This window comes from Cottoperca gobio, chromosome 5, assembly GCF_900634415.1.
Source record: "Cottoperca gobio chromosome 5, fCotGob3.1, whole genome shotgun sequence".
NCBI classification, from domain to species: domain Eukaryota; kingdom Metazoa; phylum Chordata; class Actinopteri; order Perciformes; family Bovichtidae; genus Cottoperca; species Cottoperca gobio.
The window spans coordinates 6,351,495-6,487,612 of NC_041359.1; the positions used below are offsets into that span (position 1 = coordinate 6,351,495).

The 136,118-nt window shown below is 41.0% G+C and overlaps 1 protein-coding gene across 2 annotated transcripts; it reads left to right on the forward strand.

Moving 5' to 3' along the window:
• Nucleotides 1-57,842: 57,842 nt before the first annotated feature.
• Nucleotides 57,843-121,325, forward strand: LOC115008373 (semaphorin-3F-like). Of its 2 annotated transcripts, XM_029431948.1 has the most exons (19): nt 57,843-57,930; nt 60,480-60,646; nt 96,094-96,254; nt 96,590-96,652; nt 97,132-97,251; nt 99,205-99,294; nt 101,007-101,100; nt 104,393-104,512; nt 104,757-104,896; nt 105,614-105,728; nt 110,751-110,820; nt 110,941-111,085; nt 111,304-111,526; nt 112,631-112,719; nt 113,470-113,511; nt 114,483-114,640; nt 115,023-115,105; nt 115,963-116,096; nt 117,514-121,325. In XM_029431948.1, exons 2-19 carry the CDS (start codon nt 60,529-60,531, stop codon nt 117,967-117,969), a joined length of 2,421 nt encoding a protein of 806 aa, XP_029287808.1. In that variant the 5' UTR covers nt 57,843-57,930; nt 60,480-60,528; the 3' UTR covers nt 117,970-121,325. The 2 variants fall into 2 exon arrangements, with proteins under 2 accessions (XP_029287808.1, XP_029287809.1); XM_029431949.1 differs by lacking the exon at nt 99,205-99,294.
• The last annotated feature ends 14,793 nt before the right edge of the window (nt 121,326-136,118 follow it).

The following is a 136,118-nucleotide window of genomic DNA, read 5'->3' on the forward strand; positions in this document are numbered from 1 at the left end:
TCTGAAGCGATGTTCGCAAAGTAAAAAGAAATAGTCCAAACAATGTGTTGATTTTATATTTATTCTGCGTGAAGAAATTTACAGGCTAATTGTCATTTCACAGGACATCTATTTCTCTTCGGTTAAGTTTCAAACCTCCAGTTGGACCTCACTTTGAAAAGTTTACATTATCGTTTTCAGTGCCAAAAACCTCCACACAGCTCTTTCACAAACAGCTTGTGCAGAAAGTGTAGAAAGTGAATCTCAAAGGGGGTCCGAGTTGCTCTCTGTACAGAGGTAATAATGTCAAAACAGAGGATTTCCCCCCCCCCCAAAATTATTTCCCAAGTTCTCCAGCAACTGTCACTCTTGAAAAGACAGAATGAGACAGAAGAGTAGAGAAAGCAAAGGGCCCAAGAGTCTGATTTACAACAGAGATGCATATGACAGCTGCGATATGTGCCTCATGAAGAACTAGCACCCATTAGTTATAGAGTGCCTCGCTGTTTTTCTCCAAACCTATTCTCCCCACCTCGGCCCGGAAAGAGTTATAGAAATATTTTTAAATTCTCAAGATCCTCGCCTCCCTTACTAATAAATTTCACTAACTTCGCCTCAATTTGTCTCCCTGTGCAGCACACAACAGTCCTGCACCTCAAAATTATAGGCTTGACTTACTGTCCTGGAAGACATTCAAAACAGTTTTTTTCCTTAAGTAAATTTGGTTTGCACGATGCAGGACCTCAGAGTTCAGTAAGAGTTAAGTGTCAAACCTCTAATACCCTGTCGGCAGCTTCCACATAAACAGGAACAGGCGCGTGGCCTCGCAGCACAGTCGAACATAAATTAGGCAGAGGTCGTGATCTGAGGCCCTGAAGGCCTCATTTCAGGAACACAGAGGTTTGTAACTGCAGTACTTCCCTGTTTATACAGTACATGTCACTTATACAGTGGTGCAGAGTCTCCAAGTTTAAAAAGTCTTACAGGATCGATGCACCATAATCAGATTTTATTGGAAGAAATCCATAACAGGGAATTAAGGAAGCCCAACCTAATGGCTTAGTGTGTTTTAGTTCTACATTCAACATTGATCAGTGTATACAGCAGAGAAACAAATGGATGCGTATGGTAAATATAAAACTTAAACTATATTTATAACAGATTTTAAGTTAAGTCATCTTTCCATCTAGGAGGAAGTGCACATTTTACCTGCATTTTGAGAAAACAGCCAAAAGTTAATGTAAATGAATGCGTGTTTCCATTGACTGGTGTTAAGAGTTTGAAACTGGTGGTGTTTATTTTCCTGCAGGTGCAAGATGACATAAGAAAGAGACTACTCATCGCTCCACACAGATCTGATGTTTTCATCTGCCGCCATTTGTATTCCCTTTAGTGGAAGTAACACACACTGTCACGGGACTTGTTTGGACCCAAATACAGCACACAGGAAACCAGGAACAGTTGATAGTGACGTTTAATGTCAGAGCTCCACAGGTACAGGGCAGGGCAGATAATGAGCACAGGTGCAAAAGTCCAAGTAGACAAACCAGTAGGGGACACCCAGAAGGTAGGTTGTGGTCGGGCAGAGGATCGGGAAACAGAAGAGACGAGCAGATCAGATACAGCGGTGCAGCAGGTAAGGAGAGAAGCAGACCACGACATATATACGGTAAATCTGTGTCCATTGCATTTCAACCATATTTCTGTAACTCGCTTAATTTGGAGGGAACATTAACATATGCCTTTATGGATCACCTGCTGACTCTAACATAACTTTGAACTGTCAGATTCAGATAAATCTATATCAAGTTATGAAGGTGATGAATCTTTTACTGCGTCTTTAAAACATGAGCCAATAATGGGTCCGTGATCTGTCCTAACACAAGTCTAACCCTCTTGCTGGCATGTGACTGCTCACTGTACACCCTGCCATGGGATCATTGTTGTTACTTCAGAGCTGCATTACTGGAGGTGCCTTTGCTCTTTGTGACTGGCTTCATGTGGGGCCTTTTGTGCCAGTGGGCTTTCTTAACTACCATGTACAAGCACTAACTGTAGCATTCCTGCTACCTGTGGCTTTGAGCAGACAAAACGACATATTCAACATGGCTTTATGATTATATGCTGCAAAAGACCACACACTCAATAGACTCTATAAGAGGAGCTTTTGAACTATCTGTGTCTGTAATCAGATTGTGGTTCTGTTGTCTACGTCCCTCCACAATGTGACATAGTAGGCACATTATGTCACTGACCACATAGGGACCGAGTCATCATTGTGGCATTTTCTACATGCATTATGTGAGTACAAGTATAATAACTTTTAAAATGTGTTTTGAGTTCATGCCTAAATGTCCTATTTAGTGTAATATGTGATATAACTGGGTCATTTTGCCAATTTTTATATAAATTGTATCTAGCATTTCCAGAATTGAGCATTTGTCTGATGCACTCACTCAAAATGTTTGTTTTCATCACGATAAGACAAAACAAAAGATGCATATCAGTTTTCTCATGATCTCACCACAGTCCAAACTGATTAAAACCTCTCTGCTTTGTTCAATTTCCCGTTGGAGACAGAAAGGTTGCATATTTTTAATCTTGAGTGTGCGTCTTGATTGCGAAGAGGCAGAATCCAGACTTTCATCTTTTGAATGATATGAAGCAGACACCGATGTCTGTAAAATCAGTCTCTGTAGTGGTATGGTAGTTTCACCCTGATTGAGTGTGTTTTTCTGTTTATCTAAACCTTTATCTTTATGTCTCCTGGTATCATTTCAGTTGAGTGTGCAACATCACAATGTCTAGTCCTCTGGATCTGAGACCCTCACAACGGCTGGATGTGTCACCACTTTTAAAGTAGATACAGATAAAAGTCCCAATAGGAACAGAAAAAAAAGGACAATGTAATGTGTAATGTCTGAAAGATGATCCCTGAACACACACACACACACACACACACACACACACACACACACACACACACACACACACACACACACACACACACACACACACACACTCTTATACATTTGAGTGAGAAGATCTTGTACTGTCCAAACATAGTAAAACTAGTGAGTGTGATAATAATCTCAAATTATAATAAATTTGACAAATGAAGTAATACAAAAACAATAACGTATAGATTAACCAGCAGCAGCTGCAGCAGCCCAGTCTCCTAGAGACGCGCGTATCATGTAGCCAATGAACTGCTGAATCTTTAGACATGTGACATCTTGGTTTTATTTTTACAAATGTTATTATTTTTTCATAATTGTATTTATTAATTACAAAAATATTTAAAAGAAATCTGTTTATACTTCACTTACTTTGTGTCATTACTACTGACAGGGAATATTGGGTATATAATAGTTATTTATGGCCTTTTTATCAATAAATATTATAATATCTCCAAATGCACAGCTTGTGAACGCCTGGTGTTACTCTTAGAAAAACCTGTCTAAGTTAAGTTTTTATCCCTTTTTATCTGACATTTTAACCTGAACTTGGTAACACTTGATGCTTGTTCCTATTGTGTTTTCCAGCTCATACCTACCAGCTATACCCATCTTCAGGCATCTTTTTCAACAACAAACTTCAGGCGGAGTGTATTTTCTTCAAGTTCAGTATCTTCAGACCACTATTACTCAGTGCCAGAAGCACTCGGAGTGATTATTCACTGTTTTGCAAGAACAATAAGAGAGTTATCTTTGAATGAGACCAAAATCATGAAGCTGGTGCAAATGGTTGAAGAGCAGCTTTCAATTTACTTTGGGTATGTCGTTTGTAGGTATTTTCGGGTAAATTCCCCCACCTCTTAAGACGTTAAAGTTAAGCAGGTATAATGTTTGAGATGTTTATCATCTTAGTTTAGCGTGATGTTAATATTTGCTTAACGTAAATTACTGCTGGTTGATGGGAATGACATTAGCTTTTAAACAGGTCATAAACCAGTCTCAAATTAAAATTTTGAACAACATGTTCTTACTCTCAAATCGTCCCAAGGCGTCCAACTCGCCTAAAACTAACCAAGTAGTTTTGTTGCCTAAACATAAACAAGTTGTTTTGTTTAAATTCATTGTTTTAAATGTTATTTTGCGTCACGCAAAATGGTTCTGAACAAGCATACGCATGTGACTAGTTGGGAGTGAGAACATGTTGGAATATGAAACTAGAGTAAAAGTTAAGTGATCGCCTCATCGTGAGGGGAACATGTATGTCTGTACCAAATGTAATGCCAATCAATCCAATAAATATGGTCAAAGTCCGTCATTGTCCATTTTATTTCACATTGATGTGGAACTTTAAGTCTGAGTTAGATGTGTTACACAGCAAGGATACAAAATCTTTGGACCTAGTGGTGTATGAAATGTCATTTTGTTTGTCCCCGTAACCTATGATTACATGCTCCAGACGGAGGCACTGAACAAAACCTGTTTTCATCAAGACATTCATAAGGCACTGCAATTTTCCTTTATTAAGCCTTAAAGTTAGAGAAGAAGGATTGTATTTCCCTCTTATTGGGGGACCTGTGCCAGGCATGACTAACTCTGGGTCATGTAAAGAGTTTTCTCAATGTGTGCGCACAGTATGCAAACACACATAACACGCATGATCAAACTTGCACATTGGTGCATTGAAACGTAGTTGCATGCATAAACACAATTATTTTATTTCTTTGCAAAGCACTTTTGTTCTCTTTGAAAATGTAATTAGGGTTGTCTAAAAACTGCAGTCACTCTAAGTAGAAAAAAAAAGAAAAAAGTTTGATACAAAACAAAAGTAACTTTGACCTTTTCAAGCTGACAAGCTGTTCCAGCCAAACCCATTACTTGAAAGGATGCCAGCATTTTCCTGCCCTTTTTTGGAACAAATCTGACATGCTCCAATGTATATGGCATTATAGCTGACATAATGGGACACAAAGAGCTCCTGCCATTGGGAAAGGATGGATTTAAAACTAGATTTAACCCTTGGATTTGATCTTTTAATATGTTTTCCCATCTCAAAGCTGCTTAAAGAATGCTTGGGAGGAAAGGAATTTCAATTTCCAGAAGTTCACACCAACACAATGACATGATACGCTTCCTCTCCTCCAAGCCCCCCCCGCTGGTTTGCTAATAGGCTAGGAGTGATTGACAGGAGAGACTCACGCCTTCTGCCTCTCAGACTTCTCCTTGTTAGGAAGCATAAGGGTTTCTGCACATTTCAGTTTTAAACAAGGGTACAGAGCTATCAATTTTTCTGAGATTCTCACATATATTTTAATCTTTGGCTACCGAACTTTCTCCAATAAATATTAATCCATAAATTATACGTACTGCTGCTTTAACAATTAATCTACGTTGCTAAACGCTAGGTATCTTCATAGCCTTCTACCACTGAGTCTTCATCTCTTCCTGTTTAGCACTTTGGTTGTAAGCCTGTTGTATGTATTTTTTATTGCCTGCCTGCAGATGTGAGTCCCAGGAGCTTTAGGGGCTCCACACTCTGTTACCTGCTGACACTAATCTACACTGAAAGTCTCCAGCCGCTACAAGACCCAACAGCTAGCTGCAAAAAGCTTTTCAGGTCCCTCTGTACGTCCATTTCTTTCCAACTGAGTGGACATACACAGGACTTCTGTATTGTAGATTACATGTTGGTGAACACTTGGAAATTGTGTATGAGTGCATTGGCAACTATTGGATGTTTTTCCAATAAGTCATTAAAATAGCTTTATAAAGACCTTTTTCATCCCAGAATCAGACGTACATGTTTTTCCTCTTGCCTGTAGTGCTATTCTTTGATCTAGATTGTTTCGGTGTGAGTTAGTGAGTGTTGGAGATATCGATCGTAGAGATGTCGGCCTTCTCTCCAATGTAATGGAACTAGATGGCGCTCAGGTTGTGGTGCTTAAAGCGCCTAAAAAAACATTTGAAAGACTCAACAGCAACAGTTTTATGTAGGAACTATTTTCTTTCTACCGAACTACACCCGCCAACCGTATCACCGCGTATCACATGGACGAGATGCTCGTGCTCCCTTATTGGCAGGTATTGTTTGTTAGGAAGAAAATAGTTTTACTACAGGTGGGAGGACAAATATGTATTTTTGTGGTACACTGTGGTTCCTTTTATGCAAAGTACATGTCAATTCAAATTGGGATTTGTACATAGTTTTTGTCCCATGAAAGAAATGCTGTATATGCAATAGAGCCAATTAGCAACATAAATTGCATGTTGGTTCTTGTTATCTGATTACAGTCAGTACTAACTTCCCACATGACACAAACTCCTTTTTAGATGTCGTTACATAACTGCTGACTGAGCAAACCTCAACCAGGGTCAAAGAACAAAAGCATGATTTGTGTTTCCCCTTGGGACAGCTGACAGGGACTCCTTCTCATCCCAAAAATCCTTTAGTTCTAAACTTCACTTCAAAAAAACAGTTGTAAACATGTCAGTGCACACAAGTGGAGCTCGCAGGCGTCGGGGGAAGAGTCGACACTGATCACAGGACACAGAACAGTGTGTTGTGAAACGGGAGAGCGTGTACATGAAACTGATGTTGTGTCATCGCTGTTTGGAATGATTGTGAATCTCTGTTTACAAACACTGTGTCACGCAACCCGGGTCCAATAATCCGTATTTTGTAAAAGTTGGTTTGAAAAAGTAACTGTTGTCATCACTGAGGTCAACATTTAACCAGAATGACGACAATCCAGACATTCTGAATGCATTAGTGATGATCGCAGTGTGACCCAAAGTTCCCTTTTTATTTGTTGCTGTACGTGTGGTAATGAGGCGGGCGTGATGACAGTTTTCCCAGTGTTTGTATTTTTTATTTGGAAAATCTACAGTAATGATGGATGAAGACATATTGCATCCAAATCTGGTTTGTATTGAGTTCTGAAATAGTTGAATTTCCTTGTAGTTTATTTGCACTTATTGGTACTTTTTGGAGTTTACAGGAAAGTAAACATTAGTTTATGGATACTACTTTGGCTTTATAGGCCTGGTTAGAGTGGAGTTTTGATCTTGAATTCACAGGTGAACGTATTTTCTTCCTAATTTGTATTACTATTAAAGTGCTAACCCTTCAGGGGTAAACAAATACACTGAAATCATTTAGTTTTGTGTGATACACCAAAATGATTTCTGTCGGTGCTTACACTTTTTTCAAAGTGGAGAGGTGCAGCACATAAATGCACCATAAGTCAGACAATCATAAAACATGACACATTTACTTTAAGGCTTGACCCAGCTCAAGCGAGTTCCAAGCTTGTGCAAGTCCATTTGTGTAGTGCACTGAAATTAAAGAGAAATAATAGTTGCTTTGAAGGGCAAAAAACACATTCAGCAGTTTAAAACTATATGTTATGCTTTGTAAAATGACTGGTGGAAATGTAAAGAATTTCTTTATATACGGCTAAAATATGCAAGAACCCCAGCTTGGTATTGTAAGAAAATATGTCTATATTTTCATTTAACCCCAATACAAATAGTACTATGAAAAAAAAGAAAAAGAATTATATTTATTTTAGCCACATAAAAGACAGGCTTACCTAAAAAAGAAAAGATCAGTTTAAGTGTCCGCTATCCCTTTAATTTACTGAAATGATAATACAATATGAAAAGGCCACACAAATGCAGTGAATATGTCTGGTGTTCAATAGATTCGACGGCAGGCTACAATTGGAGCCTAATTTGTCCAAGTGGAGCAGAATCAAGTTGGGTCAGAGGTAACTCCATGTACTGCTACTAGCTAAATGCTCAACCTCTCTGTTTAGTCCAAATGTGGTGAAGGAGCTCACATAATTAAACAGTCCTGGTAATTAAAAATGATTGACAAGCAGCCGGGTTAATCCAGCAATCCCAGCCTTGCATAAAATGTCCCCCTGAGCTGTTTGGGTCCTGGCTCCAGTCCACCCAGGTCGTGAGCACATGTGGTCTCCAGATGTGGCTCCTGGCATAGATGCGGTCAGGCACGTGCACGACTCTGTGAAGAGAAGCACTCAGCACAGATACAGTGGTTAAAACACTGACAATCATATCACTCATGTGTGTCCCTCAAGGGACCGTCCTATTGGCAACACCCAGAAGTTTTCTGAGAAAAGGAAATGTGGACAGTAAAAAAAAGAAAAAGAAAAAAAAAAGACTGTTGGCCAACGTAATCATACAGATGACACACTCAAACCAGGCTGGATCATCTTTAAAGTAATTATGAGTGATTTGTGCTATATGTGCACATGCTCTTACCAATTGGATAAATATGCCCAAATTGTTAAATCCTCTGGCTAGCTCATTGGTGGTGTAATGACATCAACGGCTTTAAGAAGGTCTGAGGCCATATAACTCTTTAATAAGAATGACTTTTTTTAATGTTAGGTACTCGACACAAACGTTGAGTAAATATTGATCCAGTGTAAAGAATGATCTTCAGGATTATGCTATGTCTGACCTATGACATAGCATTAGCCTACTGCTAATGTATGCGGAAGTGGAAGTAATGAAATACATTTGTTCTCGTTACTGTAACAATGTTCTTTTGTGCACTACAATAGTATCATACAGTATGTCATCATAACAGTACTGTATGTATTGTTTATGTTGACATATTCTCTGCAGTTTGTCGCAGTCAGATCCATAAAGAACAAGGTGTTTTGCTCAAGTGACTCTCTTGTTTATTCAGTAGCAAGACCTCACTGAAATAGAAGGCAGACCAATTTGTGGGTGAATGTGAGTTTGTGTTGGTTCAGTATACTGTATACTGGCACTCCCTGTGGTCCTGAGGTCAAGGCTTAGTTATTTGGGAGGTGAGTGTGACAAAGCATCGTCTGCATCCAAACTCTTCACAGTTTTGTAGGGAAACGTCTACAATAAGTTGATGAATCTGGAGCCAAAACCTCTGAACTGGAAAAGTATGGGCTGCCATCAAGATATTTACCTGTGGTCTGCCGCAAGGAACACTCTGCCACCATGAGAGTTTGTGGATTGAGGGTGAAAGGGTATACTTATGGTTACATCCTACCAGACAGAAACTGGAGTGTACAGAGGAGAGGAAATATTCAAAATATGCTTCACTGTTTTTATGCCTTTTGGACCTTGATGAAGGATGCTGCAGGCAGACAGAACTCTGCTGTCAGTCATCCCTGGGATAAAATAATAAAAGGCTCTTTCCTCTTATTCAGACTTTGGAGTTTGGACAACTGGACAGACTCTCCAGTCAGAGTTTGCAGCTCTGTTTGATCAGTCCATGCAGTTGTTGCTAACCCTGGAAGGACTCGAAGACATCCTCTCCACGAAGGTGCATCCGTGTTTGAGAGAAAAGAGTGCACATATCTCTGATCTCGACTGCAGTCCCCAGAGAACCGGTTTTCATCTCTATTCCTGATGAATCTCTGAAGAATATCAGAATCTCTAGTTTTTGTTCAAAGGAGGCTGAGAAAAATCTATAACTCGTCCGGGTGGAGCCTTTCATCAATATCACATGAGGATCTCACAGTGTTCTCATGTGAAGATGGATACAGAGTCTTTGCTTTTCCACTGCAGCTCTGTCTGGGGTTTTTGTGCGGAGCTGTGGGAATGTGGCAGTAAAAGACGTAGTGTAGACACTGAAAACACAGTAGGTCTTGACAGGTTGAAGGTCCAGCACAATGAAGGCATTGTAAAGGTTTGCCCACAGTTAGAGTTGTCTTTATTGGCTGAAGCTGGAGGGCAGCAAGTAGGAACTTCTCCTTCAAAGAAACCGATCAAAGGTTTTAACACTACCTGCCTGTTGTGGTCTGAATAACGGATGGATAGATGGACGGACGATCCAAAAGTGACGAGTCTCCTCCTCTGGATCTATTCCGGACATATTGTGCTCTACTGGTTACAAGAGAGAAGCACAATCGCTCTACTAGGCTACAGCTTAAATAACGAGAGACACATACACATACACACACACCGCAGAGTAATGGATTACATTTACTCGTCTTGGTTTACGTCTTGCAGATTCACACCGTTGTTTGCCTATTTTACTTAACTGAATGAGCATAAGTGACCTTCGATCCTTATTGAACAACAACGGTGCCGTTGGGCTCTAAATATTGAGTTTGTCTGTTTTTCTTTGGCCCTCTGCAGTGTACGCAGTGGTCAGATTGAAGAGGTTTAAACTGTGACTTGTCAGTCCACAGTATGTTCAGCTGATGTTCCATCCAGTTTCAATAGTGCTTAGCCGAGGTTCAGTGAGAGTGAACATCAATAGTGAATTGTGGCCCTAAAACCAATTTATTTTGCTGATGGATGCTGAAAAATAACTAGCTGTCAGGCGAAGAGGCAAGTCTGTAAAAATATGTCTTTAAACAGGAATTAAAAGTGTCAGCAGATCTAATACTACCTGGAAGACTGTTCCAAAGCTGAGGTACCAGTACAGCAAACGCTTGATCGCCCTTTGACCCTCACCTGGACTCTGGAACTAGCAGGCTGCAGATCTGAGAGGCCTTTGTGGACAGTAAAGAGTTAAAGGTTCACTGGTGTACTCTGGCCCCTATGACCTGTTAAAAGCCTATGTCCCAAGTTTCCCTCTGCTCTCTTCCTTCTACATGTCTGTATTATCTCTCTGCTCAGACTTAGCAGCGCTGCTCATCAAGTGCAGCCACACCTGTGCGTCTGTCAGTGTTCTGACCTCTGTAGCCCCTCAGGTATACACAAAGACATGCACTGTATGACCCGGCACACACCGAACAAACAACTTCATTCATCTCCGATCGCTCTCCACCTTTTTTGTTTTCTTTCTGCTCCTTCACCCACCTCAAAGGGTGACGGACACCAAAATAAATTCATTATCCGGTGGAGTGCTAAATGAGCCATTGCTGACAAAGATGAAAATCACAACAAATCTCTCATTACTGGAAGCAACAGTGCAGCGGACACGTTTTGGTCGCGCAGGCAGGACATTCTGGTTGGTTGACCTGGAACGGATACTGTTCAGGAGACGGCATGGATGGAGATCCTTAAACAGAAACAGAGTGTGGGAGAGGAGTGTAAAGACCTCCTGTGACGCTGTATATTTATGTTCCTTAAGTCTTCCTGCTTCAGAACACTTCCTGCCATAATCTTTATGCTCCGGTACGCACATTGTCATCCTGCAGATTAAGAATGGAAAGAATAACAGCACCTGACCACACACTACATACTGTATCACTTTCTATGTGCAGTCTATGGCTTCCTCAATGTTGTGTCCCATGAGAGGGGACAGAGTGCAGCGGCTCTGTTATGGACGAACAGAGCTTGGTATGTGCAGAATTTGTTCAGAGGTTTCTATGTCTGAGCTGTGGCTTGACCTCTCTCTGGGTCTCATCAGGGGTCTCTGGGCCTCAGACGAGGAGGCAGGAGGGGACTGGAGCTTCACCCTGGAGGAAATGAAAGAGGCGACGTCCCCGCTGACCTCTATCCCTTTACATTGTCACTCAGAATGACCTCAGAGAACCTACCTACAACTTGTATGTCTTTCAAAGGGGCCCCCTCTGCGTGTTTTAAATACTTAACAGTCACTCATTTACAAAGGCGTAACGCACACTGTGGTGCTTTCAGATGAGCTGGATAGGAGGAACGAGTCTGCTGTCTATCAAAACGAACATTTCCTCTCTCAGTTTGACACATGACAAAGTAACACCTGCGTGACACAAAACATAGACGCTGCTTTTTCAAACCATCAACTATTGAAGCTGTTTAGATTTAATATACATACACGCCCTCACTGACACATGTGCACTAAGTCCCCTGGAGCGGAGCGGGGCTGCGAGGCGATTGTGACAGAGTAGATAATGACACAATGGGCCCCTGGGCACAGACATGCAAAGAGCAACCGCACTTACATAGGAGCAAAACTCTCAGTTGTTTTGATCTTTTTGTTGTTATTTCTTCTCTGTGGTTGTTTTGCTGCTTAGTTTAGTTGCTTTGTGTCTCTTTGTGGTCATTTTGTAGGTCTTTTTAATTCATTTCGAGTCTCTTTTGTAGTCATTTAGAGTATCTTTGTAGTCATTTAGAGTATCTTTGTAGTCATTTAGAGTATCTTTGTAGTCATTTAGAGTATCTTTGTAGTCATTTTAAGTATCTTTGTAGTCATTTAGAGTATCTTTGTAGTCATTTTAAGTATCTTTGTAGTCATTTAGAGTATCTTTGTAGTCATTTAGAGTATCTTTGTAGTCATTTAGAGTATCTTTGTAGTCATTTAGAGTATCTTTGTAGTCATTTTAAGTATCTTTGTAGTCATTTAGAGTATCTTTGTAGTCATTTTAAGTATCTTTGTAGTCATTTTAAGTATCTTTGTAGTCATTTAGAGTAACTTTGTAATCATTTTGAGTATCTTTGTAGTCATTTTAAGTATCTTTGTAGTCATTTAGAGTAACTTTGTAATCATTTAGAGTATCTTTGTAGTTATTTTAAGTATCTTTGTAGTCATTTAGAGTAACTTTGTAATCATTTTGAGTATCTTTGTAGTTGCATTGTGGTAATTTTGTATTAATTTTTCCCCTCCTTAATGGTCTTTGTGAATCTCTTTATGGTCATTTCGTGTCTCTTTGAGTGACATTGGTTGGTTGGCCTGTGCCCTGTAGGCCTGTTTAGTAATCCATCATACACAAAACAGTCTGTTACTGTTAGGAGGTACAATGCTGATGCGGGGTCTTGGCAGTGATGAAGCAGCAGTTATATGTACTGTATACAGTTATACAGTTGTACAGTTATATATATATATATATATGTATATATATATGTATATGTATGTATGCGTAGCATAGTGTGACAGGTTAAGTAAATATACTGTAAATGCTTCCTGTTCGGTGCCATAGGGTTAGGGTGGTGCAAAGAGAGCATGAATTGAGCCAATGGTGTGGCTGTGTGTGCCCCTGAATAAACATGGAGTCATTAGCTACTTCCTTCTATGTGTCCTCTGCACAGCCATGGCCACTTGACCCCTTATAAAAGTGAAGAACAGTGTGTCTAGAGATTCTTACTTGTGTTAACACACGCTGGGTTAGACTTTCACCTTATGAAGCACCTTTTTACTGTTGGCTCGCCTCAGGTTGACAGAGACATACAATAACTTCTCAAACTCACATGACCTGTCTCTCAGTGCCTCCTCGAATCAGTATTTAAAAGCTCTCCTGCCGTCATAGACTCATGAATGGGTTTTAAGACGTCTCAGGGCAGAGCGGCCCATCGCTCAGTCAACATACGACATTGGTTAATGCACAGCCAGGATGGTTTCATGGGGTTCACTGTAATGCTACACCACAAGTTGGAGGGCATTAACTCTGCTCGTGTGACTTTAATGGAAACGAGGGAGAGAGGAGCCTCCACCTTCGAGCCTTCAGTTCTCCGGTGTGTTGGCTAACAAGTCTGTTCAAACATTTTCCTTCCTTCCTTACAAAAGACATACATCCCCCCCGCCGGTGTATGGTAACAATGACTTTTATAGATCAAAGTTGACAGGCTGTTCATTGGTTAATAGTATATTGTGTAACCTCAGTTTACTTCCTTGTCATGTAGAATGGAGGAATGTGGTTAATGTATACCACATAAGCATGGATGGATATATCAGCAACATTACAGTACATATCCTTGCTCTATGTTGTGTACTTAAGAGTTTATTTGAGCCTTTGCCAAGCCCTGACCCCGTGTCGCTATGCCCGTCAAGCTTTCCATCCTCACACAGCACATATGTAGTTTACAAAGAAAATAATGGTGGATTTACCACTCGATATACGTAGTTATTTTCTGAAACAATGAGCCCTTTATCTACCTCAGTGTGAGGCAGTGATGGGATGATATAGGATTTTAATGTGGATTGCGATTAAAAAAAACCCCACTAAGAACTAAATAACAAAAAGTGGTGAACTTCCTCACATGAGTGACTTTAAAATGCTGTGTAGCTCACTATCATGCTAGAGAAGGGATAAAATAGAGCCGGATTTTTATTTCGCACACAATGTTGCTATTTTTATTTATTCAACCTGCGTTGACCTTATGATTTATGATTATCTTTCAAATTCAATTGTTTGATTGTTCGTTTTTCACTAAAAAAGTTGTGTCCTATCTGTGTTTCTTAACAAAATGTAAGTAATGTAATAATTCCGGTATATTTTAGTGCCATTTTAAGAGTTTTATGCATAAAATCGGGATACAACCTTAAATGAGTTTAAGCCTGTAAAAGAGTCTTGAATATGCACTTGTTGCCTTTAAGCATGACATTATGCAAAAAGAATAATGCTAAAGTTGCATGTCCCTACAAGTCAGTGCAGGGTAGAAGCACTGCTGTTATATAATATTATAATTATAAATTATAATATTATAAATGTCATAAGAATTCTTATAGATTTTGTGTTAAAAGTATTATACTTATTGATTCTAACGTAATTCAACATCCTCATCAGTTGATAATCCAGGTAGTTAGAGGACATGGAAATTAATGAGCAGCATTTTTACATGCGAGAGCTACTTATCCCAAAATTAGAAACAATCCATCTCAATTATCATCTCAGTTTTCAGTTTTGCCTCTTCACTGTTGATCTATTCACCATCACTGGAGACAAATGTCAATGTCAAAGGGCTTTTAGGATTGTTAATCTGCAAGTGCAACATTGAGCAATGCCATTATTTTGCAGTGGCACTCCCCCGGGGCCGCTGCTCAAGCCGTATTAGCGGCACACAAGGACCTGATTTTCTGCCAGCAAAGTTCAACTAAATTGACCTCTGACCTCCACGGCGTGTGTCTAAAGACATTCCAGCAGTGACGGAAATTCAAAGTTAATATTGCTATGTCTGCTTTGTATGATAGGTATTGCTTTACATAATGTATTTCATCCTACTGTCTAGCCATTATTAGCTGTACCTCTAACTATAAATGGTGAAAAAGTTTATCTTATAATAAATAACTCACTAACACTTGCTCCATCCTGCCTTGTATATTGGATTCATTTCCAAGCAGTAGGCCAGCATGGTGGCAGACAGCCTGCACAATCCTTAAAAAACTTAACACTAAACAGCATACCCAATAAAAACACCCTTACCTGATCCATTAAGCAAGCAGTGGTATGAGGGCTCATTACGGCTCACATGGGGCACAGTGTCATACCACGACTCATAAAAAAACATGGCCACAGCAGCTGTGGGGGCGACGCAGCTCACTTACACAGGCATTATTTATGCTGGGGGTGTGTATGGGGGGTGGTACGTGCAGTGTGGTGCCCTGTCTGTCACGCTGCTCCAGGGGTTCAACCTGGGCTCCGTTTTATAAGCCTTCGGTGCCAGGGGCCCCAGCTCATACCGGCGTGGGAAAGAAGGCTAACCATCAGGTTAAGTTTTTTTATGGTGCATTGTCCAAAGTGAGAGTGGAGGTTGGAGCCCCAGAGACCGTGACCTTTGTGACCTCCATATACACACATATTGCTCACAACCAAAAGCTCAAATCTGCCCCTGTTAATTGTAACTTAAGCAAAGACCGTGATTTATGTGCTTGTTGGACCTAAAGCTCTTGTTGCTCATCTCTCTCCCGTATCAGATGTGTTCAGTCAGGATGTAAGTGCCACATCTAAGAGCCTCAGTTGATTTGCTCTAGTCCACTGCTGAATCATCCCTCTCTTGGTGAATGGTTCAGCAGTTACTAAAACTGAGCCAAGTCAACCTCATAGCCACAAGGTCCCTGTATCTATCTATCATAGGCAGCAGGTTCTGGTTTGGTTTTGAACATAGAGTTGGATAAAAATGTAAATATTTTAGAATTGTATTAAAATCCCAACTTCACTCACACGTATCTGCTATCTCCACTTCTGGGAAATAGAAATGGTCATTCAAGCAGTGCAATAATGATTAGAAACTTGCGTAACTTCTGTACTGTTTTGCAACTACTTGACATTGTGGATTACCTTGTCTGGGATTTGCAGGTGGAGGGCTAATTTGGCTCTTTCATCTGTATTTTAGCAGCATCAAAATAAGTACGTCTCGGTGTTTGGAAGACCTTGCGACACTTTTGACCTGCAAATGTCCAAAACAGTTTTCAGCAGCTGCTACAGAGTTCTTAGTCAAATGCATATTTAATGTTTAATAATGCACACTAGACTAGGTGGTGCATGCTGTGTATGTATGTTAATGTATGTAAAAGGAAAATAACTCGAAAGAGGGAGATTTGGGCAATGCTGTATTTTACGAGTCCATTACTTCCCAATAATATCCGGTAAAGTTTTACATAATGTGTTACTGATCATAGTGAGAATAGATTTGATGAATTCATTCATTATGCAACTTATTAATTAGTTGTGTTGAGTATATATGCAGTTTTCCAGAAGAAATTCCTTAAAATAACTTTAAACCAAAGTAAATATCATAAGTCATCATTTATATTTGGACACTTTATTCTCCTGAATTGTACGCTTGTCTGTTGACAAAATGAATTGGAAGTGTTCCAATTGAAAACTGTCTCTCTTCAACTATAATTACTACCAAATGACATCGTTCTTTCCACAGAGCTTCATTAGAAGTTATAGGAACTTACAATCCTCTAACAGAGATTTGTAACGTTGTTTATTAATAACATCTGGGATGTTTTTGAGCTGCATTCTTTCCATATCCACCCCTGAAAAGGGCAGTTGCAGTATTTCCTGAATACACAATTAACTAAGATTCACAATCTAAATAAATAGTACGCTAAAGCAGGGAATCATTTATGTGGATACATTAGTTTGCTCGTTTTTCAAACATCCAATTTGTATCTGACAAAAGGTTATTTAGGAGATTAAAGGGAATTGAGTATCTGTTCCTGTTTTGAATCTCTAAGCTTAATGGGGATGTATAATGTCATTTAAATCATCAGTGTATAAATCAAACAGCACAGCCTCATCTTTACCCATGAATGTACATAACCACTTAAAAGTGATACAACTCTTTTTAAGGAGTGATTCATAGAAGAAAAGTACATTTAATGGCATGGCTACAAAGGACACAGAGTAGCTTGTATCCTAGCAGGTGTCTCTTCTTCCAGAAGTCCCATATGTCCCATGTGTTCACTCCATCAAAGCTTAACATTTGACTGGGCTTCCCTGTGCACAGATACAGTTAGGTTCCCATGGTAGAGCATGGAAAAGCCTTTAGCAGGGTGTATTCATGCACCTGTCGGGGGTACACTGGAGTATTTGTGTGCTGAATGCACAGGTTCAAGACAAGTTGAAGACGGATGTTGTGACACATTTGTTTCAGGATTTAGATGTTTTTGCACCTGCTTTAAGCCCTACTGGTACAGCTGTCTTGTTTTTATTGTAGAAAACAGAACACACGGCATCGACTTATAAATAAAATAGATAAATACATAGATTCTAAGATCTGTATCATTTACATTGCAGGATTTTTGATTAGTATCCAAGCAAGCCTCATGCCTTAGCCATGGAAGAATCTTTTTAATACAATTATCAAAATATTTATGGTCAGTTTTGGTGGTTGTAAGAAAATGGAGTAATATTTAATGTGATGCATATTCTCTGTAATTTAGCCAAACTATTTTATGTGTTTGAGAAGAAATGCACTTTGAATTCCCTTTTTCTCGTTTTATTATTTTATTAAGACTTTGTTTGCTTTGCCACACAAACATTTAGCTAAACTTTAACAAATCAAATTGTGTGTCCCCAGATGTTTTACATGAATCCCATCTGCTGATCTATATTACACTGCGATAATCTTGCCAACTGCCACTTATCTGTTCCTTGCCCTAAACAATCAAAGATATCCCCTGAGCTTTTAATTCATCTGTATTGCATCATGGCATACATCTGGGAGCGGTTGTTTGTGGCATTTGAAGCCTCCCGATGAGCGGATGGAACCTGAGACCATGTTCGTTCCCATGAGTTCATGATGTGCTTCATCTCCGCTGCTCCACCGTGCTGCTAAGCCCAAACCGCAGCAGATGTTAGTGAGTGCACATTTGTAAATATTTACCCTGGTGAGGAGCCTATGAAACTGAGGGAGGTGCACAGTTGCACAGTCAATGGCTACGCTGACAGAGGGGTATTGGCCTCTGAGTTAGCCCGTGTTTCTCAGAGGTCGTGTTGAAAAGGCGCTGCTGAAAGACAGCACATTCATTTTCACAGAAAAGACTTGGACCCAAACTATAGGAAGCGGCCTTTAGCTTTGTTTGGACAACTGGCCAACCCCGTCTATAAAATAACATCCAATACAACTAAACTGCATTCTCAAAACATATAGTACAGTTGCAGTTGTTCATTGAAACAAAACAAAACGGGGAATGTAATTTTTAGGAGACCAATCCTGGCAGTAATAAAGAGCTGAAGTGAAGTAATAAAACTCACATTAGTCCTTTCATAGTACCCTGCAATGATTTCACATTACAGTTCCCTGCTGAGCTCTGAGTGGTTGAGATATACTGATATGCACTTTATCATATTAACCTTACAGCTGATTAGAGCAGCTAATGTTGGTTTCCGACTGTTCTTTTAAATGAATGGAGGGAAAACCTCGCAGAACCTTTATTTAACCTCTCTCAAGAGAGCACGTAACAAGCATGTGCTTTAAGAACAAGGAAAGGAAAAAGGAATTACTTTTAGTCTGATATGAAGCCTGACCTGCTGCCAAGTGATATATCCCAGAGGAGAGGGGTCAAAATGTGCCTTGCTGCTCACAGCCCCCTTCTTTCTAATGAAGATAAAACAGGCACGCTGCACAGTATTTTGCCTGGATGCAAGCCATTACCACAGCTAATTGGTAATTACTAGATTAATCAGCAAACGAGGTAACTCTCAAGGAATCAGTCAAAGGCAGGTTTTTCAATTAGTGGAAGTTTAGTATTAAATACTTGCTGCGTCGGGACTATGATTGTGTGTTGGTCGCACACACATTGGAACATCGTGTTCTTGTGTTCTTGTGTCTGCACAATATCACAACAAAGTTAATGGTAAGGCAAAGCAAACACTCTGTTTTATCACAAGTAAAACATGTCTTGTAAGTATTTTTACACGCATACATAGACTTACATGTATGTTATTTCTGAGAAGAACATTCTACATGGCTCAGGAATGTTCAGAGCATTTCTGAAGTGCCTCCGTGGTGTCAGACATGATCTTGCATGTTGTGTCCATGTAGCTGGCAGAATTCCTTTACTTGCCAACATGAAGCTCCACAAGGGAATAAAAGCATCAATTATGTATTATTTGAATGATTATACAAGCATATGAGATTAGAAAGTGCAGTGATCTTCCATGTTGCAATAACAGCCTGTCTATGTTGGTACAGCACTCCTCATTAGCACCATTCCCATGCACCGCTGGATGTGGGCTAACAAGATAGCCGACATCCACTCTCTAATTAGCTCCTCTGGTACCCTGCATTCCCCTCTCGGAGCTCAGCACCAGGGCTTCGCTATCAGGGCCTTGCTTTGCTTTTGCCATGCAGGGGGTGAGAGATATTGATTGTGCTTCTTTAATGATAAATTCCCTTTGTGCTACTGAAGCCAGTTAGTGAGGTCTGAAATAATGGGCAGACCTTTTCTCTGTGAAATGGTTTTGGCAAAGGAAAATATGAGGGTATATCGTTGGAGTTCTGAATCAAGAGAATCTGAGGCGCCTCTCTGTGTGTTGTCTAGAATTGGCCTGGGGTCTTATAGCAAAGCAGCACCATAGCGAGGCGGGTCAATAGTTTGCTTTGTGCACAGCAGGCAGGACATTTGCAGTGAACTTTCTAAAAATGATTGTATTTTAATGCCTGATCCCTAAGACTGAGATGCCGTACCTTTCTGTTACTTAACTACATCCTTGTATGTGACAGGCAACATTCCCCAACCAGTTAGGAAGACATTTTGGCAGGTCAGTATTGACAGGAGCAGCAATGGGCAAGAGAGGGATGATAGGTCGCAAAGAGAAATGGGAATGAAGGGGTTAAGAGGGCACATGGAGGGTCAGAAAAGTGGGTGCTGTGAACAACTTCGGGGGTGAGCAACCCTTTCAGCCAGGGTGTTGGGTGTCTCCACACAACATGCCAGCGTTTATTTAGCACCAGGCAACAAGTTGTTGGGAAACCCAATCTCCTTAGCGGCAGCCGGCCGATCCTCCTTCAGAAAGGGCCGCCCTGATCTTCATGGCGTCTCCCTGCGCTCTTGTCTGTCTTTCCCTGCATGAAGTCCCCCCGTTAGGTGACGTGGGACACCTCTTATAGCTCACCACTCCGGCTTTTCTACCATGGTCAAGTCGTCACTTCTCGTGTTACACGGAATGGTGGGTACTTTTTCAATGATGGCCCAAGGGCAGATGCAAAGCACTGCGTGAAGTTGTAAGGTGGGTGGGGGGGGGGGCTCATCAGTTACTTTCCAAGTATGGTAGTTTGAAAATGCTCCAAAGAAAGGGGAGCCTCTAATGAACCTTCCTGTTCTAATGTGCTTTCTGGACCTGCTTCAGAATATGCAACCAGATCGTGTACATGCGAGTAACACTTTGGCCGATCATAGAAATGTGGTAAAGGTTCCAAATGATCTGTGTCCTATTTTAGAGGACTGTATATTCAATATCAAAACTGCTCCCATAGCCAACATTGATGTGGGATGACGTAAATGATTTTAAAGAAGCAAAATACTTCATGTAGTTAAAGGGAGAAAGTTGTACCTTTTTTTTTAAATACTGTCTTCACACAACATGGATTACAAAGTGGCAACAGAGGCTGTGTTAGCCCCCCATCTCCCAGAACTTGGACAGGAATGACCTTTTGGCTCACTCATATCTCATTAGCATGCTAACATTGATTAGAAATTATCTGTATGGTATTTGAAGGCTTAACTGTAGCATAGTGTTGCTTGGGGCAGCATGTCAGACACACGCAGAGTCGTGCCTGGCCTGGTTGATTAATGATGGGAAAGGTCAGCCAAACAAGCTCCTTGGCTCTCCATTTCCAGACAACATCCAGAGGTGTAGGCTTCACTGTTTTCAATCAGCAGTGGATTTATCAGGACTGTGTTATCACGGATGCATGTTGCAAGTCTCAGGAACAATGACGTGGCTGCAAGGGGTGCCCCTAAATGGAAATCTGACGACCAGAATGAAACTTGGGGGACCTGATATATTATTTTAAGACTATCAGGTCTAGATTATTTTTGATGTATCACACAGTTTTGAATGAAAAACACGCTGTTGGTCAAAAAATGACTTGAGAGCTACTATCTTACTTTGAAATTATGTAAACAATAACTTTGCAACTATAATGTCTGGCATGGTAGTGAAAGTGCAGTCCAGGCTGAAAAAGCTCAACAGCTATTGGGTTGGATGAAGTTCATATTACCCAGACTTTTCCTCTAGCACCACCTTGAGGTTATTATTTTTTAGATATTAGTGAAATATCTGAGAAACTGTTAAAGAGATTGCTTCATTGAATCCTAATAACTTTGGTGATCCCTGGACATTTCCTCTCGCGCCTCCCATGATGTTAATATTTGTGGTTAATTAAAGACTTTTGGATAATGAAAACCAATCAAACAATTACTTGATTTTCTATTTTGCGCAATCCCTACATTTTTCGAATTTGATGAAAAGTTTCTCAAATTCTTGCACGCAGCATTCAACAATTTCAGAACCTTTCCGCAACCAAAAATCCGGCCTTCACTCACTTTATGGTTGGCCAGCTATGAGGAAGTGAGAGAGGAGACAGGATTTGAACTTCTCTCTCTAGCTCTCTTTTTTCACTGTTGATACAACTATTTCTGTCACTTTTCATACGAACAACCAAGTGTAACACTATATAAATATCTTCGTGGACAGACAGTCCAGGAGGGCAATGTGTGACGTTATCCCAATATTTAAACGCCATCACACCTCTCTATGACATCCAGCTTTTCAATCTGCCTTCAACTGTGGCCGCTTTATAAACACATTTGATTTCTGACTAGGTCGGACGGCATGTCATACGAACTTTTTATTTTTCAAGCATAGCCGGTTTAGACTTGTTTAGGTCCTTTGACACGATTTTGAGCAAAAAATAGCAATTGTTAGAGAAATCATTGATAATCAATCCAAGTCGGTGGTCCTAGATTGCAATATGAGACGATGTCCACTGACGGCCGACTAAGATCTTTGGCCACTAAAATGCAATCGATCAGTATAAAGTATGAAATAATGCAGAAATGACATGCACCAAAACAATAGAGGCAAAATGAAAGTTTCTGGGACTCTGGAAAAGAAGTAAACCTTCATTGTTTTGGAGCACTTTCACAAACATCAGAGCAGCACAGTGCATGCAGTGAGCTGAGGACGTGGCTCTTCTCTCATATACATTTTCATTGACATTGTAGCGCTACTATTAACCACACATTCATCAATTGATATCTTACAATCTGATACAGATGGTGACCATGATTTTATGAGACCCATGCTGCACAGCGTGATAGGCAATAAACTTAAACGTTTGTTGTTGTTGCACAAATTCATCTTTTTAGTCTTTTTTTGTTTTAGATTTAGGTTTTCAGTAATTATGAGACATTAATCAATAAGATTTTAATCAAATCAAATCAAAAATAAGATATTTAGCCATTTTAAATGATATGCAAAAATATAAAGCAATACTTAATCAACATGATTTAAAGTCAAACGTTATTAAAAAGTACAAGTACATGTTTTATAAATGTATAATATATTTTAAACAATATACAGTATATCTCAAAAGTGAGTACACCCTTTAGATTTTTGCAAATATTCTGTTATATCCTTTCAGGGGATAACATTATCCTACTGAAACTTTGATATAACTTAAAGTAGTCAGTGTGCTGCTTGAATAACAGTATAGATTTATTGTCCTTTGAAAATTACTCAGTACACAGCTGTTAATGTCTAAACAGCTGGCAACAAAAGTGAGTACACCCCATAGTGAACATGTCCTAATTGTGCCCAATGATGTTGTTTTCCCGCCCTGGTGTCATGTGACTCGTTAGTGTTACAAGGATTGAGGTGTAAATGATAAGCAGGGCTGTTAAATTTGGTGTTTTGGGCACAATTCTCTCTGAATGCTGGACAACATGGCACCTCATGGCAAGGAACTCTCTGAGCGGCTGAAAAAAAGGATTATTGCGCTTCACAAAGATGGCCTTGGCTATAAGAAGATTGCCAACACCATGAAAATGAGTTGCAGCACAGTGGCTAAGATCATACAGCGGTTTTCCAGGACAGGTTCCACTCGGAACAGGCCTCGCCAGGGTCGACCAAAGAAGTTGAGTCCACGTGCTCAGCGTCATATCCAGAGGTTGGTTTCCAAAAATAGACGTGCGAGTGCTTCCAGCATTGCTGCAGAGGTTGCAGAAGTGGGATGTCAGCCTGTCAGTGCCCAGACCATACGCCGCACACTGCATCAAATCGGTTTGTATGGCCGTCGCCCCAGACAGAAGCCCCTTCTGAAACCGATGCATAAGAAAGCCCGCAAACAGTTTGCTGAAGACAATGAATCTAAGAACATGAGTTACTGGAACCATGTCCTGTGGTCTGATGAGACCAAAATAAACCTGTTTGGGTCAGATGGTGTCCGGCGTGTGTGGCGGCACCCTGGTGAGGAGTACCAAGACAAATGTGTTTTGCCTACAGTCAAGCATGGTGGTGGCAGCATCATGGTCTGGGGCTGCATGAGTGCTGCCGGCACTGGGGAGCTGCATTTCATTGAGGGACACATGAATTCCAATATATACTGTGACATCCTGCAGCAGAGCATGATCCCCTCTCTTCGGAAACTGGGCCGTAGGGCAGTTTTCCAACATGATAATGACCCTAAACACACCTCCAAGATGACAACAGCCTTGCTGAAGAAGCTGAAGGTTAAGGTGATGGACTGGCCAAGTATGTCTCCAGACCTAAACCCAATTGAGCACATGTGGGGCATCCTCAAGAGGAAGGTGGAGGAGTGCAAGGTGTCCAACATCCGTGCGCTCCGTGATGTCGTCGTGGAGGAGTGGAAGAAGATTTCAGAAGCAACCTGTGCAGCTCTGGTGAATTCCATGCCCAGGAGGGTTAAAGCAGTGCTAGATAACAATGGTGGTCACACAAAATATTGACACTTTGGGCACAATTTAGACATGTTCACTATGGGGTGTACTCACTTTTGTTGCCAGCTGTTTAGACATTAACAGCTGTGTACTGAGTAATTTTCAAAGGACAATAAATCTATACTGTTATTCAAGCAGCACACTGACTACTTTAAGTTATATCAAAGTTTCAGTAGGATAATGTTATCCCCTGAAAGGATATAACAGAATATTTGCAAAAATCTAAAGGGTGTACTCACTTTTGAGATATACTGTATATACTGTAGTACATTGTGAACTAGGTGATCACCATAACATGTTTCTCCTGTCGTAATATTTCCCAAGCCTACAGTGATGGCTGAAGAGCAATAAGCCTATGTACACGTGTGTTTATATATTAATAGCAAATAAGAAACAGACATTTAACATCCTCCCAACTTCCAGCACTACATTTCAGGAGTGCCTTTTTAATGTTCCTTCGTGCTTAGAAGCGACACCTCATCAGCAGTTTCCTATGAACCACACATTTTCAATCACTACCCCCATATGAGTTCCATTTTCACCTGATAATCTGTAAAGCAACAAACCGTTTGCGGATTTTGAATGGAGACCTGATACTACGAAGGTCTGTGAAAAATCACGCGCAAACAGTTGTCTGATGAAAAGCAGATGTACAGAAAAAAAATCTAAAAAGTAAGCTGTAAAGATGATGTACTATGTGGCAAAAGCCTTGTGGTCATATGAGCAATGTGGCTGACATACAGTCGCAGCTTGTGTGAGGCAGATAACTGAGAGACTGTGAGGTTACGGGAGGCCTGAAGCCTGTGCGTGAGCGGTTTGGTCAGACAGGCTCCATGTGCGAGTGATAAAAGCGTAAAACCATCCAAACAAAAGGCATATGAGATGAAATCTCTATCTGTCACATTCTCACAATTATGATAAGGCCGGGTCCTATGTGTGCCTGCATCAGTGTCTGACAGACTAGAGTCAACTCCACTTTAGAGGCGCAATCAGTCACAGCAGAATACACCAGTGAACCACAAGAGTTATAAATATATCTTTGCTGATTTCTGCAAAATATAGATCCATATCATTGTAACCATAAATATCACCACTGTGGAAAATAATTTTCTTTCTGGTTTTATGGTGATGAGAAATTATTAATGCTTGTGCTGAAAGCAATGCTGGTTTATGCATCCCCCTGCAGAGAACCATTGAGAGCTGCAGCAAATGGTGTGTAGCCACAGCCCACAAGCAATCGTGTAGATCTAAGGCAAATACCCCTATTCCCCATCATGGCACAACAAAGGTTTTCCCAGCAGCCACTTGGTATTCCGTGCGGAGAACTTGCGTGAAGATGCCTCGACCCACAGCGGGGTGAAGCCTCCCCTCTTTTATATCAGGCATTGTTTTACATACTGTCTGTCTTTTGTTTTGAAGTCCAGAGATTAAGACTCACCAGGAACAAGGCAGGTAATCCTCAAAGCATTACAAGGCAATTAAGGCGATTAAAAGATAAGATCAATTTATGCAATATGCTTGCTTTATGCCAGTTATCGCTGGGGATGTGAAGACTCCGGAGACATGCGGATGATTAACAGGGCATGATGGGTGTAAACACCAAGCGGTCACACGGGAGACGCGCTCAGATGGAGCTGTGTTTTGTTCATTTACTCACACAAGCTCAGATCACAGTGTTTTGACAAAGAGCAGACCTAAGAGTAGATTGCTTATTTGCTTTAAACAGAGGTGGTGCAAACATTAGTATTTGGTGGGCATGCTCAACGGCCAGGAGAAAGATTATTCTTGGTAAAGCATGCTTTCAGTCTACTATAGTCCTACTATCTGATGAACTGGTGGCAGCAACGGGTCTAGAAGTTAGATTCCCTGCTTGAGTAGCCAATAATGCCTGGCATACTTTGTCTGGTGGTCTGTGTAGAAAGAAACATGGGACAGCTAGTGTGCCACATACAAGCCCAGCACCCCTCAGAATAACAGCCATTTCAGTTTGATTCACCCCTCATGGTCTTTTACACACAATGCAGGGAGTAGTGTTCCCTTTATGTGGTAAGGTTGGTACAGTATACTACTTCGAAGGTCAAGAAGCACACCATTAACTAACTCCTGACCTCTACATTAGGTTATGGGCACACAGGTTACATAAAAGAAAAGGACTAGTCCTGATGGCGTATCCTGGCGTTGGGTAACGTTAAACTTTGCCCTGCCCTTTATTGGATTTGGGGAAGTTTACACTCCAACTAGCCCAGTAAACGTTACCCGAAATAGTCTGCCAGACACATTCCTAAAATAATTTATTCTTGTAATGTTAAAAAAAGTGAAACTATACAGTTGGAAAAAAAACAAGCTATGTAAGCTAAGCTAAGCAGCCAAAGCAGTTGATGATGTATAAAAGTGTGATCCTACATTGTTCCCTAGCAAATACTGGGACTAACTAGCTCGACACTTCACAAGGCGTCTTTATTTTTAAGTCAATCGTCATCAACTGATGAGGATGACTTTGTGTCTGTGATATGCAGCTTCTGTCTTTCACCACAATATCATGTAGCCAGGACTTGCATATTTGAGATGGCAGACAAGACAAGAGGCTTGTTTTAAAACAAGTCAGCTGGAAACATTAAGAAGTCAGCCGGACAGAGCGGTTTTAACCAACTCATGGGACTAAAGTTAATTAGCAAGTTACAGATGATAGAATTTGACGAATGACGAATTTTACCTGCCAAAATCAATGATTAGCATCTAGAAATGAGACTCCTGCTTTGTCTACATCTGTCTAAAATCAAGGACCCATAGTTTCAAAAAGGATTAGGAGTTAGCAAAAAGTAAATCTGCCAATGTTATCATTTTAAATCGACTATATGCAGCTCAGTTTTATTCCCAGGTCAAACAAACATGAATTTCCCCCAGGAGACCGCTGTTCGTGTCCCGTGTGAAACCTAAACTCAAAGTTGACTTGGCAGAAAACGTATGTAACATACAGTAGACTACTTAGCTTATGTCACCTAAGTTACATAACAAATGTACTTATTTGAACCAAAACCATGATTTTTTGCTAAACCTAACAAAGTAGGGGCAACCTAAGGGACGGCATGGGACACCAAGTGCGTTAAAAAGGAACACTCAGTCTGTGTGCAGATATAGGCATTCATTTAAAATTTGAAAGTTATCATAAAAACTACAAATGTTGACATTCTTGTCTGGCATTATCTCACATACACACTGATGATCCTGCCTCACAGTAGACCTCTCACCTGGAGCTGATGGCTGAGAGATGGACATGGTTAGGGTTCACCTAGTTTAAACTGAACTTTACAGCCTGATTATGTTGTGTTCCCAGTACCTCCTGTAATGAAACCCATAGGGTCTGCTGGCCTGTTTATAAATGGTATTGAGAGCAGAAATCAATATTCAAGGTCACTGGCCTATTAGGAACCCCCGAAAACACAAGAACACCAACTGGTTTTAATAAAGTTCAGGATGAGGCCAAATTCATTCAGTGCGGGCTGAAAAGGTTCAAGAACCCCTAATATGGGAGACTGGATTCCTTCACTGTTTATGATTAACATTTCTAAAGTGAAGCTTGGCGAGATAATTCATTGTACACAATCTCCAGTGTTTTCTGATGGAAATATGCAGATTCCAAAAGAAGACAATACAACACAGCTGTATCTGTGCTTTTGCAAAACAGATGTATTATGTTGCAATACAATGTTGCAATGTTGCAATAGGTTGTAGGTATTTGATTTTCTACTGCTGTTTACACAATAATAATGAACCCATGAATTAAACCTAAAGCTGACACTTTTTGATGATCCAGCCAATCGGTCTTTCATCCTTTCTCTGTTTCAGGGTGAATGAACAGTCAGTCATAAAGAAATCACAAGCAATAAAGATCTACATTAAATATAACCAACGCTAGCCTTGTGCCTTCAACACAGAATGGAACGACAGAGTCAATGGGCCCTGCATGCCAAACTTTGGTTCAGCCTTGAGGAACTTTCTCTTCTGGTCATCCAGTTTATAACAGCTTTATCTTATTTTCTCAGAGGGAACTGGTATTTCTGTAATAAAACATGCCACATGTTTGAAAAATATCCAAACCAGAAGCATGGCCAGCCCAAACTGCCATATACAGTATTTATGTGAACCAGTGGAGGTAAGCAAACTTTGCATGCAGAGCATCATGAATGTACTAGCGTGCTTTGGATTCAGTCTTGAGTTGTTTTGCCCTCAGAGCACGCCTGACTGATAAGAAGGGGGAGATGATAGGTTTGATTGCAAGTCCTGTACTCCCAGTTTAGAGTCCAACAACTGAGCTACAGAGACTGATCTGGGAAGACTGGGAGATTTAATTGACTTCTCACTATGAGCCATTAGTATTTCTCATAGACTGTATATAAGAAGTGGACGTAGTCACCGTGACGTCATTGGTTTGTGGACTATGGTTTTGAAGCCTCAAGCTTTTTGATTGTAACCATCTTGTTTTTTTGAAAACTAGCAGTGACACGAGAGGGTGGAGCAAAGTACAACCGACATTTTCATGAACTGAAAACTGTGAAAGGGTTAAAGTTGTAGGACGAAAACACGGAGAGCACCCAGACCAGACAACACCATGGTAGGAACCTGTCAATCACAAGGTAGCCCCACCCTAATCTCTATTTTACTCTAAATGGGAACTTAATTTACAAAATAAACATCATGCTGTATTGAAGAAGACTTGAAACTAGCAATTTAGACCATAAACTCATGTTTACAATGTTTACTGAGGAGTAGAGTCATGTTCTCATATATATCTATACAACCATACTTTTTCTAATCAGACGCTGGATATTAGAGAGAATGCAGGTTTAAGGTACTTCCGCACTGGCTTCACTTTTCAGATCCGGAGGTTGCCGCATGCATATTTTTACAAGTAAGACTCACTCAAGTGATGGAAGGGAGAACTCTACAAGCTGAGAATACAGCGTAGCGGGATTTACTTGTGACATACTATTTAATTTCATACTTAAAAGTTTTGCTCATGGGTAATGATAACATTGCACGCCACTAAGTAATTGCTGAGATTTGGTGAAACGACATCAAAGTGTGACGGGGCAAGAAATGAGTGGTCAGACGATCATGCAGTTTCGTAAGATGACCACGGCTGCTTTATTTGGAGATGAACCGAAGAAGTGAGCACACACAAATATGGGTAATAATCCCTCATTTATCAGGGAAGTGAAGTAGGTAAAAGTTTAACCAAAATGACATGCTGACCGTGGTAACATCTAGGAAGGTTTAGCTCACGGTTAAAACTCTGCTAGACAATTAGACAACGGTCAAGACAAAGCACCCTGGAATCAGCACCTGATAATAACACCAGACATCAAGAGAGTTTGTTTAAAACCTGTATGAATGTCTCCCCGCACAAATCCTTAGCCCTGTCTGACTTGTTTTTTAGTGAAGTTGGCTCGTTCTCATCTCAGATGTACTGTGGTGAGTATAATTACACCACAACAGACATAAATGATGGTCAAATTCAGAGAAATTAGATTCAAATTTCCCTTAAAAGTTTGAGAAAGGTCGGAGCTCACTGGGCATCACATATTCTAAACAAACTCGGACAAACTCAAACACCTCCGTTCCAGCTTGTTCTGGGAATGTCATTAACTTCTCCATGATTTCAATATGCATTATTTAGTAGAACACCTTACATGTGTGCCTTTGCAAATATTTCCAAGGTGGTATAGAAGGCGATTTATTTATCTTGACGAAGATGGTGAATGATTTAGTTTCCTCTGAGAGAAAGTCAAAAGGTCTTTGTGTGCGTGGCGTGTGCGTGGCGTGAGTGTGTGTTTACTATATGTGTGTGTGTCTGTATATGTTTGAGTGGATGAGAGTGCATTAACCAGACTATTGGGCTTGACAAGTCTCCTTTGGAGGCTGTCTGCAGAAGCAGAGGGGCGGCAGAACAGGGACCGAGGCCAGTCACAGCGCATTCAGCTGCCAACCAGCTTACATTAAATTCAGCTGAGTTTAACACTTTGGACTGCAACCAAAGGCAGACATCCGCTACGGTGTAATATGATGAACCAAAAAGAATGTTGCCACCTTTTCTGTAAATATTAAAATCAGAAAGCTGCATCGGCTCGTCTTTCCAGTCACACAGGGTGGACTTATTCATTATTCCCTGATGAAAGTAGGAGGTGGATGCAGCTCATCTAAATGCTGGGTCAGGCCTTCATCAGGGCTGTTTCTCTACCCAGCGCCTCATCGTGACCTGGCACTCTCTCAGAGTTCACTTCTTTAAAAGCTTCATTGAGCCTCGGCTGGCGTGAAGCGATTGGAGCTCTGCTTCAGATCACACAATGTTGCCTGTCCTGAAAAGTGTCCATTTATAGGTTTTGGGGCCCCATATGTTGTCATTCATCCTCTTTTCCTAATCATGCTGTGTTGTTTTTCTAGCGCTAGTGTTTCCCTACATCTGTTTCTGATTCCTCTGTAGAAAGCGGGAACATAAATGCATCTCTATCAGCAAAGATTTAGAGGGAAAGGGTAATTGAGATATGGGGATCTGGGGATCAGATTACTCCTGTAAAAGCCTTTAATTCAAGAAAGAGTAATGGCTTGCTTCAACTTATTTTCTCTTCATGTTGATCTATGTATGGTGTTTGTAAATGATTTTCTTCACTTGCCACACTTTAGGCTCTCTAAAATCACAGTTTGTCCTTGTTATTTCTCTCTCTGGCTTTAAAGTGAGGCAGTTAAATACTTTCAAATCAAATGATTAGTATTAGTAGTATATTAGTATACTTTTTTTGTCCAGTTAGGGGCAGCTGTAAACTCCACATTGATGTTTTATTACATTTTAAAGTTGCTATGGCGACCAATAGCCTTTACACACATTCAGCAGAAACAGAGCAACCTCACCAGCTCCTGAGGGAAATATCTGGCTCTTTAGCTGCTAAATGCTCCAATATGTCCACCAGCTAGTAACGAACATTGTCTGTCAGCCATTTTTTGTACTGGGCAGGTAGCATACAGGGGGCAACCTCCGGTTCTGAAAAGTGAAGACAATGTGGAAGTGCCTTAAACTTGTATTAGCTCTAATAGCCAGCCTCCTGTCTCCTCTGGTCTTATTGTATAGAACTCTGAGAAATTGGCTTCTCACTTCATTTATTACCTCAGTTAACATGAGTTTATGGTCTCAAACGATAGTTTAAAAATGTTCTTCAATACAGTATGATGTCCATTTTGTAAATTAAGTTCCCATTTAGAGTAAAATAGACAATAAAGCAGAGCGTAGCTACCTTATGATTGACAGGTCGCTACCTTTTTTTTTTTTCAGGTTTGGGTGTTGTTCGTGTTTTTGTCTTAGAACTTCAACCCTTTCACAGTGTGTTTTCAGTTCATGAAAGTTAATTGTAACATTTTAGTTGCCTAAAAATGTCTTGTTCAGCGTTCCGTTATACTTAGCTCCACCCCCTCGTGTGGCCAAAACTCGAGACTTCAAAACCGTAGTCCACAAACCAATGGGTGATATCACGGTGACTACGTCCACTCCTTATATACAGTCTATGGTTGCGTACAGTATAAGCTTTTAGTATAAGCTTTATTTGTATAGCACCTTTCATACAAGAATTGCAGCCCAAAGTGCTTCGCAGCAAAAACATAACAATTAGTACAAGATTAGACAGAATAAGAGCATTTACAGTACAATAATCACAGTGTAGATGTAAATGAGTCTGAAGTACCATTATAAAAATAGCAGAATTAAAATAGTATAAAATAGTCTGTGAGTTTATTAGAGCTTCAGCTGCCTTCTGCGGCTGAACATGAGGTGTATGAGAACTGTAAGAGTGAAACAGATTGTGTGTGCGTGCGTGGCACGGTTTCTATTTAGCTCTCCCCTCTTCTTTATTCCGCTCTGTAGGTGTGTGCGCACGTGTAGGTGTGTGCGCACGTGTGTGTGTGTCAGCTGCGAAGCCCCGCCCTTTGCAAAACGGAAGGAGAGAATGTGAATGTGCAAAGTAGACAGTACAAACTGAAACGTGCACATACATTAGATAAATAGCATAAGCGTTTAGTTTATTTAATAAAAGAGCACCTGTCAATGTGAAAAGTGAGTTGTGAATTAAACAAAAAAATATATTTTTTTAATTCGAGAAAAAATAAAAACCTTGAATTTCAGGCAGGGCGCTGGGCTCCGTTAACAGGGCGCAGCCAATGGTAGGGGAAAGACTGGAGCTACTTCAAAATCTCACTTTCTACAAGAAATGTACCGTTAGTTGTTTGTTTTATAGTGTTAAATATTTTTCCCAATTTACTTATAATGAACTAAAGGAAATTGGATACGTGTATGTTTTTGAAATAGCTTTTAGTCCATTCTTCAATACTTTCAAACCTTATTCTTTCTTTCTTTCCTTATTATGCCCTTCAACTTCTCATTTTAAATGACTAATGTACTCACTAACTTGGAATTTGGAGTAATGGAGGTCAAGGGTGCTGCAACAATCAGCCCGAAGGGAAAACTGGGACTAAAATGAGGTCTTTCTGCTGCAGACCCTGTTGTACATCAGCCAAAGTGATGGTGAAATGTTGTCACATACAGTCCTGAAAACAAGGCACCTCCATTCACGACTGCTGTTTGATCTTCCTCAACTCCTCTTCAGTCACTGACCTTTAACTTGACACTTAGCTGTGAACAACTATGACCTTATTACCCTACTTATTTATTTATGTTTGGGTCGAGGTTATCGAATTCTTTGGTTAGAGTGAACACTGGGGGAATTATAAAAATGGATGATATCAACCGAACCAACCTTCCCATAGTATGAATTCTCTGCAACCCAATATCAGTCCTCGCTACTGCATCACACTGCTAACATTGTTGCCCCCACACCACCACATGCACATCTGTATTTGATGATGTTTTCAAGCTGAGTTCAAGGTAAGGTCCCTACAAATTACAAGAAAGGTTACAGCATTTTATTACAGAATGACAACTGGTATTTTAACTGAAGACAGTGAATTACAGCCATGTCTCCCATAGAGGAGAGTGGCATTCCTGTACTGAGATATTATCTTTAATTGGATATTTCACTCTGAGGCCAAACTCTAATTTCAGCCAACCACTGCTTTGCCCACATTATTTCCTCAGGAGAAGTCTTGCAGTACGCAGGGACTCTAGCCAGGCACCACAGCATCCTGTGTGACTTCCCTCGTGGAACAAGTGTTGCTTCTAATTACACCCAGGAATATGGGTGAATGAGGGGATTCAATAGAGCAGTGTTAGCTGGTGCCCTCTGCCAAACAAGTAAGTTTAGATGACATCAGCATGTTGATTTTAATTACCTTCTAAGCCTCTTTGCTTTGAACAAGGCTCTTGCTAAGCCTGGCGGTAATGGGCTGTCATAAGCGAGAGTAGACAAGGTTTAGGCTTGTTCAGATAATCAACCAGCTGATGAAGAATGGAAAATCTGGCAGTCATCTCCCATGAGGCTTACAAATCAGTCAGTAATTCTGACTTTGTTTTCACAGTGTGTGAGGGTAACAAAGGCATTGAATCTATACAAGTGTTTTAACAACTGCAGAACAGGGGAGATCCCTCTGCTACCTTTATGAACAGAAGGGTACATTTTGAAACATATTGTTAGTTTTAAGTTAATGACTTCTCTTTAATGATACTTATTTTTTAATTTGATTTAAGAAAAATACAGCAATTTGAGTTCTAACTCAAGTTAAACTTGACTTACGGTTGAGTAACACTCCTTAAGATTTCAGTTCTGGTTGATTTGGTGAAACCTGTGGAGTCTTAATAATACAAAGAGGTCCATTTGGAAACTTTCGTTTATCGATCTCTGGGGGCAGGAAGCTTGTGTTGTGCAGCTACTAAACATACATAGAAAAAAAGCAACTTGTCTATCTGTTTATTACATTACTGTACTGACAGTTTGCTTAATTAAGAACAAAGAATATACACATGTGCATAGAAAACATGCAATGTGACAACTTACAGTACAAACTACTATATAGAGCAATAACTAATCGGTGTAGAAAGATTTAATGGCTATAACTAAATAAATAACAGACGTAACTAGTACCAGAAATTGGAAGTTTTGACAAAGACGCATCTACTGCGTTGATGTTGCGTGCGAGCACTGTGTGAAAGTTTGTGGTAGAGCTGCAGGGAAACTGTTGAGTGGCAAATTCTTATTCAGATTCTATGCAAATGATTTCCAAAGCTTCCACAAGGGTGTAATTGGTTAGGTCGCAGAGCCTTGCTCGGTTATGTTGTGCAATAAGACAAATGTGCAAATAGTATCCTTTTAAACACATTTAAAAAAGTGTACTATTGTGTTTTTTAGACAGCTTTACCCATTGTTGCTTTGGTACAAAGACTTGTGCATACAGGGAATACAACTGGAAATGGCAGGAGGCCAAGCGAATGCCTGCTGCTACACACTGCTTACAGCTTACCTTTGATAGATAATGGAGGCTTTGACTTTAAAACAGCACTTTGTAAATGAATGTCATGCTGCTTCTGTGACTGACAGAAGAGTTATAGTTTTACTCTGCCAAGACTTGGCATGCACTGTACAGTACAATGGTTTAAAACTTAAAAGCTCTCATGAATGGGCTGTAATTTAATAACCCTAAATACATTTTAATATTTTAATTTCTGTGTTAATTTTAGTGTTGGTGCAATAAAGTTGCTTTTGGTAAATCTCTACTTATGGTACCAGACTGAGAGCTCAGATCTCCCACAGGTTTATGTGTTGTGAGTGTTTTCAACAAACAGCGACGCATTCATTACATGTTCCAGCTGACCTCCTCTGCACTCTGTCTTTAACCTCTGAAAGGATGAAAAATGACAAACTAATTGTGATGGCTGAAGAGACAGAAAAAAGCACACCGAGTCCAGAGAAAAGTAGGAATTTGACCTCTTGGAGGTGTTCCCCCTCAGATGATATCGTAACAGCTGTATTCATCTTCAGAGTGAATGTGTGAGGGATACTCTCTTTTGAAGTGTGAAGGGCAGAGCCAGTCAGTCTTAGCAGGTCAAAGTAATTACAGAGCGGCTTGAAGAGAAAAGCCAGAGAGGTCAGGGAGAAGTGCCTGTTCAGGCCTCAGATTACTACCTATTGCAGCCTGACCGCACTCCAGAGGTTACTGTTAATAATGTAAACAGCTTTATGTGATGGGAAAAAAAGGGATTTTTCCATGATATGTCTTACTTTGACTTCATGTTGAAGGAAATATTTTTTATTTAAAGATAAAGGGCTGTTTAGAGTCAAATATCTGGGACTACAAAGATGTTCAAAGTGTGTAACATTGTAACAGGCAGAGAACATTTTACAAGCAGACAAAAGACTAATCACTAAACCAATAAAATAAATAAGAATAAATAAATAAGCGTTGTTAATATAGTATATGTGCAATATTGATAAGACTTAGTCATTTGATAGATGGCTTTGTTTTACACCTTGGGACTGAAATTTACCATGCAAAGGGTGGGAGTCGTCATTTAAAATGGAGCCAGTTATCTGTTGTAACTATCTGGTGTACAGGGATCCTGGTTTAAGCTGTGACTCACCAGCCTTACACCATTTAACATTATTTTAAAATCATCGAAGACCATTGTAATGTGCGATAGCCCCTTTTATTCATCGTTACAATATTCAATAATTCATTATTTGAGTGATTTATTTAATCTATGATTTAATTCAACATAGATGAAAGTTGCAGTTGTGTTTGTCTTGTTAAATTACTATTTTAAAAAACATTGGTGATACTATAGTCAAAGTCTACATATATAATATAAAGTATTTGATAGACAGTTAATTTTCTGAATGAAAAAACATTTTTCAAATGCATATGAGGATTACAACAAAACAATCACAAAGTTTTAAATTCCACTGCTGGTTAGAGAAACCCATGAAAGTGCAGATGGTGAAATAGTGGTGACATTTGCTCTGTAGAGGTATGATAAATAAAAGATTAAACCTGTCAGTTTGGTCTACTTTATGTTTTGTGTGGAGCTTCTTGTCAGTCGTCCATGTTACTGTCCTGCTGTGTGACAGAGCCGCTGCTGGTCCACAGCTGTCTCCTGGCTTAAAGACACTATGATAAAACACTGTAACATGTGTGCCAACCATGAGGTCAGTGTGTGGGAAAGCATGTCAGTCTGTGTGTGTGAATGTGTGTGATAGGTCACAACCCTGGACTGCCCCAGATACCATGAATAGTCCTATGACAAGCAGCATTTTAGCACATTCATAAATCATTGTTAGATCAATAAAACACACTTTGTCCTGGTTCCAACTTCATCAAAGTGTTCTGAGTTTGTCATACAACAGAAAAATGTGTCATCAACCACCGGCCCAAATTTGAATAATTAAAAAAAATGGACAAGTATATAAAATTAGGTTTAAAAATCATAAAAGAAAATTAGCAGTATTCTCTGCTTTGAAATCCTGAGGGGCGTGTCCGCTGTAGGCGCTGCAACCACGCCCAATCTCAGGTAAGGGTTGAATACATATGTACAGTATATACGACACTTCCTGTTCTCTTGCTCTATGGGCAGAGCATGGCACTACAGACTAACACCGGCCAATTTAAAAGGCCTACTTTTGTTTTAGCCCAATGCTATCTTGAATGGGGATAAAATAATTAAGTTGTGCGGCTCTTCTAAACTTTTCAAATGCTATTGGACACAATTTATCAAATTGTGATAGTGAAACGAGAGACTTCTTGACTGTCCACCAACGCAACAATGTGGCGGCACACTGGGATTTTTCCCTGCACGCCATATTGACAGTACACCACTGGCTGTATTAAGTAAGTGTTGTTACTCACGATTAAGCAGGAGAACCACTGATGGGTTATGCTAAGAATGGCTCCAGTCATTCATTTAGCGATGATTTTAGGCCTGCCCAAAAAATCATGAACACAAAAATGATGAAAAATATTTTAAAGGCCTAACTCCATAATTCTGTACCATATCGTTCAGCAATTATTTTCTAGCATGTATAATGTGTTTCGAAACAAATCTCTGATTTCACATTACCCAGACTTTAAATGTTTTCTGTAACATGCACATAGTTCTATAGGATTTATCTGTCCCAGCCAAATTTATAATATAAAAAGACATGTTCCATAGCTCATGTGTTTAAACAAACAATGAATCCATAAAAAAACAGCTTTTTCATCTTGATGGTGATCTCACTCTTGGGCAGCCAGAATGTGTCACATTTGGGGAGACATTAAGTAGTCCTCATCTATTTTTCTGCGGCTCTCATTATGTGAGGCTGAGAGCCATACAAGAGAGAGCAGGTCTGGGCCTGAGATGAAAGGAGATGTCAGTCAGCATCCGTAACAAGGCTGCCCACCTGCTCCAAATACCACACAACCAGATAGCTAATGAGATACCTGGCTGGATGAGAATACAGTATTTCATCACGGGTCACTGCTGGTTTGCTGATTTCAGTCCAGCTCTAGTATTGAGCGGCTGCATGGACATGGATGCAGGACAATGAGGTGATTATCTGTCACTCGATAACGCTTCCAAATACCAGCAATGCCACGTTGATTGAGCTGCTATCAAATGCCACAATCTGAGGCTCTGGGGAACAGGTGGTAAATGCTCATCAGAGCCTCAAAAGACCCCTCCCGGGTCCCCCCCCCAGTCTGCTGATGCTTATCTCATAAAATATGTAACTACTCGGTTATATTCTTTTGTGGACTTTTGCTTCCTTGGCTGTGTTTACATACATAGGGTAATCTTGCTATAGGCCATCATGTGGTGATGAAATATAGGTCATTAGCATCGCCTTGCTTCCCTCGAAAAAAAGCCAATGGTGTTTTTCCATTGGAATTTGGATTATTGCAGAAAAAAAAAAGCGCTTTGGCAAACCAAAATTTATAATACGTACATGTTTTGTTGAGCAAGATAATCTTCACAAATGCACACCAATGCAATCGTCAGAAGCAAAAAGCTAAAATTAGGCGCCGTTGCACCTCATTGATTACACAGTTACACAGTTTTTAGTACTCTTTACATTCACTTCGATATTGTTTTGCGGGACGGTTCCGGGACGTCTGGCGGAGATCTGCACTCTACAGAGTGCACCTTTCTAGTTATGTATGCATTGTGTCTTTATGTTCCCTTGTCAAATTACTGATTACATATTTGAGTACCTGGCATGGTAACCACACATCTGTTGGTATCGCCCTTATTCAAACACACACACATTTAGACATTCTGATCATGCACGTCAATGCTGCTGTTGGACATGTCTGCTCATGGTCAGGCTGAATGTTTGGGAGGTTGCTGAGATGACAGGATGGTGGATAATAGCCATTTATTAGAGGAACAAATCAGCTCTACAATACACAAGCTGTAAATTATTATTGTTATTAAAAGGATTGTAAGGTGTTCATTTCAAGACTGACTGTGGATTTGTGTTGAAATGATTTCACGTCAATTACATGTATCGAACCCTAGGTCTACAGAGCAGGTTTGTTGGTGTGTGTCAAATCAGGCATGTGCAAGAGGAGATTTATAAATCCCTATAAACCCATAAACCCTGTCTGTTAGCCTCTGATGTTAAGAGAGAGGCATCTGCTATTTATGGGAGTTGTTTCTTCTTGCTAGGGAAAGTTTGATTTCTCTTTTAAATGTGTATTTTTTTGTAAAGTGCTTGCTAGATTATCACATGTTTCAATGTATCATTAATAATTAGTATATAATTTAGTGCAATGATAAAGTAGCACCACTTACAGCAGCCAACACAAGTTACTGTAGCTGTATAATGATTTAATTGCTTGTGGGCTTACAGGTAACACAATGCTTGAACCAGTGGAGTGAGCTGCTTGAAAATGAATAGGCCTACAGTATTTAAATAAATAAAATAAAATATAAACTCTGATGCTTTTCACACACAAACATTAGTATTCCAAAATAAGAAAATATGTTTCTTGCAAGAATAATATGTGGGTTCAGTTTTAGTCAACTTACAAATGACAGTAAAACTGTTTGAATCATCTACTTGTCATTTCTAAATTTGGTTTCTTAAAATTCCAATAAAAAGGCAGCAGGTTTATTGACCAGTTTTTTTGGCATTGCTCTTACAAACAAACAAGAAAGCAAACAGTGTTATTCGCAATTACCGGTTGCTATGGGTAACTTGCCAATTAAAGGGAGGCTGAGCTGAGTGCTGATAATACTGCTGAAAGTAACATTAGCATGGCTCTGATCTAGCACATGAAAGCGAGACGTGCCAGACTTGCTTCACCCAACTGGAGACACTCACATGGTCTAGACACACAATGCTGGCAGAGAATCCCTCCCTTTAACTATGGGCTGGTCACCATGGATACCACATACTCATCACCAATTTCTATTACTCTCCACATGGCACTGTGTGAAGGCCACACTACCTTAGAAATCCAACTCAACGCATCTGAAATGAAAGCTTTGACTCTTCATGCCTGGTAAACCATCACAGGTTGGAGGTTGTGATCAAACTGACTATTAAGTTCATCTTGTCATGCATGAGCCACAAGCATGGCTTTGAATATGGTGAAAAATTGGAGGTATAACTGGATTACATGGGATTTGAATTTGATTTGATCAGACACATTGTGAACTCCAAGGCACACCTTCAGTATCAGAGTCCATGTGCTTCTACAATCCTGCATATATGCTTTCATTCATGAGGTCTCCCACATAAAACTGCACACACTACAACCTCAGAATGCCTCAATAATTCACAGCCCAAAGTTTCTTTGCCTGTTTCTCCCCTCTGTTTTTATCAGATATTCCTTTTGCTTGGTTGCTCTCCTGGGAGCAACAGTGCAAGGCTTTTTCAGAATTGAGAATTTTAATCTGGTTTATTCATCCTCCTCCCCCCTTCCATCTCCATGTCAGACTGAACCGAACTTGGAAGTTTAAGAAAGCATGGCCGATTCCAATTGTCCACTGGGAACAGGGCCTTTTCAAACATTGATCATACATACAGCAATATTGCAACCCATCAGCTATCGGTGTGACGAGGATAAGCTTCTGGGGGAAGGGGCAATGTTTCTGGGGTTCCGGTGTAGACAGCAGATACCCGGGCCAAGACTTCCTCTTTTGTGAACCCGCCAATTGTAAACAGTTCGATTAGCAGCTTGAGATGCAAGGATGAAGTTGGAGTTGAGAGACAACATCTACGATCAGATTGTTTCACAAGTAGCCAGTTCACTAGCTAATATAAAGCTAATAGAAATCTAAATCATCGTCAGACGATAGCTGATGGAGATTGCATACGGCCAATGTGTTCCACCTCTGCATCTGAATGCAGAATCTGTTTATAGAGATTATGCATAGCATGTAGCATAAAGTCTGCATTGGCCCTGAAGTGCAAGAGAAATTAAATGCGCAATGAGACACTACTTTGGAGCTCAGTAGTTGCCATGCCAATGATGAGGTCTTGACTTGTAGTCTATCTTGTAGTAACCCAAAGAGAACATACATCAGCGGGAACCTTTTCAGTAAGGGCTGACGCCAAATTCACTCTGTTGTCTAAAACCAAATTACAAGCCATCTATGTGGTTGTGGTGTAAAGTCGTGCCTCCTTCATGCTCTATCAGGCGCACTCCCTCGCCCTCAGGCCTGATTCTTTGGACATTGTCCTGAATTTATACAAGAAAACTGCAAAAGATTATTTTTTAATTTAATGTTTATTTAATGTTGATGTTTAGCGGGTGTGATGCTTACCATGTGCACTATCTTAGTTTAACACGTTAGCATGCTAACATTTGCTAATTAGCTCTAAACACAAAGTACAGCTCAATCTTATGAGAATGTTTTAGTTTTGCACATATTTGATCAAGAACCAAAGTATTGGACAATGTGACATTTTTGACCTGTTGATGGTAAAATCTAGGGATAACCACAGTCAGCAGGCTTTATCCTCTTGGAACCATGAATGTACAAAATCAATTTCATGGCATTTACAAATTCAGCATGCTGCAACAGTAAAACAATAAAATACACATAATGCATATATGTAGAACCCAAATATCTAGAGGCCATAGACCAGTCGGCAACAACTGCAAATAAAACGTGTTGTTCCTGGAAAGACACTTTAACTGATCTGTTTGTTGCTGTTAATAATACACTGTTTACTTGTAACAGGAACATTTCCCCATCAATGGACCACCAGTGTCCTGTGGCTGCTTGTGATGTAAATACCCACAGCAGGCAGCCAAAGCCTGGGGGTGAAGTACAGGTAGTGGTCGAATGAGTGTGTGTTTGCATGTTTGTGTGTGTATGCAATGGGAGGGGGTCTGTCTGGTGTTGTGTGTGTGTGTGCATGCATGAATGTAAATTAGAAAGAAAGAGAAGGAAACAAAGAAAGGAGAGAAGAAAGAGACAGAGCAGAACTTCTGTCAAGGCTGAGCTGTGTAAGTGACATCGGGCCAGGTCAGAGTTCACTGAGCAGTATGTTCACTACAACCTCTGATGATGTTGGAAAGTGTTTGCTCAGGCTGAAAAAAGATGGATGGGTTTGATTCTGTAAACTGAGTAAAATGTTTCTTCAGTGACTGACAGGGGTGAATGTTTTATGTAACAGCCCTCAGGTAAATGACCATTCAACACACAAAATAGTGCGGTGTTCAGTTTTATCATAAGGTCAGTTTATATTTAACCACATCCAAATGTATGGCAAGATGCCTACATTCTGCTGACAATATTTACAATTCTGCAAAAATAATTATGATGACATGATTTATCCAAAATAGCACCCCGGTTCTAAAGGATAAAGTCGGTCCATAACTTTGACATTATCATGAAAAATCCAGGGTGCTCCTCTCAGATGTGAACTGTCATATAGGAAAACATTACTACAATTTCATTTGTTTTTTTTCTCAATGTTAAAACCAGCCAGATTGAATGTGAACAATTGACACGTTACACACCGATACCAACCATGCAGTTATTTAGACAACAGTAAGAAATAAAAGAAAAACAAAGTGGTGCAGTTTGGTCCATCTCTTCAACCTCTTTTGTTGTGAGACATTATGTTTAATCTGCTTGTCGTCTATCTCTCCTCTGTCATCGCTGAGCCGTGTGTCGCTATCCAGACCTCCATCAGAGAGGAGCTTGCTAATGCTTGAGTGTGCTGCTGGGCTGCATGCTGGGATAGGGGGATTATCTGATCACCTGTTCCACGCTGCATTCCCTCACTCTCTATCTGGGAGAGCTGCAGGTTTTAGTTGCAGGTGGTGTTTTCCTCTTCAGTCCTCCCTCCGTTATATATTCCCTCATTACCTTTCCTCACCTGCTAAGTACAGACAGTCCTCCAATTACTCACCATTTGCACGCATCCCTGCAGGTATTTCTCACGAGAAATCTTCTGATGCAAAGGTAAGGAGTTCTTCCATGGCCGGAATTGTTACCCCCAGAGCTCAACAAAAGATCCTTTCATCCTTTCTTATTCGAGAGGGAAATAGTCTGTGTGCCCTGGAGGCCTTTGCTAACACGTTCCTGTAGTGGGTCGTTTCCTGCTTTAGTACTTCCAATAAAGACAAGCCAGTGGTGTTAACATATAAGTTCTGATGGCAAACAATTACACTGGAGCAATAACAACAGCACTGCCCTCTATTTCTGTGTCAAATATCTCAAAGTGATGACGCAGTCCAAGATGGAATTTTTCAAACCCGCAACCCAATTTCTTCACACCCTATCTCCTCTCTATGATTCCAAGGCATTGAACACATTGAAGTGCCAAGAGGAGCTTTTTTGGATTCACAATTTAAACTTTATCCTGCAGGCCTCAGGGAGGATTTTTATTGAGTGTTATGCAGTAATCCAATCTTTCCTTAATTTCTTTTTAAAATGTGGGGTCTTTGGTTCATAATGGCCCTTGCCTGATACCCCATTCAAAGCACTTTGTTCCATTTTTGTTCTATTTTTGCTTTGAGATGCTTGTTTTTCTTATGGATCTGGGGATCTCTGATTAATCGTGGCTCAAGCCTGATCCTCTCAAAGCTCCATTTACTATGTGATGAAATTGTACGGTACTTCTGTGAGGTGCTTCCTGATTATGTTTTCGGCTCGGTTTGTCCGTCTGTTGTCTATCCATCTGTCTGTCAACAGGATTATGGAGACCACCACTAGCTCAGTTTTCATGATGCTTGGGTGAAGGGTGTAATATGGGCAGAGGAAGAAGCCATTAACATTTGGAGTGGATATTAATCACAGAGCTGATACACAACTTATGTTTCACTTTGGCTAACATTGCTAGATAGGGCATTTGTGCTGCATTCATGATATATGTCGGAATAATCGAAACGTGAGTTCCTGACTGGGAAAATTCAGTCAAATGCCCGGTTGAGTTGGAACAACATTTTATAATCAGCTATCAACATGATGTTTGAACGCTCTGAGCAATAAAATCTTTACAGCTTCTTTGTAGTATCTATGTTGTTTCCACATTGTGACTTGAAGCTTATGACCACACCGAAGTTGGATGAAAGACCAACACGGGAGATGGCACCATCCGAGGAGCACATGAATGCCCCATTGGCGGAGGTCTGCACTCTGCAAGTGCTATTCTAGTTTCTTTTTGTTTCTTCTATATTCACTGTGTGTACTTAAAAACTATTCTACATTTCCCAAAAGGTGGAACTTCAACCACTAATGTGTGCCAAAGACTAGAATGGAATTATTTATTTCTACCTGCCTGTCCATTGCTGAGTCATTTATGCTCTGATGAAGGTCTGTTAAACAAAAAGTTCAAATAAAGTGAAAGTTTGCATGTCACCCTAAGACAGAGGTGTACAAACATGCGGCCCGGGGGCCAATCCTGGCCGCCAGAGGGTCCAATCCGGCCCACGGGATGACTGCAAAGTGTAAAAATGTGTTGTTTTGATCATAAAGTAAACTACTGTTCCAGATACCTGTGATGACATTTGTTGTGCCTTTGTAGATACACTGTGATCTGTAAGTTGTAATGCACATTATAAATGATAAACTGAGGCATAATATTGTTGAAATTGCACCTTCTTCTTTTAAGAAATTTCAGGTTGTTCATAATTTTGTTTTAAAAGAATGTTCATTAAGTTTGAACATTTTCAGAATGTACTTTCTTTCACTAACATGAAGGGAAAATGTGGAGTTGTTGTTATTTATATGTTATTATGCTGTGATTTTACTGGTCCGGCCCACTTGAGAACAAACTTTGTTGTATATGGTCCCTGAACTAAAATGAGTTTGACACTCCTGCCCTAAGACATGCGAACAGTGATCTCCCCCTCAATGATAACCAGACCAACGTGCTTAGCCATTGGCTCCAGTCTGTGCTGTTGTGAGCTGCTCATCAATCACGTAACAACTTAAAGTCTCTCTGCACAGCAGATTTATTTTTTCCTTTTTATGAAGCGTCTATGAAGAGTACTTTGCCTGTCATCAATATTGCCTGCAGAGAACTAACAGCAAAAGATCCACCCTTGGAAATAAGTAGTGTTTTTGAGTGTTCCATCTGTGGCCTGTTTTAATGACCTGTGCACTAGTCTGACTGGGTGACATGCTTACATTGTCCTCAAACTCCCCTCACACTTTATACCATAAACATAAACTCCTGAGGCAGTTGCACAAATATGTTTTCCTTATGCAAAACCAAAGAGGGCACTTTTAAGTGAAATATTTTCTAACTGTGGGTGAAAGGGTGTTTTTTCAAGCGTGAGTCATGCTACAAGTCTTTGTGTCTTTTGTGCATCAGGCTAATGTTTGATGCCAGGGAGCAGATCCCTGCTGGAAAACCCTCACAAGGTGACACTGCCAATAGGTCGTATAAGGAGAGCACAAAGGGTTTTCACGGGAAGGACAGAAATCCAGCCAAGCCTAGAAACCAAGGCTGGTTCAAAAGGTTCATGCAGAGTACTGTTTGATGAAGTCTTCTGCTCTTGTTTTAAAATAAATGAAAGCCAGTGTAATTTCAAGCAATGCATTCCTGACTGGATTACTGTGTTATTTCTAAATTCAAAACTATTAAAGGACATGACAGATGGTGTTTGGGGGAGTATGGGAGGGCCTTTTTAGCACATGCCTTCATGTAACTTGTTCATATATCATCTTAATACAGGATGATCCACTGTGGCACTCAACACTACCAATAATTAGAAGGACATAAAACCTAATGACTTTGTCACCTGGCGCACTGGGTAAAACATCTGCAGCATATGAGCATGGGATGACATCTGATCATGATGTCTTTTCCAGCTGTCTTGCCGGGCCGTCCACTCGCCTCTGAACTAAGCTACAGTGACTTTTTGTTATTGTTGTAAATGGAAAAGAATACAAATTGACCCAAATTAGAGGCTAAAATAACAGAAATCATATTTTCCAACTGTAGTTGTTCATATCCATGCAGATGGTTTTATTTGAACAGCTTTTGAAGTTTATCTTGCCAAACCTATTTAATAGAGGTAACTCAAATGTTGTCTGTGGGGCAGACCTTGAACAATTACATTCAAAAGACTCAAGACCAGTTCTAATGTAAACTGCTCAGAGTGAGGTTTGATGAGGTATTTTGAGCACAGTGACGTGTCCTTTTTTGACTAGGGTGGGGCACTGACTTATGCAAGGGTAGCATGAAGTAGGTTACCTACACACACACACACACACACACACACACACACACACACACACACACACACACACACACACACACACACACACACACCTACCCTATAACCGTAACCCCCTAATCTTGGTATTTGTAGTCCCCTAACCCTAAGTTAAGTACCCTAACCTTAACTCAGTCTTCCCCCTATACTGTAATGATTTATGTCGGAATAGCATGAGTTTACCATTTCATAATTATATAGTCTCCACCACTCATATTACTACACATGCTAATATTTCAGTATCTTGCAGATACCCACACCAACAAAGCCCGTTACATTATTTTTTAACACAGTGATGTTTTTGCTCTGAATGTCTGATCATTTCTTGGCACTTGTCACTTAACTATGTGTTTTTCAGAAAATTGAGGAAGGGCTATTGAGGACATCCAGGGGCACACGATGTTCAGCCCAGCAGCCACTCCCATGACATCATTCAGTCCCATTGGGTTTAGTTCACACCCAAACACAATTAAGGATTAATGTATTAAAAAGGATGGACCGTGTTTGTGTAAAGTCCGCAAAAGTATATTGTAGTGATTAAAGATTAATCCAAACTTGAAACTGTTAAAGTATGTGTATCTTTTAGTGATGTTGACAGTGTTACTCAGTTCCCAAAGAAACTAATTCAATCCAGGCTTTGGCCTTCAGTGCTGCTGGCGCTGTGTAGTCTACACACTGAGAAGCAGAGCTGCACAGACATGCAGGGCCCACAGCCCCTCTGGCACTAGCAGACAATACAAGTACCTCACGTAGAGAATTTTCACAGTACTTAAAATGTAATGTTACTAAGTCTCCTTTCCCCTTTAGAACTCCCATACAGGCATGTCCCATACACTTTAGGCAATGTAGGGTTAGTGTACTCAAGCTGGAGTGCACATTCACCATGCATACGCTACAGTCGGAGATAGCTTTAAGTTAATTTTGAGGCAGGCTATTCAAATCCTTCCTGCTGCCAGTCTTTATTAGATTCTTGCTGAGAGATTTATGGGTGATACTGAAGTGCCAGTTTTTCCCCCCCTCAGGCTCACACCTACTGTATCTCAGTCACAGTAGCACAGCAACAGAGAGATAACATGAGTCAGCATACTTGGATTTGGCATAGGAGAGAACAATTGGTTTCAGGATGCCATGTTGTAACAGCTTACCCTCTTTGTAAGTGAGTTTCCATCACTATTGGGTGTTGTACATGCAAGTCACCCACTAATGTGTGCAGGCACACCCTTGAATATTAGAACTGTTACCATGGCACTGGTGTCCCTTGAGCTGGTAAAGAGGAAAGAGACCAACGTCAGAAGGGCAGGGGACACAAGGAGAGTCCTTAAGCATCCTTGCAGATGTAGCCCATATGTGACCTGAAAGTAATATAGTGTGACATAGTCAATGTACTTCATGGTAAAGTTGAACTGTGAGTTAAAGCATGTTTGCTTAAAATCTATAAATCTCTCTCTCTATATATATATATATGACTATGTAAGTACTGTTAATTTAATGTGTGCAATATCTGTGTGTGAAGAAATTAAAGATAGTTAACTGTGTGTGTATATATATATATATATATATATATATATATATATATATATATATATATATATATATATATAAAAAGGTGCCACATGGGCAGTTAAGACCCACGTTGTTAGCCATTTATGATTCGAGCTCTCCATACTAGTGATGTGCGGGTCAGGGTTTTGTTATACCCGCACCCACCAGACACGTTATGACTTTCCAGGGATCATGGCAGCATTCAATTATATTTTTCCTTTTGTCCTTACACTTTAAATCATGAGATCGTCTTTTACAGTCCGAAGATGTGTTTGAAAACACCCACAGCACTGATAGACTGGGATATTAAATCCCAGATATAGTTTCTCTCTGCAACTAGTCGGTCTGGACCTTTTAGTTATCGGTCCGAAAGTTTCATTTCTCTTTTTCCCTCTGCCATTGTTCTGCCTACTGTGTTCTTGGCGCAAAGTCACCATTTATACTTTGCCACATAAATAATTGCAATCAGACACAGAAAAGGGGAAAATTGCACTTGGAAATATTATACTTGTTATTATTAATAATAATGATAATAATATATCTTTTAAGTTGCATTTACATGAGTTTGGCTGTTCTACTGGGTTCAAATCAAGTCAATTTAATTAGTTTGAGATTCTGGGGGTGTTTGTGACTTCATGGTGGGATGGGTGAGGGTGTGGGAGAGGATGGGAGTATCCTGCCTCTGCAGAAACAATAGTTGCCAGTATTGAGAATGTGCAGGATTAGTTCCCATAGAGAGTTTAAGATAACCTTTCAGCTCAGGCAGTGGCAACTCCCAACACTTCAACCAGGCTTTACGTGGTTGGCATGGAAAGAGAGATGCAGGAAACAAAAGTGTAGTAGTAGTGGAAGTAGTACATTGGAAAAAGTAATACATTCGAAAAAGATATATCAAAGTGAAACATTACCTCAATATATTTTTGTTTCTCTCCCCAATAATGTGAAATTAACAAATTCAGAGTTGAAATTATTGCAATGTTCAGGTCTTCCTTCACTCTCCTTTCACTACATGCTTAATCAGGCATTCTGACATTTGACATTCAAGCGATCAACTCTCTGACTGTGTTTCAATCCCTGTTAACAAACTAGGTTGACATTTGTTTGAACTGTCTTTGCTAATGATGTCTACAATCAAATGTATATACCAAAAGACTAGGGCTGTCAAATTAGTGCGTTCATTTCGATTAATTAATCACAGAAAAAATAACGCAACAAAAAGATTAATGCAGATTAATCGCGCTCTACTTGAGACACATTAACAACTCCATCAGGAAATGTATTGCAATGGACTGCAGGCGGTAGAGTACAGGGGGCTAACGGAGGCTTCACCGATGATTCAAATGACACAACTTTTAAAGATATTGTTTATTGTGCAATGAAAGATGTTATGCCAGATTTGAAATTGCACTTTATGTCAAATTGTTGGTCTGTGTTGTCTAAGATAATTGTGGTAAACAAGATATTGGAGAAATAGTATTGAAATAAAAGACATGTTGACCTTTAAGTTTATAATGCTACTCATTGATTCACTCACTTCCAAAAATCATTTGAATATTTTGAAATGCTTCTCACAGCAAATATCGATATATACGATTAATTTAGATTAATTAATCACAAAGCTTGTAATTAATTAGATTAATGTTTTAATCGCCTGACAGCCCTAATATAGACATATAGCGAAGGTGCAATGGGCCAAGCAGGTTTGAACAGTGGTCACAGTATTTAGACCCAAGGCCAGCAGGCCAGGAGCTCATATGTTTGACGAGGTCATGACCTCAGCATCCTATCGAACGGCAGGAAGTGAACCCCGGCCTAGAGGAAGTATTGCACTCTTACCCACTAGGATTCCCATGACATCCTCAGGAAGCATCCATTGAGCAGAGCAGAGCAGAGCCAAGTGGCACAATAGATAACAAGCAATGGTAGAGAGTGCACAGATTGTGCTTCATTACCCTGGTATCAACCTCTGTGTGGCTGCATTCACACCACACTTTTCTTTTTTCAAACTCACTGGAAAGGCGCCGTGTTTGTCAACTTTTAGGCAGAGCACACAGAAGTTACACTTTGTAGTGGTAGATAATGACATGGACTCACTGCTTTTCTGTGAGCCAGACAGAGGTGGAAAGACTGGTAGCAGTTATTAGTGCGGTGGTTGTGTAATGGGTTTCTGGTAAGTGTTTGAGATTTGTAGTAGGAGCTATTGCTGCTGTGGGAACAAAGTGGGTATCATGAGGTCAGCTTTTTAATATGAACACAAGATGAGGGAGCACTTCATCTCAGAAACATGGAGTAAACTGACTGCCCTGAATCTGGAAATGAAACAACCTAAACCAGAAAATGAAAGATGCAAATAAAGGTCCAACTAAAATATATAAACAATACAACACAATTTATATCAATGACTCATTTATTTGTTTTATTATTTATTACATTTATTAATATGAAGTGGAACTGGCAGCCAGTTATCTTAGCTTAGCATAAAGACTGGAAACAGCTAGCCTGGCTCGGTGCAAAGGGAAATAAATTAACTACCAGCACCTAAAGCTCACTAATAAAGCTGTTTTACCCATCTTTAATATTTACAAAAACCAAAGTGTAAATATTACATGTTGTGGTTTTATGGATGTTATGTATGGGAATAGTGTTGGGCTGGTAGCAGCAGAGACTCCAGGAAGTTAGTGCTAGCAAATCAGCAAAACAGCAGATTGGAGTTTTTCAGACATGGGAGTGGTATCAATCGTCTCATGTAACTCTCATCAGGAAAGTGAATAGATGTCACACTATTCCTTTAAACAAACTATATATAATAATTTGATAGTTGAATAATTGCGTTATTGACCGAATGGGCAAATAATCAATTGAACGACTTGATCTTGGGCCACATTCAAAAGACTTTCATGCAAACAATAAAGACGCTCAGTGGGCAGAAACAGTCCTGTTGATGAAATACTCCAATCAAGGTACGGAGGCCTGCAGCATCAGGCAATAGCAGATAATCTGTTTTGGGAAAAATAGCTCTTGTCAGAGCCCTCCCCCTTTTTCTGTGAATGTTAGGGTGATATTGTCCTGGGATGGTAGCTGGACCTCCCAGATAACTAGTTTTACAGATTCTGATACATACTGATTATGTGTGAAAATGATTTCTTCTACGTATCTAAACACTTCAGTGGCTCAGTGATGTAATCCAGTTTTTACCCCCCCCAAGAGTCCTAGCAGCACAGCATAAACTCTGTCCTCGTTCAGTACCTCCCAGAAGGTTGGTGTGAATAGGAAGTATGACGCATACTAAGTATGAATCATATATGACCCACCTAGATGACTAGTGTTTCTTTTTTTTTACAATCTGACCCAGTCCTCTGCTGAAAGAAATCACCATTCAAACTTGGGTAGATGGATTATTTGTTCAAATTTTGCCACTCAACTTTACAGTGACAGCCAAAGAAAGAGCAGCCTTGGAGAACAGAGGAGTATTGAGAATCTCAAAGTGGGTTGGCTATTTCCCCCCAAGCCGAAGTCTCAGTTTGTGATTTTATTCAATTACACAGTATTTACCTTTCACATAATGTCAACACTGATGTAGAGCAGCGGCGGGTAGAAATTAACTCACCTGTTCGTCAACACACACGTTATATTGTGTCCAATGCACACACAATTTAAATGACACAGAAATACATATGCGCTCACACACACTGTGGCTTGAGTTTGTTTATCCAGCTCGGTCAAGACCAGCGTACGGTCCTCGTCCCCTTCCACATTTGATGTGTGAAAAGTGGAAGGAAATCAAAGCCATTTCCTTCATTATGGCCGCTGTGGGTTGTGGTTCCCTGGGGCAGGAGGGGCGAGACTGGCAGTAAAGTATCGTTGAGCGTGCAGAGTCTGGGAAGTGTATGGAGCGCCACGTGTTGCCAAAAACAACAGAGGAAACTGTTGCTCAAAGACCCCAACCGCATGTAGGGGAAAAGGAAGGTGTTCCAAGTAGTTGCATACTTTCGTTCAGTGTGATCAGAGCCTGAAATCCCCCTCGTCCCTCCTCTCCTATCTAATTTGTTCATTTTCTTGTTTAACTGAACATTCAGTCACTCACCTCAGGAGATGAGAAAAGTTTGTTTTAAACACTCTTGAATTGTTGAACAAGTTTTTACATTGTCGAGAGCTTCCCTGTGATATCTAGATATGATGCTTTTCTTTTCTCATTTAAATGCTAATAACTTTGAGGACATCATCACAGAAAGTGCTGGGAGCAAAGCTTTTCTCCTATCTGGTCGCAGCATAAGGTGAGCACCTGCCTGCTGAATTTGAAATATTACCAAGTCTTGTTGTTGGCGCTACAAGGCAGTTCTAGCTTTGTTTGAAGGCTTTGTGCATGCGTGTGTGTTTATGCATGAGAGAGTGTGTTACCCGCAGACATAATACTTTTAGGAATCAGAATTATGTACAGATGCCTGGCAATGAGGTAGACATAGCCAATGTGAAACAAAGAGCACATTGTGATTTAAATTCACTTATTTTGAAAGAGGGCCAAGGTCTGAGCTTGAAACAGTGCCCCAGGTTGTGATCAGACAAGCATTACTTTATAATGTGAAAGTAATTTTTTGTAGGGATTACAATTCTAAATGAAACAATTACATTACAGTTACTAATCCCATTAACGATCCATTCCTTTGACACTTCAGGGCTCGATGTGTTTGCTGTTTTACCAGGAGTTTGATGCATGATTGATATTAAAGGCACAATGATTAGGATTTTCCTAAAAACAATGTATAGACTCATTCAAAATGAATTCCTCTCAATCATCACTTATGGCCCACTAGAAGTGTGTGGCGGTGTCTACATCTGCAGGGACCCTGCCTCCAGCCTCTCGTTTCTCTTTTCTTTTAATTTAGTGACATTTTTTGGGTGTCTGTTTTAAAAACATAGCCACATGCCAGATCGTAAATACGCATCCAAAAGGAAATTACGATAATTGCGGACACCGCGGCAAAAATACGGGAATATAGCAAGGCAAAATGGTAACTTTAAATGTTGCGTTTACAAACCGATCCGGACAAATCCTCCTCATTACACCTTTAATTATTTTCTGTGCATCTATAGCACAGACTGCTGCCAGGCACCTTAAGTAGTTAGTAGTTCGCAAAAACAAAACAAAACCTAAAGAGAAAAAATGTGACTCCTGGTAACACTGCTGGTTACAGTTCTCACTGGGGCTAAGCTAATGTTAGCGAATGATGTCAGTGAATACCTCCTAACTGCTGTCTTTTAACTAATAATGAGCTTATAAAATCTGGTGCATTGTTATGTATTAAACTACCCATTGAAGTTAAAATGATCTTAACCTTGATGAACTACAACAGTAAAATGGGGCTAGTACGTTTATCTGATCTCATAATTTAGTGCTTTCACTTAAGTAACATTTTGAATGCAGGATTGATTTACTTCTAATGGAGTATTTTGACATTATTGGAGGCTTTGTAATTGTTAAAAAGCACCTTTGACAGAGTTAGGGTAGGAGTAACAAAAGGAAAGTAACAAGTAATGTAACGTTTTCAATGAGTTACATGTAACGAGTAATTGATTGATTTTTTAAAGTGACTTGCCCAACACTGGTTGGGATGCATATATCAGTATAAACCGAGTAAGAAGGAAGGATGATCAGAAAGTTGTTAAAAAGACAAAACAGAGCAACAGCAACAGAACAATCTTGTCACTGCATTTTCACCTCACAAGCCCAAGATAGAAGCTGACACCTTACATTGCTCAACCCAGTAGAAAAACACAAAGCAGCCTCTACAGAGCATGCAACAGTGTCACATCTCTCCACACACATTGAAACTGGGATTGTGATACGGATGATCTTTTGAACTGTGTAAGAATCACAAATGCTGATATAACACCTGGCATCTGTTCATGCCCTGCAGACAGAGCCCCACAGAAAGCACTGTTCACACCTCGGCTGGAATGCAGGCTCCTCTGCAGAGCATTAAAACAACTTCATACACCACTTAGAGAGATGTCAACAGCGGTGTGGAATCACTGGCAAGAGTTTTATCACAAATCTTACAGTCAAAGCCCACTTAGAAGAAGTCGCGTCCTTCTGGGTAATGTTCACAAGCAGAAAAGATTGACTATGGGCAATCACAGTTGACAGCTGATTGTTTTTGCAACTCTTTAATTATCTGGACATTACCCGGAGTAGCTGTATGTGAGAACGCAAATGTACGAATCATTCGTACCGGACATCAAACAGACTTTACCCAGCCAACTCTGTAATGTCCGATGGAGCTCATAATAATAATAATAATAATAAGCTTTTGTTTGTATAGAACCTTTCATACAAGAATTTCAGCCCAAAGTGCCTCACAGCAAAAACATAACAATTAGTACAAAGACAGAATAAGAGCATTTACAGTACAATAATCACAGTGTAGTGCGCCCATGTGTGAATGGAGCTGTCATGGTCCCGGGCATTTACGGAGAGCATGTGGGCGTGATGATGATGTTTCTGTTTTTCAAACATCGGAGGGTGAAGAAGGGTCATTTACACGAAAACGGCAATGAAAATGTCTAACTGCAGAGATGACGAGTTTGGGGAACTTAACGCTAAAATGGTCAGTACATTTAAGGAACAGCATGAGACTTGGTTGTTTATGACCAAATTCCAAAACGGCTACGTTACCACAGTGTAATCCGCCTCATGTTGTCCCTTCTGCACGTTCTAGCCAGGCACCATCCCTCGTCTAAACCAAACTCAGTAATTCCTGTAAGTGAGAACGCCTCTGACACGGACAATCTCCTGTTGTGTGCTACATGTGTGAAAGGGAATCTCCGGACAATATGCGCACCTGATTCTCCGACTATTGTCCGGAATTCAAATGATAAAACAGCTTCAGAAGACCGGATGAGGAATGTCTAGCGACGTTGCTTTGGAGAAGTTCAATCTGCCGTGTCCCTTCTGAATTGATTGGACTAACTTGGACTTATCAAACTGATACGTTTCTATTTGACCTCTGCCAAGTCAGTTTAAAAAAGAGCCTTTATGTTGGTCCAGGCTGCAGAGTGGACGCTGCAGTGCCAACGTCATGGCTTCATAAGGAAGAAAAGTTGGGCAGGACAGCTTCTTTGACCCCGTTGAGCCGAACTTCTCACAAACTTTCTCTCTAACTCCCAGACGAGCTTCGTAGTGAATCGAGTACATGCAATTTAAAGCTCCAGATTGAATGAGGGCCAGATAATGCAGGTGTGAAAGGACACTGAATGGAATATGATTAAAAATGGGAAAAATGTTTAATTTTCTCAATGAGCTTTAGAAAATCTTCACGGGCGGTAACTCGGTCGCTTTGCAATCAGTGTTTGAATAGAGGAGAAAATTAAGCATTTTAATGGACTTTTCCGTGTACCATCAAACGAATTACATTGCTCACCCTTTTTTCAAATCAATGGGTACATAACCAAGATAAGACTTTTAATTTCTGATAAATTGGACTCAGCAATCATTACATTGTCTCTGCTCTAAATGGCTCAAATGAACTAAGGAGGTCAAATATTCAGTGGGATAAAATTATTGTAACGCTGTAATAAACTTGTATAATGAAACTTTTACCTACGGGAACGGTAAAGTTAATAAAGGTTATTTTATATTTATAATAAACATTTTTAAAAGTATAACTAAAGGTGAACTTGCATGCAAAAATGATTTATTTTAAAGCCACTCACTTGTTGATTGAGAGAAAAAGAGCACATATAGGCATCCCTTAAGCCAAATCCTGTTGAACATTTTCCCTCCACACCTCATGTGTGGGTGGCAGATGGTAGCTCACTGGTTGTCACAGCGATAGAAGATGGAAATACAGGCGACTGATTCAAAGCAAGCAAACAATCCCTTTGTGAAAGACACTGCCTTACTATAGCAGCTATAGAAGGGATACATGCACACAGGAGTCCTGATAATTAATACAAACTACGTTACTTTACTTATAGCCTATAGACAACTATGTTTTCCTGGCAGTGATACCACCAAATACTACATATTTCTGTCATCATCTCTCTGCCACGTGAGCTGTATTTCCTTAGCCATCAACACGTCCAGAATAATAATGTTTCTCTATTTCTTCCCCTAAACAGTTTACGATCGCAGTTGTTATTTGACATATGGATTGTGATAATGTGTTTGTTTTCTTTTCTGTAGCTGGTAGCGTAACACTATTCAGCCATTAATGCTGCTTTAATCAATGTTGAGTTCATAAGCTGAAATAAGTTGACGTTCACACGTAGCACGAACAACGGTTTCCTGGTTGAAAATGTGTGAAAGGTCAAAAGACAAACGTACTCTGGGAAAAGAAAATGGGTTTCCCATGAAACGTAATTGAAAATAGAGTTTTGCTGTATGGGAAGATGATTTTTGGGAGATCAGACTGCATTGTTTTGATTTTCTGGACTGCAACCAGCGTTATCAGATTTAAAGGGACCAAGAGGCCCAATCAGTGCCTGAAGCCAATCATCACAAAAGTAGCCCATAAAAGTTTTTTATTTCCATGTAGAGAAGGGACTATGTAAAGCACAAATTACATAAATTAGGTGAACCTAAACCAAACCAATAATGAAAAATGGTGTATTGGATAACATTAGATTATGGCTGGAAATACACCAAATGAATGTGTTTACAGCTCTTTTCCATGGCCCAGAAATCAGGTAACTCAAGTTTAAATGTCATGTTGTACAACTATTGCATCAGCTCAGTTAAACACATTCACACCTACATCAGATTTTAAAATGTGCTCAAATGGGTAATATGTTGGCGAAGATAACATAAACTGAATTTATCAAGTCTCTGATAATATTTATTATACTGTTTACTAATGCTTAATGAATCAGTTATAAGCCACTAATAAGAACAACTTCTGGGCTGCCATGTTGTGAAAACTCCTTTAGATTTGTTAATGATTCTCAACCATTTTCGTGTGAAGGACCCCTATTTGATAAGATTTAAATTCAGGGGCCTCCATCAGAAAAGATGTTGGTTGCTAGATATGATATGATAAGACCATAATTCTATAGTTGCAAATACAGTTGAAGAGATAACGCTGGACAGTATGACTCTTACTCATAATACATACTGTATAGTGAAAACTATTCCTCATTTTTCTGGGGTCCCCTAGGAACTTCCTTAAATGACCACCTTTTGGAGTGCAGGGGACACTCCTTAAGACCTTCTTTGAATTTTGTGGTGGCATCAGTTTTTTTTATTTCTATGGAGTGGTCTGCTGGGGCAGCAGCATCTCGCCTGCTGACAGGAAGAGACTGAACAGACTGGTGAAGAAGGCCAGCTCTGTACTGGGGAGCCCTCTGAACACTGTGGAGGTGGTGGGAGACAGGAGAATGACGGCCAAGCTGTCCTCTCTATTGGACAACATGTCCCCCCCCCTCCAGGACACTTTGTCCGCACTGTGCAGAGCCTTCAGCGACAGGCTGCTTCACCTGTGGTGTCTCGCAGAGAGATACCGTAGGGCCTTTCTCCCTGCAGCAGTCAGACTGTACAATCACCACGGCCCCTCGTAGACCACCACACCAACAACACACTATTCCACCACTGTGTGCAATTATCACTGTCATGTGCAAGATTCACTTTTTAGAACTTCTGTAATTATCACTGTCATGTGCAAGATTCACTTTTACAACTTTTTATCAACCAGTTTGTACTTATACTATTTTTATTCTATTTTATTCTATTTCATTATTGTGTACTCGCCGCTTTACTTTCTTGTTCTTTTGCTGTAACAGGTACATTTCCCCGTTGTGGGACTAAGAAAGGATTTCTGATTCTGATTTTGATCATAACTTCAATGCATAACGGCTTATTGTGTGAGAAACCAAATGAACAGATACCACATTTATAACTGCATCGAAAAGGAGAAACAAATGGGGTTTCCCACAACCTGGCAACCTAGACTTTGTCCTTATTTATGTCTTATAACTGATATATACATAGACAATAAATTATTAACCATTAATTAATTACACCCTATACACCTATAAAAGGTGTCTTGTTAAAAAGTGGCAGCACAAATTGTTGCACTTTGTGCAATAATAAAGACCATTGAGTAGATAAAAAATACTGCTAATAATAACACTTCATTGAATGTGGATGAGCAGTATCCACTCTTTCCCTCTCTTTCTCTTTCTTCTCTGGCAGCATACAGTGGTATAACACGGTAGTAAATCACGTCTCCCCGGCAGGCTGATGGGCGGCTCGACTCCGCGCTGCCCGCCCTGTGGGTGTGTTTAAGGCAGATGGGCCTCTGCATCCACCTGCTAGAGCCCTGCCTCCCTACAGTCAGGAGCGCACAACTTTCCTGAGGAGCACACGCTGCGTGCCTGGACCTCTCTAACACCATAGGGACTTTGTTTCCAACAGCTTTTTCCCACGAGATGTTGATTGTGTCCGTGCGACGACAATATCTCCTCGCCTTGCGGTCTCGCACAAGATTAAACTAGAGAAAAATTTTCTTCCCTTTTTTTTCATTTTCTTATTGTGCACTGACACACTCCGGGGCCAATAACCGCGCAGCGGGCACAGGTACAGCCTGCCCTCCTGAGCAGCACCGGGATTTTCTATTGTTATCATTGATTTCAACTTGGAGACGAAAGTGAGCGATCTGTTGGAATTGGTTTGTTCAATGACTTGCGAGGTTGGATCTGAACTTATATCCGGGAAGCTGTAACAATAAGGTAAGCATTATTGTGCTGTTTCTTAATATGTTTCTGTTTAATCTGATTTGTTATTTATGGTTAAGCGCTTTTAAAAGAAAAATCTAATTGTATTATTTTCCCCACTGACTGTTTTCTCTTATACACATTTGAACATAAACTCCGTTATCATAATTTGACTTCCCGATGTATCACACCCTTTATTCTTACATGAATCATTATTACTATTTACTGAATTGCTGTTTAGTTTACCGTGCGCTAATACCACACCAGACTGTTTACAGTTCTGTCGTCCATGTGTAGCCAAGGCTGCCAGCCTGTCACACACAGATTTCAGTCTATATCATTCAGCAACTCTGAACCTTTTTTTGTTTTGCATACATTCTGTATTCTTCACAGCTGAAGAACATAGTGATGGAAATATATTGCTAAAGTCTAAAATAGTTTTCATTGTCATATTTTCATTTAAGCATTAGGATCAGAGAAGGAGCCTTTGTGTGTGTCTTATTATTGTTTCTGTTTATTGTTCACTGAATAAACCAGCAGGATTCAGCAGGAGTGTTCTGTTGTCACTTTCCTGATTTGTGGTTATTAGCTTTTGTTTTAATGGTTGCATTACATTTGTCCAACATGTGGCAGTTAAAAACTTGCACACACAAACAATGAAGAAGCTGAGAGCATCATATCTTCTGTGGGTATAAAGCAGTTTGGACTAGTGCGATGGATTTAAATTATTTCCATGCAAACTTTTATTTATTTATTGTACGACACCAAAGGACTGTAAGAGAAGAGATACATTTATCTTCATAGCACAATTTGAGTGAGTGGAGTCTGTCTTTCAGGCTCCTCAGTGCCTTGTTTGATTTCATCTGCTTGTGTGAAGGACTTGGCCTCTGTCTCAGAATAAACAGCTGGATGGTTAACAAATTGTCAGTAAACAGCCGAGGTTTAAACAGCTGGGTTATGCTCATAAATCCACTTGCAGCCAACCAGTCTGAGGACTCTTTGGCTCTGCTCACGTCTCCGAAGGTACGTTTGAGATGGAGACCTTTTCCAAATAGAGTTTATAGTCGAAAAAACACGGGGAAAACAGCTTTGTGTCCAATCAGCGAGCTCATGTTGCTGTTTCGGGAATAGAGTGTGGTGAAAAAAGTTTCATCTGTCTGAAAATGCAAGTGGCAACATGGTAGAGATGATTCAATGATTTGATGGGGAATGGCCACGGGCAATAGGTGGCATGTTAGACGAGTATTTCTGATGATCTGTGACAGATGTGTGGATCATTGTGGTTGCTCCCTGGTGGTGTCGATCATTCATTAACTGGAGACTTTATTGATGACCCCCACTGCATTGTTTGGAAGACTTGTTAAACTGTTCCAGTGAGCGTTTGAGCCCGTCATCATTTGTAACCCCTTTAGCAAGAAGTTAATATTTTACTTTAGATTGCACCAATCACAACTTTTTTGTGTCTCTTTCTCTAGTAAGGACGTGGTACAGCCCGGTATTAGGTGAAGCTATAATTACAGAGCAGCACATACACACACACGGATGGTGTCATGACGTAGGAATGTGTTTTGGGTGCGTGGAGTGGAGCACAAGAAGGGCTTCTTTCACAAGAGTCAGCGTGATCTTCCCATCAGTTTGTCAAACAGTCACACACTCCGAAAAAACCCAACATAATTCTTCCCAAATGGAAGTGTGTACACACATCTCTAAAAGCTTGGCTCTTCTGCATCAGGACTAATCAGTTTGTGTGAAGCTCCCAGAGATCTGGGCGTAAGCTCCACACCTCAGCGCTGCATCGTGAAACTTGCAGTGATGGGGCCCCTGGGAGCCGTCGATTTGAGATGTCACATAAATTAATAAACAAAAACAGACTTATTGTGTCAGATTAGTTTTTTTTAATAAGCGTAGAGTTGAGAAAGTGTCTTCTCTTCTCACGTGTTTGCAGGCCTGCTGCGATAATTATAATTTAGACTTATCGTACGATATATGGACATGACGTTGATGGTTTTTACCGTTATCGACTTATTGTCCACAGCTTTGGTACGGGAACCTTTTGGGTTTAAGCTGAAAGAGGGATGTGTGTTGTTATTGTTGTTATATCTAACGTCTAGCTAATACGTTGTTACTTTGCACTTGTTGTCAACAAAGGTCCTAACCTTTGAGAAACTGGATTTGCAGTATATTACCTCTTAAGGAATGAATGATTCTTTATACACCTGTGACAAATGTTTAATATTTTTGTTAATATTTAATATTAACAGAACCTGAGTCTAATATTAATTGTTTTGGTTTTGTGGTTTCATTTTATTTACATTTTATTTATTTAGGATATAAAAAAAAAAAAGAAATCACATTCGTATTCCAATGTTTTGTGTTAAAACTAAAAGTTTATTGCTCTTTGAAAAGGGTATACCTGCATTATTATGATATATTATTATCATTACATTATTGCCAAAAAATGGTCTTAAAATGACAATAATATCGTTTATCGCAATTACTTGTGGGGAAATGTATCATTCAACAAAAATCGTTATCGTGACGTGCCGACGTGTTTGTTTTTGCAGAGATTTCTTTTTAAAACACTCTCTGTGTGCTGCTGGAGGTTGGTCGACCATGCAGCTGGACGTTCTGTGGACAGTCCACGCCCTCCTGGCACTGTCCGGCTTCGCTTTCGGGAACCCGCTCATCCATGACCCCTTGGCCGCGCCCCGTGTTTTCATCTCCTTCAAAGGTAAGAACCTGAGCCTCATCCTCCACTCTTTTACATCCACCTGCCTCTCATTCCTGGTTTGCAACCGGTGTTGTGACTCTTGTGAATTCACACTGTGCTGGTTTATTAAACTCCGCCATGTGTTTGCTCGCTGTGTGACTGATGACTTGACAGCTGTATAATTGGAGCGATTGTGGCTTTGATAAGTGTTTAGGATTTTTGCAGCGGGAGAATTTACAGCATCACCAGACTCTCTTGTTACGCTGCGAAGCACACCGCAAACAATTCATGCAATTCTGATTTGCTGCCCCTTCCATAGACCTCCAGGTGTTGTAATAACCACCAGATGCTTCCACTGGTTTATATTGTTCAAACAATTAAAAAAAAAGAAAACTGAGCAGATGCACATATTGAAGATATCGTGTGTTTTGTTCGTACTCCTTTTGAAACAACATACGTGATTATTGTTTTAGTTGATCTAATGCAGCGTCTTTATCTTCAATCATCTTTATTATGGAATCCCTAAATTGGAGGCACAAAGAGAGATGGGATAATAAGCAGCATGTAATAACTTTACGGCCATTATGTGATTATTCCCCGGTGAGGCAGACGTGTACTTTCGGGGTCTGTGTTTGTGCGTTCCAGCAGCCGTGCAGATTAGGTGAGATAGGTTGCCGCCGGGTTCTAAAGGGGTACCGAGTAAGAGAGAGGGTATTATGAAGAGCAAATTGCCAGGATCAGCCAAGCAGAGCGACGTCCCCGAGGCCTGTCCTGCTCGGAGATCAAGCCTTTGATTAGCATCCAGAAGAGAAAAGCCGAGGGAGCGAGCAGAAGTGCCCCTGTTTGCTTTGCTTTCCATTTCCCAGCGCTCCCCTAGTACAAGTTGACTTAATTAAGTGGACTGGCACAGTTCATTGTCGAAGGCGTTTTCCTGCTTTAATCAAGTAGGATTTACCACATCAGTGAACGCACATCCAGAGCTCAGCAGTTTTTTTTTTTTTCTCCTTCATTTTCCAAATATCGTTTTAGTCTCACAAACGCTGTGTTGTTTTTAGATAGCTGTGTAAATTGTGTTTTACTCTATAGGATTTGCTGTGTGCTTCTGTATAGGTGCATCTTTGGATGACTGAACTCACTAGAAATATATTTGAAAGCAGCGGACTACAGGCGCTGTCGTTTGGCTGACAAGCAAAGTGGAAAAAGCTCGGCTCTGCTGCTTACCTGCGAGTGTTTGCCTCTCCAGTCAATATGAATTTCACAGTCTACTGCTGCTGCCTCTCTCAAAGGAATGCACCCCCCCTCTCCATTCAATATTATGACTCTCTCTCCCTTAATTGCTTTCTGAGAGGCCTGTGTAGTCCTTACCTTGGCAAGCTGGCTGCACTACTTCCCCTGATGCATCATGATGTGTTAAGTTTTTTGCTTGAGCTGCTTGCAGTTTGCCTCTGAGCAGCAACTTTAATGGAACACAGTATGACCACAAGTGGGGACGATATGCAGGTTTTTATTTTATGAGACTGAGGCAAAGAATGTGTTAATTATCAGTCTTCTGTTTATTATTATTGATCATTATGGCAGTGTGTCACACTGGGAAGAAAAAGTTAAATTGCAGCTATAAAGCGGGATGTTTCTCTCAGCAGTGAACTCAAAACATTTTCCAAACTGATTAACCCGGTAGCTTGAGGAGCGAGGTTCAGAACCGTGACCTCCATCTGGGAGGCCCTCACTTCCCTATTAAAGCAGGTAGAGTAAATCATGGGACCTAATTGCTTTGCTTGGGCTTCATGTAGTGTGCACAGGGGAACACTTTCTGTGGAGTCTCAACATATTTCAGGAGATATAAGGTGAAAAATGCATCTACTTGTACATATTTCAATAAGATTAGAGTTTGTAGAGTCTGGGGGATAAACCTTGGAAGTAGACTTTGTTCGGGCTTATCACATTTATTGAGCTAGCAAGCTGAGTTGGCAAAAAGAAAGAAGTCTGCCTCAGTTCAGACAGCAAATACATGTAATCAATGTCATATGAGTGTTTTGTGGAACGAGGAGAGGGAGCAAAGCAAATCCGCCGTAGATAATCAGTGGATTTTAAGGTTAGTTGAGACAAGACTGCTGCCGCCAGCAACCCCCAAGAGAGGGATCGTAGCAAATAGTCGACCTGGAAGCGCTGAGAATCCAGTTTCCCAATTTGACTTAAAAACAAGACATTTGATTGTATAGTTCACTGTTTGGAACGTTTTTCATGTAGGGCTGTAAAATGTGAATTTCATTATTGATCAATCTGTGGATTATTCTTTTAATTTATTCGATTCATTGTTTTCCCTGTGGAAAGTCAGAAAATAGTGAAACATGTCTGTTATAATGTCCCACAGCTCAAGGCAATGTATTCATGTTTGCTTATTTTATTCATCCATCAGTACAAAACCGACATATCTTCAGTTTATTGTCATGTATGATAAACAAAGCATCACATCCTTACATTTGAGAAGCTCGAGCCAGTGTATGTTTGGCAGTTTTGCTAAATTACTAAAAACGGATTTTCATGGATTATCACAACACTTTCTTTTCCCGTTGACTCATTGATTGATTGATGATTCATCGACTAGTCGTTGCAGTAGACTTTTCTTTGCAAAGTGGCAACATTTTGTAATGAAATCTGGCACATTTTTAAACTTTAGCAGTTCTATAAATTCGCTGGAGTCATGTAGGTGTTTAAGGTAGTGACCTAGGTTGATCTTCACGTACAGGAGTGGAAATGTAGTATAGTAAATCCATCCTTCTGTTTAAATTTAGTGCTGCCCAATCAGCCTGTATTATTTTTTGTAAAGCTGTCCATCACTTTAGTGAAGTTGTGAATTACCATGTGAAAGGATTGTGTGAGAGCATCGCCTCTCCGTGAGACTCCTAAGTCATGCAAGTGCCTTTGAGGCGTAAATCCATTAAGAGGTCGACTGATTTATATGTGCAGTTTTTTTTAGATTCTTGCTTTTGTATCACGCTGTGAGGTACAGAAAAACACTGCATTTTCTGAATGGACAAAGTACTCTCCGGGGAAGTTTTGCTTTGCCATGAATGTAACATTGCTGCTGTTGGCCCACATTCCCTCCATGACATTGTTGAGTTCATGCATTCAAGATCCGAATCAAAACCATGCTTATTGCGCTGCTATTTCAGGCCTTATACCACACATAAACCTCTGCTTCATCTGTGCTGCCACAACTTCATTCACTCACAAAACATCCAACACAAAGCTGATGTGCTGTCCAAGCTTTACGCAATTGTTTACATGGTAGGGGTAACTGGCAACTAAAAGCATTCAGTGGCATTTTAGAGATCTTTAAACAAGGGCTTTACTCAGTCTGCTTAGATAAACGGACAGCAGGTAAACATTGGTTTGGAGTAAACAGAGGCACAGGGTCAAGTATCCCCACGATTGTAAATTTTCACTTTGAAAAGCCTTGAGGACGTAATCTCCATCTGAGGGTGGAGCCATGCCTTGCGCCACAAAGTCCTGTGAGAATTAACAACACAGTGAACCTCTCACCTTTTTCTCACACTTGGTGTTAATGAAATTTGAAACGGCTGCTCTGACAACTACACCAATGGAATTATGGTCTGTCAGTACAAAAGAAAAGTCCTTTAAATACCATAACATCATAAGGATTACACCCCCCTCCTTCCTCCCCCTGTGTACATACAAGGCCAAATCCACACAGACGACACCAGAATGTGGGTCGACTTTGCCACAATCTCACCGCTGCCCGGGCAGGTGGCAGTGAAAGGAAGCAGCTCTGGCTCGTCATTATTCCAGATATTTCTCATCTGCACGCCCTCCTGTGAAGGGCTAACAGCAGGCTCCTATTTTTACTCCTCAGCAAAGTCTTTAGTCTATATCGGGTGTGAGTGTGTGTGCATGGGTGAGTGCGTTTGTGTGGGTGGGTGGCAGTGTAGAAGGTTAGAAACTCCACTTTGGGGTTGAATGCCAGGCATTCTGATATGTGTCGGCCCTTGTTATGCAGTAGCTTGTCTTTTAATTCCCAGGAATAACAACAGATGAGAATTAAATGTGAAAATGTGAGCTAAAAAGCAGTTTAGGTGTGAGGTAGGAAGTCAACAGTTTGCTATCAGTTCATCTCTGGGCTTGCCCTATTACTGCCGCCCTGCCACTTATACGAGTAAATGTTTAAACTGTTATTACTGTTGTTCACACAATATATTCCAGTGGTCACATTAGTGATCAGAATTATTTTATCACTGTTTACCTGATTGCCTATGACAGCATTTGTTTTTGAGGCTGGAGCCAAGTGTTCACTCAAATGTTACTGTTTGAGTGAACAACGATAATGTGGTTTCTTTGGCAAATTTGCTCCACTGTGAAGTAAATGCAACGTGACTTGTAGATTTGCTCCAGGTGATCATCACTGATGTTTAGCCAGAGTCTAATTTGCAGGCTACCTCAAGCACATTGGCACACCTCCGCCCTAACTGTAATATTGCAGTATTGTCGAACCACATGCAGAAGCCACGAAACCACTGCCCCGGTAGTCTGGCACCGCCGCTGTGATCTCTAATTGCTGTTTGTGAGGGCTGAGTCCATATATCCCCACGGCAGCAAAGTAATGACTGACAAAGCATTGAAAACCACTATTACTTTGGCCAGGTCCCAGACCTCAGCCTCTCTCCACACACAACAGCTAAGCCAGGTTATATTTAGTGTAAAACTCTCTTCTCCCTCTGCAGGCACACAGCTGTCATTTGTAGCTCCGCGGTTAACCATTGAACACAGTCGGCAGGGTGGTGACATTGGTTTAAGTGCAAACGCAGCTTGGTCCGGCACAACTTGCATTGTGCTGTGATCCAGCTGTCAGAAGTGTCACTTTATTGTTAGGTGCTGGTTGGCTAGAAGACGTCATTGACTATGTAAAACATTTGAACTGGGATTGAGTGGGTGGAGAGAAGACAGTGGGTGTTGAAGCAAAAGCAGGTTGTGGTGTGAGGTCTTGTCTGTCCCAGAAGCAGCACTGTGGTGCACATGACTTAACAATTGTGATTGTGTGTGTCTGTATCTGGGAGGTAATCCAACAGCAACACCCCAAACTTTATGGAGTGGAATTTGTGTCACATTCATATCCATACATCACTGTGGAACTATATAAAAGGCATGCATTCCTTTACTTGTTTAGTAGTTTATTAGTCCAGAAAGTCATGTTGCAGATATTAAGTACTGAATTCATGTCAGAAATGAATGTCGCCCACCTTGAAATGCATGTATTTCCCTGGAAAAAGCTGAATTCTGAACACATAGGTGTAAACTGCCATGGTCGTCCTCGTTGCATTTTCAATCAAAATCATGCAACAACCGTGCTAACATGACATGTGATGGCTGACCAGCCGCAGTCATAATAATCATGTATGATTATATAGTCAGAAGTAATCGTTAAACGTTTATACGTCCTATAGTCTCAGGTTCAGTCAGGAATCAGGTGAACGATTAGCTCTCTGCCTGTGAGTCCATTTACATAAACTCTGTCACCTATTTGGTGGATGACTGATAGGAGCATAATTGCGTTTTATTTCCGGACCATTTGGTACATTGTTTGTATTGGAAAAAATGCACTTTGGTCTTTTGCGACATTTAAAGCACGACACCAATGGAAATCAATACATCTATGTGGGTGGCATTTCATACAGTTTTGTCACAAAATCTGGATTTAATGCTTTTAAAGCAAACCTCCACTCTTTGCTTGCTGGTATAGAGGTCAACATAAAAGAATGAACGTTTTGCATTTAAGTTTAATATGTTTTACACACACAATAATTAAAAGTAATGTTAGTGTGCAATGCATGATCACATTTGAATATGGCACAAATTCTTCTGCATAAAACTTTGCAATTAACTGTTAAATCTCTCAGCCTTGTTCACCAGTTTTATAGAAGGCAGTAATGCTCCTATTATCGCCCCTCTCCTTGTCAGGTGTATGTGTGGGACAGACGTGTGATATTCCTCAAAAAAGATGAGTATGTTGGCACCTTTCAGCACATTGCCCCTGAATCCAGCAGCAATCTCGTGCTCGTCTCTGACGGTGCCAGCTTCTCTCTGCAAATAAAATCCCGGTCACAGTGTCATCTCATAGCTGTGTCAGCCAACCATTAGCACTGTCTGCGCTTCCCACCCAGCGCCGATGAAATATCTGTTTTATTCTCTTGTTCCCATGGTTGTTAAACGCACACAACCCTTTCTTTATGATGGCCGATGAATCGAGCCATTGTGCTTCAGTGTTATAGAATATAGCCACTTGGCACCTTGATTCTGAGGCCATATGGCTGTGAGGTAGCAAAGTGTATCGCTGGGAGTTTGGGTGGTCTTAACGTTTGATAAAAGAGGAAATAGTATCAGTGCTTGTCTCCTGATTCTTCAACATCTGGCCAATGGTTGCTGGGTATATTGTATGTGTGCAGGTGCAGAAGTGCTGGCAGGTAACAAGGCTCCTATACACCTCCAGGGGATTACTGGGGCAGGGGAAACTGAAGGTGACAGAGTGCCGTCTATATAGTCCAACTCATCTTTGAATGCTCGGTTTCCTGCAGCAGTTCTGTCCGTCTTCCCTCTCCTTCTCATTTCTCTTCCCCTGGCATGGGAACGGCTGTAAATGCACGGGGCCTAGGGTGTTTGGGATTCCTGGCATGGAAGCCGTGCTCTCTTTTAGCATCTGCAGAAAGAGGGATATGTTGTGTTGAGAGCGTGGTGTTCCCTCTTTGGTCAGGGTTTCACCTGTGGAACAGCCTCCTGAGTCGGGTTACGGACTCTGTCAGTGCCTCGCCTCCAGTGAAAACCAAGATCGTCTCTCTAAAAGACTGAGGACCCAGTGTTGTCTGTCCGTCTTGTCTTTCACAGGCATGTTGTTGCATCTGTTGCACCCACCCACCCCCCCAACCTCTCCTCACCAGACTGAAAAATCCCAGCCAAATTGTCCAGATACTGTGAATCACTTTCTTGCTATACGTGCAGCATTCTCCCATGTGTTTTTTATTTATGGAACTCATTTGTACTTTTTTCCCAGCTTTCTATGAAATGGCTAAAACTACTGAATTAGAAGAACCATTACAGACAGAGCAGAGCTGATGCAATTATATATTTTATGTCTATGCAGAATATAGGCAAACATTACAGAGCTGTAAATGATTCCACATGTTCAAACCAAGGAATAAGACAGTACTTAGTTATTTCCTGTAATCACAAAAACTGCCAGGGCCAGGTTTTACTCTCACTATGGTAGCTGGATACCATCAGTCACATCATAGGAGCCCTGTCAGGTGGGATTAAACCTCATGAAACTTTTCAGTGATGTGGAGAAAACTGTCACTCACCATCTTTTGTTATTATACTACCCCTTTGTTCAGGGAACTGTTAACAGATAATGATGTAGCATTCTCAGGCATGACATGTTTCTCGATCTGGGCCTGCGCTTTGGTATCTAGCACACCTGCCAAGCTTCTAGGTTTGTCCTTTTTCTCCGTGGCATAATTATGACTTCCTGTGTGATTTTGTTTCATTTCTCACCTGTGAAAACAGGGCATTAGTGGAGACTGGATAAACAGGTTGAGGACTCAGACTGGCTTTGTCTCTGTACCACCGTTGGGGCTGAACACTGTATATTCTTAGCGCTAGTGTTTCTCTTGTGGCAGATTAAGGTGTCAGGTAGAATAATGGTCCAGGCGGATTAGACGTGTTTGTGGATCCAGCTCAAACCTGCTCCCAAGTTTCATTAAGAGTATACGCTGTAGAATGTGATCTAATGTGATATATTTACCTCCAGCCAAGGAAGTTATGTTTGCAGTTTGGTTTGTTTGTCAGCAGGATTACAGAAAAAACACTGACCCGATTTTCATGAAACTTGATGAGCGGGTGAAGCATGGGCTAAGGAAGAACACATTACATTTCTGAGCAGATCCGATCACTGGATGGATTATTTTTGAGCTATTTACTTTACTTTATTTATTTTATTTACTACAGCTTTGGCGGAGGTCTTTGCTCTCTGAGTTCTGTTTCTTCAGAGAAAAACAGTGAGAAGAAGGTAGTCAGTAGAGGTGGGCCAATAATATGCAAGCAAAAAAGGAATTTAGTTGTCACACACGTAAACAATTCTAAATTGAGGCCCTATGAGGAAGTGCCTCTTTGTCTGGATTTGACCCCCATTTTCCACTATTTCGCTACTCACAGACAACTTCTGTTTTCTTAGATCAGCAGGCAATGAAATGCACTTCATATTTGGTGCATGAAAATGTGGATGTCATCCAAGTTTTTAGTCACATTCTGTCTGGGCTTCAGCGGTTCCCTCGTAGCCACCCTATCAAAGTACTCCCTTCAGCCCCTGTACAACTCATCCAGAACAGGGCAAGCTGCCTTGTCTTCCACCTCTGCATATTCTCCTAGTATCACCTCCCTCCCTCTCTCCACTCACTCCACTGGCTGTCCGTAGCTTGCTCGTATCATATTCAAAGCCCAGTGCTGGCATACCATCCTTTGAAGGGATCTGCACCCCCGTACTTCCAGGCCTGTAACTCCAGCCCTTCACAACACACCGCCCCCTCCCTGCTCTGCGTTAAGGTACAAGAAGACGCTTGGTTCGCTCTTTGCTACAAAAAGCCAAGTCATCACTTGTTCACTCTTGTTCCCTCCTTCCGGCTCCCAAATGGTTATAGCGCTCTGATCTGCCCCACAGAGTCACTCCCTTTCTGTGATTCTAAGCTTTAAAGTCATCTTCTTATGAAATATATCAACCTCTTATCTCTGAATCATATCGGCTCTTTTGCTCACACTAGTTGTTCTGAAAATACTTTCTTCCTGTGTCCTTAGGTCGGATTTTATGATCATGCATCACACTTTTCTCTTTCATGGGCATTTTGTGGTCATAGGCATACAGGAAATATCAGGTTCTTGCTCTCTCTATAACTGGTTGGCTGTTATTATGTGAATCTTGGAATAAAAGTCTAAAGACTCATGTTGATCTACTGCGGCTTGGATTGTACTTGGACATTTATGGCTGTGTCATTTCTACATAGGCCTTTTTTATATGGACTGTGCACTTCCTGGCCAATAGGAGTGCAAGTGAAGGTTTGCTTAATGCCCATCTCCATGTATGTTTAGATCCCTGAAGACGTTAAGTGTACAGGAGTTTTTCATAAAGGTCAAGTGGTGAGACATGACCCTGACTAAAGAGGTCAAGGCCACTGCCCCCCCTCTGATCTACAACCTCAACATAATTTCTCACCCTCTGTCAGTGGGGGATTGAGTTTCAGATGCGTCTTGCTGCCTCAGAGACTTAGGCCCACTAATGTGACCTCTCCTCTTTGAGGTCTACAGTAAATACACTGTGACTGAGACGGTGCACTGTACCATAACCTCAGAATGAGGCGGAAAATAATTATGTGTCATTCACAGATACCACACATGACAAACAATCAGTTTGTGCTGCACTTGAGGCAGAACTATTGCACATACTGTATTCATGGACTTTACATTAAGCACTGCACAAATGGACTCATTACAATGCATGTTTCCAGTTTCCAACATTTGAACACATTTTTCACTTAAAAAAAGTATGTCTAACTTGGCGGAATGGGATGACTTGGTGTTTAAACCTAAAACAGAACTGTGAATGTACTACTATTTCAATTCCATCATATAGTTGAAGGGTTTAAAAAGAAGCATATGTTTGGATTGACTGCAGTATTACAAGATGTTTAGGGAACTAATGGTATATATTAGACAACATAACTAATACAGTTCACTGGCACTTCATCTTTGTTTCACAATAATCTCAAAAAAGGTTGCAAAGAATACTGATTACATAAGTAAAGATTATGTCCTGCCAATGATGGTGAAGTAGTTTTCTGACATGGGGAGTAAGTAAGTATTTAAACAGCTGAGTATACTCAAAACAGAGCTATAAATGTGTAGTATGCAAGAATAGAATTCATGCATAAATAAACTCCTTTGTTCTGCATGTATGATGTGGCTGGTTGATCACTAGTTAATCAGTGCAGTTAGCTGCTTTGATTAGGTCGGGTTACGTATCGGATCAAAGGGTGAAACTGATCGGAACCAGACCTGGTGTAGTTTAGCTTTAGATTACAAGTACAACAAATGTGAACCTACAAGATTAAATACAGACCCAGTGCAGCATTTTGACCTTTTCTACTCAGTATTTTAGATGAACATGTACTCAATATGAGGCCAAGTCAGAGATTAAGTAGTTTTTTGTTTAGGTTTAGACCACAGCAACCGGGTGCTATACTGATCATTGTTTCAGAGTTCACTGAAGCATGTTAAGAGTAAATTGCAGTCAGCAGTTCACCCAACCCTCCAATACAATCTTTTCAGCACATCCTTTCCCTGCTTCCCACCTCCTCATCTGGTCATCTGGTGATGAGGTCATATACTTTTCCACTTTTGTAAGGGGAAATGAAGCTGTTTGGAAGACACACTGAAGAGTTTAGTCCATAAGAGCACTCAGGCATATAACAATACATGCACTTTGATGCCTTTGTAGTGGCGTGTTTTTGAAATGCTGATTTTGGAGATTTCCCTATTGCCGCCTCCTGCCTGTTGGTGGAGTAGGTGTTAATTGCAATGTGTGGGGATGGACTTTCATTTACATCCATTGAGGCCGGGCCAGGGCCAGTGGTGACCCCCTGACAGGCGTTTTTTTTTGTCAACGACCCATCCTTTCAGGCCCCCTCCTGCGGTGGTGCCTCCTCTTGAAGAAGTGCAAAAGAGGAACCCTGGCATGCAATTCCCCTTGTTGTTGTTGTTGTGGTTTGGCATCGCCCACACACTCTTATCCCTGTGAAGGTCCTATAGCTGCAGGGGTGTTTGTGTAGGTTTGCCTCTTATTCACAGAAGTTCATTCGCATTCTGGGAGACCTGGGGGTGGGCGTCAAACTGGCATTAGGCTTTTTTGTCAATGAATGCGGTGCACAGTGTCCCGCAGGCCTTTCTCTGTGCTGCCTATAGATTTCTCAGTCCAGGTCCAAAGAGCGCCACTGTGGAGCTGCAAAGGGAGGACAGCGGTTTAGAATAGAGGTGAAAAATGAGGTCCTCGGATGGAGGGAAAATGAAAGTCAAGAGAAACAGAGGGGATTGTTTATAACCTCCACTCTAGCCTGGCATGCTGCCAAACCAGTAGTGGGCGATGTGTTGCAATATGCACAAGGATTACGAGTATTTGGGGTAATGTTTGAGAAACTATTTGGTAATGCCCTAATGTTGCTCACTTTGTTAAATCACTCACCCCCGTCTTTGATTCTCTGATCTCCTTGCTTGTCTGAGCGGATTGTACATGCTCTTGAGCCCTGCGAATCCTCTCATTGTTTTGTCAATCTTAAAATGAGAGGGGATGGTGTTGTGCGCTAAGTCCCTGTTTGACTTATTAACTCAGTTGCTTGTTTTCCTGCTTAGTCCTTCAATGAATGGTTAATGAATACTTTATTGCTACTTTACTGTGTGGATCTTAGTGAAGGTATTTAATTTCCCCCCGGGGACGTCCTGTGGCGTTTCCCAGAGTTTCGGAGCAGCCTACTTTGCATTTTCTTTTCTGTGAGAAGACAAACGGGCCTAGAGTCCAAGACGAACCGCTCTGACAGAGGGAGGGTGAGACAGAGAAAAGGGGATAGAGAGAGAGGAAGACAAGCAGGCAGAGTGCAGGCTTGGATTTCACTCCTACTTCGCTCCCTCAAAGCTCTGATTCAGTCTCTCTCATGGGCTGCAGTGTGGATCAGGTTTTACCTCCACTTGTCCTCTCCCACCTTCCCAGTTTTGACATGCTTATGTTTTATCTTCCAGGGTGGAAATAGAAGACAGAGTGGTGCTCGCTGAGGAATAGAGTTGTAGGAAGTGTAGAAGTTGTTGGATGAGCTTTCAAGGGTAGAAAGTCCCGTCAGTAACTGTACACTGTTGGACGCGTCCATATTCTGTCACTTACCTGGAGTTCTGCTCCACTGATGTATAATCAGGCAGTCATCCATCCATTTGTCACCATTGTGGTTGTATTCCTGTCGCCTTCAATGCTCAAACTTCCCAACTCCACCTCAGGTAATGACTGATAACATCACCCACCTTTGCAGGGTTTCCCCTCTTCTGCCCATAACTCTGTCAGGCGGAGCTCAGTAACGCAGCTCAACCGTAGCGAGTGTTTACTATTTTAAAACCTGTAATTAAGCCAGTTAACCTCCCCTTTTTCAGTCAAAGTGCACAACCAGAGAGGGTTCCAGGGGGTCCCAGTGTCCACCTCGTAGTGAGAGATGGCTTTTTAATGGAGGCCTCCCTGTAGAAAAAAAGGCCCTAGCTAGTGAAACCAACCCGAGGGAATATTTAAAAGCCTGGCAAAAGAGCAGTAATGAATAAGCAGCTCTTCCTGTTTTCTTAAACGTGGAAGCAGCATTGAGTAAAGGTAATTGATCGGAACTAATTGCGGTGGAGGGATAAATGATGGTTAGGTGAGATGCGGCACATTTAATGACGCGTTTTGGGGATGGAATCCACTGTGGAGTGAAATCTTCAGTGAGTCCGTTGAGGCTGCCGGCCCACGGTAAAGCTCAGTCATGTGTTTGTGTTTGTGGATTAATCTCCAAGGCACCTTGCTCTGAAGCGTGTGGAAATAAATCTAGAGAATTTCCTGAGCTGTTTTTGAGCTACGATTTTTCCAAAAGAATGTATTGATTTAGAAATAGAATTACTGTTGGAGTTGGAGTTTTCTGTTTTGCTTGTAGGGACACGGCAAGTGCTTTCATTTTGAATTCTGACACTTGCATGTTACATTGTATGATCCTGATAGTTGTGGTCATCAGCTTCAACACAGGAATTCTACTTTGGTGCAAATTGTCCTATAAGTGTCCATGGCCTCTCACCAGGCAGATGTTTGGTTTCCAGACGGGGACAAACACTGCAACAAAAAACGACCATAACTCAGACGTAATTTTATGAAGACTCCATTTATTATGATCTGCATGGTTGGAAGGAAAAACAGGAGTGCCTTCTGGCTGGAGCAACAGCACAAGAAAGCCCACTGAAATTAAATCAACAAGGGAGCAAAAACCATGGGATTTTAAAATGATGTGTTGTTTGCGTTGCGTAATATCAGCTTGCCATTTTCACCTTGTCAAAACATGGCATGAAGAAAAACCTCTAATACAATCCAAGTTGTGTCAAGTTCTAGAATAATTGGCAGAAACCAGATTTGCTGATAGATGTTGCAATGACTCTTCTCGCAGCTGGGGCCGACTTCTGCCTGTTCGTCTTTCTGAGTTTAACACGTCCCCAGTTCTCTCCCTTAGCAACATGCTTCCGCTGCTTGGCAATGGTTGTCTCTTGAGATGTCAGGAAAATTCACTTTCATGCCTTAACCAGAGGGAGAAGCTCTGAAAAGAGCTGTCATGACCAGGGAACAAGCACTGACACACCTGGTAGTTTACCTGTCAAAGAGTTTCCTCTCCTTTTTAATTCTCCGATCACAAATTGGTGATTGATGCTTTTATGTGATATTAAATGTGTGTTGATAAGCCTGTGGACATTATCATTCTTTTGCCAGTGGTTTGTGTGTCTCACGTCAGGTCTACTGTGAATAACCTCTTACAAAGCAATCCCATTTGATTACATGCTAGTTTGAGATACAACACTATGCCAGTGTACCATTAGATCTTTATTATCTCTAATGTGGCACACAATTGATTTAATCAGACAGTAGGATTGTCAAAAGATGAATGTTCGAAAAGAAAACGCTACTGTTAAATCCATATCAGTGTTAGCTGTAGCCTTCGTAGGAAATAAAAAGGCCTTGAGGTTGATTGTGATAAATGCAAAATCTGAAAAAACAAGTCCACGCTGGCAATACATCATGTTAAGTGAGCAGATTTTTACGACTTATCTCTCCTTCATCTCAGGGAAACTACTGCCATAAAAGCTAGGCTATATATTATCTTATGATGAAGTGAATATCCAGAAATGTGCAGACAAAGAAATGGCTTTTTTTAAACTCATAGTCTGCATCATACTACAACAATGAGTGTTCCCAGATATTTCCTTTCTGTGCAGAGCAGCTCACCCACATTATTTTGCTGCCAAACCAAGTGTGGTTTATACAAATGGTGAAATGAATAATATACTCCATGTCTCAAAAGGATGATTACAGTATTGCATGTCTTACTCACTTAACTACCAATTGCATGCTCTTTACTGCGGACCGTAATCCAAACTATGATTGATGATAAACTTTGTTGAATGTGTTTGTCATGCTGTACCTGTCAGACATCCATCAATCAGTGTAGTGCGAAAAAGTACTTATTTGAGATCATGTCAGCTTTGTCTTTTATCAAACTTATTGTTGCATGTAAACGTAGTTGAGAGGTACTTCTGAATAGCAAAATGTTTACCACAACAAGCTGCCAGATTGGCATCACTAAGTCTGTGTTTGCATATATTAACAAAGAGGTTATGTGTTTTTATGTTTCGGTTCGATTTTGTTTGTCTGTTAGTCAACAGGATTACGGAAAAACTACTCATGAAACTTGGTGTGTTAAGGAACAAACCATTACATTTCGGACGGGGTGGTTACATGCATTATTTTTAACTTATGGAAATGTTGGTCCAGTTGGTCTAGAAGTTGGAGGTCAAAAAAGGTGATTTTTCTAACACATCTAACACTTACACGATTGGTAGTAAACGGGCTTAAATCTGCAAGAGCACTGGCATGACCTTTCCATGGTGATTTACACCAATTAATCTCCCACTGTTCCCAGTGGTGATGTACTTCAGTTAATTACACATTATTCCCAAATATTTTCTTTGCAGTGAACTCTCTTTGGCTGAGATACAAGCCACACATCTCTGATGAATAGTCGACATTCTCAAGATAAACTTGCCTGGGGAAGCAGATTACTCTCTCCTCACACAAAGGTTCCACAAGATCTCTGTTTTGACTTGTCCCGCTTAATTGCTGTGTCAATTAAAATGTTTTTCAGAAACATCATGTGGGGAGGGTAGGGGCCGGGAAGATCGCGAGAGGCTCCGTCTTGAATTGCCTGCAGTGTTGATGGAGAGAGAGAGAGAGAGAGAGAGAGAGAGAGAGAGAGAGAGAGAGAGAGAAGAGAGAGAGAGAGAGAGAGAGAGAGAGCGTTTTCCTGTCCAAATCAGATTAACATATTCTCTTGAGATAAGTTGCTAAGGTGCACCTTTATCAATAAGTAAGATGGACTTTTTGGGAAAATGTCAGAGAGCTTGCCTATAGAAACTGATGGGACATGATGTGAAAGTTAATGTGATGATTGACTCTATGAATCTACTACATGAATGGGGCCAATGATAACATGCCATATTAACTGCTTACACATTGGAGCTGAGTTTTGTTCTTTTTGGCATAGTGTAAAAAATCTATCAATGTTGTCTTTTGGGACAAGAAGGACTCGACCCATGATGGGTTTCATACCAAATTGACTGTTAATTGCAGAGTGCTGCAGGGCCACGAAACAGTGTGAGAAACGAGGCCGCTCCCCCCACGGGGGAGTTTGCTGGGTCTCTGGTACTGAATAGAGCCTAAAGCTGGATTTAGATTTGTTTGTAAGGGTTACAGCGGTTACCGTGCAAGGTAGCTGGATTCTCGCAATATCACGCGGGAATCGTGGGATCACAAACCTCAAGTGCACCATCCTCCAGCTACACACTGCATTGACATGTTAAATGCATACAATCACACATTCCTGGAATATTCTACTATTAACCTCGTGATAGCTAAGAAGGAGGATAATGTGAATGGATAACTTTCCAGTTAAAAAAAATCTTTCAAAAACGTTTTGGGGACTGATGAGCCTTCTCTGGATCTATAACTCTTATATTCTTGGATCATATGTAATCTTCTCCACACCTGTAGCAACACGTCCCCACCAACACAGACCCGTGTTTTCTTTTTTTTTAACACCATGCTCTTTTTGGTCTGAAGACCCACTTAGGTTTTAGCTCCAAAAAGGAGCCTTCAAGGTCCATCAACGCAGAACATTGCCTTAAACTGGGATAACGTAGAGATAACTGCAATTATCTCAGTTACACTTTACTCTCACTGAAAAGAACTTTGGGACCCGGGATGCCTCCTCCCTGCTGGTTTCTTGTCTTTACCATCTCAGAATTCACTCTCAACAAAAGCTGTGTTTTAGCCACTCTGCAATCGATACTTCCGACCTCTCCTGTAGCTCATTACCTGCTGCCAGAACTGCTAAAGAGGAGGGCTGCGGGGTCACAGAGTAGGATATCCTGCCTGTCACTCAAATGTCAGGGCTGTCAGGTGTATTTTGTTGTTGCAGATTTAAACCCAAGTGGGGGTAAAATGGACTAGTCATTAAAATCTCGCAGAGGGAGGCCGAGTTTTGATTTTCGCCAAAGCTCAGTGTATTTCCACAGCTGTCAAGCTGTCTTTATGTCTGCTGCCATGTGTGGATGTCACCTCAGGCACGACTGAGTCGAGAGAGACAGGTTTCCTCTGGGTTAATGAGGAAGAGGGGTGAAGATGGTGGGACAGAGGTGAAGGAGTTGTAGAGGAAATGGGATCGGCACTTCTTTTGTAAATGTGTTTCTTTATGTAGGCCCTCCCGGGTCATTTGGGATTAATATTGTGACCGGTGGATGGCTGCAGAGGAATTTGATTCAATTAAGAGTTTATGCGCACAGAGAAGACGCACCACAGGTTTTAGAGTGTTTTTTTTAAGGAAGTGCATGCTGGGGCGACACCACTCTTCCTCACAGCAACCTTGTCTCCTACAAAAGGACGTTCCGATACAGCTATGCTTTATTCTCAAGACGCATCAAAACTTCTCAAGACGGAGCAAAACTACTTGGCTAGGTTTAGTAGAAGATCATGGTTTGGCCTAAAATCAATATGTTTGTTACGTTATTTTAGTTTACGGATGTACATTTAAATAAGTGAACGCTAATTTTGGTTTCACGGGGGGCCACAATCTGCAACCTCCTGGGGGAAAGTCCTGTGTTTGTGTGACCCTTCCATCCACCCCCGACCTTCTGCCTACGCGGGCCTCCGTGGGCTATGATTAGAAACGCATGATACTTCGCAAACAAACGTAATCCAGGACAAAATAAGTTTTCCTCTAACTCTTATTGATAATGCAGTTTTGTTATTCATAATTCTGTAGGAGACCAGGCTGCTCACAGTCCAGTGACCCTGAAGTAATATGGTATTGAAATAAAAGAATGAAGTAAACGGGGAATGCCCAGTAGCATTTAACAGGTTGAAAACACACAAATCATAAAGTCTCAGTGTTTGTAGTTAATGATCTCTGACACAAATACTTTCTACCTGTAATCTCAGTTGCAGTGGCATATTGTATTGTAGTAAAGTGAACTATTTTGTTCTATATAGACTTATCATTTACTTTTCTCCGCCCGTCTGCCCTCTTCTTCCCCCCTCTGTTGTCATGCCAGCCTCAGAAGTTATAAATGACTGTGGATTTGAGAGCCTTTCATGGGTTTGTGTAGGGGAGTCCCTTTGTAAGCTTCAAATGTTTGGGGTCAAAGCAAGGCTATCATACACCCAGAAGAATTATGGATGTGTGAAGTGCGAGTTTGTTATTGAAGTGATAAAAGAAAGTCCTAGAGGGATAGTACATCATAGCACTCCAAAAAACAATAGACCTGCTGTTAAAGGGAGTGTGGATATGTCAAATAAGAAGGGTGAATGTTCAGAAAGTTACATTAAGTGTATTTTTCCCACCTGGCTGTAGTGCAACACTACTGGAAAATGGCAGCGCTGACCTCTAAGTGCACTCGGTCTCCCGGAGAGATTGCAGCCTGTGACAGACCATGATGCCACCCCATTAGCTGAGATAAGGCATGGAGGGATTGAGAAGCTCAGATCAATGAGTCATTATGGGGAGTGCAGAGCTCTGGCCACATGCGCTGCCAGAGCGGGATGCTTATAGTCGTGGCTTAGCGGCAAGGCAAGCCAGCAATCCCTCAGCCGCTTCCCACCAACCTGCAGTGAGGCCATCCTGAAAGAAAAACCCAGCAGGATTTTCTCCAGATTAACGGCTGATTCCATGTCAAATATGCTATCCAGGAATGATGAGACCTTTTCACCTGACACATTTCAGATTGCCAGAGCAGCCAGTAGGTTTCTTACCTTGACATGGTTTACTTTAAGTCCCATTTATGGATTCTGCTTTTCTGTGGAATGCAGTACACGTAAGGCTTGGCTCTCATCTTCACTCTGTGGTCTCAGGTCTTCAATCAATTTAGCTTCTAGTGAAAAGAATAAAAGATGGATAACTGGGGCTTTCACTGTTAAAAGTTCAAACTGAAGGTGAGCACATATTGGTGATAATTGCGCACTGTAAGCGTATTTAGGTCAAAGTTGAACCAGTGAGTTGGTCTGTAAACTATATCTTTGGGTTTTGGTCTGATAAAACAAACATTTAAAGACATCATCTTTGAGAAACTGGGGATGGACATTTTTCACTATTTTATAGACCATATAATAATCAATTAATCTAGAAACTAAACGCAGATTAATCAATAATAAAAATAATCATTAGCCCAATCAGTACCCCTAGTCTTTATTTTAGAAATGTGTTGTTGCAGTTTGATGAGACCTCTTCCTCATCCCGTCCTCCTGCATACGCTGCCCATTTGAAATCCTCCCTCAGGCTCAGTGGTCCCTTAATAGCCACTCCTCTGTGTTACTCTCTACTACATTTTGGCTGATATTGATCAAACTTGAAAGGGGAGCCCTTAAGTGAATGTGTAAAAAGTCCTGGTAATCAATGATTGACAGTTGGTATTTCGCTCATCAAGGTCACTTTGCCAATTTCAGTGTGTTGAAGAGCTGCTGGGCAATCAAGTGATGAGCGAGAAAGAAGGTTTGTTTTGTCTCTTCAGATTTGGCCGTACCAGAAGGAGGTCAAACTGAGAGAACGACTTTCAATCACAGTCGTACTTCAGCTCCAAGAGCAGGACAGAGCCTGGCTGAAAGGAGAAACAGGAAAATCGATCTTGGGATAGTGCTTTTTCAGTCCGCCATTACAGCTACAAAAAAAGCCACAATGCTGTTTTTGTGCTTTTCAGAATGAGTAAATCACATGTTTGAGTGTGTTATTCTTAGCCATTTGATTCCAGTAATATATACACATTGTTGAAAAGAAGATGGATAGCCCTGTAGTTAGAGCTCAGCCAAGACAACCTGTGGAGAAGCATTTCACCCCCAAACAGTTACCGCACATTACTGTTTGCTTGCACCTGAAGTCACTAAATACTTTTTGACAAGCACATTTCCTCTTAATGTGTTTAAGTAAAAGCCCTGCTGGGCTGTCAGAGGAAAGTAAGACCCATCAGGTTCCACTTCCGAACTCCTTATTTAAGTTTACATGTCTGTATTGCTCCTGTTGGAGACAGGCAGCAGAGTTTTGTTCTGAAAGGTCCCACCCCTTCGAAATTCATTCCACTTGGCTGGGAATGTGAGAAACAGGAGAAGCCTCCCCTGATTTAGAAAGCACATTGCCCAAGTTGGGAAAGAAATGAAGTGTTTATGGTGGGGTTTAAAGAAGAGGCCGTACTGAGGGGGTTTGAAGGAAGATGCTTGGGCCGCGTGTCTGTCTTTTTCTCTCTGAGGGCTGAGGTTTTTGTCAACATCGCCAAAGCAAACACCTCCGTGTTCCACCTCAGAGGAACCTTTCACACGCTTCTTGCTTTCTGTACCTTCCATCTGGATTTACCTCATTTCTACTCAACTGGCTTGCTGGTTTTTGCACGTGTGGAGTAACTGGATTTTTTTACTCATTACAGCATATTATGATTACATTGTGTTTAAATTCCTCCAGCTGCAGCATGTCCAAACCATCACCAGTCACACTTGTTGTGTGCGAGGTGCTTAACTTAACGTGCGTCCATGTGCATATTATTTAGATGTGTGTGAGAGACAGAGGGATGAGGTCAACACACACACACACACACACACACACACACACACACACACACACACACACACATATATCTCTCTCTCTGTCCACCTCCCGCAGTTATCGGGCTGATTGTATCACCCTGTTAGCTGCAGGGAGATTACCAGTGACAAACTGGGATGACTAAATCGACTAAACTCGCTGACCCTGCAAACCCGCCCCCTGCCCTGCTATCTCCTTAACACCCCCTTACATGGGCATAGAGCGTGGTCTGCCAACACAGATAATGCTCAGAGGAACTATCGAGATGAAGACGTTATATAAATTAAGAATGCCCAAAAAATCAGTTCGATTTTATGAACTCCTATTGTGCAAATTAATTTCTTGTGTACAGCGAATAAAATGATAACTATTGCCATGATCTATGGTTAAGATTATGGACAACATACAGGTATAAATAAGTACATGCTCTAAAACTACGGTGTATACTTTTACGCAATTTTTACATCAAGCAAAATAGAACCACTAAAAAACCCAGAAACATAAATTGGTCATTTGGGGACAGCCTCTCCCAGTAAATCGACTCCTCACACCTTAAGGGAACCTATTATCTCGTTCTGACTCTGAAAGAGGATAAAAGTGCAGAGCATTAGAAGCATTAAACACGACCGTGGTTTACAAACCAACAGGCTTATAGCAGAGAGAGCACAATTGAATCAGTGCCTTTGAGCTAGATAGATACTTTATCTATCCCGAGGGAAAAAACAGCTTCACTGTGTTCTAACTTCTGGATCTTCTGTATTGGCTGAAGAAACTGTGCTGGTTCAGAAGGGGTTAGGGGAGAATTATGCCTGACAGAGCTAGTTTGTATGACGAAGTCAAGAACATAGTTTTTTTATGCACTGGTCATTTTGAGATTTTGGGCTATTTTGCTTCCATAACATGTCTTCTCTTATACTCTGAGCTATAAATCTCCACTTTGTTTTATGGCTGTTGACAGTATTTCCTGATATAAATAGAAATCCCCAAAAATTAAACTTGAAAGAATTTTGAATCTGGTTTTATCCAATGTTCAGTTTTCTGTTCTCAAATTAGCACATACGATGCATCATTTCATAATACAATAAAGCACTTCAAGACTCTTATTGTACAAAAAATAATTGTCTTAATGTAAGTCCAATTTGGTAAATTTCATGATAGCCCATTTCAGGCTTCCCCTGGCTGATGGACCCAGCGAAGCGGCTACATCCGAATAGACAAAGCTGTTTAGAAAAGGATAATCGCCTTAATTTCAGATGAGCGCCCTTTGAATAGAAAAAGTAATTGATGAGGCAAAATGTGCTGACATACGCGTGGAAAAATGGGATTTGTCTTCTAATCCCACTTCCTGTCCCCAAGGCCTGGGAATCAGGGGCGCATCGGAACTCAACAGCTCGCCTGCCTCTGTTCAAAGGAGGGATATCCCACCCTGCTTCAGTCAACATCATCCGCCTATTGTCAAGATTGTCACTGATGATAGGGCTGAGAAACTCTACATATTGGCAAATAAAATGGTAAAGGCTACCATGACTCAACCCACAACTTCTCCTTCACTCAGTTCCCCCCCCCCCCCAAGGAGCAGGAAGATAGAAGATAAGCACTGAGGTCGCACCACATGCACTCACACAGTCCTGGAGGAGCAGCGGGAGCCTGGTGGGAGGAAGAGACCTGGAGCAGAGCCACAATGGCTGCTGTCACAATCTGTCCTGCCTTCCTGTCATTCTCAGGAAGGGGCTAGAACAACTGGCCTCCCACATTGCGACCCCACACTGCTCCAACAAATAAGGCATTCATAACCACAGGGCATGATAGTGGGCCACTGGTGTCACATACATTAGGTTGCTATATCCTGTGTCAATTGTAAATCTCCCACTGGCCTGTCAGGATGCACCTGAGAGAAATGTATTGTCGCATTGAGACAGTTTTTCAGCGCTCATTGGTGCATTCAAACTGCCAAGAAAGCTTTTTCTTTAATTCCACTGTTTTCAAGGAGAAGATGTTGCTCCATTGTTACAGATAAAACCTTATGTGAATGGAAACTACTAGGAATGCAGAGGATTCAGAATTACTTTACCAGAGCACAGCTTGGAAAACAGTCGACGTGATGTAAATGAGAAAAAAGACAATTGAAAACTTCAGCTAGAAGTCAGCCTGTGGCAGTATAAACCTGCCTTTTTGACACCTTTTGATGCAAATTGTTGTATGTGGCAGTTGACATTAACTGAAGATATTCTCCTTCATACCAGAAATATCATTAAGATCAACATTTAATTTATTTTGAGACAGTGTCATTCATGATGAAAATGTAATATTTTTCCATGGAAACCCCTGAGCAGATTCTTGACAGATCCACTGTAGATTGAGCCATTAAAAAAATCACTTTGTTGCTCAAACTTAACAAGAGCTTTCGTAAGTTTGGATATAACAGAGCTTTGAGGCGGAATTTGTGGTATTAAGAGCTGTGAGGGTTACTGTCCTTAAACAATCGTATAGTCTGTCTCTTATAGTTCTGTTCTTCGTACAGCATAGCAGGGTTTCTGTATTTCTTTCTTCCAATATCCCCATGGAGTTTAAGACCTTCTCCATTTTCACTAGCTTTAACATTTTGCAGAGAGAGGCAGATCCATCTTCATTACAACAAGGCTGTTCTGGTCTCATGGTTTCTCCCAGTTGCACACATCCTCTGGAACCAGACAGCAGGGCCAGAGACGGTAGATTGTGTCTCTGCCCCTGAGTGTGTCCACTATGTGGGGATTATATTCTGACATGAGGCTGAGACATGCCAGGTAAAGATAGGGGAGGCTAAGGGTAACAGAGCTCTTTCACGCTGGGCTTTATGTTTAGTCTTTGTGGCTGCTCCCTTTAAAGTCCTTCTGCTAAATCTTTATTGTTGTTCTTTTGTTCTTCTGATACAAACACTTGAGTGCATGCTTTCCTGCTCTGGCTTTTGTACTAAATCAGCATTACAATGGATTTACCATGCTAAATGTACTCCGGAAACCAGAAGGTATGCACATAATGTAATTTTGGCTGGACCGATACCATATACCAGTGATTCATTGGTTCACGGGGTGTATTAATTCACATGTGGATCTCCGCTGAGCTGGAACTCAGGCCTGGGAAGTGTTAGAGTGATGGTAGAGAGGTTGCAACCCTGAGGCCAGTGAATCATGCTGTACATACACTCTCTCTTTCTTCCCTCTACCCCTGTTGAACATAGGCTCATTGCGATTCTGGACAGGCCATCCAGTAATGCCACTTTACCCCAGGCAATCCCTGTTTCCTGATTCCACTCAGGCAGAGGAGAGATAACCCTGACCCTGAGCTAATCCCAGATTAAACCAGAACATAAAAGCGCTGCCACTGCTGCCCAGCGATCTCTGACCTCCTAACGTCTCCTGGCCCAGGCTGCAGAAGCCCTGCTGACAAAAAGCAGGTTTTATCCAAAGACTGTAGACAAGAAGTGGACAGAGCCACCATGATGCCACCCATTGGTTTGTGGATTATCGTTTTGAAGCCTTGTGTTTGACATTTTGACCGTCACCATCTTGGTTTTTTGGAGTAAGAAGTGACCTTATTTGGCCAAAAGAGTGGAGCTGGAGGAGAGAGGCTCGGCGGGGCCCACTAAATTACCAGCTAACGCTAGCTAGCTTGGTTAACAAGGTGTATCCGTAATTAACTGTGATATTAATTGGGATTCTAATTTTAAAATCTTAAACTAAAAAGTACTTACTTGAAAAAATGAACAGCTGACTTTTAGTGTCCTTTAATTTAATGCCGACTTGTTAATCACAAGATAGCATCGTCCTAAAGCGGTTGTGCCCAAAAAGTCGATCGCGATTCGCGAGTGTAGTGCGGGTAGATCGCGCACCGTTGAAAACAAAATACATATATATTCCCCCAACGGAACCCCGTGCCCCCAGAAATTCAAGTTTTTTGTTTTTTTCTTGCCTTGCGCATTCACCACTGTTTCGCTCCCGCACACACACCTTAAATCAGAGACAGAGCGGAGGAAAGGAGAGGAGTGGAGTGAACTACGCATGAGCAACCCCCCCCCGTCGCACAAACCGCCGACAGATACCCCCCGTCGCAGCAATTTTTTTTTATGCAGGTAGATCACTTGGACCTGGTCATTTCAAAAGTAGCTCATAAGTTCATGTTTACAGAGGTAATAACTCAAATGAAAATGAGTCTCCTGCAACTGAACATTTTAATTGATTCACAACAACAGTCGGTATGTAAGGGTTGCAGAAGGATTGCAGGAGTTGACATGTGGGATGGGAACAGGGTAAGATGTGTCACTGCTGAGCTGGATACTGTTAATAAAACACATGTCAGTTAAAACAGAGCCATGTTTGTGCAGATGTGTGCGATTAGATCAAGACTCTCATGGGAGGATCTCCTTCCTTACTAGTTCTCCATGTTTCACAGCCGTTCTCAGCTGGATCTCCACCTTTATACGTCTCTGCTAGATTGAGGGAGAAAGGTGTTCCATTTGTTTGGAGAGAGGTCCAACAGCGCACGTTATTGGTTTTATACGGTTTAAAAGAGGAAACATTGATGGTATGTGTGATTTATGTTTTGGTCATATAGATTCCTCATCTTATCTTATTCAACCGATTCTGTTCCAGACCACCTCTGTCTGCTGTTACAATAGTTTACATGAAAATGGAGACAACTGTGTACCTCCTACCCACACCCACCCCCTCACTCTCTCTGCCTGTCCGTCAGTGTGCTAGGCTTGGCAGGCAGAAGGAGAGGGGCTTAGGTGATGGGAGCCAGAGGCCCTGTGATAAGGCCATTTCTCTGCATGAGAGCTCATCAGAGCTGACAGTGAATACAAATTGGTGCCATTAGCAAGTTGGGGGGGGGGGGGGGGTTGTACAGAGGAGGGCACTACAGTGGTTCCTAATTATAGAGTGGGTAAGCCCCCCAGGTCGGCAGGGGAGTGGCGGTACGTGGCGGTGCGTGGGGGTGCGGTGGTAACGAGGTGGCGACAATGGTAAACAGTGAGGTGTCACGTCTCACAGAGCATCATGGTGCAACTTGTGGATGTGCGGTCAGGAGTGATGGTTAATGATGTGTGATATGGAAGCGCTTTTAGTGCGTGTCCATTATGGCGGATCACATTCAACATGTGTTGAGACAAGAGAGGGTCACACCATGTCCCTAGCGAGGCCGCTCCCAGCAACAGAATACAAACAACATGCTATGAATTGCCAAGTAGCTGCACTTTATTGTGGTTTAACAGCAGGGAGTCAAATCACTGATACTGTTTCATCATAATTCTGTTTTTTGGGATTCATTCGATATGTAAGTATGTGGGGTTTGGACATCCCCTCCCCCCATACCTTACCGACATGTTATTATTAACTTACATGAACTGAAAACACACTCTGAAAGGGTTCAAGTTGTAAGACAAAAACATGTAGTGCACCCTAACCACACAAAACCGTGGTAGCTACCTGTGAATCACAAAGTAGCCACACCCTAAAGCATACCCTGCTTTATTAAGACTTGACTAGTGAGTCAGGAAAAACCTGTTTACTGAGGTAATAATTAAAGAATTCTACACAATTTAGACAATTTAGAGTTTGTTTTGAGCATGCTCCCACCGTAATGGTAATAACTGCAGAGTGTATTGAGTACATTTAAACAAAAATTAAATGGTAATGTTATCAACAAAGGCTGCACTCAAAATTATATTTTATATTTAAATTATACAATAAAATAATTAAATATTCTTTAAAGAGCAAATTCACACCCCTAGCTTGAACACACCCCCTTCACAATTTAAACAACACACAAACACTAAACCCTGATACCCTCAAAGGGTGATTTTTTTATTCTTTATTCTTATTCTTTACACTAGAGGAAAATGTACTGTACTTTCTGTTGAAAAAGAAAAATAACCCTGTAAAAAAGGACCAGGATTAATAGATAGTATGCTGAAGATACATTTGTAACTTAATAAAAGTGGATTTAGTGTTAATTAACTATTTGAACTGACACAGATAATCCCGACTAGTAATGATGATGACACTTTTCAGTTTAGCAATAACTGCGTGGAGTAGTGTCGTTCTTGTTGTCAAGTCTTGTTAATTTCACCAAGTTTGAAGCAAGATGACAGTGAGCAGCGGTGCTTGTGTTGATACTTTGTACTGTATATATGGGGCAGGTGTTTGCACAGAGATGCTGTTATGTCTGTGTGTTCTCTCCTATCAGCAAGCTACAGAGCCTGCCTCTCCACCAAGATGCAGACACACACACGCACACGCACACACACACACACACACACACACACACACACACACACACACACACACACACACACACACACACACACACAGGATTCAGCGAAGCTTGACCACATCACAAAACATGAGCATTCCTTTGTGTTGCAGGCTCTTTGGCATAACCGATGAGGTCAGATCATATCTCCGGATGCCCTTGCATATTTGTTATCTGCTGAATGACGCGTCCTATCTGACCGAGTCTTCTGACCGCTTTTATTATCCTCCGTCCCACAGAGTGACTAAACCGAGGCGAGCAGCTGCTGCGTTCACATGCTGTTATCGTTCCTTTTCATTTAGCAGCACAGCTAACCTCATACCCACTCTCCAGTAATCACACAGGCATTCTTTAACCACTGTGTCACTTCTCCACTGGCTTTGAAGCGTGGCGCTTACACAAACCCAAATAACTTGTGTAAATGTTTGACAAGAAGACAAATCATGTTGAAAGGAGCTGTTGAAGGAGAGTGAAGTCAGGCACTGTGGGCGAGTTGCTGATTAGTAGCGACTCTGCTAACAAGATAGCAGTGCAGGTACCAGCTCAGAGGCCACACACTTGTCCATATGCAAAAGAGGGCTCTTTAATCTCCATCGTCATGTTTGTGAGTTCAGCGATGGCCCCTATATTAGGCGCTTCCTTATCCGAGCAGATACAGGAAATCACTGTGAGAAAGTTTTGCTAGATTAAGATAAGAGAGAGAACCACAGCCGGTCTCAGATACAGGCGTCTGGATAGAAGCCAACTCTTCTCTTACTGTGTATATTCAGTAACAAATCTTTTTTTTTTTAAATAAACAAACTGTAGTCCAAGAACTCGCCTGAAAACACATTGTCCATTTTGTGAAATGTACACACAAAACAAGAAGATACTCTTTTGAGCCCTTTACGTTTTTTCCAGGACACTTTGTACAGTAAGAAGGTGCAAATTCATTGCCACCCAACACTAAAATACCACACAAGATCAGTCGTTAAACATTTAAGTTGTAACTTTAAAAGCCGATTGCTTAATCATACTTTGTCATTTCCCCAACGTTGACCAAAACACTCACAGAATATTCTCAGACTAAGAACAATTGGCATGTTTGTAATAGATGAAGACAGATTGACCGAGTCCTCCTTAATCACTAGAGCTGCAACGATTAGGTGATCGACAGAAAAAGAATCACCAACTATTTTGATACTCGTTTAATTAATAGATGTTTTTATTCAGAAATGGCAGAAATTGCTGTTTTCAGCTTCTCAAATATGGAAATTTCCTGGTTTTCTCTCTTTTATATCATATTAAAGTTAATCATTTTTGGTTGTGGGACTAACAAAACAAACATTTAAAGATATCTCTCTGGACAAACTGGGATGAACATTTTTTACAATTTTCTGACCATAGAAGGAAAATGAAAAAAATGGGAAGATTTATCGATGATAAACAATTATCTTTAGTGTGAGCCCTGCTGATCACACAGCACATAGCAGTCGCCCTTGTGCTCAATCTCACCCTGATTCTCAGGGTCATCTTCATTTTTTGGAAAAACATAACAATCATCCTAAACTGTGCTCAAGGAAACAAATGCACCATTATACAGGTAGCAGGCAGCAGACACTTCCTGAATATTTCACTGACTAAGACTCATACAAATTAATGAGAAAGTCTAAGACTAAGTAATACACGCCAGGTCCAGCAAGTCTCTTAAACCTGTGGCACTGTCACCTGTGGCGTCTCAACTCATTACTGCTCCTTGTTAAAAGTTTACCAAACTGCCAACATTGCAATTTCCCCCCAAAAAAGCGATGTGTCTTTTGTGCAGAGCTGCGTCACTGCTGTTGAACTGAAGCGTGACTTCTGAAGAGTAATAAGACTGTTTTAACTGGAGTTTTCCTCCTCTGCATTGACAGCATTCAAAATATTTGGCCAGGATTCCTGACAAGTGCTGCCTTTGATGTGCGAGAGCATGCCACCTCTCCCGCCCTCTCTTAAACACCCTAATTATCACTCCTGTCACTCCGGTGCGTGTGAACGAACGCACCTCTCTCTGACGGGTTGGAAACTGCCTCAGGTAGCGCAGCTTGTTTATGATGCGCCAGGGGCTAACGAGGTATTTCTGTCGCTTTGTTACACAACCTCAGAAGACTGAATCCAAACGCAAGAATTTTCTGTTTATTTCAGTAGAATTATAGCTTCTGTGTTGCAGCTTTACTGTGATCTGGCTGTGATCTTTGGACAGAAGGACTCCTGGTGCAGTGGCTGCACTTTCTAATTATCGACCACACGTGCCACAAAGGGAAAAACCACAGACCCGTGAACTGAGCAGGTGATTGATACACACTTCGCTCCACATTGCTCATCGCTCCCTATCCTGTTCAGTGTCAAAGCAACAGACCGCAAACTTTTTATCTCCCCCCATCACCATCCCCCATCCTCTTTAGCTTCGCTAGTTCTCTGCAGGCTTCAAGCAGCAACATGCTCTGCACTGTCATTGGCAGCGGCCTGCACTTTTAATTTACCCAATTTGAAACCAGAGAAATATGCAGCCGGCTAGAACACACATATCAGTGTCATGTAGTGAGTGTGTGCCGAGCTGTCAAGTGCCAGGACGTGTAGTTACTCCCTCTGAATCCTCTCGCACTATTCTATGTTTTGTTTAAACACACAGAGTTTTCCATGATCCAATCACTTACCCGATGCTTCTTGGGAGCTTTCCAGGAACATTCTGAGTGGGGTGGGCTGTGTACTGTTAAGTCACGCTGGATGCAGTAATCATTCCTTAATGCAAGGCACTTCTGATGTTAGGATGCATTAAGAGCTGAATACAACACATACAATGCAGTCCTTAGTTTGACAGCGTGCTGGGAAATTATTTCATATAAGAAAGCATTAACCAGTGTGCTTTATTATTTCTGGAGATCTTGAGAGTGCACCGCATGCCAGTGAACCTGTCCTAACATATTTCCAAAGTAAGTTGGATATTAATTTAAGATAGGGAGATATGCTATAACATGCAGGCCTGCAGCCCCGGAGATCACCGTCAGCAGCCAAGTATTCTCTCAGGAGGAGGAGGGCTGGCTCAGTCCGACAGCGAGGCATGTCTCTCCTCTGTGTGTCTATAGCTCATTAGTTTTATTTATAATGGTCTGAGGAAGGGGCTGCAGGCAGAACTCCAGTACTTCCCACTACAACCACTATATTGTACTACAGGATGCTGACCAGCTCTACTGCTGCAGCTAAAGAGTTTAGCAAGAAACACAAGTCTGCAAACATGCATACAGGAAGACGGTGTTGCTAAATGAACAATGAATGAAGACCTCAGGTACTCACAGCAACCTGTTATTAAGCTCTGAAAATAAATCTAATGATGCAATAAAAAATATATTGGGCAATAAATTAAATAAACCGTCTGTGTACTTTTTGCTATTTGGCTCCTCGTTTTAGTGTTGGCTACTGGGTAGACTTACCAGCTCAACAAGTCAACATTTGTTTTTCATGTGAAGACAATATTTCAGCGGTTAACGTGGCACAGGTAGTGGTAGTGATGTTTAAGTCATGGTGCGTAAAGATACACAGCTTTTGTAAAGGTTTAAGTGAAAAGAAAATGCAACAAAACTACTTGTTTATGTTTAGGCAACACAATTACTTGGACTTTGGTTTCACACGGGACACAAACACCGGTCTCCTGGGTGAAAATCCTTCCTCCTCCATACACGGACTTCCATAGACTGTGATTCGAAATGTATTGGTTATACGTCAAAAAGAAAAGTAGTCCATGAGAAAATACATTTAACTTGAAACTTAAGGGACAATGCGGTTTCACTGTATATCTTTTAGGAGACCAGGCTGGTAGATGTCAACCATTCCTGCTAAACTTGGTGCTGAGAATCAGAACATTGGACAATGAATGAGTTGTAGGTCAGTGAATTTGACTTTGACATTGAATATGCTGAGATTAGTTCCAGCACCCCATGACCCTGCAAAGGATGAGCGGGTAAAGATAATTGATGGATGCAGCATATCATTAATGGCCATAACTCATTAACCATCACTTAAAAAAAAACCTCATGCTTATCAATATTACAAATGCACATGTTGCAATATAACTAAACCCCCATGTGGTTTCTTTCGGCTAAATTCCCCCCTTTGTTACTGTGTTATTGAGAAATGACTTAACACATTAATTATTTTATACAGAAGAAGTGACCCGACCCCGGTAAGCGGTAGACGATGGATGGAGAAGAAGCTTATTTTGGGTGTCAAATTAACAAAAACGTAGTGGTGTAAAAGTACAAGAGTTCCTTCAAAAAATGCTTCAATGTAGTAGTAGTATAAGTATAAAGTAGGGAACAATGTAAATACTAAGAAAAGTACAATTAACTCAAAACTGTACTTTACTATAAAGTACAGTTCTTGAATAAATATGCTTTGTGACTTTCCCCCACTGATTATTGCACCTAGTTTACCAGAAGTCTCTCACAACGTGTGTGATCTGTGGCTCTCCACATTGTTGGCTCTGATGCTGACATTAAACTACAATGTGTTCAGGACTCATCTTACTCAGCTCCCTGTTCTCAAACCCCGGCACAAACCTTTATCGCTGCCAGAGAGGAGTGTTGAGTTGTGGGAACCAGCGAGTCACCTTGAGATGCTGGGAGAGAGGATTGTCTGTGTTCAGCAGACTGAAGACAGCGGACCGGATTGTCTCTCACGTCTGGAATAAGAGCTCTCTCTTTTATGCGCTACTTGTGTACACGATAGATTGAAAATCTGAAGAAAATGAGAGATGTCAGTCTCATAAACAGACTTCTTATTTGCGTGCATGAATGAGTAAATGGAGAGACATTGAATGCGGAGATCAGGTTCCCTCACCGGCTTACTTTCACCTCTAATAGAGCCATTGCCATTCCACACGGGGAAACGGTGCGTCCCGAAACAAAGCCCTCGCTGTGTGTGTGTGCAGACCCCCCAGAGTGAACCTAAACCATACACGCAGCAATGGGCTACTTTGAGAGTTTATCTGGCTCTAATAGACACACTTGTACACTGCTCCCGCCTCTAAATCTCCAGGATAAGTCTCTGTGTACGGAAAATGCTGTCATGCCCTAATGTGGCTGACAAAGAGCACAGTAGTTCAGCCCCTCTGAGCATTTCCTGTTTGAAATTATTATCCGCTACTGAGGGTATGTAGTTGTGTGGATTTGAATAGATCAGGGATCTTTTTGCAAATTTAATTTAGTTTTTGGTCATTTGAAACCTAACTTAATGCCAGCTAAGCTAATTTGTTGCAAAAACATGCTTCTGCTACCTCCTGGGAATTACCACTCGCTTTAACGAAACCCAACAAATTCCTCCTAATCTTTTCAGTGCAGGCTGCCCTCACCATCATTCTTGGTCTGCCACATAGCAGCACAGACTCTATGCAAGTCTTTCCAAGCTGGTTGTGACTGGGTGTTTGCCTGGCACCAGTCTCAGTCCAGGGTCCTGCTGGTTGTGTTTTCACAGGCGGCCTGACCCCCAGGGCAGTGTCGCAGTCGAGCTCAGTCCGCTGCCATTATGCGTCCTCCATCAACATTTCATAGGAGCATAATGCCATGTTCCCCTGCCTGAGGCGAAGGTTGACTTTGGGAATAAACTGAGAAAGGCTGACAGAATAGGGAATGATGTCTAATAGCTAGAAAGACTTTGCACCTTTTGTACCGGATTCCAGACTCCTTACTTCTTTCTTTCTTTAAACTTGTGATGAGAGGTTTCAACAGTTTTATTCTTATGGTATCAGAAGACCCAATGGTGTTTAGGCTAATTCATGAGCTCCATATGTTCAACCTGTACAGCTGTACTCCTATAGAGCCTTAGAAAGTCTTAGTTAAAGGAATACTTCACCCACCAAATGGCCATTTGTATATCAATTACTCACCTTGTGTTACATTGTGTTCTTGTATTCTTCATTCACAGTGGATGCATGCAAGAGAAACAAAGTTTTCTCCAAGAATTCAGGTTAACTTAGTGTGTAATTGATGGATACTTCAACCCTAATTCATTGTTTCATAATAAAAGACCATGGGTGCTGCAACAACTCCATCATCTAATAGACAGAGCTCTCCGTGATGTAGTCTACATTATAATTAGATATGGAGGATAAGATGTGAGGAAAGATATTTCATCACAGTGTTGAGTTTTTGCTGGAACGTAGAATTTGGACATGCTGTGGAGTACATTCAGACCAGACTATCTGCCTGTTATCATATGATTATGAGATTAGATTACGATGTGTTTGTTTCTTAATATGCGGCTCTCTATGGTGTGTTGTTGCTATGCACTGTTCACATTTCCTTTTCGGCTGACAGATGGTCCCATCCAGCTACTCTCTGACAACAAACACACACTGAGGAGTTGCTGACAACCTGCTTCAGGAAGGGCTTTGACTGGCCCTCGGAATGTGTGTGTGTGTACAATGTGTACTTATCCGGTGTGTTTAACTCTATCGGCACACACATATAAACATAGCAAGAGTGCATGGGGGACTCATCATTCAACTTAAGTCTCCAACACAAATAATCACAGGGACCGACCACATGTTGCATCTCCTCTGCCGTGGGCTATGACAGCTGTCAATCACTCTGCTGACCTGTAAACATTCCTTTGTTGGGCAGTTATTAAATCAAACTGTACAAATATAGCAAATATAATGCTATTAATCATTGCTTATTGACATAACCCAATGTTAAATATAGATTTGGCAGGAAAGACTGGTAATATCAGATTCCATAGGGAGTCTGTTTAAAAAGGTCTCTAGATGGTGTTTATTTTAAGGCCCAATGGTGGACATGTTGATGGCGTTGCATGCTTTTGGTCTCCACCTATCAAACTAACAGGAATCTTTCTCAGTAACTTCAAACACTCATGAAACATAACTGCGCATACAGAGCTTGCAAAAATATGTGGTTATCCACCAACTGCCCGAAACATATTCAAATATTGAAGTAACTCTTATTTCTATTTTATTTTTTAAGTCTTGGTTGTTGCTTTTTAAGGTCTAACTTTCCACGTTGACTACATTTCACACTACCTTCCTTTTATAATACACTCGCACACCTCTGCTCTGATATATCATTTGTAAACAGTGAAACAAAGCTGATTGTATTTGACTGGTTTCCATTCACCACATTGTTGGCTGCTAAATCAACAGAAAAGAACTCGGGTTAACCTCAAAGTGTGGTTCTCTATTTTAGCTTTCTGTGGTCTGTTGGTTGTAGAATAAAGCTAAACAGTGAAACGGGACTTTCCTGCTGTTTGAGAGAAACCTCTGTGTTTGTCCAACAATATGTGAGGGCCACCCTCCATTGCCTCTCCCTTATAGATTGTGAAGGAGTGTGTTTGTCTATGGTGTGGCATGGGCCTTTGCTGTCTTAGCAGTGGCCTCTCTGCCCTGCCTGTACGTGGTTGCTGAACCAAGAAGAACACATCAAACAAACACTCCAGCACAGAGCTATAGGAAGATTGGGTTACTCTCAACGTGACAAGACTAGTTGACTGCATTGTGTTACCAAAGACACACACTCCTTTGACCTGAGCTGTGTCCAACCTGGGATGGAGCAGTTTAAACCAAACTCAATATATCCACAGGAACGGTTGCCAAGTTGGTATTGGCAAGCATTTACAGAAATTGGCATCCAATTCCATTCAATCATTGGCAACCATTTTTACATGCACCCCAGTCTCTTCAGCTGTATGTGAGAGGGGATTCAGCTGTAGAATCAAGACACATTAGAGGTCGTCTCTGAAAGTAGAGATAATGGACAAGCCAATGTTGAGGTCACTTGACCAAGATTCCAATGCTGAAGGTCCAATGTATCTGTGTTGGGATTCAGCACAAATGTCCAGAAAACCAATATTTGAAAGGATGGATAGACAAGCAAACAGAGACTTGCTGGATTAATTTTTTAAGGGGTCTGTAAAGAACATGACTACAGCTGCACTACTGGTATTTTGTATACCATTAGTTGACGGTGGATACGTTAACCTCTTACCGTGTGGACTGCCTGCTGGGCCTGCCGGCGGGCCCAGCATGAGTTTTATTGTGCCATGTGTTGTGTACATTCCATCATGCTGGATGTTTATTTTCAAAATTATATTTATTATATTCAAGTTCAGAAGAAAATACAAAAAAAACATAAAAATATTGGAATATGGGTATATAATAGTTATTTATGAGCAATACAAATCATATTGTATTAATAAATATTATAATATCTCCAAATGCACAGCTTGTAGAAAAATCTGTCTAATAAGTTTTTATCCCTTTTTATCTGAAATTTGGTGGTGAACTTGATAACACTTGGTTCTATGTTTCTATTATGTATTTCAGCTCTGGACTACCAGCTATACCCATCTTCAGGCATCTTTTTCAACAAAGAAATTACTATTACTCAGTATATAACTATTACTCAGTGCCAGAAGCACTTGGAGTGATTCTTCACTGTTTTGCAAGAACAATAAGAGAGTTATCTTTTGAATGAGACCAAAATCATGCAGCTGGTGCAAATGGTTGAAGAGCAGCTTTCAATTTACTTTGTGTATGTCGTTTGTAGGTATTTTCGGGTAAATTCGCCCACACTGTAAGAGTTACCTGATAACACTTACATTCAAATTCTGTAAAGTAGCAGAGAAAATACAAATGACAAAGAATTCGGTTTCTGTAATAAAGCTTTTATTTTATTATGTCCCATAGTATCTTAATTACTTAAAATATAAGGTGACTAAACATTTCTGCCATATTTTTAGTTTCGTCAACCAGAGGCTGATGCCTGGCAACCACTTTTAAAAGTTTGTGTTGCGCCTTGATCGACCTTAAACTACTCCTATATGGTATAATTTGTACAAAACACATATCTATCTGTCCAACTACCATGTCTGTCTTTTCTGACTTCCGACTGGCAGTCACAAAGAGCCATTGACGACTTTCGAGATCCTCTGATCCACTCAGGCGGTATTAAGCCATCAACACAGTGTGACAGACACTCAGTAGCACTTGTCTCTAATGCGTGGTGTTAAGTTACAACAGTGTTGGTGGAAAACCATCAGATAACTCCACACGGGTTTGCAGGAGTGGCATAAGGAATGTGTCAGTTGTGCATGCATGTGTGTGTGGAAATGTGCATGTGCACCACAGCTGTCATTAATGGGTATATTTCTGTCTCCGTACAGAGCTGAGATCCACCGGTACCGCTCATCACTTCGCCTACATCCTCAACACCACCGACTACCGGATCCTGCGTATGGATGAGGACCATGACCGCATGTACGTCGGCAGCAAGGACCACATCCTGTCCCTGGACCTCCATGACATCAACAAGGAACCACATATTGTAAGACCATTCCCATGCTCCCCTAAACTCTGGGGCCCCTCAAGTGAGAGCCTTTACCTTAGTGCTACAGCAGCTGCCCCCAGGGAAAAACATTCTCTTCTATTGCTCCAGCAGTAGACATGTAGGTTAGATCACATCTAGTTTTTGTTGGAGTGTAATTTTTCTGGTGTCGGGTCATTAAAACTCTGTAATTGGGTTATGACAATCCCAACAGGACTAATATTAGCCTGGGTGGATATCCCTTTTGCAGTTTTAGCCCATATATCTCATAAATGCCAGCGATGTATAACGGCTTGGATTGAAACTATAAAATGTTCTCTGTTCCCCCGTCGCAGATCCACTGGCCGGTGTCCGAACGAAGAAGGATGGAGTGCCTTGTGAGTGGGAAGGACGCCAATGTAAGTACGCTGGTTGTTGACAGCACTCATAAGCTCAGCACAGTCGTTCAGCTGAGGTGATTTCCATCAAACTGATAGGCTAAAAATAGTCTTAGTCTCAAAAGCTTACAGCTCTCTCCATTGTGCACATTGTTTTTAATGTGAGGAACCTGTGAAAGTCACCTGTGAGGTTCAGAATTGGCCCAGTAAAAGCGCTGGTTCCCTTCTGTTTCGCCAAGGAGACAGGAATGGATTTGGAGCAGAGAAGCTTAATCAATCTCACCATCCTCCTCTCTGCCAGGCCAGGGTGGGGAGCACTGGCAAATAGTTTGATATATTGTTCAAATGTATAGAGAAGCACAGTATTACTGGTTTATTTTTAGCCTCTTACACTTTTTTCGGTTAATCTGCAGGAGGTGCACCAGTAAACCTTGGCTATGGATGGCTTTTTATTTAGACGTTTATTGCTGTTTAATTGACTCTGGAATTTGCGTCTCCAGGAGGAGTGCGCAAACTTCATCCGCCTGGTCGAGCCATGGAACAGGACTCAGCTGTACGTCTGTGGGACGGGAGCTTACAATCCAGTCTGTACCTTTGTCAACAGGGGACGCAAACCACAGGTTAGGATTAAAGAGGAATGTACAAGACAAGAAGTTGAACTCTTGGTACATCAACTCGGCAAACATAAACAGCTTTCTCCATTTGCATCATGAATGTCATAGCTTGGCCTCTCTTTTTTTGTTTTCTCTTACCCAGGTTTTTACTCTCCATCCACCTTACGCTAGGTTCCCTTTACAATTTCCCTCCATCATTAAGCCTGCTCGAGGTACCATGTCTCCGTGTCTGGCAAAGCAGCCAGCACAGCTTCACCAGCACACAGCTGTCATCCCCAGTGAGCTGTTAAAGCTACTCTGTTTAGTCTCAGCCTTTTAATGGGACCTCTTGAATTTCCTAAACCAAGCCAGGCAACGCTACCTTGCGTTACTCCCCTTTAACACCTCACTCTTCCTTAAATATCACACTTGTTCCCTAATGATGGCCGAGGGAGTTTTAAAAAAGGGGATAAAGAAAAAGTAAATTTCCCATTGGACTCTCCCTCGAGATATACAGTACAGTTGCAACGGCAAGCATGGCTTGCATGAGTCCCTTGTTGCACATGGGTCCTACATGACCCTTTACTAACGAAGGGCTTCCATCCATTCACTCACCTATCCATTCACCCCTTCATGCATCCAGGCCACCCGCCAGCTTCTACCATGTGAGACGTTGGGTAATTGGAAGTGGGAGCTCCCATTATGGGGTGCCAGTGGAATGTTCCAGTTCTAGTCCATTAATGAGAGGGCTGTTTTTTTCTCCGTCCCACTGAACAGACAGGTCCGAGTCACCACCACCCCCCCCAAAAAAAACATGGAATGATATACTCCACACAGATGCATACACACACAAATCCTGCCACACACCTTTCTTGTCATTATTAATTCAACATTCAGACAGATTGTTGTCATTTGATTACACCACTGCAGGGTATATTCTTAAGCTCTCCAGCTCTTAAAGTGGGGGCCCTGTAGCTTTTGTAAACGGTAATAGCCAAATGTTTTGCTTTGGCAGCAGCTTTGAGGGAAATGTATGAAGCATACTGTGAGAGCCTTTATTGACTCAACCACAGGATATGGTTCCCTATCCATCTGGTCAAATAAAACTTTACATATTTGCTGCACAATCTTTACCACACACGTATATATTTTCTTCATGCACTTGCATTCCTAAGGGTTTCCACGGGTCCTTAAAAAATTCTAAATTTAATTGTCTGAAATTTAAGCCTAAAAAGGTCTTAAATTGTCTTAAATAAGATTGTATAAGTTTTAAAATGAGCACTCGACTGCTGTGTAACTTCAAACAATTGATTGGAATGTATTAATTTCTTGCTATGTGGGACGATGGAACCAAAATTTAAGGTTTTTCACCCCGGTCAGAATTTACTCCTGTACATCCATGAAGCACATCACTATCCCCATGGTGAATATCATGCTAGCCTACCAGCTCCTCACAAATAGATTTTGCTAGATTTGAACTGGACTCAATTCTGCTTATTCAACCTAAACGAGGAGGAGTGAATATGTTAATGATGGGAGCTCGTATGAAGTGGGATTCTGCCTCTGTATGAAGAACTGAAAATTAGGGACGGAATCAAAGTATTCTAATTGCAATGAAAATTTGCCAACAGATGCAGGCCATCTGTCAATATTGTTTGCCGGTGGTCCACGCTTTTGTACCGCACCAGCCAGCCACTAGTTCAGCTTGTGAGGCCAAGCTACTTCCAGAAAACGTTTGGGTTTTAATTGAAGTAATTCTCAGACTTATTTTATTGCAAACTATGTGGTCTGAATAAGGTCTGAAAAAGTCTTAAGTTTAATGTGTTGAAACCAGCAAAAACCCTGATTCTATAAATTTCCGTAGTATTGGTTCAGGGAGTCAGGACAGATTCAAGTGATGCAAGTGAAGGTCAGGAAGGTCCTTAATCCTTCCTCATCAGTGGCGTAACATCCAGACTTTGTTGCTGTCTCCTGTTTTAGACGTCCATGTATCTCCAGATGGCCCAGGCCAGAGGAAGGGCTAGCCGCGCAGCTGAACCCAGCGCGGTGCACGAGACACTTGGACTAAAGGTGCGATGTGGGCCCTGTCTGCACCGCAGCCCTGCGTACAGCTTGGGCTCGCGGGCACCAGCAGCATCCTCCCTCCCTCCTCTTTGTGTCTGAGCACATTTTGTCCTCACCATCTTTAACATGGCCATCACATCATATCTCCGTAACATTTGGCATGAATCTCTTCCAGTCCGTGCACAACCTTGTTTTGTGTGATGTGGAAACGCATTTAATGTCATCTCATTTTTGTTTCACTCGCTTTTTCTTTGTGTCAGCCTCATTGTGTGAGCACCCTTTTCGTATCCGTCATTGTCCATTCATGCTTTTTGTTTGTGCCAAATGTCACATTTTGCATGAGAGCTGGGTTATCAAGTGGAAATGGCTTCTCAGGCTGCTAAAAAAAATCTGTTGACTTTTGCTAGGCTCCAATTTAATTAAACAGACTTTCACTGCTGTTCAATGCATGGCATATTCATTTTTATTTAGCATATATTTAGCAGCGCCCATGAACGAGAGATAACCGAATCATTCATCCCGCTTATCTGAGACAATGCAGGATGTCACACCCATCAGTCCTTCCCGCACCGAGCCCTCCTCCACCTTCTGTAGGAATGTGGTGCAGTCTCTCCCACAGAGGCGGCAGGACTAGTCAGCATCTGACCCACTCCCACAGCAGGCTCTGTTAGCCCAGAGCAAACACCCGCCATCTGTAGCCAACTAACTGTGCAGCAAAGGAAATAAAAAGTCACATACTTGAACATGTCTCCACTGTTTAAGATCTCCAAGCACTTTGAAACACAGAGAGGGACTCTTGTAGGACATAAAGGCTTTAGGTGCAGTGGGACACTTTGAAAAAGTTGCTAGTTTTTATTTTAAACATGTTTCGACTTTTGTGAAGGGTCATATTTTACAGCAGGGTTGTAAAAACATGTTCAGGGCACAGTTCCCCTCTGGTACACATAAATGTTTGTGACTTTTTTTACACGTCAACATCTGGCATGGCTGGGAGTGAGATGCCAGCACCTCCTCACTTGCACGAGTGGTGATTTTAATCAAAGATGAGTAGGGAATTGCACAAGGGTGCATGTATGATCCAATGAAGGGAGTTTGGCACAGTGCCATATTCTCTCCCCTGCTTTAGTGCTGATGGACAATGACAGAGATGTCTCCATCTCTGCACCCGTTGGGAGTGAAAAGTGGCGATTGGACATGCTCTGGTCTGTGAGGCGGGGCTACGGGACATGTCATTGCACGCCACTAATTCATTTCCCCCCACTCTCATACGCAAATTCCTGCCAATCACCTCGCAGTGCTTGCATGCGGTGGTGCCACGAGCAGTGAGCATCAGTCATCCAGCCTCCATTCCCGAGCTTGTTTCCACTGGGCTGGATCACAGGTATCAGCAGCAGGCCTGCACAGCCATAGGCACTGAAAAGCTGAGAGATATTTGGCATGCAGCTTATAATGGCGAGAGAAGCAGCCCACGAGACATTGTTTTCCACAGTAGAGTGGCATAGAGGTGGAATGGAAATTCCTTGCTTTCCCCGCATGTATTTTTCTGTATGAACGCACGCTCATTATTCTAATACTTCATCCCCCATCAGGCCACATAGGTCCCACAGGAGTCAGATTGAGCACATTCGCTGCCTCGCTTTCCTTGCACAAGGGAATCACAGTGACAAGATGAAGAGTGCTGAATATATTGCCGACTCCATGTGATTTTTCCATTTCAGGAAGATATCTTCCATTTGGAGCCAGGCAAAGTGGAATCTGGGAAGGGAAAGTGCTCCTACGACCCGAATCTCAACAGCGTGTCAGCTTTGATCAGTGAGTATCATCATGGGTTGGGTCACACGACGGCGTAGGCACGGGTACAGTCAGGCCAAACGGTCTTCATAGCAACTGCAGCGTCATCCCATCCTGTTTCTTTATATGGCCTTCTCTCTGCTCACAATATATATTTTTGGAAAACTTTGTTAACATAAGATATTTATCGTCTGCCATTGACGAAGAAGTCAGGACGGTCAGGCCGAGTGTCCTTTACATTCTGTGCTTTCTTCCCACAGTGAGCCACTTAGTCTAATCAGCCAAATTATTAGAAATATTTCCCTGTAAGGGTGGAGATGGGAATGTTGGGAAATCTTTTCAGTGCTTTCATCACCATTTGAAGAGTAAAATTATCTTTATTCCCGTATTTACCAGATAGTCTTACTTCCCACAGAGCCTGAAATAGTTGCACATGTTTTAATAGTCAAACAATCATGTGCTTACATACCGTTATATTTACGGAAGGGGGATAAATGAACAGCGTTGGGGAGTCACTAGTTACATGTAACGGTGTTACATAATTAAATCACAAAGGAAAAATATGTAATTAAATTACAGTTCCAAATCAAAATGTTAATGATTACAAAGGAGTTGTATCCAAATGTATTCTTTCTGGTAAAAAGCTTATATGTAGAATTTAACGTTCATTTTGTTGATCTCTTAAAATCTTAATTCAAGTTATATTAAATAACTTCTGATAAAAGTTTGACAGTAGTCAGTGTTGAGTACTGTTGAACTCATTACTTTGATTAAGTATTTAAAATAGTTCCATTGCTTATTACATTTTTAACAGTGTAACTAGTAATCTGTTACATTTCAAAAGTAACCTTCCCAACACTGCAAATGAAAGGGAGAACTTGAATAAACAAACAGTGAATGCAGACTCTTCCATTAAGGGAACGAGGGATTTGTGAATGGTAGCATGGGTGTGAAAATAATGTTTAAACAAAACATTAAATGATGGAATATTTATGGTGTCATAATGTGGTTATGATGTTGGAGGAAAGAATACAAAATATTTTAAAAACAAAATACATCTACTGGTCATCTACTTTAGTGAGGAAGTGTATTGCCACTTGTATTCAGTATCTATCCATCCTGTCATAGTGAATCTATATGTAACAAGGCTCAGTTTAGCTTATTATCTGTTGTAGCGTTCATGAAGGAAGTGTCCTCTGTCACGTTTCCCAAGGTCACTTAGTCAGGTCCAGACAGACCACACAGTTGCCACCAGTGAAAGTCGATCTTCTCTCTGTGGGGTGTAAATCACTGGCACTGTGTTACCACATTAGCGCGGTGCCAGTTGACCAGTATGGAACCAGTACTGTCATCCAAGAAGGATTTATCTCCCACTTCCACCAGTTAACATCATACAGGGGACACTAGTTAGTGTTGATAAGGATTAAGAACCCTGTAGCACAACAATAGATTTACCATTGGACTGCTCGGCTCTCCACTACATTAGACATCCCATCATCCGTGGACGTGTTAATGATGCGTCATTAATCTTCATATAGCGCTGATGAGGACCATGACATTGAATAAGATGGTGGTAGGACTGTTTTGTGTTTTCCTCTGCTCTACCTCCTGCTGTCCGCTTACTCAATCTCTGACAGTCACACCTGCTCTCCAGTAGGGCCCTCACAGCAGCTGGAGGACCAGCACCTTGCCTTCCTGTGGCTTAACAAGGCTGTTGTATACATTTATCAGTCTGCACACATGGATGTGCTCATATATTATGTCTTTATGGAGTAAGTGAGACGGCTGTTTCAGGAAGTTTTGGGCTCTGTTTTTGGTAACGCTTTACTTTACGTGTGCCGTTTTTCTCGGAAGTTCACTGGAAAGAACAATACAAGAACATATAGTATATACTAATAGATTTATTTTAGCTAGACAATGTTATAGTGGTTTTATAGTTGAGTTGAGGTTTACAAGAGTTGTTGATATCCACAGGAAATTCCGTGATGCTAAAATCTCAGTGACATGAGTTACTAATATTATTGGAAACTTAACTGTCCATATTTATTGAATATTATTCTTATCTCCAATTACAACTATAGACTACTAAAAGACAAATATTTGTTTAGTTTCCTCCTGTGCACTGACTAAAAGTTTGGTAAAAATTTGGACTAAATTTAGAAAAAAAAGGCTATGTAACAAAGTAATTGGTATTAAGGGAATTAAATGTATGTGATGGATGGGTTAAACAGTGTGTTTATCTGTTCCAACGCAAGTTTATAATGTACTAGCTTACTACTGTAGTAACCTAGCTTCATAGGGACAAAGAGCATGTCAACTACACTGTTTTGCAGTAATGTTAGAAAATGGACATTCATCCTGCGCTATTTAAAAGAACGATTGCGGCTTTGTCCTGCTTAGTCCCGCAACTGCAGCCAAACTTGGTTGTTCCTCATCCTCAAGTCCATTCTCTTGTAAAAGTGAAGCACTAATAACTGTTAAAATAATATCACACATTTCTTTATAGTACTGTAGGCTACTATAATACCAGGGCTAACTAGTTCTACCCTGCAATACACAAACAATGCTCGTTATTTCCATGTCTTCTACAATGATCATCAGCTGCTGAGGATCAGCATGTCTTCAGTCTTTTAGCATTAGCTTTATATTATATATGATAAGTAGATTAATGTAGACATTTTACAGGCTTCTCATTCTAAAAAATAAATTCGATGAAAACTTGTAGACTGGACTTTTTAACCAACTTCTGTAGGCTACTTTAACATTAGCATTAGCTTACACTAGCTAGTTACAAGAAGAAGAAAAAACTAGTGAAATCAAAGAAATATTGTCTTCTAGTGAATATCTAGTGGTAAACTGTAAACTCCATCATGTGCCGTGCTAGAATGTAAAGCCTGACAGGCATAGCAACAGTATCTTGGATGGTGCTTGGGGAATAGTCAATTGAACGCTGTTTCTTTTTTCTCTGTCATTGATAACAAATTGCTCCGTCCTCTTCAGAAGTCTTCCTAAAAAGTTACACTTACAATATCAGTTCCTTTCCAGGACATTTTAAGAAACCATTTCAATGAGGTTGACCTCGGGCATCTTGTGTGACAGTATCATCCCTACCACTTTGTGTCTAAATGAGTTAAATGTGTAGAGGAGGACTATGTTATGCTGAACTTCTGTATTGTGGAATAAAAGACTCCTGATATGTTGGGTTCTAAATATACATTTTTAAATAAAGCCTCTGTGTTTTGTGCCAAGGTTAGTGCTGGAATGCCAGAGTCAAGGAATTTCACTAAACTGAACAGTTTTCTCTCTTTCTCAGATGGTGAACTATATGCTGGGGTCTATGTTGACTTTATGGGAACAGACTCTGCTATTTTCCGTACTTTGGGGACAAAGACTGCCATGCGAACAGATCAGTACAACTCCAGATGGTTAAATGGTAAATGTCCTCTTCAGCCTATAAATGACACTCAGAGCTTTCATCCATCAAGCCTTTCTGCATGATTTTTCAATATATAATCAACATGTATAGCTGAAATGAAAAGAGTCTGGTGTTTGCATATGTTTAGAATCCCTAAACTAATGATAAACAGGAAATGCTGACAGTTTATAGAAGATATCAGCCAGATGTTTTCCCAAAAGCATCCTCTGCCTTAAAATCTCCCCACCTCTTCTCCCCACAGACCCCACGTTCATCCACGTGCATCTCATCCCCGACAGCGCAGAGAGAAATGACGACAAACTTTATTTCTTCTTCCGGGAGAAGTCCTCTGATATGGGCCAGACTCCTGTGACCCAGTCTCGTATAGGACGCATCTGCCTGGTGTGTACACAGCGGGAAGGGTGTTTGTTTTTGGGTGTAAACATAATGAAAAGAAAACCTGCATTGATATGAAAAACAGGTGGAGGGCTCCCCAGGCAAACTAGTGTTTGGCCAACGCTGACGTGCTGGAATCCACATGTGTCTTTAACCTTTCTGTCTACAATGCATCTCTCTGTCTGGGAGGTTGCTCTCTGACCCTGTGATCTTCTGACCTCTTCTCCCTGGTAGTCCTAAAAACACTTGAAGCTTTTAGTGTATAACGGCAGTGAATAACTTTATGAAAACACTCACACCGGGGGCGTTTTTTTTTTTCTCAGTCTACTGTAATTACACTGGAAATTATGAAAATATTTCAACTTCCAAAATGGGATTCATCAGAAGTGCATGAAGAAGTTGAGTATTCAAATATAGAGGCTTTCTCTAAAGATGCTGGTTATGGAGAAGGACTCCAAAGCACATACTGGTCTCAGCTCTTTCTCACTGGGATAGATTCTGGCCTCGTTCCACCACAGATGGAAGAGTCTAAATAGGAGGAGACAGTGTTTACCATCTCACCCCCCCTCCTTTTAGCTTCCTGGCTTTGCAAACCAACATGTACTGTATAGTGTGTGTGGGCGGCTCCACCTGGGTTTGTTTTCAGTGGAGAGACAGGGGAGGATGTGAGTTTGAGCGAGTGATGGAGAAACTGTTCTGTGTCTCCACCCCTCTCAAATACAGAATGATGATGGAGGCCACTGCTGTCTGGTGAACAAGTGGAGCACCTTCCTGAAGGCCAGGCTCATCTGCTCTGTGCCCGGGGCCGACGGCATGGAGACACACTTCGATGAGCTCCGTGAGTACAAAGAGCTTCACGTCTGCCAAACTGAGATTGTGCTGTGGTTCCTTTCACAATTTCCAGTTAAAGCGATGATCTATAGGTCACTTGGTGTGGGTTGGGGGTGTTGTATTGACTAGACTCCGTTGTCAATCAAACATGCTGTCAGCCATGTGATGTATTTTCCTCCTGCTTCACTGCTTTTTTGCCAGATTGCATCCTACACATCTCGCCCTGCAACTAATTATTGTTATCATCAATTAATCTTCACATTATTTGCTCTATTAAAGGTATAATATTTAACATTTCAGCATTAAAATGTCTAAAAACAACAACCAACCTTTTAATAAATGAACGACCTAAGTTATATATTTGGTGTACGTAATGTTTACCAAGTTTTTCCAACAATTTTCAAACCTACAGAAATCCATCCTTTTAATCAAGATAACAACGTATCCTCTTTGCATTTTAATCTCTGCCAGAAGCTGTAATAAATGTACTTTGTATCCATGTTTTAAGACACAGTTTTACAATCTTTCTAAATACATATTTTAACCGGATGAAGGATTTTAGTCATCTGACGTCTAAACACATAATCTATTTTGCACCGGAGGAGGATCAATTTAATGTTTTCTTGAATGATCAGGTGTTTGGAACAACAAATGTAAAAGCTTATATCTATATATTTTAAATATTAAAACATTTAGTCAATCTGTGACATGGAATAGCAGAATTTGTGTTAACATAGAAGTACCACTTTTTGCCAAAAACATTATTATCACTAAAGTCAAGTACTTTTGTTACACACTGTTTCTTGAAATAAACTAAATCTCTTCGTTGTGCAGTTAATCATTTTGACAGTATGTATCGAATGGCAAAGACAAAAATGACATGACTGGATTTATTTCAGACATATTCTTTTTCAAGTTCCTGTCCTGTATGATCACATCTGAAATATTAAGTAGAGAATAGTCTACTGCGGGGTCTGTTTCTGCTGCAGCACCTGCCAAGAGTGTGCTTGTGCACACACACAAACACACACACACACACACACACACACACACACACACACACACACACACACACGCACACACACACACACACACACACACACACACACACACACACACACTAGAGCTCAGTCCTTGGCCCACTCCCATCACATGGCCCATACAGCGTACTGTAATGAGAATGACACACATAGGCTGATCCCACTACTGTAGTTGTCTTTTTCTTTCAAGATGTCCAATTTTTGCATGTCTAAAGGGGGGTGGCCTAATGGCGGGCAGATCAGATCACCAAGCAGGAATGTCTGAGAGTGTGAGACTATTCGCATCTCCTGGGGAAGCTCTTTCCCTTTCTGTCTCACTGGTTTAAAATAGAGCCAAATAGTGATAGGGGACTGATGCGTGAGGCAACTGTTGCTCTTGAACTAATCTCAAGAATGAAAAGTGCCATGCCTGTTGAATCCGATGATAGTTTTGTGTCTCTTTATCTGTCTGACACATTCCTTGCTTTTATCTCAACCTGCGTGCAGTTCTAAAAGCACTGCTTTGTTTTTACAGGTGACATTTGTTTTATCCCTCTTCGAACAACTGAAACAGTGACAGACACTTTAACACTCTGTGGCCTTTTTGTGTGTGCAGCCACCTCACATAATGATGTGAGAGCGGTTATGAGTGTGAATGGACTCACTTTGCCTTTACAAATGAGGGTTCTGTCTTTACCGGTCAGGTGTGTTACATTCTAATGGCTTCACATGTGTCGCTGGAGAGTTTGTGTTTACAGGCAAGATTTAAGGATTTGGCAAGGGCAAATTGGTCTTTTACTATTGTACACTGAATGTAGGTCATTAAAGGAATAGTTGTACATTTAGAGAAATGCACTTATTTGCTTTGTTACTGAGAGTTAGACAAGAAGATTGATACCACTCTCATGACTGTACATTCAAAATAAAGCTACAGCTGGGAGACAGTTAGCTTAGCTTAGTGTAGCTTAGCCTAGCATAAAGACTAGAGACAGGGTAAACAGCTGGCCTGGTCGATTGTAACAAAATCAACCTACCAGCTTATACCAGCATGTATAATTGCATCAGATATGGTATGTTGGAAAAACGACAATGTTTTTCAGGATTACAGGAACTGCATTCGTACAAGAAATGTTCACATAAAACCCCACAAAACCACAAACGGTTTTACACTTCTCTTCAAATCTATTACCTTTGGACCTAGGTTAGCTATTTTATGCTATGCTAAGGTAACTGGCTGCTGGCTATAGCTTCATATTTAACATACAGATATGAGAGTGGTATCAATCTTGTCATCAAACTCTTGGCAAGAAAGCTTATAAGCATATTTCCAAAAAGGTCAAACTACTTCTTTAAGAGTCTACATACATACGTCATGTAGTAAGGAGGCACTGTAGATGTATTACACTGCACAGCTGAAGATTGTTTCAAGCCAGGACAAGTTCACAAAGATTTGTTAGCCATGCTTGAGTGATTCTTAAATGTTCCCCCTTTCTTTAAGAGTTTTAATAAAATGACTGTACAAGTCATTACTGACAAGTTTGTTGAAATATCCAGACCAGCTGTAGGCCTATTGCTGGTGTGGTAGTCTTATGCAGAAAAGCATTATGGCAAAGCACGCCTGAGACCTGGGGAGTTTTTACAGTTGGAATATGAAGCACTTATCGGATCTATCTGACAACTTGTACCAAATGACCGACAGTGTTTTAAAACAAGGTGTTAAAATTATTTTTTTACTCAATAACGTACAAAAAACAGTAAGATTTTAGATGTGGAACGTTTTAGAACAAGTCATCCATTGCTAGAGAGATGAAAAGGCAGAGCGCAAGAGCCAAATGGAGAACGATATGGAGAAACTTATAAATATATATATATATATATATATATATATATATATATATATATATATATATATATAAAACAACCTAAAGGCCTATCAAGTAGAACATTAAATATTTTTGAGGAAATGGGACAGTATAGCAGCTGAGATTGTATTGCCATAAACATAGCAAAAAAGGATATGGATCTTTTCCTAGCTGTTATTAACACATGACATCCCTGGAGCTAAGTCATCACTGCCCTGTCAGGACAGCTTATATTGCAAATCACATGGCTTCTTTTTTCCAAGATTTCCTGAAGGCTTAATCTGTTTTTAGCGACTGTACACCATCCATGACGGTAGCTCTGTCTTGTCCGTAAATACGCACACTTACGTGTTCTGGCGTGCAAAGTGCTCATTTGTGCAGTATAACAGCTGTAGGTCGTGACAAGGATCATCTGTTGTGTGACATCCATGGCAGCTCGTCGTGCCGTGCCCATGCTAACCCATGACCGTTCCAGTCCCAGTACAAGACCGGTAACTGTGGAAGATGGTGTGTACGTGTGTGCGTGCGTGCGTGTGTGTGCGTGTGCGTGTGTGTGTGTGTGTGTGTGTGTGTGTGTGTGTGTGTATGTGTGTGTGTGTGTGTGTGTGTGTGTGTGTGTGTGTGTGTGTGTGTGTGCGTGTATGGGTGTGACTTTGGGGAATTTGGTAGTTACTGAGAAATAAGGACAATGTGCCTGCTATCTTTCCGCTTTATCCTTTTCTAAAGGAATGAGCTCAAGGCTGTAGACGGTCCCCAGAGGAAGGCTTGACTGTACAGACTCTCTAATGTGGACAGGACCAGCAGTTCAGATTCAAAGACAATGCGAACCCCCTCCATGTATCATTCTGTCTGCATAACAGCCTGACATCTAATTTCTCATGCTGGTCTATAAGGGACTGCAAACGTAATCTGATTAGGTATTTTTCTTTTGCGTCCATCAGTTCTCCTTCTGATTTCACGCTTCACACAAGCTCTAACAATTATATTTTTAGATGCGTCCTTCTCTCTCTTGTTGACTTTCTCACCAATCACTTCTGTACTCCGTGGTCATTTCCCTGCACAACTAGATTGGGAGCGCATTCTCCGTTTCTTGCCGAAGGCCCTTGTTTCTATTGTTGGCAGTGAACGTGCCTCCTGGGACTTGTATTTAGGTCAGGTACGGAACAGGAGAGAGACTTATCACCTACCATATGTTTAGCTTCTTTTCATTTGTTGCGGTACACCTTTCCTCAGTATCTATAATGGGGAAGTATCCAATGTCAGAGCTCTGTAGGACAGAGTGTGCGAGCGTGTGTAATTTAGAGACCTACAAAATTGGCTTAGGAATGAATGATGCAGTTCTCTTTTGGGAGAGAAAAGATATTTCCTTTCCATCGAAGTAGAAGAGATGAACTATGGACGCAGGAAGACACATCGTGTTTAAAGTTCAGTAATCACGTCATTTCTGTGTGAGATGAACCACATCATGGATTGGATTACTTTGTTGAGGTTAGGTGATACAAGCCTCTCAAGATTCAGTTTCGATGTGTTATCTTGTTAATAAAACGTTACGTGTCTTACCTCATGCCATTGTTCAGTTTCCTTTTGCAAGTCGATTGCTGTGGTTTTACACCTACTGTTTCCGTCAGCAAGATATGAAAATGGCAAGAAGGCCGCCTGGATGGAGGAGACTCACATTTTTTTTCACCTCTTGTTGTTTCTATTAGACTGTAAGCTAATGTTTTTTAGTGCTTTTAGCTTATTTAACTTCAGGGATGGCAATGTTGGTCAATTGGTTAGATGAAAATTGGTGCTCACTTTTCTAGGTTGCCACACCAGCATGCATTGTGATTCCACCGGAAGCTTATAACTCCGATTCCGTCTATACTCATTTGATGCAATTATGGATTTCAGGGATTCTCACAGAAGATCCCACTTAGCTCATTATCCAAAGAAAGTAAAAAAGAACAAAAAAGAAGTGTCAGCTTCTATAGTGCATCGTTTCTTCCAGGGGGATGTGTAACCTAAAGGTCTCTCTGGCTATAAAGAGGTTAGATTGACTGAAAGCTGTGTAAATATTAGTGAAGACGAGTGCTTATGCTGTGGAGCGTGATGTTTCCTCCACCTGGTCTGTTTGCACTGACATGATTTCCCTCTATTCTTTTACAGGAGATGTTTACATACAGCCAACTCAGGACACAAAAAATCCAGTGATATATGGCGTCTTCTCTGTCTCTGGGTCAGTGTACTATAACATATATTGTATATACACACCATCTTTAATAGGCTCTGATTTGATATTTTCAAGTTGGGTTTTTATTTCATAAAAGATACATTTTCCTTTACTTTCTATTCACAGCTCTGTCTTCAAAGGCTCTGCAGTTTGTGTCTACTCTATGGCTGACATCCGCATGGTCTTCAACGGACCCTTTGCCCACAAGGAGGGTCCCAATTACCAGTGGGTGGCCTACACTGGGAAGATCCCCTACCCTCGACCCGGCACGGTGAGTTTCACCGTAAATCCCACTGCAAGCTTGCATAACAGCCTCTCTCTGACTCAAATAGAAACCATCCGAACAGGATGCAGGCATCAGCATAACCAAACTCAGAATATTACTGCAAGAAAGGCTCTCAAATGTGCTTTTTTTATGTGATTGTGTCAATTATTTTTTATGGGTTTTGACCCAAGCTCAGAATGTTCACGCTTGTTTTTCTCTTTCAGTGCCCTGGAGGTACGTTCACCCCCAACATGAAGTCCACTAAAGACTATCCAGATGAAGTGATTAACTTCATGAGGAATCACCCTGCCATGTACAATGCGGTGTACCCGATACACAAGCGCCCCCTGGTGGTTCGGACCAATGTGGATTATGAGTTCACCACCATCACTGTGGACCAGGTGACAGCTGCAGATGGCAACTATGAAGTGCTCTTCTTAGGAACTGGTGAGTGTTTTTGATTTAGTTTGTTAGAAATTAGGGTAGGAGCTCAATCTCTGTTTTTCGTCTGCTTATAAAATCATCACAGCTTTGTTTTTAACATGAAGTCAGTCTGAACCCATGAAGCCTTTGATCAGAGTCAGAATGGAGAATGACAGTGTCAGTGAGCAGCTGAATAATGGAGAACAAAATCCCCCGATGGAAATAAATCCCATGTAAGTGGAGGGCTTGTCTCCCCTGCATTCATTTATCATTAAAAGAAAAGCATTCTTTCTCTTTGTGCTTGAGTGGAAATTTAACCAATCAAAGGGTTTGTACCTCGCTCTATTCACATGAAGTAAACAACAGGAGATTTGTACCTGGAGGGCAGGGGTGGATCAACAGCGGGAGGGAGAGAAGAGAAGCAGGGGGTAAGAAGAAGAGAAGGCGGGCGGGTACAGTCAGGACATCAATCACCTTAATCTCGCCCACTGGTGTAAAAGAGATTATCTGACTGCATGCCTTGAACCTTTAATAAGGCCTCCAGTACGACAGCGACAGCAACCACCACACAGGATGCAGCCCTCACATCTTGCATATGACGCGTCTGTCCAAGCTTCTTTGTTCATCTGTGCATTAACAGGGAGGAGACCCATGGGTTTGTGTGCAATGGCGGGCCAATGTGGTGGAATGTGTGTCCTTTCAGCTGCTGTCAGAGGCAGCCATTCAGCCCTGCGTTGGGGCTCAATGCAGAAGTCATAATAAATCTCAGGTATCCCGCTCGCAGGAATGCCAAACTCTCCGCCGAAATCAAACATGCCAGGGAAGGCCAGGGGGATGTCTTATTGCATCCAGATGAATAGGTCAAGGTGAGAAGGGAGGGAAGGTTGACAGAAGGGGTTTGTCATGGTGGTGGCAGTGAGTACACTAAGTGGAACGGAGCTTGAGGAAAGGTTAAAGCGAAGAGAGCCACGTAACAGACGTGAAGAGTACAGTGCAGCCTGTTGATATGAGGATTAGTCCTTGTTGGAGGTTGCTGAGAGAATAAAATGGGAATCCAAGGGGCTGTTGACAGGAGGAGGGGGTTTGAGGTTGCAGGTATGTAGCTGACAGGTGTGTTGTGGTCCACAGACAAGGGAACAGTTCAGAAAGTCATCGTTCTGCCCAGAGATGACCTGCAGACGGAGGAGCTGGTCCTTGAGGAGGTAGAGGTTTTCAAGGTGAGCTTTTATTTATTATTTTTCTCTATTGCTTTCTTTTTTTCTTATATACTTTATCCTACCACCCGCTTCGAATGATATCAGCCCATGAAATGGACGTTATCACTCATAGTTATGGGTGAGTTGGGGCCTGCTACATCCCGACGCTATCATCTTTTCACATGATTGCTCACACTCATAGGTACGTTGGTGACCTAGCAGCTGTAGTAATTATGACAGGAAGTCCGGTGACATAGAATTACGAGGTGGGTGGGAGGAGTGGATGGATCGGCCAAACCAAACACATGACCTTCACCCAGGAGACCGGAGTTTGTGTCCCGTGTGAAACCAAAAGTCATTATTATTTTAACTGACGTAGCCTACATAAGCAAAGTTACATAACGTATGTTATTTTACCAACATAGGCATATTTATTTTAACCCAAACCATGATCTTTTTCCTAAACTTACATAATGTTGAATATGCACCTTATCTCCTACTAGTGATTTGCAGTTTGCCCGTTCTGAATTATGAGAGTGGTCGTGAAAACAACTGATAATGGCCATTTAATGGCCTTATAATGTTCAAACCAGATATCTTACCTTCTTTGCGTTATATCTTTGTTCATACACACACACCTTGCAGGTCTGTCATAAGTTTCTTGCCCTTTCTGGTCTTCTTTTTCCATTTTGCTCATTCCTCTGTATATACATTTCCATCTGCTATAAAGATAACACACTGTATTCACAATGCATTCTCTTCTCTACCAAGGTCCCTACTCCAATTACAACAATGAAGATCTCATCCAAAAGAGTAAGCATGCCTGTGCAACAGATCTTCTTAACCTTTGCGCACATAAAGTGAAAAGAAACCATCTTCCAAAGAAAGGGAATTCATTTAATCTGGAAAGGTCACAAGCAGCATACGATACAGCTTTGCTTCACTGTTGCTTCCCTTCATAATTCATAAAAAAGCTGTAAATCCTAGGGAGACGATGAAGACAGAAATATGGAAAAGACACTTTGTGTTGTCTTTCAATGTGATTAAAATACTTGCTATGGCATCATTCTACAGACATAGAGTTTGTGTTACACAAAGCCTGCCAGACTGACACATTTCAAACAGCTGATCATCAAATTATCATGGCAACCTGATAAATATGAGCTCAATATTCTCCCAGATGATCCAGAGTCTGTTGCTATTTCAACATAGATTTTAGATTTTCTACATTTATCTTATTACATCCATCTGGGATTGTGAAGTCTTCCCTGGTATCCCAGATATCCAGGTCATAATCTGATACCTTGTATATTAGTGTCTGAATTTGAGCCACCAGATTTTTTTAATTGACTTGCATTCAGAGATATGAATTGAGTTTATTGAATTATAGCAAGTTTAATGTAATATAGTTTTTGAATACTTTTATTTATATATATATATATATATATATATATATATATATATATATATATATATATATATATATATATATATATATTTGTCAAGGAACCACATTGCTTCACCTTGCAAGGCTGGATCAACGTGTTGAGGTCATTTAAAAAAAAGTTGTTAACTACAATGGCCCTAATACGGCGTCATACTTTTCAACTTGAAATTGGCAAGTGAAAGTTTCAATAATGGCCATTATTTACGTCCATTTGGCTCTGCTCAGTGCAAGTGTCTTAAAATAAATGTTTTCTCACCCTAATTATTTCTATTTGAATATCAAAGTGTCCTCTAGCATTATGCCTAACATCATTTTGTGCCCTCTTCTCTCTCAACAGCAACAGCTGTATGTGTCTTCTGGCATAGGGCTGACCCAGTTGGCTCTTCACCGGTGCGATGTGTACGGCGAGGCGTGTGCTGACTGCTGTCTGGCCAGAGACCCTTACTGTGCCTGGGATGGCAAGTCCTGCTCCCGTTACTCTGCCTCGCAGAAAAGGTGAGCACCAAAAGCAGTGTTAGCATGAGCTACACTAACTTCATAAGTAACCGACTGACTCAATTGGTGTGTTGAATGATGCTAAAATTAGAATGCCTGGATTGCTGATCGGCTGTTTCAAGGGCATTGTAATGTGTTTTAATATTATACCCATTACAGTCTTTGGGGTAAATTGTGGTTTACGCTCCACTAATAAATGATATACTTGTGGTATTAAAGGTGTAGCCATTAATGATGTAAATTCACAGACCTGTAATAACTCAATGGGGTGGTGGTTTGTGGTTAGGTCCATGTAAAATGTTACTTTAATTGCTTTATGTGTTTTTGAATGGCTTTGAATGGCTTGCGGTTGCTTTATTGCGTTTTTTTTTCGGCAATACTGGTCTGACCCCTTTAGACGTAGCCGGAGGCAGGACGTCAAGTACGGGAACCCCATCCGCCAATGCCGAGGCTTCAACTCCAACAGTAAGACTCAACTCAACTGAACTTTATTTATATAGCACTTTACACACAGCACAGTTGATCGAAAGTGCTTTACGGCACACACAGGGGAAAACAAAAAAACAAAAGGATTCAAAGATTATTTATTGTCATTATGAAACACAGGGTTACACAACAAAATGCAGTTGTAGCTTAGTCCATTACGCTACACCCAAAAAACATGACAAAACAGAACAAAAACAGTAGTAGTAGTGCAATTGTGAATTTGAAACAGGAGGAATGTAAACAAAAGCAATGGGGAATTCTCTTGGCAGAAAATATGGTGGGCATCTTTAACATTAAAAAGTCTGCCTGATACCAAAATATGATGAGTTGCAATAATCAAGGTGGTAGGATATGAAGGCATGGAATTACTTTCTCCTGGTCAGAAGAACAGAGAATTTAGTCTGGGATGATGCGGAGCTGCATGAAGCTTAATATTTACTACTTGATTAATTTCTTTGTCTAAAATCAATCCTGAATCCAAAATGTTTGCATGTGGTTCAACAGAGGAGGCCAATGGACCAAGATGAGGAGATATAATGTTGGTTAATACTGTGGTCCAAAAAATATAGCAGAGTTTTCCTTATATGGCTTCTATTTGTTTATTAATGAACTAAGAAGGTTGATAATGTCATCCCATTAGTGCTGCTCCTAAGGGTTTGAGGTTGTCATTGTTATGGGCTGTAACGACTGTATTCTGGCAGCTTTATGGTAATCTGTGACAGCCCGTATTGCAAAAAGGACTTTGATTTGCCACAACTGAGATTTTGGTCATATGGGAGTTCATTGTAATGATGTTTTGGTTGCCATGGAAATCCCCCTTTCTCTCTGCCCCGCAGCCAATAAGAACACTCTGGAGATGGTGCAGTACGGGGTGGAGGGAAGCAGTACCTTCCTGGAGTGTCAGGCCCGCTCTCCACATGCTCTTATCAAATGGCATCTGCAGAGAGATAACAGCGACCGCAGGAAAGAGGTGAGCCGCCACAGTGTGTATTTCTCAAAGAATGTGGTTGTAGAAGCATATTGTGTTTGTGGCTCAAATTCATATTTATCCAATATAAAGCACAACATTGAATTGGCTTTAACTTCACTGACATGTGTTAGAGGTGGATGAGCATTTCCACAGATGAACATGAACAATGTGTTTTGGAAATATCCATATGGGAGAGGGGGTATTTCATTTAGGTTTGTTATTTTGTCGTCATGGAGAGATCATTTATATGCAGTATGACACATTAGAAAAATGACCCCGGCTTAATTCTTTCCCAATTATCTGCTAACACGATTAAGTGATTGAGGCTCTGATTGAATGAAGCCTGATTTCTCACACAGACCTCCGACTGTCCTCAGGCCCAAGGGAAGGACACATAAAGGGGAGCTGTGAAAAAGCCCTCTGCTATGATATACAACCCTGAGGCACTAGTTAAAGTTTTATTGTGAAGCTATGTAGTGTTGCTGCCTCTCTTTTATTGACTATTCTGTTAGATGGGCTCTAATCCCACAGGCAGTGCTGCTGCCTCACACTTCTGATTCTGAGCTAAGAAGCTGTCATCACCTACTCAGATTTCTGGGCGTGGATGTACAGATGGAGATGAATTCACAGAGTTACACCTCGAGTTACTGTCTGATTACATTTGAATTGGGGGATTTTTTTTTAAGGATATTAATCCACCGTACAGACCAAGACAGTATAGATGTAAAAGAATACATCATTCGATATGAACAGATCCACATTGTAGGAATAATGTAGGAATATTTGCCCTATGATCCAATATTGAAGCCTGGCACCATGACAGTAGATGAGCTGAAGTTAGGGACTGTCTCAAAAGTGCTGGCACAGTGGAAAAGAAAGAGCTCTTCACATTGTTTTCTATAGCTGCTCTGTGTCTGGACTTTTTCCCATTGCATGCACAGTCACCATTATATACACAACCTCCACTTTTTAAAGAAAATTCATGCAACAGGCTCACAACTTAAATGTTCCCAATGTTTATAGATCCTGTTCTATTTCCATGATTGATTTCACAGAAGAGCATTAGGACCAGGCATAAGGAGAAAAAATTTAAAAGAACATTTTCGCAATTCCAGAAAAAAGTCAAGATGTGGAGATAAAGTCAAACTAACAGTAACTCTAGTAGTTTGATTAATTCTCAAAAGTTCAACTTTAATCTTGAAATTTCTTCTCTGTATTTAGAAATGCTAAAAAAGAAAGAAAAATGTCCTCTGATTAATTTTTTCTCATGCCTGGCACTAATACTGACCTTTCTGCTTCGTCTTAATACTCTCCTGTATAATTTAAATACTAATTCTTTATTATTTGATTAAGTAGGTATATGGTTCAAATATTTTGTTATGAATCACAGGTGTGTCATGAGTTGTATTCTCTGCAGATACGTTCTGATGGTCGCATTTTGAAGACAGAGCAAGGTCTACTCCTGCGGTCTCTGCAGCCCTCTGACTCTGGCATGTACCAATGTACGGCGACGGAGAAAAACTTCAAACACACGCTGGTCAAGCTGCAACTGGTGGTGCTGTCGAGCCGGGCCGTCAACAATGTGCTGGTGGAGGGCGGAGGAGGGCTGGTGCCGTCTTCTCTCCACTCCAGCAGCACCCAGTGGACCCCCAGCGCTGGCCAGTACAAGGACCTGCTGACCATCCTGAGCCAGCCAGAGATGAGCCTGATCAATCAGTACTGCCAGGACTACTGGCAGTTCGGAGACCCGCTGCTGGGCGCCCTCAAGGCCAAAGACCTGAAGGAGCTCAAGGAGCAGAAGAAGCCCCGCAACCGCCGGCATCACGGGGAGGGGAAGGAGAAAGAGGAGCAGGAGGAGGAGGTAGAGACATGAGGAGCCCAGCTTTGCGTCTGATACACCCTCAACCACCCTTCCCCCCCACCCTGTGAAAACTGGGAGAGACACATTGAGAGTAGCAAACGTGAAAAAATCCACAAACCGAGAAAAAAAAAGCAAACTGAGAAAAAAAGAGGCTTCCAAACAAAACCCCACATACATCCTCTCAAACAGTAAGCTATATGATACACAGTATTTATTGTAGGTTGTATATAGTATCATTCTGTGGATTTCTTTGTACTTATAGAAAAAAAACATGCTCTTTGTGTATAGGTACCTTTGGGGCAAATATTATTGTTATTATTGATGTTGTTAATTTTATTGTTGCTGTTACTGTCATTACAAAACTCATCTGTCAGCATCATATGACCTTGGCGACTGTTTGGAATGTGTTATCAGGCATGTAAGCTGTTCGGAGCGAGCTGTGAGAAGCTCTTACGGGGAAATGAGCTGTTGATAAGGGGTGATGGGATCTCTGTTGTTTCTTGCTTGCTTTGACTCGATGCCAGGACTCTTTTATTTCTGGACGCTCCAGGAACGCCTGTGATGCAACCCCCTCGTGGCTGCATGCAGCCAGAGACTTATTATTGCAAGGGGACCGTCGACACATGGTCCCATTTATTGTGGAGAAACAATCCTTTCTCCGTGGAAAGCCCAGACGTGCAGAGGACTGTTCAAATATTCTCACTGGTGTAATTGGGCCTTTTTTATAAAAAACTGGCAGTTGCCCCCCTTCTGTTTCCTTCCTGATCAGAGGATTGAGGATTTCAGCCCACATGCTAACTCTGATTATTTAATTCTCAATTGTACTCTACTTTGAGTAACCTACAGCTTCTTCTGGCCATGAACTCAACGAGAAGGGCACTCGCAGAGCGCAGACGTCCACCACGGCCGTATCCAAAGGTGAAACATAATGAGTGTATCTGCACCGCTTCAAAATTCAATGGGTTCTTCCTTGGCCCGTGTTTCATGTTTCCACCAAGTTTCTTGAAAATCGGGATGGTAGTTTTTTAGTAGTCGTGCTGTGGCAGTAGCTCAGTCAGTAGGGGCTTGGACTGTGAGCCGTAGGGTTCCTGGTTCAAGTCACTGACCAGACCTAAAAAAAATGGAGTGTGACTGCTACTTGGAGAGTTCCCAGTTCACCTCCTGCCTTGCCGTGGTGCCCTTAAGCAAGGCACTGGACATCCCCTTCCCCCCTTGCTCCCCAGGCGCTGTCCTATGAGCTGCCCACTGCTCCTAGTACTGGACTCCTGGTACTAGGATGGGTTAAAAGCAGAGAACAAATTTCACTATGTGTGACTATTAAAAAGAGGGTTTCATCCCTCCAAATCTCAAACTGAACCAAAAAGTTATCATCATTGGCAGAGGTAAAAAAAAAGTTACATAGATAAAAGTTGCAAGCATCAGATCAGTTTTTATTAAATCTATTAGGAAATATAGTGGTTGGGTTCTTTACAAATGCAAACATCCTTTGAACTGAGATTGAGGTACAATAACGGGTCATGGTTTTGCACAAGGGGCATTATTCTTTTACTTTCAGGGGACATGGGCTATGGCCCAATGCCACAAGCACACTTGGGCAAGTTACTTCTGTAAAATACTAAAACATCCAATTTAAGATGAAAGCGGTGCTCGGATCAGGCAGCAGTTGTTAGCTCTCAGACATCTTTTGTTCTTTCTTCCTTTCACATTCATATGTGGAAAAAAAATAATTGCCCATATACACAACAGAGCATTGTAACAATGTTGTGACACTAACCAAAATATTGGGAAGCTGGCTTTCATTGTGTGCATGAACCTGTATTTGTACTGTTATTCTGATAAGATAATGTGTGGTCGTTTTTCTTTTCTTCTGTTCTTCATCTCTAGGGGTGTACAGTCTGGTCTCTGAGGGACATTCTCCGTACAGTAAAATGGGGACAGCAAATGCTTTAAGATGCCCTCATTTCAAACATACCCTGTATAAAGCATGATGCATCTTTTCATTGACATTATTTTGCAAGAGTATTAAGTGAAATTATCTCGCATATGTGTTTGGGTAGCACATAATGAGGGAAAGTATCATACAATGGCATATTAATTCTGTAGACTAAGGCAGTTTGAATTTGATGAGAGGGCTTGTAATAACACATGTAATAACATCGCATTATGTAATAACTATACAAATTGTAATACGTTTTGGAATAATATGCATTTTGTAAAAATAACAGCTTGAACGTAATACATTGCCCCACATTTTGTAATAAATTATTACATATCACAATGAATATTTTTAGGAAGGTGAATGAATATGGTGACATTTGATGTAATTATGGCCAATGAAAAATTATCAACTATTCCACTGAACTAATTGTGTTTTTTAAAAAGGAATTTAGAGTCATTCTTGAATGCATAAAATAAACATTATTGTTATGTTATAAAGAGTTTTATGAATGAAGACATCCATTTTTGTTGGTTATTACATATTACATGTATCCATATATGTTCATGAAAAGTCCCATTTTGTAATAACCACAGCAGTATTTAATAATGAATTACAAAATGCAGGGAAATGTATTACATATTGCGTTCACGCTGTTTATTACAAAATGCATGTGTTATTACATAAATGAATAAAAATGTATTACATTTTGTCTAGTTATCACATAATGCGGTGTTACAGAGCTGTTATTAAAAGATGAGTGAAAGTTCTATTGAGTAGAATTTATGCTCTATTAAAAATAATAGTACAGCAGTTTTCCAGTAAGTGAAATTAATGGCTATTTCATGTATAAGAATATATGACGGAGAGCGGAAACATCTGGAACATTCATTTTCATATTATTCTGACATTTCCAGGCTTCTACTACACCTTGCCTAGCTTGTATTCAGGCTGTCTTGAATGCCTCTGGGAAGATGCATCCATTATTCATACAGAAGTATCTGTATCTGCTCTGTCTGTCTGCATTCCCAGAATCAATCACAGCTCCTGATTGTCTCCTCCAAATGAGACGAGGGGTTATACAGCAAAAACAAAAAAGCAAAGAAAGGTTGTACAATTTGTTGGTATTTTTGAAAAAAAGGTGTCTGTAGTTTTTGAGTGTTTTTTTTGTTTGTTTTGTATTTTTGCATCATCAGACTTTATGGAGAAAAAAAAAAGAAAAAAACTAAATGCACAAAGGTGATGTTCTTGTAATGACTTGTGTAAATTACTCTATCTTCCCTTTCCATTGTTGTCGCTGACTAATAAATTAAAGCTCTATATTTTATAAGAATGGAATGCTCCCCCCCTTCATTGTGATTGGCTTGATACTGGATGTTTTCCGTGTTCTGCCCAGAACCCTCTGGATCCTTGGAATAAAGTTGTACCTGTTAAAGAGATATGTATGCACATTTGTATAGAATATGCACATTGCATTACTGTTTGTAATGAAACTACTGGAAGGTAAAACAATGAAATGACGCTGCATGAGATTTGCTCTCTGTTTCTGTCGGAGTGACTTTACCTCTGGGCCTAATAAGTATCGATTATGCAAGTTCCTAAACCCAATCAGTTAATGTGTTCAGATGAAGCTTGATCAGTACTTAAAGGTTCATTAACTCAGATTATAAGTGTTCAATAGTGCTAGATAATCAGAATATACTGGTGGGAGGTTGAGAGGGTTGTAAATCAATACTCATTTCTCAACAAGTTTACCAGAGGCCGACATTCTGCCTCTGAAAAATCACTATGAACACACCGGCTCGCATTTTCAACTGAACAGTGTTAGAAAACATGTATAGAGTAGCGAGGCATTAACAAAAAAATTGATGATCATGGATGGATTATTGAGCGGCCAAGCACAGGCCCAGGGGCCCCCTAGCCTTCACCTACAAAATGTCTCTTAAAGAGACACGTACCAACCAGGAAGAGACTCAAAGTGACAAAAAACATAAAACAAGGAAGAAGAAATAAGAAATAAGAAAATAAATAATATTTAATATTTAACGGCACGTTATCTGGCTATAACGTTTAATGTTAACATTAAATTTGAACCTTCTATTTTTTTTTCACTTGTTGTTAATCTTAAGTGCCAGAGCTAGTGCTAGTTACTGACGGGAGATTAAGTTGTATTTGCCCAGTGAGACTTCAACATAAAACTTTCTCCATGGCGGTTTTTATTTCGCTCTAGCGTAGTTTTGTACGGAACTTAATTAAGGTACTGTTACCTTTTCATTCCGAGTGAAAATAGTTATATTAACCATGAAAGTAAAGCTTTAAGGGATTAAGTGAAATGGTAAACCTAAATATTGCTGCAACAATTTATGAAATATTATAGTGCATGGCAATGGCCACTGCATAGGCTTACTTCCATCATAATGTTCTATGCCCTTAAACATTTTCACAGTATATTTTTAATTAATTAATGAATTCATTTTATTTCTGATTTATGACTAGAAAAACTTGACAATGTCTCAAAAAAAAAAAAGTTAGGGCAAACTGGTAAGAGGTTAATGCACCACCCGGCCAGCATGCTAAGTGCTCAAAATCAAACACACCTAACAGGTGTATTCTGGATCTGGCTAACATGCTTAATGCTAAAATACGTATCCTTGACTTCTGCATCCATTGAGGAACTTTTACTTTCGGTTAGGTGTGTGAGGCCTTTGTGCTGTTTTTGACTATTAATCTCTAACGCAGTTGGTTATAGTGGCACAGAGAGACTGGGACTGGTTATAGTGGCACAGAGAGACTGAGACTGGTTATAGTGGCACAGAGAGACTGGGACTGGTTATAGTGGCACAGAGAGACTAGGACTGGTTATAGTGGCACAGAGAGACTGAGACTGGTTATAGTTACACAGAGAGTCTAGGACTGGTTATAGTGGCACAGAGAGACTGGGACTGGTTATAGTGGCACAGAGAGACTGGGACTGGTTATAGTGGCACAGAAAGACTGGGACTGGTTATAGTGGCACAGAGAGACTGTGTGGACTGGTTATAATAATAATAATAATAATAATAATAATAATAATAATAATAATAATAATAATAATAATAATAATAATAATAATAAGCTTTATTTGTATAGCACCTTTCATACAAGATTTGCAGCCCAAAGTGCTTCACAGCAAAAAACATAACAATTTGTACAAGGACAGAATAAGAACATTTACAGTACAATAATCACAGTGTAGATGCAAATGAGTCTGAAGTACCATTATAAAAATAACCGAATTAAAATAGTATAAAATAGCAGATAAGATTGCAGAATTAAAATAATATAATATAGCAGAATCAAAATTGTATAAAAATAGCTGAATTAAAATAGCAGATAAAATAGCAGCCTTTACACATTCTTTGACATTTTCATAATCCCTTTGTCTGTACTTTCATCTATATTTGTCTTTGTCAAATAATCCACATACTTTCTTCCTATCCCTGTTCTCTGCTTCCTTCTCACATAACATAAACTGTCTTTTATGTTCTTCCATTGTTTTCAACGCTTCAGATTTAATCTTTCTCTTTGACATTACTTTTTCCTCTTGCTCTCTCAACCTTACATTTAACTTTCTTACTTCCTCAACACTAAATGATCCTCCTTCAGGAAAACCAAGCTTAAAAATGTATGAAATCATTTAAATTAGTTTAAAGTGGCTAAGATAAAAAGATATAAAATATCACCATTAAAAGGCTAAAGTAAAGAGATATGTTTTTAGCTTACTTTTGAAGATATTGAGCGAGCTTGCCTCCCTAATGTCTACAGGTAAAGTGTTCCATAGCTTTGGTGCATAATTGCAAAAGGCTGCATCCCCAATTTTCTTTTGGATGTTTCTGGGAATATTTAATAAACCAGTAGTGGATGATCATAATGTTCTTGGGGGCACATAGTTTATTAGAGAGTTGGCAGTGTAACTTGGTGCGGTTCCATTTAGGGCTTTGTATACAAGAAGGAGGACCTTAAAGTCAATTCTAAAAGTTACTGGATGCCAGTGTAGAGCAGCTAACACTGGACTGATGTGGTTTCTCCTCTTGGTTCTAGTCAGCAGCCTCGCTGTAGCGTTTTGGATGAGCTGAAGTCTCTCCGTTATTTTTTTTGGAAGGCCGGTAAAGAGTGCATTACAGTAATCGAGTCGGCTTGAGATAAAAGCATGAATTAGTTTTTCAGCATCCTTTTGATTTATAAATTGTCTGATTTTAGCTATATTTCTAAGGTGGAAGAATAATGTTTTTGTCACCTTGTTTATGTGGGATTTAAAGCTTAGATCTGAGTCTATGATAACACCAAGACTTGTAACTTCAGGTTTAATCAAAGGAGTAAGTTTCCCCATGTTATTCAGCATCATCTCTCTTTTTGTTACAGGACCTACTAGTAGGATTTCAGTTTTGTTCTCATTTAATTTTAAGAAATTATTGCTTATCCATTTATTTATTGCTGACATACAGGTGGTGATGGAGTTAATAGCTGTAGTATCATTTGGTTCAGCAGAGATGTACAGTTGTGTGTCATCCGCGTAGCTATGGAAGCACACATTGTGTTCTGTAATGATGTCCCCCAGTGGTAGCATGTATAGGGAGAACAGTAATGGACCGAGGCAGCTCCCTTGTGGAACTCCAAAGTGGGCATCATGCTTCTCTGACACATGATCTCCAAGCCTGACAAAATACTTTCTCCCTTTGATATATGTTCTGAACCAGTTTAATACACAGAAAGACCAACCAGTTTTTCCAGACGATTAATTAGGATGTCATGGTCGATCGTGTCAAATGCTGCGCTCAGGTCTAGCAGGATAAGAATTGAGACCTTATTTGTGTTAGAGTTTAGTCTGAGGTCACTAATTATTTTAGTCAGAGCAGTTTTGGTGCTGTGGCATGCTCTGAAGCCTGATTGAAATTCCTCCAGGATGTTGTTTTCTTTAAGAAAGGAGTTTATTTGAACCAAGACTATTTTTTCTAGTATTTTGCTTATGAATGGAAGGTTAGATATTGGCCTATAGTTGGTCAGCGTATTACTGTCTAGGTTAGGTTTCTTTAGCAAGGGTTTTATAACGGCTGTTTTGAAGACGTCTGGGAAAATGCCCATTAGAAGAGACGTGTTTATAATATGTAGGACATTACTTGAAATGCTGTCGAATATCCGCTTAAAGAATGCTGTAGGTATCGGGTCAACACAAGTTACATTCCATCACAGTTTTATGAAGCTCAGTTAATGTGATGCAGGTGAATGTTCCCATGGTTACATCACAATGTTTGCATATGTACTCTGTGTCTGCATCATAAGTGATGCTGGCTCTGATTGAAGTTATTTTATTATTGAGGAACAATGCGAGTTCTTCACACTTTGATGCAGAGGACTGCGGAGGGGTGGGGGCCGTGTTCACTAGTTGGTTAATAGTCGAGAATAGTATTCTAGAATTTCCAACATTCTCTGTGATAATCTTAGAAAAGTAATCCTTTCTTGCCAGCTGCATTGCTTTACCATAGGCAGCCATGGATTCTTTGTAGATATCATAGTTAACTGTGAGCTTAGTTTTCCTCCATCTTCGTTCAGCTGCTCTACAAGTCCTTTTAGTCTGAGTAACATTGCTGTTGTTTAACCATGGGGAGATTCTGTCAGTGGATTTATTTTTTACCTTTAATGGAGCAACAGTATCCAGGGTAGATGACAAGGTGTTGTTTAGATTTTCAAACATGAGATTTAAGGAGCAGTCTGTGCATGGCTCATATGATCTCATGATGTTAGAGAATGTTTCCTCTGCTGTGTCATCTAGTATTCTTTTTTTGACCAGTGTCTCTCTTTTGGTCTTTGTTAAAAGTAGGTTAGCATCAAAAAACACAGCGATGGTCAGATATTGGTAATTCGATTACTGAGACCTTATCGATGTCCAGCCTTGTCGTTATCACTAAGTCTAGCGTGTTACCATGCTGATGAGTGGGTTCACTGATATTTTGTTTTAGATCATCGCTGTCTAGTAACTTTTCAAGTTCAATAGTCTTGGGATCATTCTTCTTATTTACGTGAATAGTTAGGTCTCCATGCAGGATTATTTCACATCTAGTGATACTGAGTGAAATCAGCTCTGAGAATTCCTCTAGAAATAGTGCTAAATATTTTGGTGGCCTGTACAATGTGATGATGAGCAAAGATAATTCTGCTTTAAGCTCAATAGCAAGATATTCAAATGACGTAAATTCACCCAGGTCAATGTCATTACATACAAGCGACGCTGATAAGATAGCGGCAATCCCTCCACCTTTCCTATTTTGCCTGACTGCCTGATAGTATTTATAGTTTGGAGGACACGTCTCAGTCAGTGTTGCCACACCAGTAATGTTGTTTAACCAGGTCTCAACTAGAAACATACAGTGCAAGTTCTTTTGAACTATCATATCATTAATCAAAAAAGATTTGGTAGCCAGTGATCTGACATTCGGAAGAGCCACTTTCAGCTTCAGGGAGTCTGTGACAGGAGTCAAAGGACTGGTTATAGTGGCACAGAGAGATTGGGACTGGTTATAGTGGCACAGAGAGACTGGGACTGGTTATAGTGGCACAGAGGGACTGGAACTGGTTATAGTAGCACAGAGAGACTAGGACTGGTTATAGTGGCACAGAGAGACTAGGACTGGTTATAGTGGCACAGAGAGACTGGGACTGGTTATAGTGGCACAGAGAGACTGTGTGGACTGGTTATAGTGGCGCAGAGAGACTGGGACTGGTTATAGTGGCACAGAGAGACTGAGACTGGTTATAGTGGCACAGAGAGACTAGGACTGGTTATAGTGGCACAGAGCGACTAGGACTGGTTATAGTGGCACAGAGAGACTGGGACTGGTTATAGTGGCACAGAGAGACTGTGTGGACTGGTTATAGTGGCGGAGAGAGACTGTGACTGGTTATAGTGGCACAGAAAGAATGGGACTGGTTATAGTGGCACAGAGAGACTAGGACTGGTTATAGTGACACAGAGAGACTAGGACTGGTTATAGTGGCACAGAGAGACTGGAATGGGTTATAGTGGCACAGAGAGACTAGGACTGGTTATAGTGGCACAGAGAGACTAAGACTGGTTATAGTGGCACAGAGAGACTAGGTCTGGTGCATATGCACTACAAGTCTTTTTGGCTGCTGTGGAGCTTATTTTGTTTACAGCAGAGGTTCTCAAAAAATGTTCAGGAAAGGAACCAGGGACCCCCTTATGTACTGTATGTCCCTTGGACTCATTTAAATCCAAAAAATGTATAGGCCTATTTATACTTTATTTTTTTATACTTCTATAGTCTTCTTAGATATGTGAAAGCACAACGCAAGAGAAATGTATTAAAAATGAATATGACATGTGAGGTAATTGCGTAGATGTTTTGGATTCAATCGATCAATTCAGTTTATTCACAAACAGTTAAAATACAAGAACACTCATAAGCTAGGAATGGAGATAAGTGAAATGGGACACCCCGATAAACTGTATGAAGCTTGAGAATAGAGGCCCAGACACTAAGATAGTATTTAAAATAGATGTTTACTGACATGTCTACAATTGGAAAGAGTTCATATATGAAACAATAACATTTACAACCTGCAAAACAGCTAATACTAACCGAAGATCCTAAAAACAAACGACTAAAATGGTTTTATTCCATCAGTTTAAACATTGGTTAAATAATTATAAAAAAACAGAGACATATTGCATGTTGAAAGAACAGTACAATTGAAATGGATAAAGATTAGAACGTCATCTATACATTATTATATATATTGAATTAAAATACTATTTGTTCAACTATTAAGCATTTTGTAAAATAAATACAATTTACTAATTACATTTTATATCATGATCATTTAAGTTAATTAATCTAAAAAGGTTTGCCCCTGTTTATACATTTGTTGTCTGCTTTGGTGATTCTGCGGTTCACTCTGTAAGAAGTGTAAGGTTATTTAATTTACTGTATGTGGCTTAATAATGCTTGTTGCATCCGCTGTGGTGTCCGCAGATCTTTTAAAAAAGTTTTACTGTTGGTCATTTTTGTTAAATTGTCTGGATTTAGTCCTTTAACTCTAATAAAGAGAGAAAGGATGTTATATAATTGATCATCAGTTGTGTGCAAAGGCTGCAAAGTGGCATCTATTGAAAAGGAAAATATTGTTTGGACATAAGGGCTCCGTGTAATGTTTATACGGTAAAATGTTAATGCACTGTCTTTTGCAGACTTAATGCCTTCTTTAATTTAATACATATATCATTGCCCCTTGTAAAATGTAAGGCGGTAACGTTTATTCAGAGGAGCCTACATTGTTACGTACCTACTTTTCACTTTTATCTTAATACATTTTTGCACAATTTTACTTTTACTTGAATAATATTTATTAAACTCTTTAGTAAAGTCTTCTAGTCGGGCACAGCCCGAAGAAGCTACGTGGTGCCTCCCATCCATCCATCCTGTGGGCCCACCACTCACAGGAAGAACCACTGGGGTCGGGTGCGCTGTCACACGGGTGGCAGTGATGGTTAGGGACCTTGACAGACCAGACCCGGGCAGCAGAGGCTGGCTCTGGGGCCGTGGAATGTCACCTCTCTGTGGGGGAAGGAGCAGGAGCTAGTGCGGGAGGTGGAGCGCTACCAGTTGGATCTGGTGGGGCTCTGGAACCGTACTCCTGGATAGGGGTTGGACTCTATTCTTCTCTGGAGTTGCCCAAGGTGTGAGGCGTCGGGCAGGTGTGGGGATAGGCAGAGCACCGCTACGTTGGAGTTCACCCCAGTGGACGAGAGGGTCGCCTCCCTACGCCTTCGGGTTATGGGGGGGCAAACTCTGACTGTTGTTTGTGCCTATGCCCCAAACCGCAGTGCAAAGTATTCGGCCTTCTTGGAGACCCTGAATGGAGCCCTGCAGGGGGCTCCAGTAGGACACTCCGTAGTCTTGCTGGGAGACTTTAACGCGCATGTGGGAAACGAGACACCTGGAGAGGCGTGATTGGGAGGAACGGCCTCCCTAATCTAAACCCGAACAGTCGTTTGTTGTTGGACTTCTGTGCTAGTCATGGAATGGCCATAACAAACATCATGTTCGAACATAAGGATAATCATAAGTGTACGTGGTACCAGAGCACCCTAGGCCAAAGGTCAATGATCGATTTTGTAATCGTATCATCTGATCTGAGGCCGCATTTTTTGGACACTCGGGTGAAGAGAGGGGCGGAGCTGTCAACTGATCATCTGGTGGTGAGTTGGATCAAGGGGTGGGGGAAGACTCTGGAAAGACCTGGTAAGCCCAAACGGGTAGTGCGGGTGAACTGGGAACGTCTGGAGGAAGACCCTGTCCGGGAGATCTTCAACTCAAACCTCTGGCGGAGCTTTTCAGACATCCCTGTGGAGGTTGGGGGCATTGAACCTGAGTGGGCTTTATCACCAATCCTGTTTGTAATTTTCATGGACAGGATATCGAGGCGTAGTCGTGGAGGAGAGGGGTTGCAGTTCGGTGGCCTGAGGATCTCATCGCTGCTCTTTGCAGATGATGTGGTCCTGATGGCGTCATCGGTGTGAAGCGGTTGGGATGAGGATCAGCACCTCAAAATCTGAGGCCATGGCTCTCAGCAGGAAACCGTTGGATTGCCTACTCCGGGTAGGAAATGAGCCCTTACCCCAAGTAAAGGAGTTCAAGTACCTCAGGGTCTTGTTACCGCACCGTTGTGACGAAAAGAGGTGATCTTCCGGGCGATCTTCGTTCCTACCCTCACCTATGGTCATGAAGGCTGGGTCATGACCGAAAGAAAGAGATCACGGGTACAAGTGGCCGAAATGGGTTTTCTCAGATGGGTGGCTGGCGTCTCCCTTAGAGATAGGGTGAGAAGCTCAGCCATCCGTGAGAGACTCGGAGTAGAGCCGCTGCTCCTTTGCGTTGAAAGGAGCCAGTTGAGGTGGTTCGGGCATCTAGCACGGATTCCACCTGGCCGCCTCACCAAGGGAGGTGTTCCAGGCACGTCCAGCTGGGAAGAGACCCCGGGGAAGACCAAGGACTCGGTGGAGAGATTATATCTCCTCACTGGCCTGGGAACGCCTCGGGATCCCCCAGTTGGAGCTGGCGGATGTGGCCCGGAGAAGGGAAGTTTGGGGTTCCTTACTGGAGCTGCTGCCCCCGCGACTCGACCCCGGATAAGCAGTAGACGATGGATGGATGGATGGAGAACAATTTTTCAACTTAAAGACATCTATAATTTTAATGAGACGTTTCATTTGGTAATTTGTAATCTGTTGTCTGCCCTGTGCGTATGCATCAGCTTTGCTGTTGTCATAAATGGACTTTGTATCCAGTTTTAAGGCACATTTCTACCATACACCTTCTAGAACTTGGTCATTTTTAACTATGTATTTGAACAGGATGAAGGATATTAGTCATAGGACATCTCTGTTATTACAGAAAAAAGCTAAGAAAACATTCTTTCAGCTATTTCACCCGAAAATAAAACTAAATAAAGCAAAACTTTATTTAGCGTTTTTACCGGCTTCATTCACCAGTACCGCTTGTTTTTGAGAGGAAGAAATCTCCGCGGATTATTCCGCTACCAGTAAAAATCTCTTAAACGATGATCAAGTAAATTATCCTAAATTTACTGCAATGACAATGATCAATGATCCACTACGGGTGTTTTGATTGAAAAACCCCTAGTGGCAGAACATTACGTATTTTGTACTTTGTATGCCTGTATGAGTAATTTGTTATTCCATGTTCATCTTTTGACCAATATTTCATGAATCTCCATGTTTCTGGATACCAGGATCCCTGAACAGTCAGCAGTTTTGTTTCCATCACACGGAATGTGTGTTTATATGTGAAGTCTGGCTCACAGCACTCAAGGGGAACAGGCTGATGTCAGGTCAGAGTAGAGTGCTTCAGTCAAGCCCATCAGGGTTTCTGCACCTCCATAAAAGCATCGATGGTAGAGTTGACCCCTGGTCAGCCCATGAGGGACTCACATTCCCCCACAGCAATCTAGGTCAGGAGCAAAGTGACAGAGAGGAAGAGAGAATGAGAAGGGAAAAGCCAGTGGAGAAGACTATAGGATGCGATACATGGAGTACAATAATATTAGAAGATAACCTCAGGTCAGCTGCTGTATCGAAAGTTATCCAGGTGATGGGAAAGGAACTCTCGGTACTTGCACACGTGACAGTAGTTTTGAAGTAATTATGTGAAGAGTGGGGAAAAAAAAGTTTGAGAGAGATCCTGCAGACACCTGGTCAATGATTGCAGGTAAGTGGGCATGCGTGTCGAATAGTCGGTTCTGGAATAATGGAAAAATTGTTTGACGCAGTCTTTCCCAGTTGTGATGCTGGAAAGGTGTAGTGGGAGGGGGTTCGGACACTTCCAGATGATCAAACAAGCAGTTAGTTTGTCTCACGCTGCTGCCTTCGAAGGTTGTGAATGATTGGGCTTTTTTCATGTGAAATATCTTTTTATTTTTTTATCAAACTTTTCAAATGAAACAGTCTTCAGCTGAACTTCTTACAATTTATAAACATCCTCTTCATAAAGGGGCTCGTAACTAGACATCATTTGATAGTGGGATAATGGGTGCATTCTCTACAAGAATGTGGGCTACTGTATAATGTACAGTGATGTAATATAATGTATTGATGCTACACTTGGCACCTTCAAGTATAAATATTTGGCCAGTATAGAATGCTACAACAAACTGTGATGTGACAGTTACAGGGAATACATGTTTGCTGAACTCTCAAACCAACTCGGATGCTTCATAATTCATGTGAGTTAAAACATAATTAGCAAAGCAGAAGAAGCAGTGATGCAAAACATGTTGCATTCTTGTTTCTGCTTGCATAAATTATGAATACAAACACATCAGAGTGCAGATGACATTTATTTCTTGTTTGGATGTGTACTTTTCTTGTATTCAACTGCAAGTTCACAAATGAGTTCACTGTGGACAACATGTTCCTTGTTTAGGGATCTGACTCTGCTCTTGGTGTAACGTTTACATCACAAAGGTTATCCAGCAAAGAGAACTTCATCTACTTAATGCAGCCCCGATGACATATTGTCTAAAGTGGTGATGAGAACACGTCTGGAGACGCCTTTTCATCCTTCCATGGGTTTGTTTCAGGACGAGGCACGAAGGAGTCAGATGGTTTGGGAAACCATCACAGGGCATTCCAGGCATCAGATGACATCTGGGCTTTCGAGAACTCTTTTGTCCCCTTTTTCAGTCCTCCCCATATAGACGGAGCTCTGTTCCCTTCGCTTATCTGATCCCTACCAAGGAGCAGCAGAGCTCGGGTGGGAGTCCGACAGTCCTGAATAGAAGACACTAATATTCAGGGTCAGCCTCCCCCCGCAGATGCAGTTAAAAGGATATCTGCATCATCACCACATCACTTCAAATCCAGCCACCTCCGCCTCTGAGTCAGAAACTGGATTCAAACCAAGCGGCTGATCCACATTTTGGAAATTCAGAACTACCCAAAACAAAGGTCGAAACAACCGAATCTGATCAGACATTTCTTTGCACCATTCTTCACAAGAGATGTATTTCTGTGGGGCGTTATCTCCACAGCGGCATATCACATGACATAATGCCAAGCAATGGCATCGCCAACATCATTCAATTGACTTTTCAGATGTGGAACCCGGTTTGTTCTTATCGTCGAGTACAATCTGGCACTCGGTGGCTCAGAGGCAGGCGTGGCATTCTGTGGTTATCTGCTTCGTCTCTGGGACACTTACTGCTTTGTTGGAGCGGAGACTCAGAAGTTGGATAATGAGAGGCAGAAGTTAGGCATGCCATGTGAAGCTGGTTCACAGTCATCCTTCTGACCTACAGACTTGGCCACTATTAAATACTAAACTCAGTCCGTTGACGACATGATGAGCTGACTTTAACTTAATGCCTCAACCTGGGATTTGTCACAAACTGGGTTACAGAGTTTAGCTTTTAAAGTGACTGGCTGTTATTTGACACATCACACCATACTCTGGCATTGATGAACTCCCATTTCTCATATTGTCAGGCTTTCTCGTGCAGTAACCATATGCAGATGAGACTCTGGGGGGAGACTGGGGAAAGTGTGGAATAGCCATTATCGACAACAGGTGACTTTGGATGTAAAGCAGAGCAAAGAGGGAGCAACACTGCTCTCTGTTGCTTCTTTGTCATCACAACAGCCGTCCTGCTCACAGCCGCATTACATGTTGTCGACCAGCAGATGGCAGGATGCAACTGTGTCTGCAGGACTGTTCTTATGGACTAGTCTGCCTTGTGAGAATAAATATACTAAACACACAACATCTCCAGTTGCAAATGTGCATATAATACACAGGCCCATCAGTTTGAAATTGTGACAATTATATTTATGACGTTATATTGCTTGAAACATGTTTGCTGAATAAATATGAAAATAGTCAGCGCTGGAAGAATATAGTGGTCAAATACAATATTGTAAATATTATAAAACTGCATTACAAATCCTACTTAAGTTAGTATAGAAGTATATCAGCAAAATGTACTTTAACTATTTAAAGTAGTACTCCTGTGTATTGTTATATTTATAGATAATACTGATTCAACAATGTGTTAGTGGCATTCTACTGTTGTAGCTGGTTCTCAACCCAGGGTTCGGGCCCCCTCCAAAGGGTCACAAGATAAATGTGGGGGTCATGAGATGATTTTTTACTTTTCTCTAATCTTATAATTATACTTAATAACAATGTTTACCTTTTTTGGCCTTATAAAAGCAGTAGTGGAATGTCACAAAGTACATTTACCTAAAAACGAATCTGAGGTACTTTGCTTGAGTCTTTGCTTCTCCTGCCTGTACTTCTTCTCCTGCCTGTACTTCTTCTTCTGCCTGTACTTCTTCTTCTGCCTGTACTTCTTCTCCTGCCTGTACTTCTTCTCCTGCCTGTACTTCTTCTTCTGCCTGTACTTCTTCTTCTGCCTGTACTTCTTCTCCTGCCTGTACTTCTTCTTCTGCCTGTACTTCTTCTTCTGCCTGTACTTCTTATCTTGCCTGTACTTCTTATCTTGCCTGTACTTCTTCTCCTGCATGTAGTTCTTCTCCTGCCTGTACTTCTTCTCCTGCCTGTACTTCTTCTGCTTTCCTGTACTTCTTCTCCTATCTGTACTTCTTCTCCTGCCTGTACTTCTTCTCCTACCTGTACTTCTTCTCCTACCTGTACTTCTTCTCCTCTGCACAGCAGATTCAAATATTCTCAGTCCTCAAAAGTGTGTTTAAGTGCCGTACTTGAGTAAATGCTATTTGTTACTTTCCCCTGGAACTTGTGAATATACACTACAGCATTTAAATTCACTCAACGTGTTACAATCAGCTATCAAATACTAATAATAGGTTATGTTTTCTTTTGATTTTATATTGCACAGGTAATTGTTTGGAAACATTTTTATTACACTCATAACACTATAATTGTAAAAAGCTTTTTCCAGCATCCTAATGAATATTGTGTCTTCTGTTACTGACCTTCTTATAGGTCATGTAACTAATTATACAAAATGTAATTACTATAGTTTGATTTAGCTATTGATTTGTATTTTTTTTTTATGTTTTAATATTGGTGAAGCTCTGTTCTACACAGATGCTGACATTGACATTGATTACAGTTGAATGCTGAAGAACCTGCATTATTCTAAGCACGTGTTTTCTACAGGACCAAAGTGGCATGCAGAAAGCTGAGACCATAAACTGATAAGGAGAGTTGTTGTGATTGATTGCTTTTTAACCTGTACTTGCCAATAAATCCATGCAACACACCACCTCCATCCATCACTTTCATAATTCTTCTCTTGGAATATTGTCATCAGTTTGCATCTGATGCCTGATTGAGTTACTTTAAAGATGGAAACATCAATAGATGAGCATAAAAAAGCATTACAAGGAGAGCTTTTTGAATCGTGTAAGTAGATAAATTCTTGCTTTATGTTTCTCAAGTATTTCTGTAACGGTTTTACTAGATTGTATTAGAAATGTAATAGTCGATACCAGTACCATTGTCCATACCACGGTTTTGTTAGGAAGTTAAATGGGTCACAATTTTGTATCCCAACCACATTTTCTATCGTCACCGGGACGACGGGATAACGTTATTTTTGAGTCCTGACGTCAGCATCACCCTTGCTACCTGCGGTACGTTAGTACTGTCACGTTTTCAGAATTTTGCCTTTGATTTGGTACCAAAGTATCCCTACTATATATTGCATATATCTATGGGCAGTAAATATCTTAGCTATTATTTTAGTTCAGTTAGAATGTAAGTTTGGTTTTGCAAGGAGGATGTTATATTTAGTAAAACTCTGATCAGTCGCCCTTCATCTCTAGATAGCCTGTTGAGAGAAACAGGAAACGCTTCACCCACCCTACCATTCTAACAGTGTTAGGATCCCCCTGAGCCCCGATGAGTGTATGGATGGCTGCATATCATTGTACAATGGGCATGAAAAAGAAAACCTCCCGACAGGAAGCCTATTGAAACCCCAGAGAGCCTAGAAAGTAAGCTCTCTGCATTATTGTTCCAATAAGACGCAATTTGAGTGTCTTGGAAAGTGTCATCAAATGGCACTGCTGGGATTTTTTTAACACGAGTTCTCACCCCACCAGGATGGCTGCTAAACTTGTGCTAATTGAGAGTGTGTAACACAGATGCTCTCCTCCGGGTTCGAGGGAAAGCCAAGTGTAATGACGCAGGCTGTTTCCCATATCTTCTCTAAATAATCCTGCAGATCTTCAATAGTCGCCTGAGAACTGGCAATTATTTTGACACTGAGGCCTGTATTTATTATTTATATTGTGCCTCGTAAAGTAGGTTACTTTTTGTGGAAAAGATTGACCCGATGTCCACTACAAAGGGACATGCTGAAAACATTAAGAAAAGAGGCGTGGCTTTTCAGACATTGAAACTCTTTCAGCTGCAAAAGCAGAACCAATGTTCAACCTGGTCTTGTTCCTTGTTTTTGGATTTTTGGACCTGATTGAAGCTTACTGTCAAACTCAGACTCGCAGACGACACAGAGATACCACGTGATACTAACGTTGTTATACTATTGGGTTGCAAGCCTTGTTAGCAACGACACAACATGTTATCAATAATACCTTTTTAATGTATGTATAAAAAAAGAATATATATATAAATAAATATATAAATAAATATATTCATTTATAACT

What these genes read in the sequence shown, in the direction of transcription:
- LOC115008373 (XM_029431948.1), top strand. Translation starts at nt 60,529, where the DNA reads ATGCAGCTGGACGTTCTGTGGACAGTCCACGCCCTCCTGGCACTGTCC. An exon ending in CAGCGTGTCAGCTTTGATCA is followed by an intron (nt 101,101 to 104,392) that starts GTGAGTATCATC and finishes TCTCTTTCTCAG; the next exon opens with ATGGTGAACTATATGCTGGG. An exon ending in TGAAGATCTCATCCAAAAGA is followed by an intron (nt 113,512 to 114,482) that starts GTAAGCATGCCT and finishes CTCTCTCAACAG; the next exon opens with CAACAGCTGTATGTGTCTTC.